General features: G+C 37.0%; 1 protein-coding gene and 1 long non-coding RNA gene across 2 annotated transcripts in view; one reads left to right on the top strand and one right to left on the bottom strand.

The window, feature by feature from the left end:
- The window catches only part of LOC129526269 (uncharacterized), a 10,199-nt gene extending 9,262 nt beyond the window's left edge, over positions 1 to 937 (top strand). Inside the window, exons 2-3 of the long non-coding RNA XR_010130668.1 lie at positions 467 to 604; positions 863 to 937. This is a non-coding gene — a long non-coding RNA (uncharacterized lncRNA). The remainder of the gene's footprint in view (positions 1 to 466; positions 605 to 862) is intronic.
- A 31,928-nt stretch (positions 938 to 32,865) lies between these two features.
- On the bottom strand, positions 32,866 to 131,514 carry LOC134756980 (uncharacterized). Its single transcript, XM_063697304.1, has 4 exons — positions 131,179 to 131,514; positions 130,192 to 130,259; positions 71,543 to 72,146; positions 32,866 to 32,999 (listed from the first exon to the last, which is right to left on the bottom strand). Exons 1-3 carry the CDS (start codon positions 131,512 to 131,514, stop codon positions 71,564 to 71,566), a joined length of 987 nt encoding a protein of 328 aa, XP_063553374.1. The 3' UTR covers positions 32,866 to 32,999; positions 71,543 to 71,563.
- Positions 131,515 to 144,179: the final 12,665 nt, after the last annotated feature.

Raw genomic sequence — 144,179 nt, 5'->3', positions numbered from 1 at the left:
TGCATTCTCTCTTAACAAACTTTGCAGTGCTATGCAAGCCAACTTAACAATTTTTTGTAAAGTCTCCAACACTTACCTGTGTCTTCTAGTGAGTTCTGAATCACTATATTAATAAACTAAAATTCAACAAGGGAAGGGCTTTAGAGAAAAGCAGAAAATGTACTGGATCCGAATAAATGACCAAAATGTGATGCATATATTTTATCTCACTAAGAAATGTCAAAAGTGACATTCATCTGATTTAAACTTGTAAGAGTTTGTGGATCAAAGGGGTAAATGATTTTCTAAAAAATTGTATTATCCCTTAATGTTTATCCTTGGTTATATGAGCTTGAAAACACCAGATTAAAAATGTCGCATAAGAAACCTGCAAAAGAAAGAACTCGGGAAACAATATCGCATTAATTAGTGATCCAAGGGAAAAGAAGCTAAGAGTTTAGAAACTGTCTCTTGATGCTTTTTCTAGATGTGGACAAAATACTCTTCCATCTGAATGACTTTAGAAAGAGCGTGATAAGAAAATCACACAAATTGACAGGAAAGTTATATCCGTGTCCTTAGTACTTCCTAATCTTCAGTGCTTCCTTGAAGTGGACAAAGATGGGTAAGTGCATGCAATAAGTTTGCACGTTATTTCATCAGGCTAACTTGGATTCACTCCTGTGATATACAATCAACTATATGTAAGGTCTTCTTTCTACCTAAGCTTCATTCTCTTCCTTTTGAGCCTACAAAGCTTCTCAGTTTCTTCAACTAAGTCTTTACGAAATTTTTCAATTCAATTGTCTACTTATTTGAACCCAGCTAGCAAACCCTAAGCTAGAGCAATTCAACTGACTGATGTCTTTGTGCTTATACCTAGGCAGTTGAATCTGACTGGAGAAAAATCACAAAACCCTCAGAAAATTGCTTCCACAAAGTAATGTTCTCTGACCACAATGGGGCCATTTACACGGCTTTTCAATTCTTCTCAGTTCTGATAAGATTTTTCTCCATTTTCCATAATACCTAATCAAACCATTTCTTATCTCTACCATCCTACTCTATTACCTTTCCACTCATTTTTAGCGGAAAATCTTGTCTCCTACTTCACAGAAATAATAAAGTACTCAGATAAGAACTCCTTTAAATTCCTGACATCCCATCTACAAAAGTGACAGTGTATTATAACTAATTTCTTTCTCTCATTATGATAATAAATATATCATCCTGATTGAAGCTAACTCCTCTACCTGTTCTCTGAATCCTATAAATGCTACTTCAGGAATTTCATTTCAATTCTTAGACCTTATTTTATTTTTTCTAGTCTTTCTCTCTTTTTCTACTTGCATTTTTGAAAAATCCTCATGCCTCTCCCATCTGTTCTTTAACTTCAAGCCTCTCCAGTTTTATCTCTATCTCTATTCCCTAATATTGCTGAGCTTCTTGGGAAAAAAAAAAACCATACATCCAAAATCCCTGCATCTGCTTCCTCTTTTTCCATTTACTGTTTAGATCATTGCATTACAAATTCTATTCCTTATTCATCCACTGAGCGAGCTCTTAGCAAAACTTTTACTTATTTTTTTTTATTTTTGTTATGTCAAAAGAATATTTCTATTCTTCAGGGAGTATTTGATGTTGTAAGCTATAACCTCCTTCTTGAAATAAAAATTCCCTTAACTTCCTCAGTGTTAGGCTTTTTTGACTCTTCTCTTTTGTCTCTCTTTGGATGTTTCTTCTCAGCCTCCTTACAAATTTACATTGGTGAACTGATCCATTCATAGGACATTATAATCTTTGTGCTGATGACTCCATTGACTGATTTTGCAGAGCTTGTCACTAACTCACGTCACTTGACTTAACACATTGTAGCATGGCATTCTGTATATTAAGCTTTGAAAAGATGACTGCAAAATATCTATATACACTTCCAATCAGAAATCTTCATTTTTTTATCTCCCACAAATCAAATTAATAGGCAAGCCTTGAAATCCTAAGGTTTCTCTGGTGGGTAAGAATAATAAGATATTTTGTAGTGTCTATCCTGCCTTTGTGGGCTTCCAGCAATAAGCAAAGATTAAATTTTAAAAGCAGAAGCTTAAAATACAAGGAAATGACTTTATGATCTTTTATTAGGGAAGAGAATAAAAAGATGAGTTTCAGACTAAGAATATGTATTTAAAACGCTGGTATCTGATAAAATATTAGTATCCAGAATTTATAAATAATTTTTTGAATAAATAAGCAAAGTATGTACAACAGGCAAAATCCATAAACAGATATTTCAAAGGAAAGAAAATGCAGAAGCAAAAAGCATGCAGTGTACCATATCATTATATAAAAATAAGTACAATTAAAATCCCAGTGCAGATTAATATCCAGTACATTTCAAAAGTTAAGATGTCTGACAAAACCAAATGTTGGAAAGGATGCTAAGCAATGCCATTATTTCCATTAACCAATTCTAATACTAGACATCTTCTCTGAGGAACATTCACTCATGAATACCAGGAGCTGTTCATAAGTAAGTTTGAAGTGATATTGTAGATCATAACAAGGGAATAAAAAAAACCCAAATGCTCATCAATATTAGAAAAGATAAATAAATTACAATGTATTCTACAAAAATATTATGCTACCATTAAATAAAATACAGCTATGTGTATCAATATAGATGAATGTTGAAAATCATATTACTCAAAAACAAATTTATATAAGCTCGAAGATAGGAAAAAACAAATAAAATACATCTTTTATGTATTTGTGTGTGTATACTAGAAAAAATAAAAATAATGTTTATATTGCTAAATTTAGCATACTAATTGCTTCTAGGTCTGAGTAACAAAGCAAAATTGCATTAGTTAGGACTATACAGCAGTCTTTAAATATACTTACAATGTTGTGTTTCTTAACCTGAGTGGTAGGTGTTTTCCTTTTGTTATAATTCTTTAAATTATATATGCCTGTCATTTACATATTTTGAATTTACAAAGTTCATTAGTGAAGAGAGCTATCTTATTAACCAGAAGACAGTATAAGGTCTATTTTGAAAGATGGATGTCTCTTGAGCTAGGCATAATTATCCCTCAACAATGACCATGTCTTAATTCCCAAAACCCATGAATATGTCACAAAGCAAAGTAAATTTTCAGATGTGATTAAGTTACAGATCCTGAGATCAGGAGATTCTTCTGGATCATTGAGGGTGGCCTCAATAAAATCACAAGAGCCCTTAAAAGTGGTAGAGGTAAGCAGAAGGGAGCGTCAGAGGAAGATATGACTATTAAAAAAAAGCACAGAGAGTTACAAGTCTTTTGGCTTTGAAAATGGAGGAAGGCCACAGGAGCCAGGGTGTGTAGGCAGCCTTTAGAAGCTGGAAAAGGCAAGGAAGCAGATTCCCGCTTAGGCATCCTAAAAAGGAACACAATCCAGGCAACACCTTGATTTGAGTCCAGTCAGATTCATTTTGAACTGCTAACACCCAGAGATCTAAGATGCTAAAGTGTTGTAGTTTTAAGCCACTAAGTTTGTGGTGATTTGTTAAAGCAGCAATAAGAAACATATTTCAGAACATTCAGCATACTATTTTATTGTAGGCCTCCTTCATGTCTAAATGACACTTGGGAACAGCTGAAAAGACAAAAAGAACAAATTAAACAAACGCTGCTCCTGCCACCACCATCATGACTGCTACCATTTGGTTTGCGCTTAGTATGTGTAAGGAATTTTGCATAAATTGACTACATATATCATGTATTAGAGCTTGGTGCAAAAGTAATTGCGGTTTTTGACATTACTTTTAAGGACAAAAACTGCAATTTATTTTGCACCAACCTAATATTTAAATGTAATCATAAACCCATACAGCCAGAATCATTATTCCCTTTTGATAAATAAGAGAAATAAGGCCCTATTGAGTTAAGAAAATTACCAGCTGTTAAAACTCACACTCCTGATAACTACCACACTATGATTACCGTATTTCATGTGATTAATATTATTAAAAAATAAACAAAGTTTTGTGAAATCATAAGAGATAAAATCATGTGTGTGATTGACAACTCATTTATATAAAATGAATACATTATTATGCATACATGATGTTATGATTAATATAGCTACAATATAATTGCATACATCAATATATAATTTTATTGAAGGATTCCTATATGCTGTGTCAACATTTGCAAAAGTACCAATCAGGTGAAAATTCCTCCAAATGTCAGCATGAATCCTAAGAAAAATTAACAATTAATACTACAGTACTAGCCCTCAAACTCAAACAATTGTAATAGAAAGAAATGTTTATTAATAGTTCTTAGTCAACCTATCTCATGCATGTATTGAATTTTAATGAATATTGGTTTACTCATTTGCTCTAAATTTAACTGGAACACTACCAAGAGGGGATTAATCTAGATAATAAATATGTTTCTCATTTTTCCATAAGACTCAATCATGATGACATTTTTACTTTGTTCCCCACAGAAGTCAAATCCTACTGAAGTGATGGAGTGAGAACAAGAGCGACTAAGATAGAGAAAGAGAGAGAGAGACAGAGAGAGAGAGAGAGAGATGTTATGAACAAGGGTGAGTTTGGATTATTGAGGGGGGAAAACATGGCAACATTGAAGAAAAAAAAGTTTCTGGCAGTTATTTCTCTATTGTAGCAGTTTTTTTTTTAGGTTTTATGAAAGTGTCAAATCAAGCACCAAGGAAAATGGTTTACAAATGCAGAACTCTAAAAAAAAAAGATAAAAAAGAGATCAAAGACAGCACAAAAAACGTTATGTTTAAAAAGATGGATCGAGATCAACTTTCCATTTCAGTGTTATTCGGAGTCAATTCAAAGGCCACTTTAACCTTACACAGAAACATGAATTGATTTTAATGGCATCTATGAAAAAAAAACTTTGCCTCAAACACTGTAACGAAAAGATTCCAATGAAGTCGTTATGCCTATAATGTTGTTATCATCACTCTGTGCCTCAAAGCTGGACTTGTATATTAAAAGATGGAAAATATTTGAAGAAAGAAAAGTCAAGCTAGGACTTAGAACTCTGGTGCAAAAATTCTGTATCATCAAGCCCTAACTTTAAGCCAGTCAGCTGTCAGCTTACAAAGCACACATTTGTGTCATGTTTCTATAAATCACACGTTTTAGAGACAAAACTTGTAAGTTCACCTGAAAGATACAGATGTAGAGTTTGATAATAAATATGGAAAATAAATGTTTACTTATATTTGTTTTAAAGACAGTGACAAATAGTTATAAACTTTTACAAAACAGAATTGATCCAGATTCAACCCATATCTGCAGCTTTATAAAAGTTTATATTCGCTGTTTTTATTCACTGATTCTAAATTTGTTTTTCCTTGTGTATACTTGACCAAATGCTTGTGAATTTCAAGCTGTTCAGATCAAATAAACATTGAAAAGTAAATAAAGGCATTTCTAGGACTAAAAAGGTGATATGATGGATTTGCACAGCAGCAGAGAATCCATGAAGAAAATGTATTCTCATCAGAAAAAACCCTCTCGCCATTCCACTCTCCGTGAGAAACTTACATTCTAAAATTGAAGGCTGCAACCTTCCTTTTGTTGATTTTATAGTATGTATAATAGAAGTTAGCCTAGCTATTCATGGTCCTGGATATTAATATACTGAAATACCTGTAAGTATAGTACATGACATTTGGATGTGGCCACTTTGACGCAGACACAATTGATGTTGGGATCCCTTTGTTCAGACCTTGAAAAATTAAGTTTTTACTTTTTTAAAATTGTCATGTCATATACCTAAGAAACATCCTCACTCCACTCCTGAGCTACAAATTCACCACATCCTTGACTCCAGCAGCACTGGGATCAAAGGTGTGGAGAGAATCTTTTGAGTATAGTGTGGAGAAATGCTGGCCAAGGGTTAGAGAGGGAAGCAAGGGGAAAGAAATAGGACATGATTTGGAGACATTATGAAGTTCAGAGATGTATAGTGCACATGTGATGTAATTCATAAGAACAGCTTCTTGAACTTTTAAAAATTATTTAGCAAACAATTTTGTTACAGCTGCATCAGAACAGCTGTTATCTGTTAGAGATGATCAGAAAACAGATGGTACTCTCAAAAGGTTATTTAAAAAGTTAAAGGAAGAGGCTTTTCCATATATGTAGGCAGGGTTAAGAGAAGTGACATGGGATGCTGAAACATTCAGGATGTAGCAGCCATGCAAATCTGTTACCACTCCAGCCCTAAACCCAGAGAATGCAGCTATTGCTGAGCTCTGAACCCACTCAGTAATTAAAAGCCAAGGAAACTGATTTGAAGCTTTAAATAGAGGATGACTTTTAGGAGGAAAGAAGTACTGGGAAACACTGGGGACTGGATCTGAGATAGAAAATAAAAATATCTAGCACAGCTCATCCCTCTTGTTTCTCACTGTTCTTCCTGTCCATCAGTTATCAAATTATAATTAGCTGACGTCAATGTAATTACAGCCCTACCCAAAGCCTACGTTGAAGCACTAGCCAACATCATTATTCTTATATGATAAAAAGGGAAAAACACACACAGACAGGCAGGATAAAGGGAAATGGAAATACTTAATAGAAAACGTAGATTATCCTTTAGCAGGAACATGTTGGTGCTCTCTTAGTCTTGTTTTTGTTTGTTTGCTTATTTGTTTGTTGTTAGATTTGCAGTATCAGATAATGCCAGGCTCATGATGGGCAGTTTGGATCTCATAGTCCCTTAATGCTCACGGTCAAGCATTCGGTTTTTGTTAGGGCCCAATAGGAAGCATGGAGATGTTTTTCAAACACAGAATAGTTATCTCCTGAAAAAGACATGCCTTATTCCAAAGCCCTAGGGGTCCACACTATGATTACCATATTGAGATTTGTCAGAGGTTCCCAGAATATCCATATCTCCCAGAAACTTCCAGTACCATAAAACCCAATAGCAAGCCAGTTTGCCTGCAGCTTGGACTTGCTATAAAAAGATCTTATACAGATACTTTCTCAACAACAATATAAAAAGTGTATTCTCTTGGCAACTGCAACAGCTTCCATATTCAAGGAACTATATTATTTTCATCAGAAAGAGTGTTCCGATTTTTTAAAGGAGATTTTCTTGAGCAAGCCCCAAAGATGGCTTTTTTCTTCACTTCCACCCCTATTCCTCCCTACCCCAACCCTCATTTGCCCTTTTCTTATTATTTTCCCAGCTTCTTCCCACAAGGAAGCACTTAGCTCATTTTTGCGCAAAACGTAGGCAAGCTGAGGTCACCAATATCACTCCTGAAATAGAAGTCTGCTCACTCATTCAAGATAATTACTTCTTTTGCTCTCCTTTTTCAAAGAGGGATGATACATCAAATGAGGCTGAAAGCACTACTTCTCCAGGAAGTGACTTTATTTTAGTATTTTATTTTATATTGTGAAGTTCTATACCGCAGAATCTTCATAAAATACTTTGAGAAACTCTTTGTAGAGTGACAGTTTTAGCGGAGGTTGAATTCACATTAGATTTTCCTATATTAATTAGAGTACTGTGATTGGCAGGGCTAGGATAATACAATGTGTATTTTATGTACTGCAGCTTGGACAAAAATGGTTGGATATGCAATAAGGAGAAGTAGGGGTTATGTTGTGAAAATTTACTTTACCAATTTGAATATTTATCTTATTGTAGGACTCCTGGGAGATTCCAAGTTTAACTCCACATATGGTCTGTAAATTTAAAATTAAATTTATTTGTATAAATTTGACACAATAGGAGTTAAGCTCAAACGAAGGAAATAAGCATATGGCAGATTTACCACTAACTGAAAGCCTAACACTATAAGAGATAAGAAGAAGGGTTTGGTAGTTTTAGTTTTATATTCATGACTATATATCTATCTGGGCATATTGCTTATGTTTATTGTTAGTTGTTATTCTAAAACATAGGTGAAAATTTTTTTTTACTACAATGCATTCACAAAAGTAACTTCCATCTTAACATTTTAAATTGATTTTTAATACATATATTTTTTCATATATAATTATATGTATAAATGTATTTATTCACATACATACACATACATAGTACGGCCAACAGATATGTCCTTTTTTCCCTGATAATTTAACATCACACTTCTGTCTGGTAGGAATCTCTACTCTCAGGGAAGCTATACATCTTCTGTTTTTCTGGGGCAGTTGTCCATAACATTCTTTTCTGCCAGTGACTTCTCTACACTAAGTTGCATGACATCACTCAAACCAATGAAATGTCAAGGAAGAATGATGGGGCTTTAAAAAAATTCCATTAGAAACACAAATACCTGTGAGCAGAAAGCATTATTTTTTTCTCCTTCTTTCCTTAAACATGAACATGATGCTTGGTTGCTTACATTCATCTTATGCAGATGAATGAATGTTCAATGTTTATTAGAAAATAAAGGAGGGTTTGATCGACTCTGTTTTAGATGTTGCATTCTTCACTTCACCTGGTTATGTGTGCACCTGAAGAGGGTTTAAGCATTGGAAGCAGCTCTACTTCCACAGTGCGAGAGGAAAGAAGGCATCTCTCATTAAAAGCCAGTCCTCCCTATAAATAGTACCCCTTTATGCCTTCTCAATAATTGTATACTATTGCTTACATGTTTTGTGTCCTATATTATCAACAAGACCCTCTCAAACCAATACATGATTACTTACAATCAAGCCTAACCTATTAAAATATAAAACCTATTCATTAAACAAATATCACCCTCTTGCATCAATGCCATATTTTTCAGTGCAATAATTTATACTCTTTCTTTTTCTACCTTGCATTAGTTTTCTATTGCTGTTGTAACAAGTTACCACAATATAGTTAATGGTTTAAAACTACACAAGTTTATTACTTACAGTTCTGGTGGTCCGAATTTCAAAATGGGTTTCACTGAGCTATGACCGAGGTCTTGGCAGGATTGTACACTTTCTGAACATTCCAGGGGAGAGTCTGTTTCTCTGGCTTCTGCAACTTCTAGAGGGTTCCCACATTCTTTGTCTTCTGTTCCCTTCCGGATCTTCAAAATCAGGAACAAAGTATCTTTATTACATCTCCTTGCTTGCTTCATTACATCTCCTTCTCTGTCTGACTCTGACCCCTATAAACCTTACTTTTATAAAAAACCATATGATTACATTGGGCCCACACACCAGGATCATCCAGGATAATTCTACTGTATCATGATCCCCGTCTTAATCACATCTTCTAAGTATTTACATTGTGTAACATAACACATTCACCGATTCCTGAGATTAGGGCTTGGACATCTTTGGTGAAAGACATTATTCAGGCCACTACATACCTCCCACTAGCTCTTCAGCCTTCTTAGTTTCTGTCACCATCATTCCACTAAAATCACCCTGAATAAATTCACTGTGGATCTAAATCTCTTAAGTCCAAAAGATAAAGTTTTTAGCTCTCATATTCTTCCCAGCATTTCTGAGAGGTGACAGCGTGCTGGCAGTCCTCACTCGCTCTCGGCGCCTCCCCTGCCTGGGCTCCCACTTTGGCGGCACTTGAGGAGCCCTTCAGCTCGACGCTGCACTGTGGGAGCCCATTTCTGTGCTGGCCAAGGCCAGAGCGGGCTCCTTCAGCTTGCAGGGAGGTGTGGAGGGAGAGGCGCGGGCGGGAACCAGGGCTGCGCGCGGTGCTTGCGGGCCAGCGCGAGTTCCGGATGGGCGTGGGCTCGGCGGACCCCGCACTCGGAGCAGCTGGCCGGCCCCACTGGCCTCAGGCAGTGAGGGGCTTAGCACCTCAGAGAGCAGCTGCTGTGCTCAATTTCTCGCGGGGCCTTAGCTGCCTTCCTGCACGGCAGGGCTCGGGACCTGCAGCCCGCCATGCCTGAGCCTCCCCCAACCTCCGTGGGTTCCTATGTGGCCCAAGCCTCCCAGACGAGCGCCGCCCCCTGCTCCATGGGCCCAGTCCCATCGACACCCAAGCGCTGAGGAGTGCGGGCACACGGCCGGGGACGGGCAGGCAGCTCCATCTACAGGCCCGTGGGGGATCCACTGGGTGAAGCCAGCTGGGCTCCTGAGTCTGGTAGGGACTTGGAGAACCTTTATGTCTAGCTAAGGGATTGTAAATACACCAATTGACACTCTGTATCTAGCTCAAGGTTTGTAAACGCACCAATCAGCGCCCTATCAAAACAGACCACTCGGCTCTACCAATCAGCAGGATGTCGGTGGGGCCAGATAAGAGAATAAAAGCAGGCTGCCCCAGCCAGCAGTGGCAACCCGCTGGCGTCCCCTTCTGCACGTGGAAACTTTGTTCTTTCACTCTTTGCAATAAATCCTGCTGTTGCTCACTCTGTGGGTCCACACTGCCTTTATGAGCTGTAACACTCACCGCGAAGGTCTGCAACTTCACTCCTGAGCCAGCAAGTCCACGAACCCCACCAGAAGGAAGAAACTCCGAACACGTCTGAACATCAGAAGGAACAAACTCCAGACACGCTGCTTTTAAGAACTGTAACACTCACCGTGAGGGTCCGCGGCTTCATTCTTGAAGTCAGTGAGACCAAGAACCCACCAATTGGGGACACATTTCAATGGATTGACAGGTTATTTTGAAAAGAGTTTTACTCTTGAAACACTTCTTTTTTAAGTTTTCTTGACAATATAGTCTCGAGTTTACTGGTCCCACTTCCCTTATTTGTACTTACTCATATTTAAACAAAGAACACACTTTACATACATGATTATAACTCCTAAATATGGTGAGTGCATTTTCTGCTGTTTCTCGCTTTTTCTACCTGTTTACTCAGAAATACACAGACTTTAAGCTACATGATTTATTTGTTGTAAATTAAACATCGAGTAGAATGACTTAGGACTGTGAGCTCTCCAAACTGGGGGAAAAATACATCTTTTTTTCTGCTAGATGAAGGGAAAGAGCCAAGACACAGATATTCTACCATCTTTTGTGCTCACCTCTTCAATTACGATTATGCCCAGGCTTCTTCCTGATTTTATTCTCTAAGACAGCAAGGTTGCACTACATCTGGACAACTTCTGCCAGCTTTGCATACAATATAGTCACCACGCAAAGCCTAGTCTCCAGAATAGCTTTTCTTGCCTACTAGGATTCTGAGAGATCTGTTTCCATCCCATCATTTCCCTGGGCTTTACCTTCCAAATTAGGAATGTGTAGAATTCTAAGATAAGTGGTAATAGTAGAGTTGTACAAAAATTTACTCTCTTCTTTGTTCATTTCCCATGATTCCTCAGTGACACTTGGGAGGGAAGATGTGAGCCCTCTCTCAGTGCTTTCTTTTAACCTGCTATCATTTCCATTTCTACTCTACAAATTTAGGGATATGAGGTGACACTTTTCTTCTATTTCTATGGCAAATGGGAATGTTTTTGCTTGCTACGGAAATTGCTTTTGATATTTCAGTGCCGATCTAGAAAGAGAGAACTGGATATCTCTGTTTAAGCTGCTACTATTTTAGAAATAACATCCGCCATACATTAGGATTTTTTTATATATGACTTTTGCCACTTAAGCAAAATCTGCATGTAGAAGGAAATGAGGGGAGTCTCTACAACCAGAAAATATGTCTCTTTATCTTCAGTTTTTGACTTACATGTTCTCTTATACCCTGGTGTAAGCCATGATTAAACATTTCCACTCAAATGTTTCATAAAATGGAATCCACAGGAGAAGGAAATCTTAGGTCTCACAAATAAACAAATTTATAATATTTATGTGGGAAGCTAAATATAAGTATGCAATTTGAAAACAAAACAGAGTAAAATATATATTCAAAAAGAGATTCAAGATAAATATACATATAAACACATATATTTGAAAAGAAAGTCATAGTATTTTTATAGCTACCTTAGATTTTAGAATGAGTGAAGTGAAATTATTATTACAGAGGTGCTTATTTCCCTCATTTCTGCCTGATCTGGAAGTTACAGAAAAATATGATTTGATTACTTGTGTCTTCCATTCCTTTTCCTCAATGTATACCGTGGCTTTGAAGCTTATTACACAGAAGTATAATGGCTATCAAAGAAAAAGAAGAAATAGCACTTTTGCTATTTAAAATAAAGTCGCTTTGTGCTGGAAACTGGAATTTCCATTCTAAGAAAGTTTAATCTAACTATTAATAGCTCAGTATGTGAAATAATGAGTCCAAGAGTCAATAGACACTTTTCTCCTATAGCAAAGGTCACAAGCCTCCGGTTGTCCACACTGGAGCTGTTTTGGCTTTCAGGGTACATGCGCCTCATTTGAAAAGCCTTTCTGTGATTGCTGCTGTGTCTCCATCTGTTAGAGCACAGCATATTTCAAAGGTAAGGGTGGCACATTCAAACGCTGAATTTGGACAAGAATCTTAAGAAACATTATTTTATGGACAATTACAAAATGGCATTTGGTCATTTCAAGTAACATCTCAGTAGGGTTCCACTTCGGGGGCATTATCATTTTAAACATCGGTTGAATACAATTTATTTATTCCAAAAATACCAGATGATTAATTAAATTATACATTTAAATGGCTATTAAACCAGGCAAGAATATTATATTTTTAAGGATAGCCAAATAGCACAAATAGTTGAAAACATTAAATATCACTACTGTGCAGCATAAGGTGAACTAAATAGGGTCTCCTGCTTACAATTTTGCCCCTGCCAACCCCCTGCCTCCATCACTACTATTGCCTTGCACATTATCAAATTTAACAATTTGAGAGCTGTCTCTTTGGTTCTACGGGTATATCTCTAGTATAACTGTTAAAATATAAATGTAGCAGATAGGTGATGTATTCTCTTATTATTTATCATCCAGGGAGTTATTAGAAAAAGCAGCAACCTCAGAGCAACTTAGAGTTTTGGGAAGAGAGAGATATGATAAAAATGCTGAGTGTTTAGAGGACAAACACTGTTTCTATATGAATTGTACTGGAGAACTGATTGTAATTGTTATAACCCTTCAGGAGCAGGCTCACAAAATGGTGAAGCTTGTGAGTTGTGGAACCAAACTCAAATCTAGATACCAAGGTTTGAATCTGGGCTACAGCCATTACTAGTCATGTGAATTTGGTTTTGCTGTTTAAATGCTTTCTGCCATGGTTTATTCTGTTGTAAATAAGGATGATGATAATACATACCTTATAGGTGAGTATTATATTAATAAGAAAAAATCAGTTAGGACAGTCATGGCCTATTTTAAGTGACAAATAAATGTTGGCAAATGTCAAAAATGTGAATGTTTAGTATACACAGATAGCTGTGAAACTACATATTCCTTTGACTGAAATTGCCAACAGCATAAAGCATTCTCTTAATATTCATAGTTTTATTTATTGTAAACACATCCTAGTAATATTCTCTTTAGTTAGTTTTACCTGTTTATAGATGAATTAGAAACTCCTATGTACGTTTTTGAAAAATCAACGAATACTTACCAAGTTGTTTTAAGTGTGTGCCATTTTAAGGTCTAATTATATGAATTACACTGACTAGTATAAATGTGGGCATCTGTTTCTGTCTTCTTATAACATATTAAGCACTTTTAATTTAAATCTAGCAGTTTGCAATTAATTTAGCTCTTATATTTTCATGAAGCTTTTATCTATTTAGAGTTAAAACATGTACTCTACATATGTTTACTTATTTTCAAATTCCAAAAACCACATTTTAAAACACCATAAAATATACTTTTTATTTTTGGTTGCTTAATTATATTGTTCTATATAACTGGAAAAAATAGTAAGAATAAACTAATTTTTTATCACTTCCCAATGATTAAATCATATACTCTTTAATTTTTCCTCATTCTTCATTTAAATGTCATATAATAATTTTGTTTATTTTGAAAAAAATTCTAAAAGAGTGACAATAATTTTAAGGCATTTCTAAAATTGGTGGCAGTATTTAGAATACAATGTTACTAATTATTAATGTTTTCACTCAGTGTTGGTTTCTGAGGTTTATGGATACTTTTTGTGTTTATGATAAATGTTTTATTCAATAAAATATGATATGATAAATAATTGTAATGGATACTGTTTAACATTCATTTAATATTAGTTTACTAAAATTACTATGTGCTGTATTTTATGCTTTCATACCAATTTTTAAGTTTTGTACTCATATGTGCATTCCATATTTACCCTGGTTACTTATGTTACTGAACAGAATGTGTATAAAGTTTAATCTCAGGAATAAAAAGTACTTAATATTATTATTTAGCATCTCTATATCTAATATGCAAGCAAGCCTATGTTATCCACGGTCTTAGCCAAAGTTTTAAAATTTAGTTAGAGAGCATAGCCATGTAGCAGTAAAAACCGAATGACTTGGGGCCCAGCAACCCATTTAATCCTCACAAGTAAGCTATGCAGAAAACAAGCCATGCATTCATTTTACTATTTAGGATTTGGGAAAACTGAGGCACAGAGAAGTTCAGTGAATTTTAAATCTCAACCCAGTAGATAAAGTGCATTTATTCAATTGAACAATAAAAGATAGTTTTTTAAAAAAGTTTTAAGCAGAAAATATCCAACAAGAAAGCAAAAGTTAATGTTAGTACAAGAGTAATTATAATATGTCCATGAGGTGTATTAGTTTCTTAGGACTGCCATGACAAAGTGCCACAATCTTAGCAAAACAACAGAAATTTATTCCCTCACAATTCTGGAAGCTCAAAGTCTGAAATCAAGGTGTCAACAGGGTGGTGCTCCCTCCAAAGGGTATAGGAGAGAATTCCTTTCTTTCCTCTCCTAGGTTCCCGTGGATTCAGGCATTCCTTGACTCATGGCCATATCACTCCAATTGTCTCTTTTATACATGTCTTCTTATCTATGTATCTGTCTCTGGAGTTCCTGAGGCTCTCTCTTATTAGGATACATATGGTTGCATTTGGGGCCCACCCGGATAATTCAGTATAAGCTCCTCCTTTCAAGAGCTTTAGTTTAATCACATCTTTGGCCACACAAAGTAATATTCAATCTTTTGCCATATAAGGTACACAGATTCTGGGGATTAGGAAAGCAGCATGTCTTTTTGGGGGCCACCCTTTACAATATGGAATAATCACATCAATCAGAAAAGACAAGAATCCAAGAATAATCCAAGCATATCTTAATAATCAAAGAATATCTTGTCTATAAGAAATTCACTGAACTAAAAAGCATATAAAACTCTGAAACTAAATTGTTAAAGCCAGATATTACAGGCAATGTGAACCTGAAAATAATTCAATATAAAAATTTTAATGTAAAATAATATATAACATAAGCCAAAATTATCATGAGTCGTAACAATTTAAATACTTATAGAGAATAGATAAAAAAAAGTTATAAAAATTTAAAACCCCCAATTTTATATAGCCCTTAATTTTGTAAAGAAGAACTAAAAAATTAGAGAGGGAAAAAGACCAAATAAACTATTGTAGCTGGACATTTTAAATGTACCTCTCCCAAAGATATGCCAAACACATAATATAAAAGAAATATATATATATGTGTGTGTATATATATATATAATTAGAATAATGTGATTAATATGCTTAAAACCAGAAAATAAGTAAAAGAAAGAAATTTTCTTATTTTGACCTATCTGCACATTAAAAATTAATACCTAACATGATTCTCAGTGGAAAACTGTTAGAAATACTTTCTTTAGAATATGAAACATGATAAGCGTCTTTACTATTGTAATTACTGATAAGCACAGGATAGAAATTCATAGCCAACAAGATTATTAAAAGACAAGCTATATTAGCTATGAGGATTGGTAGGGAAAAAGCAAAGTGCTGTTATTTGAAGATATGATTATCTGCATAAAGAAATAATAAATCAAAAGACATTTATAGAATTATGGAAAAAATTAGTAGATTTATTGTATGCAAGATTAACCTACAAAGACATCTGTGTTTACTATCAATGGTCACTAAAAAGTATAATAGAAAATAAAATATTATGATTCATAACATCACAAAAATAGATAGTAAAGATGAGTGGTTTTTCTTACCAAATACTAAAGAAAACTGCAATGCCATGCTTCAAACACAGCAGAGTGATGTTGAGTAGTGCAGAATCTTAGGAGTTTAGTGGACTGAATGGTGACGCGCCCCCAAATACATGTCATGTCCAAATCCCTGGACCTGTAAATATTACCTCATAGGGTAAAATAGTTAATATTATCTTACATGGCAAAAGATGTGTTTTAGATGGTAGATTATCAGGGTAGGCTCTCCATGCCATCACAAGTGAGAGCAAGGAAGAGTGAAATTTTATGCACAGACTCACAGAGGAGAAAACAATATGAAGATGGAGGAGCAAGCCATGTGGCCAAGAGTGAAGGAAATCAACAGCAACAAGAAGCTGTAAACGGCGAGAAATATAGAATCCCCTAGAGCTTCCAGAGGGAGAGTGCCTCTGCCAGCACCTTGGTTTCAGATCTCTGGCCCTCCAGAACTGTGAGATAATAAATGTCTCTTAAGTGACCTTTTTGGTGCTAATTTGTTACAGCTGCTACAGGAAAAGAGTAAATATTTCAATACCAAACATTGTTCTAGAGGAATACAATATTAAAGATAAATTTTCTTATTTTGTACTGGGTTTTCTGGAATTTGGTCTTAAAACTGATTAAATGTCCCTATTTCCAGTGATAAAGAGGAAACTAGTAGCCCAAGGTGAGATATTACAATAGAAATATACAGGATATCACCATTAAATTATTCTAACCAAATATATATATTTATATATCTATATATTTACATATAAAATATATATATAAATATATATACAAATATATATATATATAGTGTGTGTGTGTGTATGTATACATAAAATTTTGGATTACAATTTTTTTTCCTACCTTAGAATATTTTTATTTAAAGTAATGAGCACAATGTGATTAGCTGGTTGCTCTAGGGGAGAAATTGGGGGTAAAAAAGACAGCACGTTAGAATCTCAGCACAAGCTCTGAATAAATGACCTAAAATCTTTTGTATCTTCCCTGAAAGAAACCCTATTTCCTGCAGCTGCAGGATGGAGATTCTAAAATATAAACACAGAGTCTCATCCTGAGAGTGGATGGATCACAAAACAAATTGAATTCTCAACCATCTCAACAGGATGTCTTCTGTTAAACTGAGGCCACTGATAGGAAAGGAATGGGATCCTGAAAATTGCACTGAGGAAATATAGTCAGATTCTGGTAAAGCTGGAGACATCAACTCCCTAGATTCTGCTGAATTTTCCTTTTCAGTAGTAGAAGCCTTTCCATCACTCCTGCCTGAAAAGATTAACCCTGCTATGCCTGGAGAAATTGTAATAGCTTCCCTTGAGGTTGTTGCCTTTCAAGGCACTGCTGATTATTCTCAGCATCTCTCTTTGGGTGAAGCAAAAAGTGAGACATCTCTTTGGGTGAAGCAAAACATGAGCATACTGTACACTAAAAGAACTGCATGATTTTTTTCCAGTGTATAGAGACAGAAATCTGGGGAATATATGTGAGAATACATATTAAGAGTGAGGGATAATGGTGGAACATAAAGTTGGATCAAGATGAATTTATTGCTATGGGTCAACTAAGCAAGAGCGTTCTATTTTGTAGATTGAAGGGTTAAAAAAGCTCTAACAGTTTAACTGGTTGGCTGAAATATGGAACACATGGTGTTAAGTCTGCAGGCACCCAAAATACAAGAGTGGTGAAGGCTTAGGGTCTTTTACCTAGATTTCAGAGGATGGATGGGAAAGCCTGGGTACCCAGGCAGAAGCCTGCCTCAGGGGCAGAGCTCTTGCAGAGTCTACTAAGGCAATGCCAAGCAGAAATGTGGAGTTGGAGCCCCTGCATAGGGTCCCTACTAGGGGACTGCCCAGTGGAGCTGTGGAAACAGGGCCAAAGCCCTCCCGACCCTAGAATTATAGAGCCACAAGCAGCTTGAAACCTGGACAAGTTGCAGGCATTGGACTTCAACCCATGAGAGAAGTAAAGACATGGGAATGGGACTGCCTGAGGCCCTGAGAGTCCATCCCTTGCACCAGTGTCCCCAGGATGCAAGACATGGAGTCAGTGGGGAGCTTTAAGATTCAATGTCTGCCCTGCTGGGTTTCAGATTTGTGTGGGGCCTGCTAGCCCTTTCGTTTGGCAGATTTCTTCCTTTTGGAATGGGAATGTTTACCCAATGCCTGTACCACCATTGTATCTTGGAAATAAATAACTTGTTTTTGATTTTATAGGCTCATAGCTGGAGGGAACTTGCCTTGAGTCTCAGATGAAACATTGGATTTCAAAGTAGTAAGTTGATGCCCGAACAAGTTAAGACTCTTAGGAACTATTGAGATAGAATCATTGTATTTTGTATGTGAGAAGGGCATGAGATTTGGGTGGTGGCATTGGCTAGGGGCAGAATGCTGTAGTTTGGTTTGTTTGACCCCTCTAAACCTCATGTTGAAATTTGATCCCTAATGCTGGAGGAGGGACCTAGAGGGAGGTGGTTGTGCATGGGAGCAGATTCCTCATGAATGGCTTGATACCATCCTTGTGGTAATGAGTTCCCATTATATTAGTTTCTGCAAGGCCTGATTGTTAAAAAGAATCAGGCACCTCCCTCCCCTCTATTTCTTCTTCTCACCATGTGATCTCTACAAGTTGCTCTCCTTCACCTTCTGCTGTAAGTGGAAGCAACTTGAAGCCCTCGCCAGAAATAGATGTTGGTGTCATGCTTCTTGTACATCCTGCAGAAACATGAGCCATATAATCCTATTTTTGTTATAAATTACCCAGCCTCAGGTATTCCTTTATAGAAAAATAAATGGACTAAGACTTTGGTCATTGACATTAATTTCAGGTGATCCAAATGACACTGCGGTCTATTATTCTGAAAAGAGGCGTATGCAGGTCAGATGATTAATGGAGTTTTAGCTCAGATCCATCCCATAGTGGTCTGGTGGATCCCCAAACCCATTATATGGTTATTTTTCTAGTTCTATAATGTATAATTGGAATATGTATACTCAGAAACGAGTATACTCCATACGGCAGACTCCATACATTGGTTCTGTGGATTGAGGGTATTATGGTAGGAAAAGTCATGAAGCAAGAGACATACTCATAACTACTGTTGGAAATTTAAAAATTTGATAGCATGTTTATATATTTAGCAATTAAATATTTTAAATTATCCAACAATATATTTAGAGCTATTTATTACAAGAAAATAAGGGTGTGGTCAAAGCTTGTGTTACATGACACTAAGTAATACACTATTCAAAAAACTGGAAAGGTTAAAAATAAAACTAAACCAATATGGGATTGGTTAAACATGGGAGTAGTTAAATAATATATAAGAGAGCTATTGAAAGAAAAGCTTATAAATTATTTGTAGAGATACTAACAAGAAAAAAAGCCAATAGGTTTTATTTTTATTCTATAAAACAGATTATAAACTACAATATGTAGAGTATACACATATGTGCAACGTACATTGAAAATTATTGAATGTATAGAGTAAAATTCTGATAGTTGTTTTCTCTTACATACATTTAATAAGAACCTGTTTTCTTTTGTAATAGGGGCACAGTTGGAAGAACTGGTTATTTTCCCAGGGCTTTGACTGGAATAGCCTTGTGAGAGGTTCATCAAGTCCAATTTAGGAGAGCTTTTGTGGACAATGATTCTTACTGCACTTTATGTGAGTAATCAGGCCAAGTATATGGGACTGAAGCTTATTTTGCAGGTAATTTGGTGATGGTGTGATTTGTCTTTGGTGCAAGTGGGAGACCATAGGGAGAAATGTTGTGTTTCAGAAGAAAACTTTTTATTAGATTAACCTTTGATTCCTCAGTGGCCACATGGTCACTCATGGTATGGAGCTGCCAACAACACCCCTCCTCAGTGTGAAGCAGCCAGAATGAGCCACAACTGGATTCCTAATGACTGAGGAACTGATAAATAGAAAGGAGGGACTGAAACTGGCCCAATAATCCCATAGGCTGTTCTTTTTGATAAACACAGAAAATGACCCTTCTGCTGTTAAAGCTTGAAACTTGCATTTGTTTTACCTGTGTTCCTTCCTCAGGAAAGGACCTTCAGGCCTCTCAAAAAAAGTGTCAAACAACTGAAACTCACCAGGTTGCGGCACCAGAAGCCTCTTTGCCCCTCCCTAATTGTTGTTTTCTTAAACATGGTTACATTACTTCCCTGCTGTATAAACTCCTAGTTTTAGTCAGTTAGGAAGATGGATTTGAGACTGAGCGGCCGTCTCCTCAGCTGCAGCACCTGATTAAAGAAAGCCTTCTTCCTTGGCAATACGTGTCATCTCAGCGATTGGCTTTCTGTGTGGTGAGCAGCAGGACCTACACCAAGCCCCTGGTGTTTTGTTAACATGTTCTTGCCAGAAAAATAAGGCCAAGAGCAGGTACAGCTTACACTTATAAATGATTAATATATCCATGAAAAATGTCTAAAAAAAGAAGAAAAATTGTATTACCTTGATCTTAAAGATTTCATAATAAGTTATTCATGGATACATGGATTTGTCACAGGAAATGTGGGAAAAGAGATTTTGTAAAAGAAAGGGAAGCAAATTAAAGGGTAAAAATACAACAAGAAGGCAAAGAAGGATGCCAAGTGAAAAACAATGGAAACAACAAATTAGTACAGAATTTAAAAGATACTCTATTGAAATAGAAGAGAGTAAAAAAAAGCTCTAGCTATTTACATAAAGTATAGAACATGGACAAATAAAGATGCTAGTTTTTAATACATTACAAAAAAATAGCTTTGATTAATATGTTAGTTTGGGGAATAGTTGTCAGCAGTTGCTCAGTAATCTCAGTAATTTCTAAGTTCTAGTGGGTGAATGTTTTGCAATCCAGTAAACCCCCTGATATCAATGAGGTTTTCCAATCACAAGTAGATGAGATAGCAGGTTATAGTAAATGAGGATAATTGGCAATCTATTTTGAGTTATAATTAATCCTTATGCTGACTGAAGAGGTTGTGAGTAAACCAGGAACTGGAGATGTTTAGCATAGTAATAACAATTTCAACCAAGTCTCTGGCATAAATTCAAATTAAGGGAAACAAATAATATTCATGCCTGAGGTAGCTAAGCTTATGCCAAAGTGCCAACATCTCTTCAGCAAAAGCAAAGTGAGAATGAAAATAAATAATTAACAATAAAATTTTAATTACAGAAATTCACTAATTTGGGTCAAGTAAGAAAGGGCTTATGAGTTCACCCAATATAGAACTATGAACCAATGTAATTTATTTTGCCATTAATACAAGAGACCTTTAATCAGCAAAATACATGTTTCCTTAAAAACATCTCCTTGAAATATAGAACAATTAAAAATATAAGCTTAATAGAAAAATAAAAAATTTCAGAGTTGTGCTATTTCTACAATGTTCTATCTGATTTTTAAGTGAAGAATCAAAATGAGTAATAACATGTATTTCCAAAAGAAAAATCCAAAAATATATCTACTAAAAGTTGTTAATTTTGAGAGATGACAATGTGCTAGCAGCCCTCGCTCACTCTTGGCGGCTCAGCCTCAGCTGCGCTGTGGGGGCCCCTCTCTGGGGTTGGCCGAGGCCAGAGCCAGTTCCCTCTGCTCACGGGGAGGTGTGGAGGGAGAGGTGCAGGCAGGAGTTGGGGCTGTGCATGGCACTTGCGGGCCGGTGCAGGTGCCCGGTGGGTGCGGGCTTGGCGGGCCCCACACTCAGCGCGGCCAGCCGGTGCCTGCTGGGCTTGGCTGGGGGATGAGCTCCCTCTGGGCTGCTGGAGTGTCTGGGCTAGGTGCCACAAAGTCCCATGGCAAGTGCCATCGAGAGGTGAAGCCAGCTGGGCTTCTGGGTCAGGTGGGGGCTTGGATGCCACTTTTCTGTCTAGTTAATGCATTGTAAATGCACCAATCAGCACTCTGTGTCTAGCTAAAGGATTGTAAACACACCAATCAGCGCTCTGTGTCTAGCTAATCTGGTAGGGACTTGGAGAACTTTTGTGTCTGGCTAAAGGATTGTAAACGCACCAATCAGCACTCTGTGTCTAGCTAAAGGATTGTAAATGCACCAATCAGCACTCTGTCAAAATGGACCAATCAGCTCTCTGTAAAATGGAACAATCAGCAGGATGTGGGAGGGGCCAGATAAGAGAATAAAAGCAGGCCACCCAGGACAGCAGCAGCAACCGCTCGGGTCAACTTGCACAGTGTGAAAGCTTTGTTCTTTCACTCTTTGCAATAAATCTTGCTGCTGCTCACTTTTTGGGTCCACACCACCTTTATGAACTGTTAACACTCACTGTGAAGGTCTGCAGCTTCACTCCTGAAGCCAGCGAGACCACAAACCCACCGGGAGGGACGAACAACTCCGGACAGGAGAAACAAACAACTCTGGACGCACCACCTTTATGAACTGTAACACTCACCACGAAGGTCTGCAGCTTCACTCCTGAAGTCAGCAAGACCACGAACCCACCAGAACGAAAAAAACTCTGGACACATCTGAAGGAACAAACTCCAGACACACCATCTTTAAGAACTGTAACACTGTGAGGGTCTGCAGCTTCATTCTTGAAGTCAGCAAGACCAAGAACCCACCAATTCCGGACACAATTTGACCCAGGGGAAAAACCAGTATTATATTTTTTTTAAATATGTTTATGTCTTAATATTATATGAAGAATTTCTGTGGACTAGAAAAGAAAGCCTGGGCCAACATTCTAATGATGATTAAGCTTGACAGCATAGTAAAGAAAATCCATGATTTGTGTTAAGACAGAGCTGATTACAATTTTATCATTTACTCTGTAATAAAGTTTGCAGTTACTTTGTTTTTTCGAAACATGTTTTCCTGTTTCTAAAATGTTGATAAGATGCCTAATGATAGGGGTGTTTCGAAGACTGCATTAAATTGTATAGCAAATATAACAATCTAGTTGTTGAGCAGTCCACTGTGGACTCAGCTGTCAATTCCAGGGAAGGACTCTTGGTATCAGTGTTCCCAAGAAAAACACTACATGATTAATCACTGGTTGGACCAAGGCTTTACTTACATACAGAGGCAGAACAACATCTGCTCCAATAGTCTGCACTGGTCCATTAGGGCTAGTGGGTTCCCTGGGAGCCCAAGCAGGGTGATTTGCTTACATGTACACCTCTAGTGCTGCAGTGGAAGAAATCTCTCCCACTCTGTGGAATATAAAATACTGAAAGCTAGGGGTAAGTCAGAAGCCCCGAGGTACGTGCTTAAGCAGAACAAGGGAGTGCACATTGAGCTTGAAACAGGGAAAGATATTCCTGCTCAAGGTGACAAGTTCATCACAGACTGTGTATCACTTGATAATGAAGTGTACCAGGACCAAGACCCATTCTTCTATGGCCGATTGGGGATGAAAGGATACATAAGACTGCCTTACCCAGCACAGGAGTTCTGCCTATATGGAGTAATTATTCAAAATGCAAATTATAATCATCATCATTTTCTGAAAGCAAAACACCAACTTCACTCCAATATAATCTTAAAGCTTCTTCAGTCCCTCTTCTATATATCCCAACAAGGAGCAATTTTTTTTTTTCCTAATGAGCTCAACTTCCATGCCTGCAGCCAAGCCCCACCAAAATCTCTTGATATCTGTTTTATGAAGTTTATCTTTAGTCTTAGACAAACTTCTTATTGCAACTTTTCGCAACTTTTCAAAACCTATTTTTTTGTCTGTCTCTTCACTCTGGTTTTAACACTTATCTTTTCTGAAACACTGTTGCTTAATAAATCTATAAAACAGAAAGTCTGTCAAAGAAAAATTGGGAGGATAGAAATAAAAATTCTCATCCAGAAGTCATCTTAGTCACTCTTCTGTTATTATCTTATTTGAAGTAGTTGGCTCTTCCTAGCCATGTTATGGTTTATTTCATGGAAATCTTACTTGCTCAATACTTTTTATGTGTGTTTGAAAAGTCTGATTTGAAAAATTCAATGTTTATACTGAATTAGCTTTGCAAGTTATAGATTAGCAGAAGAAAGGATTAGGCGTTCACGATGGCATCATAAAATTTGAGTGAAATGAATGCAAATGTCTTGGAGAAACTGGGCTTTCATGTACATGATTTTCTTTATAATGTGTCTATAGAAGAATGTGGCTAGGCACGGTAGCTCATGCCTGTAATCCCAGCACTTTGGGAGGCTGAGGAGGGTGGATTGTCTGAGCTCAGAAGTTTGAGACCAGCCTGGGAAACATAGTAAAACCCTGACTATATCAAAAAATACTAAAAATTAGCCAGGCATGGTGGTGCATGCCTGTGGTCCCAGCTTCTCAGGAGGGTGAAGCGGGAGGATTTCTTCAGCTTGGGAGGCAGAGGTTGCAGTGAGCCAAGATCATGCCTGCACTCCAAACTGGGCGACAGAGTAAGATCCCGTCTAACAACAACAACAACAGCAAAAGAATGTGTAATCTCTTATGCTGTTCTGTTCTGGTGCATTCCATTCTGTTTTATGTTGTCCAATAATGTGGGAAAGGCTGTGTCTTACGGAAGCACATGATTCAGCAAACTTGTACTAGAGGTCTTGGTGAATTTGTGGAAGTGGACATGTTAAAATGAGAATAACTGAAGTATCAACATTTTGAGATATCAGTTAGTTTGTGGTGCCTTTTCAATGATGCCAGCCAGCAATGTCAGAATCCAACTTGTAGCACAGGCAATATGAATTAAATTCCAAAGACAGATACATTATGAAAGGGAAAAGTCTTTCAGAATTATTAAGCACACTAATTCTACAAAAGTATCCCTGGAAAGGGTGGGGAATATTTATTATTGTAAAATTTCTGCTTTTAAAATTATTTTCTAATGCCTGAATAGGCAGTTATCTTGCTTTTTCCTTTTCAAAAGCATTCCTAAGTGTACAATGTCATTAGTTGTTAATAATATACTTTCTTGTGATAGCACTTTATTCTTGTCTCACAGTGTTAATTAGCTTTACAAGTCAGTTTTCTTAAGGCAGGAGCAGTGAATAATACCAATTGATTCAATAAATACTTTTGATGAAGGAATGAATACATGGATAGTGAATATGCAAATAATGCTGAGGTAAATACACAAAAAATAGAAAAGTTAACAAAAAGCCAAAAGTCCAATTAATACTCTTTTCCCAACATTTGCCTTATTGAGGTATTATGTTAAAGAACATGAGGTGCAGAGAACAGTGGAAAACACATGAATAATGAAGGCTTTCAGACCTCACTCCAAACACTGGCTCTGCCACTTGCTGATTTTGTGATATTAGGATAGTTATTAATTCTTTGGTGTTGTCAATTCTCTCATTGGTATGATGTGTAGACTAGCATAGATCTCATTTTTCTCCAATGGGAATTTGATAACATTAAGGTACTTTAAATTTCTCTCTCAAAAACTATTGATTATGTATGAACATATAGATGTTAAATAAAGGTAAGTCTTTTTACTACTAATTTATCAATTGCTATATAACTCCTCCATTATGGGGATGGCATGATAGATGGACATGATGGTTATACAGAGCTTTAGGACCTACTAAAAATGTAAGTTTCTCTATTAATTTGTTCAATTACATAGTGGACTATTAACTAAATCTATTTAACTGTATTCATCTTAATTCATATTTTCCTTATCAAGATTATGTTTAATTATATTTTAAGTGATACAATATTTTTGAATTGTTTATTGCCAGAAACATTTCTACTTTCTACATTTTTAAACCAACTATTATTATTTTTTCAACTTTTTTTATAGAGATGGAGTCTCACTACATTGGCCAGGGCGATCTTAAATTCCTGGCCTCAAGCAATCCTCCCAACGTGTTGGAATTACAAGTGTGAGCCACCACACCCTGCCGTATCATTTTTAAGAGAAATTACATTTTCATGAAGTTATGAAATTGCATATGACAGTTTAGAGAATGAGGTAATTTTGACAAGTAAAGTCATTAAAATTGTTAATTTGTAGTTTCACAACCTGTGGACATTGTAGATTCTTTACTGCTGCTTACATTGTAGATCTATGCTTAATGACTGAAGCATCATCACCTAGAAACACGCTAAGAAAATTGTGACCACCAGAAAGTGTTCTTGACATCCTATCATGATTCATTCCAAGTTGTTCTTCCAATAATCAGATTAAGAGATTAAACAGATTAAACTATGAATCATTGAGAATTTTACTAACCAGATAAACTTATTCTTCAATTGCTGCTGGCAATATGTTAGAGATAGAAAGTTGATTTAATTTTAAGCATGAAGATAAGTGAAAATGGGAAACAATAGAAAGTATCCTTATTTTACCCAATTTTCTAATTATGCATTATTAAAATGATAGTGCTGATAGGTCTAATTTTTTCTGTCCTCAGTGCTACAATTCTATTAGGTGCCTCCAAAATATTTAGCCTAGATTACATCATTACCTTCTAACATCTCTTACCTTTATTAATGACTTTTTCCACCTGACCCCAACGCACTTCAGCTTAGAGGAATGCCCCATTTCCCATAATAACTATTAAAGTACCTTCACATTAATTTTAAGGCACTGAGTGTCTGACCTCTGCTTACCTCTTCATGCTTCTCACCTAACATTATATCTGAATCCCAGTTCCCATAAGCCATATACTAAACTTACTTTATTTATTTGTATGCACTGTGCTCTCTCTCTGCCTCAAGTCTTCCCATGCTTCTGCTGTGACATTCTTCCCTTCTCAAATTAACCTGGCTAACTCCTACTCATCATTCAGATGTCATCTTAGACATCATTTTCTGCACTAGGTGCTAACCCTTGCTTGACTCCATAATTCTGAAACAGATGTTGTTCTTAAAAGCTCCCATAAAACACTGTTTACACTAGTGTGTAATTGTCTGTTTAATTATCTGCACCTCTTACCACACAGTAAAAAATTTTATTCACCCTTGACTCTCAAGTCAACAGCATAATACCTGGCACATTAGTAAAAAAAAAATAGCCATTGAATGAATGAACTCATGAAGGGGATTTTGGTTTACTGATTTTGGAGGGACAAGAAAACTCTTAAATGGAATGTATTTTTTATTTTTATTTTTAGTTCTACAAAACAATGTAAAAGCAGCTAAATATTGATAGCAATGGGAGGCAGATAAATTCCTAGGCAGACAAGCGTGGGTCTCCAGAGAAACTTGACCTTCAAGCCAAAGACAGTCTGAAGTCTGAACACCAAACTACCAGTTCCGGATAGAGTCTGTAAACTGGAGTGAGAACTTCCATTCCTGTTTGGTGTGCTGATTGGTCCTGGACGAAGGTCCTGGGCCAAGACTTCACTTCAGCCCTTGATTGGTTCTTTACACTGTTGTACCTCTTTCTGAATGGTGTTTTTTCCCCAAGCCTACCCATCAGCACACATTTCCCCATTCTAAGTTCATAAAAACCTTGGGCTCAGCCTTGTAGCCAGCAACCCTGTTTTGAGTACCCCCTTGATGCTATGAGCTTTCTTTATGTTGCTCAGTAAAATTCAGCTCTGACTTATTCATTCTCCAGTGTCTGCATACCTCATTTCTCTTGGTCATGAGACAAGAACTCGGAACGCAACAAACTGCAAGAGTGGTAACGCTCTCTCCCACTTGCTAAACTATAGGAGTGAGGAAGCCACAAAAATAACACTTTATTGATTATACTTAAAAAAAACTCAGCTGTCCTTGTTGATATTAAATAATTCCTGGGCTCCAAAATCATTTACAAGTAATAAAGCAAGCCAGAAACAGTAAAATAGCATGATGTTCAAATTCAACAAATCTGGACCATATTTGTAACCTTTATGTGAAGAACAAAAGTGGATAAATGAAGTTGCCCACGATCACACAAAGAATAAAATTGTTTCACGTTACAAAAATTAGAAAATTTCAGAAATTAGAGGTAAAAACTTATGTGGAATACACGATTGTGATGGAGAGAGGTTCAGAAAAGAAGGGATTGTTTTTGAATGCCTTTTAATGGATTACAATTAGGGCCAGATCCCTGACAACACCTGTCCTCTCACCACCAACTTTCCTAGGCAACTGTGTTTAAGAAGATGAACCTTGGAGGCTTCATAGGGGAGTAGAGATAAAGAATGGGGCAACATATAATAAGAATGAATAAAACTCAACAGAATACATTGTGTGGAAACAGTCAGGTTCCCTCACTAAATACCCACAAGGTGGGTGAGATTATTTCCTGCTGTTCTTACTCCCAATTTTTTCCACTCTTTCTGTCTTCTCACAATAGAAGAGGGGATTTCCTGTTGTGGAAATAGAATGGGCTTAGAGAATAACTGCCAGAAACTAACAATTTGTGAAGAAGAGCAACCAACTACAAAACAGAAACTACAAATTATCTTGCCACTTGACAAACCTGGTCCATCCACCCTTAAGAAATGTTTCTCTTTTTTTAAAAACTTTTTTAGTAATTAAAAAAATTTATTATTATTATCTTTTAAACTTTTATTTTAGGTTCAGGGGAACATGTGCAGGTTTGTTACATAGATAAATTTGTGTCACAGTTTGTTGTACAGATTATTTCATCACCCACGTGCTAATCCCAGTACCCAGTAATTATTTTTTCTAATCCTCTCCCTTATTGTACCCTTCTCCCTCAAGTAGGCCCCAGTATCTACTGTTTTCCTCTTTGTGTCCATGACTTCATCATTTAGCTCCTACTTATAGATGAGAATATGTGGCATTTGATTTGCTGTTCCTGCATTAGTTTGCTAAGTTTGATGGCCTCCATCTATGTTCTTGCAAAGAATAAGATCTCATTCTTTTTTATGGCTGCATAGTATTCCATGGTGTGTATGTACCACATTTTCTTTACCCAATCTGCCTTTGATGGGCATTTAGGTTGATTTCATGTCTTTTCTATTGTGAATAGTGTTGCAATGAACATTTGCCTGCTGTGTCTTTATGGTAAAACAATGTATTTCCTTTAGGTATATACCCATTAAAGGGATTACTGGGTCAAATGGTAGTTCTGTTTCCAGCTCTTTGAGGAATCACTGCACTACTTTCCACAATGGTTGAACTAATTTACACTTCCACCAAGAGAGTATAAACATTCTCTTTTCTCCACTGCCTTGCTTTGATAGGATTAGTTATTATTTGACTTTTTAATAATAGCCATTCTGACTGGTGTGAGATGGTATCTCATTGTGGTTTTGATTTGCATCTCTCTAATGATTAGTGATATTAAACTTTTTGCCATATGCTTGCTGGGCACATGTATGTCTTCTTTTGAAAAGTGTTCATATCCTTTGCCCAGTTGTAATTAGGTTGGTTTTTTTGTCTTATAAATGTGTTAATTTCTATAGATGCTGGATATTACACCTTTGTCAGATGCATAGTTTGCAAATATTTTCTCCCATTCTGTGTGGTTGTCTGTTTACTCTGTTGAACTTTCTTTTGCTGTGCAGAAGCTCTTTAGTTTAATTAGATCCCATTAGTCAATTATGCTTTTCTTATGATTGATTTTGGCATCTTCATCATGAAATATTTTCCAGTTCCTATGTCCAGAAAGGTATTGCTTAGGTTGTCTTTCAGGATATTTATAGTTTTGGGTTTTACATTTGAGGTTTTAATTTATCTTGAGTTGATTTTTGTATATGGTGTAAGGAAGAGGTCCATTTTCAATCTTCTGCATATGGCTAGCCAGTTACTTCAGTATTTATTGAGTAGGAACTTCTTTCTGTATTGCTCGTTTTTGTCAACTTTGTCAAAAATCAGATTATTGTAGGTGTGCAGCCCTATTTCTGGGCTCTCTATTCTGTTCCATTGGTTTATCTGTCTGGTTCTGTAGCAGTACCATGCTATTTTCATTGCTGTAGCCCTGTAGTATAGTTTGAAGTTGGGTAACATGCTGCCTCCAGCTTTGTTCTTTTTGCTTCAGATTTCCTTCAATATTCAGGCTCTATTTTTGGTTCCATATACATTTTAAAATAGATTTTTTAAATTCTGTGAAGAATGTCAGTGGTAGTTTGATAGGAATGATATTGAATCTGTGAACTGTTTTGGGCCATATCATCATTTTAATGATACTGATTCTTCTAAACTATGAACATGGAATGTTTTTCCATTGGTTTATGTCATCTCTGATTTCTTAGAGCAATGTTTTGTAATTATTGTAGCGATATTTTACCTCCCTGGTTAGCTGTATTCCTAGGTATTTTATTCTTTTTTGTGGCAATTGTGAATGGAATTGTGCTCCTGATTTGGCCCTTGGTTTGACAGTTGTTGATGTATAGGAATGCTAGTGATATTTTGTAAATTGATTTTGTATCCTGAGGTTGTTTATTAGCAGCTGAAGTTGTTTATTAGCAGAAGGATCTTTTGGGCTGAAACTATGGGGTCTTTTTGATATAGAATCATGTCATCTACCAACAGGGATAGTTTGACATCCTCTTTTCCTGTTTGGATTTCCAGGATTTTCAATACCATGTTGAATAGGACTGGTGAGAGAGGGCATGCTCATCTTATGCCAGTTTTCAAGGGGAATGCTTCTAGCTTTTGCTTATTCAGTGTGATATTGGCTGTGGGTTTGTCATAATGAGAAGACTCTTATTATTTTTAGGCATATTCCTTCAATACCTAGGTTTTTTTTTTTAGAGTTTTTAACATGAAGTGATGTTGAATGGTATCAAAAGCCTTTTCAACATCTATTGAAATAATCGTGGTTTTTGTCATTAGGTCTGTTTATGTGATAAATCACATTTATTGATTTGCATATGTTGAACCAACCTTGCATCCCAGTGATCGTGGTAGATAGCTTTTTGATGTGCTGCTGTATTCAGTTTGCCAGTATTTTGTTGAGGATATTTTGCATCAGTGTTCATCAAAGTTATTGGCCCAAAGTTTTCTTTTTCTATTGTGTCTCTGCCAGGTTTTGATATACAAATGATTTTGGCCTCACAGAATGAGTTGGGGATGAATCCCTCCACCTGAATGTTTTGAAATAGTTTCAGTAGGAATGGCACGAGCTCTTCTTTGTACATCCAGTAGAATTCAGCTGTAAATCCATCTGGTCCCAGGTTTTTTTTGGCTGATAGGCTATTTTTTACTGATTCAATTTTGAAGCTCATTATTGGTATGTTCAGGGATCAATTTTTTCCTGGCTCAGTCTTGGGAGGGTATATGTGTCTAAGAATTTATTCATCTCTTCTAGGTTTTCTAGTTTGTGTGCACAGAGGTATTTGTAGTAGTCTTTGAGGCTTATTTGTATTTCTGTAGGGTCAGTGGTAACATCTCCTTTGTCATTTCTAATTTTTTATTTCAATCTTCTCTCTTTTCTTCTTTATTAGTGTAGCTAGTGGCCTATCTTATTTATTTTTTCAAAAATCGAACTCCTGGATTCCTTGATCTTTTGGATGGTTTTTTGAGTCTCATTTTTTTTTTTTTAGTTTGGCTCTGATTTTGGTTATTTCTTGTTTTCTGCTACCTTTGGGGTTGGTTTGCTCACCCTTAAGAAATTGTCAACTTTCTAGATACTTAATTTTAAAAAGTCATCAGACATTTTGAAGTGAAAGACTCTAAATAAAGGGAGAAGATAGTGCAAACTGTGAGAAACATTAAGCAGAGAGCATTTCAAAGAAAGTTTAATTATCAGAGGGATAATATAATATATTGCATTGTGAAAAAGAACGAGCTTGTACAAAAAGAAATGATAGAAAATAAGAAATGTCAATCAGCACTTAAAATCATGAAAGCTGAAATTTGATAAAATTAGTGACAGGTTGCAAGTTGAAGTTTATCTCCCAAAGAGTATAATAAAGTGAAGAGTTGAGAAGATAGAAATTTTAGAAAATTAAGGAAGCATTCAAAAAATTTAGAGGAAATTTCCAATAAAATATTTAAAATATTACAAAAATATTTACTGGAATTCGAGGACATAAAACTCAGGATAGAAAAAGGCTTCCAAGTTCAAATATTACAAAATAAAAACAAGTGCAGGATTTAATATAATTTTTAAAGTTTAGATATCCAAGAATAAGCAGCCAATTCCAGAATTTTCCAGGGTAAAAACAAGATCATGATAAAAGAATCAAGTATAGTGTTACATTCCTCAACAACATTGAGAATCAAGTTTGATCCCTCCCTCCCTCCCTCCCTCCCTTCCTTCCTTCCTTCCTTCCTTCCTTCCTTCCTCCCTTCCTTCCTCCTTCTTCCTTCTCTCTCACTCTGAAACTGCAGTATGGGAATCAGTGGAATCAGGTTTGACTGGAGCACTGCCTTCAAAAGTCTGAGGTGAAATTATTTTAATCTCAAAACCTTAAAACTAAAGAAACCATAAACCCAGGAAAAGAAAGAAATAAAGCTAATTTCAGAAAAATGAGTTATCAAAAATTTATTCCCTAGTACCCTTCTTGAAAAACTCTTAAAAGATGGCTTGACAAAAAGTGAGATTTAACGAATAGAAATAAATCTAGGGGTTCTCGAAAATGATATGTGGGACTATACAACTGTAATAATAACAATGAATCAATAGATAATATCAAAATAATATTAATGACTAACTATAGGAACATTGAAATTATAAATAAATAGAAAAGTAAAAGCCAGCCCCTCTCTTGAACAATTTTTTAAAAGGGTTGAAAGCAGTGGACTGAAAAGCAGAATACAATTTTCTCATGTGAAAGAGGGGAATGGAGAACTGAAATAATGATCTTTTATAAGCTTTTAAACAAAAGTTTGCATTTAAAATATCTATGTGTTAATATAAAAAATAAAAATTAACTACAAACAAAATCATTCTTTTCATTTTTCCTTTAGTATTCAAAAGAGTCAGAAATAATATAAAGACAGGATGCTTTCTAAAGAAAACCTCAAAATCCATGCAAGTAATTACAGTCCCAGTACTCCATACCTTTAAAACACAGCAAGTAGCTAGGCACAGTGGCTCATGCTGGTAGTCCCAGCATTTTGGAAGGTCGAGGCGGGAGCATCGCTTGAGTCCAGGAGTTCAAGACCAGTCGGGCCAAATATAGCAAGAGCCCATTTCTAAAAAAAGAAAAAAAAATGCAGCATGTTAACAAATAGTAAAAGTTAAAATTTCCAGAATGTTGTTTTCTGCGATGTAGTTGTTGATTAATAAAGCTTACACGACTTTTGTTCAATATATTAATAAAATTCCTTTGACTCAGGTATTTTACTTTTGATGTAAGAATTCCATTAACTCCTGAGAAAACTGTAAATTCAATTAATATTTAAAACTATATATTGAATGGATTTTGAATATAGCAAAAGTAATCTTGAATTTTATCTGTTAATTGTGCATAAAAACCTAACATTTTCAACATTAACTTCAATGACTTTGATGCAGCAGTGGATTGTCTGGAGCGGCTGCTACAAAGATTCCAGCTGCAGTGGGGGAGCCGCGGCCATGGCTGTACGTTCTGTGGAGTCCGTGGGAGCTGGGAACAGGCGGGAGCCCCGCCCCTTTCAGAGTTCACAGGGTAGGAGCCTGGTCCATGCTCCCAGTCACAGTTGCAGCCATCCGGCCATGGCTGTGGATCCAGGCATCCCTGTGCTCTTGGGGGCCTGGGAAGCCCCTCTGCCCTGCAGGCTTGAAAGTGCCTGCTGCCACTGCCTGGCCTCTCCCAGCTCCCAGAACCCACTTCGATTCTGGAGCAAAGTTGTGGCCAACATTGGGTGCTGTCATGACCTGGCCAGGTGTGCACACACTTGGGGTGGTGCTGACACACCACCCTCCTGTTGCCTTGGCTGCCTCTGGATTTTGGGAAGCAATGAGCATGGGAGAGAGGCTGAAGTGGCCTGAGGGCAGCTCAGCATAGGCCTGCAGGTTCCCCTCCACGGGGAATGGCCTGGGCACTGGGGATGGCAGGCTGATGGTGGCGGAAGGCAGACAGGCTCCTGGACAGAAAAGCACAGGTCACTGGTGAAGCCCCAACTTCAGGCTTGAGAAGACCTGGAGCTGGGAGGTAGGCTGCCAGTTCCATGGACCAAAGTGAGAACATATGGTGCTTTTTCAGGGCCCACCCATAGACTCCCATAGACAAATCAGCATGTACTTCCTCCCATTTAAAGCCCATAATAACCCTGGACTCAGCCAGACTCAGGTAGATGATAGAACATCCTGCCTGCAGAGAAGAGCTACCTACTGTGGGCCTCCTCTCTGCTGAGAGCTGTACACTCATCAGGAGGACCTGCCTGCAGAAAGGAGCCATCCAGTCTCAGACTCCTCTCTAGGGAGGGCTACACACTTGATGCAATCTCCTCTCAGCTGAGAGCTGCACTCATCAGGACAATCTTCCTGAAGAAAGACAGAACTACTTTGGGTCTCCTGAGAGCTGTACTGTTGCTTAATAAAGCACCTCTTTGCCTTGCTCACCCTCCAGTTGTTCATGTACCTCATTCTTCCTGGATGTGGGACAAGAAATTGGGACCTGCCAGACTGAAAGAGCTGTAAGACAAACAGGGCTGAAACACCTCTCTGCCTCATCACATTACAGGCAATGAGAAAAATAAGAGAGAAGGAGAGAAGAGCTGCAGTGCTTCAGGGAGCCCAGACTTAGGAGCTCCCTAAGCCAGGGCAGTGATGCTGTCTTTGGGGCTCTGCAGTTCCTTGTATCTCCAAGTTTCTGGGCACCACTGCATTCCCTGGTGCTGGCACCAGTGCTGGTGCCTGTAGCTGCCTGCCCCACCACAGCCAGTGTGCCTGGCTGTGCACAGTGGCCAGACCCCACACTTGCTTGCTCACATACCCCCTCATTCTGTGCCTGGCTTACCTTTGGCAGGCATAGGATCTAGGTCGGTAGTGAAAGCCAAGCACAGCCCGCCAGCCCATGTGGGCAGAACAAGCCCAGCGGGCCCAAGCAAAACTTGGGCAAAGGGGCCACTGGCGACAGACATTTCCAGCTGGTAAAGCAACATCCTAAGGATCCCGTGACAACTTGAGACAGGCTTATATTTAAAAATCTCATTTCTACATAATTCAACATAGTTAAAATTCTAAACTTGTCATTAGATATATATTTATTTATATATATATACACACATATATATGTATGTATGTATATAAATTATATATATACACACACATCTAAAGGAGAGTATAATGGAGAGAATTTAGTAATTTAAAAATGTAAACAGCAGTGTAAATCAGAAACACCAGTGATGTATGTTTTCTAAACCAAGGTAAATTTTAAGCCACATGCTTTTCTGCTCCTAGAGGGACATTTATAATATTCTTAATAACAAGACAGAATGATCCCACTTTTCACAGCAAAGAAGCATTCTATAAAAGACTGTGCCACATATATTTCAGGGTTCATTGCCTGAAATTGGAATGTAACAAAGTGCAATATCTTGAGGCAAATTTATTCAAACCAAAGGAAACTTATACTTCCTCCATTGCATTAATGTGTTTTATCAAAGAACAAGTTGAATCAACTGTCTCCTACTTCAACCCTCCAACTGGTGATTTTAGGTTCCACACAGGGTGAAATATTTTGATTACAGTGAGGGCTACTTATATCACAACACTACCACAAATAATAATGGCTTATTTCCTTATGTGTGTGACAGAGACAAAGAATAATTTTGGGTGGTGAATTGCTTTAATAAATGGCTCATAGAAACAGATGTCATAGAAGTCACCTTACCTTGGGCAACTTTTTTCCCTCCACCATTACTTCTACAAACTAAGCTGGAGAAATATCCATTTAATTATCCATTGTAACCCATCAAGCCACTTTGTACTAAGAAATTGTTTGTGAACTTTAGAGAAACTTAAGTTGTTATTGTTATTGCCTTTTGATTGTTATAGCAGAAGAAAAATACAAATTAATGATTTGATATAATAACACATATGACAAACTATTTCACCCTTCTAGCATTATGGTTTAAAAAAATAATGGCTATGAAGATTTTGGTATACCATTCTATGTAGTTTGTATTTTATCCTGTTATTTTTGTCAGGAGGTAATAGAATAGAAAGGACTAGGATTTGAGTTCATATATCACTAATCTTCTCTGAAATATCTATTCCCTCTTTTTTCCTTCAGTAACAGCAAACCCCTGCCCACACCCTAGCCTTTTAAAGTGGGTTATTGGCTGAAAAGTCAGAAGACTATTTCTTTGCCTCTCTTTACCCAGATATATTTATGAAATTAGATTTGTGACAATGGGATATGAGCAAAAATTGACATGTGTAAGTTTCAAACGATGGCCTTAAAAAGCAGTTGCTCACCTCCACTCCCTTTCCCCCTTCCTAAAGACCGTAATGTTATGCTGGTCATAGTGAATCAACTATAATCATGTATATGAATCCCATTCCTGAGAAGAATGCAGAGCAAGAAGACAAGGAATTTATGTCCCTTGGTTAATTCTGGAAGGAGAAGCCTGACTTTTTCTGGACTATTCACCAACTCCCGAATTGTTGTGTAAGAAAGATATTAATATCTACTTTCTTAAACCTCTATATTTGGAGGGGTAGGCTATTGGTTACAGAAACTTAGTGCATACCCTGTGCATAAAAAAAAAACAAAACTAGCAATAAGATGCATGGGGAATAAAATCCTAACCTATGTGACACTGGCTTCATAACCAGGGACTGGGAAGCAATAAAAGAAATAGCACAGAATGGAAATCTTCTGATCCTGTTCATGTTGTGGGGAGCATTAAGTAAAATAACCTCATATGACAATTGGAATGCAGGTCACATTTATACAGAATCTGTAGCTCTAGAAATGGCTAGAAATATATTAGACCATCATTTTTATTTTTCCACAGCCTCACCAGCATCTATTGTTTCCTGACTTTTTAATAATTCCCATTCTGACTGGCATGAGATGGTATCTCATTGTGGTTTTGATTTGCATTTCTCTAATGACCAGTAATGATGAGCTTTTTTTCATATGTTTGTTGGCCACATAAATGTCTTCTTTTGAGAAGTGTCTGTTCATATCCTTTGCCTACTTTTTGATGGCATTGTTTGTTTTTTTCTTGTAAATTTGTTTCAGTTCCTTGTAGATTCTGGATATTAGACCTTTGTCATATGAGTAGATTGCAAAACTTTTCTCCCATTCTGTAGGTTACCTGTTCACTCTAATGATAGTTTCTTTTGCTGTGCAGAAGCTCTTACACTGTTGGTGAGAGTGTAAATTAGTTCAACCATTGTGGAAGACAGTGTGGCGATTCCTCAAGGATCTAGAACCAGAAATACCATTTGACCCAGCAATCCCATTACTGGGTACATATCCAAAGGATTATAAATCATTCTACTATAGAGACACATGCACATGTATGTTTACTGCGGCACTATTTACAATAGCAAAGACCTGGAACCAACGCAAATGCCCATCAATGATAGACTGGATAAAGAAAATGTGGCACATATACACCATGGAATATTATGCAGCCATAAAACAGAATGAGATTATGTCCTTTCCAGGGACATGGATGAAGCTAGAAGCCATCATTCTAAGCAAACTAACACAGGAACAGAAAACCAAACACTCATGTTCTCACTCATAAGTGGGCATTAACAATGGGAACACATGGACACAGGGAGAGGAACAACACACACTGGGGCCTGCCAGGGGGTGGAGGGCAAGGGGAGGGAGAGCATTAGGACAAACACCTAATGCAAGCAGAGCTTAAAACCTAGATGACAGGTTGATAGGTGCAGCAAACCACCATGGCACATGTATACCTATGTAACAAACCTGCACATTCTGCACATGTATCCTGACACTTAAAGGGAAAAAATATATATTAGAATATCTCTGTTTGTTGCTTTTAATTCTGTAGCTCTTAACAAGGTAACATGATAAATATGAGCTCAGAAAGGAATTAATTTCAAGCAGAAAGAGCAAGGAATATTGTCCTACTGTAGAGACTTCTTTCTGATCATATCAATATAAACTGACCAAGGATTAAATTATGTGGGGTTTTTCAGTGTTGTAATGACCACCACTGCTTAACCTCCAACAGCATGACAATTGAGGCCTCAAGCTTGTTTCAGAGCTTCCATTTAAATGTCCCTTGTTACGCAGTGCTAATGGGAATTAGCCTAGTGGCAAGTATCAGATTCATGTTGTTCCATTTTTAAGAACATATTGGTAGAGATCACATTAAGGTAATCACAAATAGCCTGAAGGAGAAGGATATTCTGGAACAGAGATGCAAACCATGTAAAAACCATGTCTAGAAGTATTTGTCTATAGGTACTGGTGCAAGAAACTAACTGGAAGCATACAAAAAAAAATCCTACAAAGTTGAAGCATGTGGTCAAAGAAACCACATCCTGGCTAGAAAACGTCTATGTCCTTTCAAGCCCCAAAGAAAAATTAGTACTATAAATTCTGTGCCAGCACAAAGCTGGGCAGGCCTTAGTAGGGCATACCTTCCAATACCAACATTAGTAATGGCCATAGAAAATAATAAATGAGGAGATCCTTCCAAAGGGCAGAGCCCAGGACCATGAATCCAAAGCAAAGAAAGTTATGTCCAGCATGCAAAAATGAAAGTGGCAGATGGACTTAGGAGTTGCCAAAGAATGATCTTCACAATTTTTGCCAAGTACAATTTGATAACTACTATAGAAGAATGATTATTATGTATTCTTCATTCCTCTTTTTCTGAATGAATAATGTCATTATTCTGCTCCTACTCTACTGTTATATATTGAGCATATAGGCAAGCAAATAAATCCATGTGTTTACATACAGGTTGCTGTAACACAAGGAGCCACATTTGATGTACTGGAAAGACGCTCATTCAGAGATCCGGGACTGACTTTGAGCTGGGTACAGAATAGGATTTTGAGCTATTTTCCTAGAGCGTGTCAGTATTTTGGGGGATATGTTTTGTGTATGAGAAAAAGGATACTCATCTTTTCATGATTTTTCTTATGAAATTGGAATGGCCATCAGCTAGAGACTGTATTCCTTAACTTTGCTAGCATTCGAGTTTTGCCATGTGATTAAGTTCTGATCAAAAGTAAAGAGCAGATATGTGTGCAAATTATAGGTCAGGTCTTAATAGGGAGCTGCCTAATCTCCATTCTCTTTTTCTCTCTTCCTGTTGTCAGGAATAAAGGCATGGCGATATGAATGAAGAGGCACCCTAATGAACAGTGAACAGCAAAGTACTTAGGACCAAAGTTGCTAGATTGCCCTGGAGCAGAAAAACCTATCTTCCCTATCGTTGGAAAAAGAAATGAATTTTTCTCTTATATCTTTTTACTAATATATGAGAGAATAAATATGAGCAGATTTACAATTTAGAATTATACCCTTATTATTCTAGAATGTTATCTGTGGCCTGCATGACAGACTAGAAAGAGATCGAGGGTCCAATTAGATGTGTAGAAATAGTCCTTGTAAGAAGAGATGGCATAAAAATGTAACACAATGGCAATAGTAGTAAAGATGGTGAATCTACTTTGACAGATGTTCGAGAAGTAAAAGTGACCACACACCTTAAACTAATTAAATATGAAAATAGAGAAATGGAGTAAGTCTTAGATAAGTCCTAAATTTTTCAGTTAATGCCTGTGATATGCTAGGAACTTGGTTATTTGCTGTGAGTAAAGAAACGAAAAAGCCCCTTTAAAGAAATTTATAACTTTGCTTAGAAGACAAGAACATTTTATTTTTGTATATGTTTCTATGTGTGTATACATGTGTATGGGTATATGTGTGTGTATATACAGGTAATATTTGTATAATTATAAGTGAAGAACAGTCTGTAATGGCTATCAGCTTTCAGGAGAGAGAGCCATCTTATTACAGGAGGAGACTTCATAAAGAATATTCTCCTTAGCCAATCATAAAATGATGAATCAAATTTAGATAGAAAACAGACGGAAAAGATAAGCTAGCCATATGATTAGTGGTTAATTTTAGCCATTTAGAAAGCCCAGTTCTGTTCAGTTCAGACTTAAAGAAGAAAAGAACCCCCACAAAAGCCCCAGTTTGAAAACTTATATTTGTCAGAGATTGACCATTTTTTAATCCATGAGTTATTTCTTTTAAATAGTTTCATACAGATAAAAAATTATTTTTCTTGTTAACATATATAAGCATGCACACATATGTATTAACTAGAATAATTTGTATATATTTCTGTTCTATTATATATTTCATATAACATATCCTATTACATAATACATAGTACATATTTCATTTCTGAATATTTAAATTCTTAAATTTTATAACCACATAGGTTAAAAAAGTAAATTTCTTCAGGTGACTGGTTTAGGTTTATTTTAACATTTGGCACGATGCTTACCACGGTGTGGACCATTACCAAAGATATTTAAATATCAAACTGTTGACGTGTTTCTTTATTCTGCTTCCATCGGGATAGTGAAAGATTCTTTACATTGTATTTTAAAGACTGAATAATGTAATGATGTATGCAATTTATTGAATGCTTATTACATGTCACATCTTGTTCTAATAACATTATGTTCATTCATTTAAGAAAGAAAGACAGAGAAGAGTGGGAAGAAGGAAGGAGTGAAGGAGGGAGGGAGGGAGGGAAGGAATAAGGAGGGAGAGTGGGAGAAAACAAAGCAAGGGAAGGGAAGGGAGGAAGGAGGGAAGATAGGTAGGTAAAAGTGTGTTTCATAAGATTATCTCATAAGATTCTAAGATTTTGGGATGACTATGCCATTCTTCAATGTTTGCAGTAATCACACAATTGACATTGCTAACATGTGTATTCTGAAATCCCCAAAAGAGAAACACATTCATTGTTCTATTATTTTTATCATCTTTCCTATGAATTCACTCTGTCTTTAGAGTATGTGTAGATAACCCAGTCTCTTAGTAATTCCCCTCCCAACTCAGCACCTCCATCTGTATTCTCTCTGTATTCACCCTCTACTTCTACCACTCTATTTTCTTCACTATTTTTCTCTCTCCTACCAGTTATGTTCTGCCTATAAAAATATAAAATCCTTCTATATCTTCACTTCTGTAGCACAACTTTGTCCCCAACCCCTTTCCCATAACGTATTATTAGCCTGATAAACCAGGATAAGGATTCTAAGGCAAATCAGACAATGTCAGCATATTCTACAGAGGCTTTGAGAAAAGGAAAAGAGACCAATGAACATTTAGGAGTTAAATTTTGTATTATTCCTAACACAATTATAAGCGTGCTATGCAAAAACCTCTGGAAATAAAACTCTTTTTATAACTTGAGGATTTAGTGTCCAGGGCATTCATAACATTAAAATCGTCTGACTGTAGAAAGTTGTTAATAAATCCCTGAAGGTATATCCCATATTCTGGGAAACCGAGCACATACAATAGCAAGCAGTGTAATTCTATCTGGTTCCAGTAATTGCACCAATTTGTTTGAAAGATAGAAATGTGCCCTTTACTCTAAGAAAAACAAAATTGAACATCTATACTCAGTGCCTGTAGCCAATTGACTTTGTTCTGGGGAAGATCTTTTCAAAATCTAATATTGGCCAAAGATATCAGCACTGTCCACTTTGCTTCTATCAATGCTCAGTCATTTGCTAAGGTTTTTTTTTTTGTTCAGTAGAATTCCTTCATCATTTGCTAATTTAACAAACATTTATTGCACCTCGATTCTCAAGTGTATTAATCCATTCTCATGCTGCCATGAAGAAACACCCGAAACTGTGTGATTTATAAAGAAAAGTGGTTTAATTGACTCACAGTTTTGCATGGATGGTAGCCCTCAGGAAACTTACAATCATGGCAGAAGACACCTCTTCACAGGATAGCAGGAGAAAGAATAAATGCCAAGCAGAAGGGGAAGGCCCTTGTAAAACCATCAGCTCTAATGAGAACTCAGCCACTATCACGAGAACACCATGGGGGTAACCACCCCCATAATTCAATTATCGCCACCTGGTCCCACCCTTGGCACATGGGGATTATTACAGTTCAAGGTGAGATTTGGGTGGGGATACAGAGACAAACCCTATCAAGAATGTTCTAGACATTATACCTGCTTCTAGGAATACTAATGTATATTAGATAACACGGCTTTGTTTCCTGTAAATTTATCATCTTTACATGTGTAAATATATATGGATCACAGCATGAAACAAGAGGCTCAACAGAAGTATATTCAGGGTAGGAAGAGAAACAAAAAGGAAACACTGGGCTGGGCGAGGTGGCTCACGCCTGTAGTCCCAGCACTTTGGGAGGCCGAAGTGGGCGGATCACAAGGTCAGGAGATCGACACCATCCTGGCTAACACAGTGAAACCACATCTCTGCTAAAAATACAAAATCAAAATTAGCCAGGCGTGGTGGCAGGCGCCTGTAGTCCCAGCTACTTGGGAGGCTGAGACAGGAGAATGGCCTGAACCCCGGAGGCGGAGCTTGCAGTGAGACGAGCCTGGGCGACAGAGCGAGACTCCATCTCAAAACAAAAACAAACAAACAAACAACAAAAAAAAACTAAACAAAGAAAGAAACAAAAACACAAAGGAACACTGAGTTCAATCCATGAAATGGAAGAAGACTACAGAATGCTAAATTTTGAAGTTTAGTAGCTATTTGACAAGTGAAAATCATAGGAGGTCATTCTCAGTAGAGAGAATATCATCAGACAGTGTGCATGTAAACCAGCATAATATATAGGGGAACTGCAAGTCTAACTAGAGCACATAGTCTCAGCTGTTAGAAGATATCAGACAGTTTTGTAAGAAATCTTTACTTTGATTTAATTTTGGTTAAGGCATTTTACATTACTCCCAACACTTTGAATTTTGAATTCATCTTACTTTCTAGGTAAGATATTACCTAGAAAATTGTTAATATTAACAATTTTCTCATTATGGATCCAAAAGAAGATGAACCCATGGAAATTCCTTAGAGAATTCTATGTTTTTGTCATTCTTTTTCTTTTATGTTTTAAGCAAATAAATATTTATTGCTTACTACAATCCAGCCATTATATGTATTTCTTCATATATCATATTGGAGCCAAAAACATATGAAAATATCATAGTGCAATCATTGATAATTTGTTTATTTTCTACTGAGCTAAGAAACGCAAAAGAATACAATTTAAAATCTCAAATTTCAATGTTAACAGATTACAATAAATATAGGACAATGTTTCATTAAGATGTGATCTCACCTTACATATGAATTTATCCATATTTTCAAAGTATTTCAATGGAATTAGACATGGATTGCATATCCTTGAAAACTAGGCATATCTAAAACATTTTGAGGGTATTAATTAAAATGTTTCAAACTTATAATAAATGTGTACACAATCCCTCATGTTTACATAGATAGGTTATAGAGAAACGATAGATAAATAGATGGATGGCTGGATAGATAGATGTAAATATAAATTATTATAGATATCCAGATAGTTGAGACTATTAGTTATCTGTCCACACTGCTTATTTTTATTTTTGTTTATCTATTTTCTTTGAGACAGGGTCTCACTCTGTTGCCCAGTCTAGAGTGAAGCAGAGTGATCATGGCTCACTGCAGCTTGAACCTCCTGGGCTCAGCCTTCTGAGTAACTAGGTCTACAGACATATGCCACCAAGAACCAGGTGATTTTTTTTTTCTTTTTGTAAAGATGGTGTCTTGCTATATCCCAGAGGCTGGTCTCAGACTCCTGATCTTAAAGAGTCTGCCAGCCTTGGCCTCACAAAGTGCTGAGATTACTATACTTTTAGTAATAAAACCTCCTGAAATTTAGATGGATGCCATCCAGCTAGAAATATACTGTACTTTCCAGTCTTCTTCCAGCTACGTACAACCACATGCCCCAGTTCAGGCCAGTGTGAAGTTAGCAGCCATGTCCTTTAAAAAGCCCACGTACCCTCATACCCTCCACTTCCAGTTTCCTCCTTTTTCATATCCAAGATGTGGAAAAGAATGTGATTAGCCAGTGTTAGCCAAGCAGAGAAAAACAGCAGGGTTTGTGGGGAGGGTGAAACAACACAATATAGGGGACTTGCGACCTGGAGGATGACCAGGAGAAGCTGTACTCATCATCTCTATAGAGTAGCTCAGCATTTTATTTTTTACAGCTTTATTGAAATATAATTTACAGAAATGAAATTCACCGTTTCATTGTACAGTTTGATAAGCTTTGATAAATGCACGCAGTTGTGCAACCACCATCAACATCAAGTTTTGGAACACTCCCATCACCCCAAAAAGTTTCCTTATGTCCCTTTGTAGTAAATCCCTTCCCTCAGCCCAGCTTCAGACAACTGCTGCTACATCCCTAGTTTTGTCTTTCATAAAATCTCATATGAATAGTATCATACTGTATGTAACATGATGTTTTTAAGATCTATCCATATTGTTTCACCTATAACTATTTTGTTCCTTTTTGCTGTTGTGTAGATTCCATTGTATGAATATATCCACTCCCCTTTTTTTAATCCATTCACCAGATGATTGGTATTTGGGTTGTGTCCATTTGGAGGCTATTAATAATGATTTTACGGAGATTTGTGAGCAAGTCTTTGTAGAAACACATGCTTCGTTTCTTTTTGATAGGTAACTAAGAGAAATTTCTGGGTCACATTGTAAATATATGTTTACATTTTCACTATCTGACAAACAGTTTTCCGAAGTAGTTGCAGCATTTCACATTCCCTATAGCAATATATGAAAACTTCAGTTTTTCTAGTTTGCCAGCATTTGGTATTATCAATCTTTTGTGTGTGTGTGTGTGTGTGTGTGTGTGTGTGTGTCTGTTCTTATGTGTTTGTAGTGCTATTTCATCATGGTTTTAATTTATACCTCCCTAATGACTACTGATTTTGAGCCATTTTTATATACTCATGGCTCTTCAAATCTTTTGTTGCTGGGTATGGTGGCTTGTGCCTATAATCCCAGCTACTAGGGAGGCCAAGGTGAGAGGATCGATTGAGTTCAGGAGTTAGAGTCTGCAGTGAGGGTAACAGAGTGACACTTCCATCTCTAAAACACAAAAATAAAAGTGAATTTTTAAAATTCTTTGATCAACTTTAAAATTGGGTTGTCTTTTTTTTTTTTTTTTTTTCTTTTTTGAGACGGAGTCTTGCTCTGTCACCCAGGATGGAGTGCAGTGGCGCGATCTCGGCTCACTGCAAGCTCCGCCTCCCGAGTTCACGCCATTCTCCTGCCACAGCCTCCCAAGTAGCTGGGACTACAGGTGCCTGCCACCATGCCTGGCTAATTTTGTTTTTTGTATTTTTAGTAGAGACATGGTTTCACCGTGTTAGCCAGGATGGTCTCGATTTCCTAAACTTGTGATCCGCCCACGTCGGTCTCCCAAAGTTCTGGGATTAAAGGCGTAAGCCACCTCGTCTGGCCAAAATTGAGTTGTCTTCTTATTAAACTGTAAGTACTTTTCACATAAAAAAAATCTTTTGCCATATTCATAGATATATAGTCATAGATATATGTCTGTTATATGACATAGTAATATACATACATATAGGTAGATATAGAAACATCTATGTACTACTACAATGGAATTGTCAGATACTTTCTCCCAATATAAAGTTTGTCTCTTCATATACTTGCATCTTTAAATCAGCAAGGGTTTTAAGTTTTGAGAAAGTTCTCTTTATCTGACCACCTCTACCTTTTATTTTAGAAAGAAATAAAATCCCTCTTTTGTTAAAACCTCATTTATTTTAGTCTCATTGGATGTCTTTTCTTCACTCTACATTGGTGATATCTTAAAATCATGACATCAGTAAGTTTTCTCCTCAGAAAAAGACAATATTTCTAATATTTTATGAACATCTCCAACAGGATGTTCATTAGGTATATCCCCACCAATCTGCTAAAAACTTCCAGCTTCTCCCCTTTGCTTTCATATGCTTTTGTAAATGATTTCTTTAATGAATTTTGTTTGAAAACAACCAAATTATTTTCTTCCTCATTGCAATATATTGGGAACATTAGTTTTACGTAGATCTGAAATATATCCTGTTTTTAATTCCCACTGACACCAGCATCACATCATCTCACGTTGCCTTACCTCAAATGTGCATCCTTGGCTAAGTCTGTTATCTTGTCCTGATATATGACTACTTCTCAGGGCATCCCAGATAGTATTGTTTGGTTGGTCTTGTGAAACCACAATTAAATCACATGACTCATGTTAATAAGGATTTAAACACTACTCATAGCCTGTAAAATTAAATTTGAATTACTCCTATAAGCATTGTGTTTAAGCATCTGTTCTATGTCTCATATTGAAACACTTCTTTTTGAGTCGTGTGGTACCACATATTCTTGTTTTCTTTGTTCTCTTACATGAATGGCAACTCCTTTTCAATCTTTTTTCATTTTACACACTCTGTCTAAATCATCTACTTTATTCTCATGACATTTAATTTATCAATATGCTAAAAGTTTCAAATAAATATCTCTAGCCTGATCCTCTAGAAGGGCACACATTTGATTGCCTACTTGTCATTCCTATGTCAATTTCTTATCAATATCTAAGAACTAAGTTGACCAAAAAGAGCATTTTTCTTTTTCTTTGATATGTTTGTTTCCCTCTCCAAGTGATTCTTACTGCAGTAAATAATACCACCAACTTACCATTTTCTGAAACCAGAAACCCATATTTATTGTTGGTTTTATTCTTCTATCTCAGCCCCCAAAGCCCATTTATCAGTACATTTATTTTCATATATGCTGCCACCAATCTGCTTTAGATAATCATCTCTTCTTGCTTAAACTATGACAGCACCTTTTTAACTATCATATATTTTTTCATTCTTCTCATCCTTCAAACCATTCCTTACTGGGCAACTACAGGGATGATACTGTATTTGGATCATGTCAATTCCTATTTGTAATTTGTCAATGGCTTCATTATACATGGAATAAAATTAAAAATCTCCAACACAGTTTTAAAAGCCCTGTGTGATCTTGGTCCTGCTACCCTCCTCTTCCTCATTTTTCTTTTTTATTTTTTTTGAGTTGGAGTCTCGCCCTGTTGTCCAGGTTGGAATGGAGTGGCATGATCTCAGCTCACTGCAACCTCTGCCTCCCAGGTTGAAGAGATTCTCCTGCCTCTGCCTCCTGAGTAGCTGGGACTACAGGCGTGTGCCACCAAGCCTGGCTAATTTTTTGTACTTTTAGTAGAGACAGGATTTCACTGTGTTAGCCAGGATGGTCTCCATCTCCTGACCTCGTGATCTGCCCGCCTCGGCCTCCCAAAGTGCTGGGATTACAGGCGTAAGCCACCACACTCGGCCTTCTTCCTCATCTTATGCTGCTCTTGCAGGATGCTCTAATTCCCTCTGCTATACCATGCTTTGACCAGATCCAGGACCTTCACACTTGCATTTACTTCTACACAGAGTCCCATTTCACCCGTAATCCCATAATAAGTCCTTCAACACTCACCATAAATAATTCATTATCAGAGAAATATTCCATGAAAGCATAAGATAGTCAAACCTTTCTTAATTTTTAATTCTTATTTTAAGTCCCTAGTTGATTCCCTTTTCAGCCCTTATTATAATGTACAATTATTTAATATATTTATTAATATGTATTTACTTGCTTGCTTTATTATCCTTGCTAAACATAAACTCTCTGAGCACATGGATTTGGCCAGTAACCTTCTTGGTTCCACAGCATGGGCATGGAAGTCAATACAGTACATGAAAAATAGTAGGTATTTGGATATGTCTAATAAATGGATAAAACTCTCATTCATCTATCTGGTCTACTTGATATTCGTCAGCATATTTAAAGGTATTTTATTTCTAATGTTTGGTTTTACTCTTCTTATTTTCCTTGAAATCCTATTATACTTTCTTTTAATTTTAATTTAATTTTATTCTTAGAGAAAATTCTCATTCTGTCACCTAGGCTAAAGTACTGTGGTGTGATCATATAGCTCAGTGCAGTCTCAAACTCCTGGGCTCAAGCAATCCTCCCACTTCAGCCTCCCAAATAGGTAGGACTACAGGCATCACCACCAACCACACCCAGTTGGTAGAGATGGAGTTTCACTATATTGTCCAGGGTGGTCTTGAACTCCTGGCCTCAAGTGCTCCTCCCACAAAGTACTGGGATTACAGGCATGAACCACACCATTCCTGGCTCCTATTATATTTTCAGAGCTCCACAGGAACCTTGTTCATAATGTCTTTCTTGAGATACTGCTGTCCCTTTCCCCAAAAGCCAATTAACCAATTAGTTAAAAAGCAATCAATTCAATAAACTGGTCATAATTTATTTCTCTGTGAAATTTCACAGCATTCTGATAAGGCATCTTTTCCTAAGGAACTCTTATAATACATTGCTCTGGGGATTAGGTTTGTGTCTTATAAATTTTATATTTTTAAATTCTATATAAGAGTGGTATGCTGTTCAACATTTGTTAAGAGTAACTCCTAACTTGGAATATTTGTATTAAAAAAATCCTTCTAAATGTTAACTACTAACACATTATTAGGTTATGTTGGCTGTGAGTCAGGCATACAATACATTGCAAAGACTCTTGAGATTTACTATTACTGTTTTGTTTGTTAGTATCAATAAAAAACATGAACAATTATGTTCTTTATGTGTTGTATGGGTATATATATAAATATATGTATATATATATAAATATATATAAATATATATATATCTCTCAGAATGCTGATTACGCTTAGACTTCTACCAAGGCTAATAACTACAATCCTTCATAGTGTGAAGTAAAATGAATTCATGGTTGAATAATTTGATCCAAAAATCTAGATTTTATATGTATATATAATCTAGCATCATTAGAGAGAAAGTCTCGGTTGAAAGAAATCCTACTTCTGCAGAATTCTTGAGGTTAAACCTACGGTTATTGGAGGGGTTTGAATGTCTGTGGATGTGCGTTATGTCTATGTGGGTTGCATCTTTTTTAGGGAACTGGGGTATTGGAGACTCATCCAGGATATGTACTCATCAATACAACATAACCTTGAAAGTGGTAGGGATACTGATTTGAGGTTTACATGAAACATAAACATTATTATAAAGAAAAGTTACCCTTTTCTTTATTATGTAAACATAATTTTCTTTTATTGTTTTCTTTTTTAAAAAATAAATAGGGCACTCCTAAGAACTTTAAATACAAATAGAGGGTGGATTCAACTCATAAAATAGTATGCTGCTTAATAACACGGATCTAGTAAAAAAAAAACTTTATTTTGTACATGAAAACCCATTTAGGAGACAGAGCTAATAAATCTTTACATTATAAATTATTATTTTACCGGGATCCACATTTATGATTAGTTGAGGGCAACATAAATTCTAGCTTTTCCTACACAAAAATACTGTAGCCAGCTGTCATGGTAAACTAAAATTTCTGAGGAATGCCATAAGTCAGAAAAGAGTGATCACTTTTTTATGAGGTAATGTTAGGCAAAGTCTGCATAAAAATTATGCTATATTGAAAGAGCCAGTCCTGAGATCTCAGAATGCTGATTATGTTGAGTCTTCTACCAAGGCTAATAACTACAACCCTTCATCATATGCAGTAAAATGAATTCATGGTTGAATAATTTGATCCAAAAATCTGAATAAAGTCTTAACTGTCTCTCAATTGCAAGTTTGCTATTTAATTTAATTGTTTCACTTTGGCTTATTCTGTTTATTCATTAGGACTTTCTTTCCTGATTTTATATGGCAATTACTAATTATATCTAACCTGTTGACTTCTAGTATTAAATTCTTTATTCTAGTTTTCTTCTAAGATGGGGCGTCATTAATTCTCTTATATTCTGTATGCTGTTTTTTTGTGAGTTTTCTTTATAAGCATCACCAGAAAATATGAATAATTTTGATTCCCATGATTTCCATTGGTGTGTTTAAAGCAAAATCTACTCAACAGAGAGACTAGGCTGAGGAAAATATAATATATATAATTGTTTTGTAACAATTTGGCAAGTTTATTATCTACCTTTGTTACTTCTAAAAATACGTTGTAAGTATAAGAGTTCTGTATCTGTCCATGTAGTTCACAACTATGGTTGGAGTTTAAGTGAGAAGCCAAATGTGAAAGAAGTCTAAATATTCAGAAAGGAAGAAAAAACTCTAATATTTGAATATGTCCAGAAGACAAGTGCCTTCTCTTATTCTCCGTGGACATTTTTAATCTTCCTTTTATGGATTCATATAGTTTTGATGTTATAATTTTTATTATATTCTCATATTTGTTTAAGCCTTTAATATTCAAATTTAATATAGTAAATTTGTTTTCAGGAATTTATCAATATTTCCATTTTATAATCATAGCCTGCCTTGTATCACTTTACAACCTCCCCTAGACTCTTCACTTCAATTAGGTCAAGACTGCTGAAACATCAGACATATTGCTTTTCCAAAGCAATCTGTCTTCTATCTGTAGTTTTCAGAATTAAATTGTTAATCTAGTGCAAGAGAGAGATAGTTTCCAGAAAGAAGAGAGTGCAGTGGCAGAATATCTGAGAGGGAGAGGCAGAGGGCTTGGGCTTTCTGTGTCTGCATCTGATGACTACACAGGGAGGACAGACAGCAAGGGGAAGAACACCACAGACCCCTATTGCTCATCTAGTGAGCATGCTGCTAGAAAATCGGGGGAGGGGAATGAAGAGAGATGGCCTAAGCATATGGGAACTCATGGTTTTGTTTCCAAATATAGTGATTTGGAATTTAAACCAGGTAATTTAAACATTATACAGAGCATTAAGTACTTAGATTTTAAAAGAGGGAAGAATTGAAATAATTAGAAGTAAAACCTTTGAATTTAGACCTAATTTTAAATTCCATTTCAACTTCTTGATTTGCAAAAGACTATTCCTTTGCTAACTTGTAAAATGTAAATAATAATAGTTCTTCACGTGGTTGTTCGCAGCAAATGAGGCGACAGTAATTTCTGCCTAGAACAAACATAGGAAACTCTTATGAAGGAAGCATCACTATCATTTTGATGTAGTGAAAAGGTACTTTGATATTAGATATATTAACTGAGCAAAATCTATGGTGTAGATGTCCCTCCCCCACTGCCAGGCTTTTCTAATAAAAAGAAGCTTATCTATTGCAGAGTATTTTGTTAAAAGTCTAGGAGGATATCATCTTTACACTGCAATATTTTTTCTAAATATTGCACATGGGAAATAACAAAATGCTGAAGAACAGGCACTGGGTCTTTGTCTACTTTGCCTCTTCTATTAGTTAGTGTCAAAAAAAAGGAAGAGACGACACATGAGAAAGAAGAGTGTTTATTTAAAAAGGAACTTCATAGGTTAGTGCCATAATCTGGGTTGCAAGGGTCAGAGCTGCTAGCGCCCATAGGCATGACGGTATAAAGGGAGTGACCATCAACTAAGCATTACATTTTGTAATGTCTCCTGGCTTGTGGAAAAAGAGGCAGAACAAAAAGTAGACTCTACCATACCATCCAAAAATTGAGTTCCTTGGTATTTGCTAAAATGAGTTAAATTCTTATATCCACACAAAACCTGCACACAGATATTTATGGTAGCTTTATTCATAATTGCTAAAACTTAGAAGCAACCAAAATATCCTTAATTAGGTGAGTGGATAAATAAATTGTGGTCCATCAAGACAATAGAATATTCAGTGCTAAAAGGAAATCAGGTATTGAGCCACAAAAATACATGGAGAATATTTATTTGCATATTACTAAAAGCCATTCTGCAAATGCCGTATATTATATGATTCCAATTATATGCTACTCTGGTAAAGGAAAGTCTATGGAGGTAGTAAACTGATTAGTTATTGGTAGCACTTAGGGGAGGGAGAGATGAATAAGTGGAGTGAGGGAATTTTTAGAACAGTGAGACTACTCTGTGTGATATTGTAATGGTGGACACATGTCATTATACATTTGTGGAAATCACATAGAATTTACACCAAGATTGAACACTAATGTAAACTATGAGCATTGGATGATAATGATGTCTCAATGTACATGCATTGATTGTAACAAGGTACCTTTGTGGTTCAAGATCTTGATGGTGGGAGAGGTTGTGTTTTTGGAAGACAGAAGGTATATGGGAACTCTGAGTACTTTCTGCTCAACAGCTATGAACCTAAAATTGATCTAAATAATAAAGTCAATTTAAAAAATGTAACTAAGCTCACTGTCCTCCATCCCTCTAATCTCTTGCCTGCTTACCTGTGAGCTAAAAAATAAGAAGTACTTAGGGTAAAAGTGCCCTGTTAACATAATCCATGGAGTCCAACCAATCAGATCAGAGGGCAGGAGGAGATGGAGAAAGAACAAACCTGGAGGGATAAATGGAAGACATCTAGCTTAGACTTGTTATGAATGTTTCAACTACTACCAGATTTCCTACCACTGTTTTAGAAACAACGTTTGGAATTATCAGGAAGTTTGAGCGTTCTCTTAGAGCTTGTTGGAAAAACTTGATATATGCTAAGTGTCCTTGATGCCTCTTGTTAAAAAAAATAAAAACAGAAAATATCACTGGATTATACGTATCATATTTAAATATATCCTATCAGAATAAGAAAAATATTGATACATATTATAGCATAATAGATAGAGTTCTAACAAATATTAAATGACTTAGTAATATTTGGATAAAATAGAATTTTCAAGAGAATAACATAAAATAAATCCTAGGAATGGTGACCTAAGATGAACTTAGTATCCTTAAAAGAGTATAGTATAGTGACGAGGAACATGGATGTGACTGAAGAATAGTATGAAAAACAGATTTGAAAATTTCTAGCTAGATAATTCAGATAATGTGTTTTTCCTCTTAAAAAGAAATAAGTAATAAATTATCTACCTTAGAGATATTATAGTGAAGCTTAAGTAATATATAAAAAATAACTCACCGCAATAGTTATAAAAACCATCATTAAATATTGATTATACTACTCCTACTACTAAAATTATTAATATAATTATATTTATTTTTATCAGTCTGATGTACTGTTATTTTTCTAAATGATCATGTATTTCTGCATTAGAACATGGTTAATGTCGTTGTAAAAAATAAGGGTCTGTGTTGATCTTTCTGAGTATGTTTTCAGTGTTTAACTTATGGGAAGAGCACATTTAGTGTCTTAAAGATAGTATTGGCTAGTCAGTACCTGGGGAAAGCTGATATTTATTATCTGTTTTATCACATGCAAGGGAAACATTGCTACTAAAATCTGTATATTGCCACCAGTACATTGGCACTGTAGTGAGAGTAGCTGAGAAAGAGAGCTTAATCCAAGGTCGTCTACTTAAATCATATTTATGCTGAAGAACTCATTGCTAAAGAGAGAACCAAAAACAAAGATAATTTGACATTTGACAATCAGTACCAAAGCATGAAGTATAGAAAACCTGTAGCTTTAGGGATTGAAAAGTATCTAGAATTTTAGCCATAGTGATCAAAATACTTTAGTACACATTATTTAATTATGATACCAACATTTTTATTATGTTAGTTTTCTGAAGACATTACTATTTCAAGATAATAACAGTCTCAAAATTATATAAATCCCCAGAATCAAGTTTTATCATAATTAGCAAAAGATATCAATCATAAATGAATTATAATGCAGGTATCAGCTAACTAATTTAGTATTCTTCTTACATAACAATAACACTCTAGAGACTGTGAAGAATTGTCATTCACTCAAATTTTTTCTGGGATACTTAAGCCTTTTGTGGATGTGTAAGCTACTGGGATATGGACATTTATCTTTGATTGAAGCAGCTTTTCCGGAAAACAGGTGCATCAGTAGCAGTGTTTGAAAGAAGAGAATGTACTCAGGTCAGAAGCAAGAAACCAAACAAAGAATGTTCATTGTGTCAAACATTTTCTCTAGAGACAAATGAAAAGGGTACTGACCAAACCTGTTACACTGATCTCGATTGTTGACTGATATATCCTTCTATTTAAGCTAGAATATAAGAAATATTCTGCATTTAAATATAATGTGTTCTAGATTCCAAAGGAAAGGAAAATCCATGAATAATGTATATATACATATAAAAAAGCATTCTCAGATGAGACAAGAAAAAAAATGATGTTCAATCATCTGTAGGCTGAAACTGCAACTTCGTTCCATGAAGTTTTGACAGGGTGGAGTGACAAGAATATTGAAAAAATGTAAAATATTAAATTGTAAAACTGAAAATAGGAAAAAAATCCTTTAAGTTCATTATTCTTTTATGGAAGTAGAAAAACAAAATGAGGATTACTAGCTCGGATTGTTTCAAACAATGTCAGTTTCACAACATTTTATTATTTTGTGGATTTTATTAAATATTTGATTTTTATAGGGATTTTAGAATTTAACACAGACTTTGAGCAATGAAGGGCCATGCTAGATCCATGATCTATATAATATCACATTACATAAAGTATTTTAAATTGGGGAGGAGGGAGAGCAGTGCAACCAAATACTTAAAAGCCATGTGAAGTTTCAACCCAGTGATAGAGCATGGACATCACATTATCTTCAGTGTTAATGTTTTGGCTTTGAGAAAATAAATATGCCACCAGAAACTAATTTTAGTGAATCCAGTAGCATGAGTTATGATTCAAGGAAGAGCTGGATTAATTTTCTAGTATATAGAAATAGCCTAGAAAGAAATAAAAGGCAGTACAGGAAAATGTGGCAGCAGAATTGGATCTCAGTATTTGCCAATTTTGTCATTGGCATTAAAGGAACATTTCAGAGAAGAGAGCTCCTAGTTGTTATTAATGTTTGTGTTCTCTTTCACTCTTTACAAATATACGGGGAGACTTCCTTTGTCTTGAGGAACAACAGTCCACTTACTTCAGTAAGAATGAGGGCATCACTGTTTGGTCTATGTGAGAATGCCACAAGCCACAGTCAAAAGCCGCCTGCATTTGATACTGAAGGCCTCTACTTTGTCTAAATCAGAAAGTCTTTCTGTTGATAATGGGTGACTGAGAATCATAAACCAATGATTAAATATATTAGAACCTGTAAATCCATTAAGCCACGTTCTTTTGTTTCTCTGAAGGTGATTTTGTTTTAAATCACAGTCCACTACACATCTTTTCAAGCTATGTGTTTCTCACTTATTAGCAATTTTATATCTTAAAAATACAGTGAACAATATTCTCTAAGTGGAAGTTATTCTTTCATAGAAGTCCTGAAACAAAAAGGCATTTGTTCAGATTCTTGTTGGACTATGAGGGAGTGATGAAGTTGGGCCGGTATAAATATAACTAATGCAATCCCTGTTTCCCATACTGAGATCACCCTGATGACTTTCCATTTTCTCTTCATGTTGTATTTTTTCACACATTTCCTACCTGACTTGTAGGGTGGCTAATCAACAAAACCACCCATAAATAAATTCTTAAAAGGTGAAATAAGACATTTTTGGCTTGTAAAAAGTATCTAAAGGTTAGTACTGAGCTTTGCATGAGTTGTTCTTCCCATAGCCAGAAAATGCCACAAAGTGATAAATGGAATAACATATCAGAAATAAGCTATTTTTAAAATGTTAAAAAATGGGAAAGATATTTATCAAGTCCTAGAAAGTAAAAGGTTAAACAGTCATGAGATTGGGATGAGATGGAGAGGTTAAAGACAGTAATCAAGCAGAAGGAAAAATCGAGCTTTCCCTGTACTCTTTTTGTTTTCTACAGGTTGTTTCAAGGAAAGGACATAGAAAGAGAATATTGCTGATACTGAATACTGATGTCTAATTTATCAAATCCACAGAGTAAGTTAGTCAATAATTTTTTATGTTTTTTCCTTTATGCAAGATTGCAGTGTACATTTTGCTTAGTCTGTTAAATGAATAGGAAGAACAGAAGGCAAAAATAGTATATCGAATTTTCATTTGGAGTCACTAGATGCCCAAGGATTTCAATTAGTTAGATTTTCATTTTGGAGGGCAGCATTTCTGTCTTGAAGTTTTATTCACTGGAAAGATTTATCCTGTGATTCTTTTCATTATTCTTCAAAAGGCAACGTTTTAAAAATTACTTTCTTTTCTACTATAATTTTACTTTAATAAAAGGAATCAAAGTATTAAAGTGTTGTTGCCTTTCCATTTTGTTTGCATTCATGAGAAGAAAAGAAATAAAAGGACACATTTTATAGTCCCGGCGATTGGATAAATAATTTGAAATATAATTCGGAAATATAGGAAAAAAACTATTAGGCAGAAAAAATTCTGAGACTAGAAACAACATTATTTCTTGAAGTGAAAAGTAAGGCCTGCAACAATTGATGTGATGCTTCCTAAAAAGAATCTATTAGCCATGTTAAGGGAAAACTACAGAAAAATTCTCCAAGGCAATGCAAGGAAGCTTGAATATTGCCTCAAGGATGACCTCCTTGGTGAAGCTTACCTGAATATACTATGAAGAAAACTAGAAGCCCATATTCTATTTTTTTAATAATAGGTCAATGTTAGAAATAAGACGTAAAATACAGACTAGTTAAACTAATTCAGTTCTTACTAGCTAGTCTATATAAATGGAAACAAACCAGAATTCACTGTGCATTAAGGTTGCTAGTTCCATGAGCTTATTAAGATTGTTACAATGTGACAGATGTTGAAATAAAAACAATAAAATAAGGCTTTTAGGAGTTGGATGGTAGTAGTATTCTTTCAGAGGAAAATGTTCAGAAGAGATGATATCATGCATAAGCTTGATTGATTTTTGCTGAAATGTATTATTTTTCTATATTTATATTTATATTGACTAAGATATTGATAATTTGTGGTATCAGTACCTCCAGATAGAACAAAGTTAAGATAATGGCTGTACTAGCTGTAAGTATTATAGGATAGAACTCTAAAAGTCAAATAAAAGATACATTATTATTTAAGTGCAGGACTTTTAAAGAGACTAGAATAACTGCAAAAAGAAATTTTGATTTAATGTATTTGGGGATTAGTGAATTTATAATTGTGGTTAAGTGAGAAGGTGCTTGAAAATAAAGGGAATCCTAGGGAATTAAGAAAAAATTCAGGGGATTATGCCAGTATTTAGTCTTTTGGACAGTAGGCAAGGATATATGAGTAAAATGGATTCTTTTGTATAGTAATTGGTTTTGTAATTTCCTTCATCTCTCCCTGAATGTGGAGTTCTACTGAATAAGGCAGTTAGCAGGAAGCTATCCACCATTTTCTCTACTTAAAAGAGAAAGTAAAAAGAACAAAATTATTGATAGGTTTATTGACACTACCTGACTTAGTCAAGGAGAGTTAATGTATATTCAGAAAACTCTGCCCTGGAAATAGGTTTTTGTTAGATTTCAGAAACAATTTATCTGAAATGGCCCTTTGACTGATTTACAGAAGGAGATCTGGGTCTGGTTTATCTCTACTGTGAATATTTGGTTGGTCTGATTAGCTTGTGGAGCATAAGAATGAATGAAGGTCTGGCATTTATGTAGATAAATCATCTGAACTTTTTTAGGGAAAAAGGGGGAAAAGGAAAATAAAGGGAAAAAAGTTATGTAGTGAGAAACAAAATTAAATATTGCGGATTATGCTGATATGCAATCTACAGTTGCACAAGTTGGCTAGCACACAGGATCCTTTAGAAGAGCAGAGGATCTGCAAAATATTTTGAAGGAGCTAATTTATTAAGTTTTTCAAAAAAATTCATAGTCACACTACAGTTATAAAATATTTGAAACAATTGGGTTCTGGTCCAACTATTACTCTACACTAACTAGTCATGCCATGTAACTTCCCTGACTATCTCCTCCTTAGTATATTCACAGATACTTATGAGTAAAACAGATTTTTATGTATAGCAATTGGTTTTGCAATTTCTTTCATCTCTCCCTTAGTATACTTTTTTGCTTGCTTGAAGTGACTACTGCAAGAACCAGATAAAATAATGTATGTTAACTTTGAAATATGTAAAAATTCATGTATTAATTATTCATGTTCTTTAAGTGTTATCGATATTATTTCTTATAGTCCTCTCACTTTACAAACAAGGTTATATCAATGAGTAGTTATAGAAAAAAATACATTTTCTTCTCATAAGGAGCATGTGATGTTCTGATATTTTTAAGTTTAAATATCTGTGAACTAAGTATCTGAATATGTTGGCCAGTTAAAGATGAGTAAAAAAGTGAAAGCAATACATACATAGTTTTCCTCAAAGACACATTTTGTGATTTATCTTTATTGATAAATTTAGTTTTAATTTAATTGATGTTTTTAATAACTTTTTTATTTTGGAATAATTTTAGTATTATAGGAAAGTAGCAAAGATAATTCACATAGTGTCCATAACCTTCTTGCCCTTTCCTCTTAATATTAACGTCTTACATTACCATGGTACATTTGTCAAAACCAATACACCAACATAGATATATTACTATTCACTAAACTTCAGAATTTATTTGGATTTTATTATTATATTCTTCACTAACACACCTTTTCTGTTCCAGGATTCATTCCAGGATACCACATTGAATTTACGATTAATTAATTTCAATCATGTAGTGTGTTTTAATCACACAATTATATCAGAATGTACTTGTTAATACTCCTACGGATTACTATTATTTATAATTTTTGTTATGAAAAATATAAATATCAGAGAAGCTGAACACAGTTGCATTCTTGAAGCAATCTGCTCTTTCTCCCATTGTTTTTTCAGTCTGACCTTGGGTGGAAATCTAAGACCAGTTCCATAATGTTTTGTTTCCCTTTCATTCTCAAAATCAGTCTCCTTTTAACAACTGAAATATTTAATCCAGTATACTTGTAAAAGCCTTGAATGTTGTTCAGATTACACTGTCTGCCTTTCTTCCCTTTACGGTTGGCTTCAGGCTTGGAAGTGTGCCATGGAAAGTGGATCATGTCATCAGGGTGATGTTTTTAATCCTGGGGGTTGGTTAGAATGAAGGGAGTTTAAAATGAGGCTGTGTTAAGAAAAATTTTCCCAAACTTGAAACGAATGCTAAAAGATGGGCAATATGTCATTTTAAGATCATATGGGGGCATTGTTTAATACGCTTATTTGATAAGTATCCAAGGGAATGCACTTTGACTCAATATTGACTTTTGTAAACCAAGTTCCACACTTAGTGAAGTTCCATGTTAATTTACATATTTTTGTATAAGAAATGATAACCCAAGAGGTAACTGTTGTTCCCGAGACAGTCCGCCAGCTTTGTAAATAACAGAGTAATCTTATTTGAATATTTCTTTATTAAATTGTCTACAAACCTCATGTGTTTAAATATTCTTTGAACTATGTATGCCATCCTATTGGTTTCTTCATTAATTACTTTCTCTTTGACAAATGTTTGTTTTGCATTTGTTTGACTCATATTTTTCTAACATTTTGAAAATCAGACTTTAAGAGGTAAAAGGACCCTGTTTTTTAGGAGAGCTGCTATTTTTTTTTTTTCTTTAAGATTCTCTTTTGGCAGCTTCTTACTTCAGCCCCTTGGCAAATGATGCCTGTCCTCTAAAAGGTTGCTTTACACTTTTCTCCACTTATGGCTTCTAGAGAACCCATCCAGGTCTTCTGTTAGAGTTCCACTACCTCTGCAGATTCAAGTAACCATATACGCATCCTTTCCCCACCCCTACTACAGCACAGCTAGAACTGAATGTAGTTCGTAAGCAAACTGTTCCAACCATAGCCTTTCTTTTTTACCCTTCCCCAAATGAGGATGAGATATCAGGCCCCATAAGTCCCAAACCACACAGAATGCTTTTTTAACTCGTAGTCTACCTGAAATCTCCCCACTTAGCTTGAAATGAGAAGGGAACAGCCCCCTTCTTTTTTATTTTCTTCTTCTCCCATGGGGGCTTGTTATATTAGCATCTCTCTCTGAAGAGATTTCCTGTTTTTTTTAGCGTACACTCTTTTATAAAGGAGTTCTTGCCGCCTTTTCTTTTTCCATATTTCTTTGCCTATTCTTCACACTTGTACACATACAGTCTGTCCCTTTGCATATATAGTTTCAAATCAGCTAGTCCAGTACTGTAAAAATGTTGTTGATATTCTGTATGGAAAGTTATAAATTTATTTTTGAATAATAAGAATCTTCATACTTTTAAGCAGTCCTGTTTATGAATATGGCATGTTTTTCCATTCATTTAGATCTTTCATGTACTTCAGTATAACTTCATAATTTTTAATAAAAGTCTTACATATCATTTAGTAGCTTCATTCCTGTGTGCTTTATAGTTTTAGGTTTATATGGAATCTTTCAAAATGAACTCTCTCACTTAAACATAATTGTAAATTATTCTGACATTGAAATATTAATTTATGCTGAAGAACTTTGCTGTTAACTGCTTTATTTCTAATAATTTCTAGATTCTCTAAGATTTTTCTGTCATTCATAGATAATAATAAATTTGTTTTTTTAATTCTTGTACCATGCATTTACTTTTTCAGATTTATTAAAATTGGCCAGAATCTGCTACCCATCCCCTCCCTTCAAAGTTAAAGGGAAATTATGCTACTGAGTATCATTGTATTTCTGATTCTATTAAAAATATGTCTGAAATATTACCTGTAAATTAAATGACACTTTGAGTTTGTTTATTGTTATGTTTGCTTCATTTCCTTAATCAATTAAAGATTAATTTTTAACCTGTTTTGCTAAGGCAAAATTTTTTACCTTACTTTTTGCTAAGGTAAATTTTTCTTTTGATCACAAATGAGTTTTTATTAGGAGTATTTTTTTCTAAGTTTTAAAATATGATCATATGCTTTTTCTTTAAATATATCAATTTACATTGTGATGAATATTAAATTAATCACTGTTTTTACATTAATGCACTTTACATTCTTGCAATGGAGTTTTATTGTCTTATGCATAGATATATTGATAAATAGGATTGAACAAAATGTAAAAATAATTGTGAGAGGAAAATGAGTTTAGGATAGCTGGCTTTTTAGAATATTGTATTCTATACAAATTCTCTCACAACTCAGTCTCCCTCCGTTGTTGCATTAAATATATATCTTTTACTTTAAAAATATATATTTACTTCAAATGCATAAAACCATTCTATATAATAGATAACCTATTTTTATTCAAGCACTTGAGATTGACATAGGTCGAACACTCAATACTTGGATTTTAAACTTGGATATTGATTATGGATTAGCCGTTTAGATCATTTTCTTTAATTGCTTCAATTGGAATAACATTATGTCTTTTTCTCTATGGATATCAGGGAATTAAAAGATTCAGACAAGTTATAAATATACAATGCAGTTGCATTATGAAGGCAGAACTTTATGATTATGGTAATTAATGAAATATACTGTCAGTAAGTTTGACCAGCTTCGCTGAACGCAGCAGCGTTTGCCAGGGATAGCATGACCATATTAGCAGCCTTGCTACCCACTCATTATCTAAAATATAAGGCTTGAATATGATTCATACAATTAATTGTCAATTTCTTCCAAGTTATTTTTATTTATATATAATGTTAACAGAAGTATAACTGTTCTACCTATAAATTTTCTCTGAAACTCTTAGCATGTCGCAAAGAATCTTGCACATTTTGGACGTTCGATAAATACTTGTTGAATGTTTGGCAAGCTTCTTTCCTTTGTTCTTATTAATAGTTAGCATCCATATTAATTGACCATCTACTTAGACAAATAGCCTTTAGGGAAAATTTTAGGTAAATAAAATTTACACTAAAAATGAGAAAATTCAGAATTAACAAAATATTACATTAAAAATACAAAAGTTTTTTTCAGAGAGGATATACATTATTCTAACATGTGAGTTTATTGTTATAAAAACAGAAATGTTGGATAATAAGCATTAAGTAATGGTCACTGAAATCATTAGGTAATAAATTTTCTATTTTGCTCTCTCTTCATTTGTTAGGTATTTGTTTTCGAAGTAGAGAACAATATATGCTGTACCTCCTGATTATTATTGACAATGAAGCAGGTCATGCCCAGGCAAATGTCTATTAATATCCTTCTGTATATCCAATATCACTGTAAAATGAAACAAAACAATCAAAAATATAAGGTGGATTAGCCCCAGTTCCTGACAAACTAATCCAATTTCTAACTTTTAACATTGGATTTCACAGCTTTCACAGAGAATACTTGAACTGGTTCATCAAAAATCATCTGTGCTACTGTAGCCAGGAGATATTTACAGTGTTACAAAGAAACTAGCAAACAGAACCTTCTGATAAAAATCTAAGTGGGGCATAACCCTTCACATGGTTAGAATCTATGGCAGTTCAAAAGGAAAAAAGAAAAACTGAGAGCTATCAACACTATCAACACACACACATACACACACACACACCACTCTCACACACTTTGCTTCTTCGTCTATCCCAAATAAAAATACAAAAACAAACACAAATCAGAATGACAGGTGGCTAGTAATTTACAGAAGTTTTGAGTAGTAAATATTTTCAGTACTCTGGAACCCTGAATGCAAATAAATGATAACATGCTAAATGAAATAGTGTCTAATAAAACATATCTATCTCGTGTTATTATGCACATGTTGAAATTAATTTGTGTCCATGAATACAAAACGTTGAAAATGTATAGATTAAATTAACAATTGTTTATCAGGTGGGTAATATTAACCAACTTTCTGAACAAAAATCAAGTCAGATCACTATTTGATACCATATGTAAAAATAAATCCCATAAAGAGTAAAATCCAAATTAAAAAAAAATGTTTAGAATGATATTTTGTAAAATGGGAGAATGAAAAAAAATCAATAACTCTTGGAGTGTAAAAAATTTTAAATGTCCAATGGGAGAACAAGCCAGAAAAATATAGAGTAACTAGGAGAAAGTGTCTGAAACATATTCAGGAAAAAAAGAAGTGGAATGATATTTTAAAATACCAATAGTTACTACAAATTTATAACTAAAAGACCATAACCAAATAGAAAAGACGATAAAGGCTATCACAAGAATATAAAAAGTAAAAGCGATTGTCGTTTTAAATGTTCAATAAGTACTATATATGAAAATATGTTCAACCATGTTATTTATCAGGGAAAAGCTAATCAATGGTAAATAATTTCCATAGATCACATGGGAAAATAGATAAAAGATTAGTAACACCAATGCTGGTGACAGTGGTCAAGATGACTCTCATACATTTCTGATTAATGTGCTAATTACAAAGATCTTCTAGAAAATAATCTGGCAGAATCTAAAATTGAAATATTCCATTAGACTCAGCAATCTCACTTTGTAATAAAAATATGGAAAAACATCTCTAACATATAAAGCCATGTATTTAAGCATATTTTCTGCAGAATTCATTGAAGTGACAAAAATAAAAACATCCTAAGTACTCAATAGAAGAATAGCTAAATAAATGATAGCATTATCCACAAATATCTGGTACTATACAGATATTAAAGAAAAAATAGATTTATACATACATATGGATTTAAAAGAAGCAAAATGCAGGGTAATATGTATCATAAATAGCATGTTTGTGAAATTAAACTTCTATACATGTATAGTTTAATGGACACAGAAAATTATTATATTTGGCAATATGCATCATACACAGTTAATATTTTCTCAATGTGAAGTGGAAGAGGAGGGATTGAGCGCTGAGTTTTATTGTTTACTTATTTTTGTTATTCACTGAAATAAGAATATTATGCTTTGGTAGTTTGAAAGGATAGTCCAACAGAACATAATAATTTTTACTGAAATATTCATACAATTTTTATGCCTAAATATTGTAGGATAAAAGGCCTACTTTCTTGTGCAAAAGAGAGAAAATTTTTCATTTTCTACTTCGCAATTAATTCAATATCAATCCAAGAGCTGATATTGAACTTCACCAATGTTTATGAAATCTCTTAAAATGCTAGGGAACCTTCAGAGGCAAGTAATGCTTCCTTTAAGGGCATTTTAGCTATTTGGATGCGAGTTAACAGATTGTAGCTGTTGGAACATTGTGATCTAGTCTGAGTGATAAAGTGAAGTACTATAGTTCATGGCAATAAATGCCAACTGCAGTGACTTTATCAGTCAACTAATATTAAGGACACATTTGAGGGCATACTATCATTTCTTAGTACTTGACATCCAGGCACAAAATATTTTCTAATGTTTATTAGCACCATATCACTTGATAAAAGAAGGTGGCTTTGGTAGTTTCAAAAGTGCTTTAACCAGGCCTATATAGCACACAGCTACCTTTGACAATACAGACCTTCAGATTTTGTAGATCTATAAAACGTTTAAATTGAGTTGTGTGCATTTACAGAATATTCCAATGTCCTTGCAACCTTATAAAATAGTGAGACATCTGCATTAAAATAATTTTCATTTAATTGTCCCCAGAATAGAAATTAAAATCATTAGAATATTTAAAATAATCAAATAAAATAGTAATCGTATAAAATTGACCATTCTGATTAGATGTTACTATTTATATTGCCATTGGTTAATAAAATTCAAAATCATTCAACAGCAAGAGAAAATACATACAAGTCTCATTAAATTTAAACAAATCCCATAGGACAAAAGAGAAAATACTTTGAAAAATATGTGCTTGTCAAAGCTGTATGGTCAGACGCTTAATTGAAAATAAACATTGACAATGATGTCATAAAATAGTTTTGGATCCTTATTCAGTTTAGATATTGACTTTAGAAAAGTGCTTCCTTCAGAATCTTCCTGTATATATTTTGTCTTTTTTGCACCACTTTTATCAATTACTAAACATCTTCTATTGAGTGTAAATTGTTGAATATATGCTTTGGTGAGTTAAAACAGCTTTTCATGCAATATTTCCCTCTGGGCTTCTGATTTCTCTTATTCCTATTTTTTTCTTTCCTTTCTTTTTTTTTCTTACAGCCTTATTGAAGTATAACTGAAATACAAAGAGCTACACATATTTAATGTTTGCAATTTGATAAGTTTGAACCTATGCAAACATCTATGATGCCATTACCACAATCAAAGTAATAGAAATAGCCAACACCTCCGAAAGTTTTCTTGTGGTCCCCCCTCATCTTTGTAAGAACACAATGTGAGATCTATGTTCTTGACAAATTTTGAAGTGCACAACACTGTATAATTAACTATATATTGTAGGTACTGCAGACCTCTAGAACTTACGACTCTAGCATACTTGAGACTTTGTGTCCATTAAACAACAATTCCCCATTTCCTTTACCTCCCAACATCTGGCAACCACTGTCTACTGTTGGTTTCTCTGCTTCTATGAGTTTGACTATGCTAGATGCCTCATTAAAATGGAATCCTCCACTATTCATCTTTCTGTGTCTGGCTTACTTTACTTAGCATATTGTCCTCCAGGTTCATTAATGCTGTGGCAAGTGCCATAATTTCTTTTTTTTTAAAGAGTGAATAATATTCTGTTGGATGTATATGCCACATTTTCTTTCATCATTCATCTGCTTTTGTATACTTTCAATTCTTTCCACCAATATTTGCAGCAAAGTTAACTCAAATCTCTCTCAGTGGCTGACAGTGCTTATTTTCATCTGTTTTTGTGCCACAGATAAAAATTTTACCCTATAAAGTTTATTCATTCAAATCATTTTTGTTGATTTCTGCAAATTTGTCCCATATTTATATTCTCTCAGTTGTATACTTGTATTCCAGTTTTACTTGTTTCCCAGTTTCCTTGCTTGTTGGTATGTACTCCACATTTCATGGAGAAGATATAGTTTAACTTACATACTCTTTCTTTATTTGTATTTGCTTGCTTGCATGTTGTAAAATATACTCAGGTAATCATAAATAATTATGTAGATAGGGAGTATAAACCATGTACAGAGCACAAAAATGTTCTTAAATAAGTTCCTTTTATCAGTTTATTCATCATATTGTAGAATGACAGTTCAAATGCAGGGGCAGTTCTTTAGCTATCAAAAATGTTAGTGTCCCCATTTCTGGTTTGAATGAAAAAAAGTAAAAAAATCCTAAAAAATGTGCTCTGATTAATTTCCTTAAAGGCTGTTGCCTCCTTTTGTGTTTCGACCATAATTTATTTTGCTTTGTTTTTAAGATATCCAAATTGATACACCAATTAATATTTATATATTTCACCCAATCTGTATAACTAAAAGCCCAAGGCTATTCTGAAAGAGTCCACTAGGAATCCGTTTTACTTGTCTAGTTATAAGATACATGCATTTCAGTTTAATCAATTTACAAATGCATTTCTGAGGCTACAAGAATAAAATACAGCCTCTAGTCATTGCTTCTCAATAAAATAAACCCTCAGGGCAAGTTGCCAGTTGACATTGTGGTTAAGAAAAAGTTTCAGAAGCATCAGCCTCCAAGTAATAAGCACATAAAAAACTATAATATACACCCATATCACAGAATTATCTTGATTTATGTAAGTAGCACAGACAGAATTACCTAGGGGAATGTGCAGCACAATTGAAGTGGAAAATGCTAAATCTCAAATTGGGTCTCACAGTAGTTTGCAGCAGAGATGTCTTGCACAAGAGGGTCATAAACTGACTTTAATGGAAGTCAGTAATTTGTCTACCGCATGTTGAACCATCTAACTGTTGTTTATGTTGATGTAATTGCTATGATGAAAGTGGGGAATAGGGTCCAAAACATATTTTCAAAGTATTAGTTCTCTGAATTTAGAGTGATATTTGATAAAATAAGTAATAAATTGATTTGACTGGCTAGTAAATCACTTTTTAAAAAATATTTTGCACTATAGAATATGCTTTATACTAAGAGACAACAGAGAGAGAGAACAACGGTAAATGATGATTACGGCTATTTAGAAGGCTGATTACCACTGATAGGTCTTTTCTTTATTCTTCCCTGATTCCTTACCCATAATTTAGGTTCACTTAAAAATATTTTATGTGATGCTATTGAATCAAAATTATGACTATGAAAAATGAGATTGCATGCATGGAAAGCTGAATAGGAAATATGACAATATTACAGCAGCAATCTCCTTTTCAACATCACCATCAAAAATGCTTATGAAATGTGAACTTCAATATAACAATTAAATAAAGCCAATAGTAATAAGAAAAACCAGAAATGAATGATATTCACACAACAAAATTAACCAAATTGTACAACTGGAATCATATACCAATTTTTAAGAATTTTTAAGAATTTAAGAATAAATCTTTAAGAAAATCCCTCAGATATAAGTTCAGAAGACAAAATTCTGTTCTATTATTTCAAGATGTCTAATTACATGAGACACAATGTTGAGTTTGTAGCCTCAATAGTGATATAATAGTCATGAAGCTCTTTGCTTTTAGTAATAAATCATGGAATTAAATAAGACAAAGTAGATAATGAGTACAAGAAGATCAACATAAACAATCATTTAAAAAGACTAATAAATTACTCTGACTTTCAAAGTAATTTACAATGCATAAGGATAAATCTTCAAATAATATAATCCATGACATTTATATGTATATTAAAATTATTTATATACAGAAATACATGAAATGATTTATTTAAATATTTGTATTTAAGTAGAAGATAATTTCCTTCCACAATAAAACTCAAGAAATAAGACTGCAATGATATTCCAAATTAAAGTGAAAACAATATATATATATACACACATACATATACATATATATACACATATATACATACATATACATATATACACATACATACATATATACACACACACCTATATATATAAACTTTTAGGTTCAGGGGTACATGTGCAGGTTTGTTATATAAAAAATGGTGTGTCAAACCTGAGAAAAACAAGCAATGGGGAAAGCATTCCCTATTTAATAAATGGTGCTGGGAAAACTGGCTAGCCATATGTAGAAAGCTGAAACTGGATCCCTTCCTTACACCTTATACAAAAATCAATTCAAGATGGATTAAAGGCTTAAACGTTAGACCTAAAACCATAAAAACCCTAGAAGAAAACCTAGGCATTACCATTCAGGACATAGGCATGGGCAAGGACTTCATGTCTAAAACACCGAAAGCAATGGCAACAAAAGCCAAAATTGACAAATGGGATCTAATTAAACTAAAGAGCTTCTGCACAGCAAAAGAAACTACCATTAGAGTGAACAGGCAACCTACAAAATGGGAGAAAATTTTCGCAACCTACTCATCTGACAAAGGGCTAATATCCAGAATCTACAATGAACTCAAACAAATTTACAAGAAAAAAACAAACAACCCCATCAAAAAGTGGGCAAAGGACATGAACAGACACTTCTCAAAAGAAGACATTTATGCAGCCAAAAAACACATGAAAAAATGCTCGCCATCACTGGCCATCAGAGAAATGCAAATCAAAACCACAATGAGATACCATCTCACACCAGTTAGAATGGCAATCATTCAAAAGTCAGGAAACAGCAGGTGCTGGAGAGGATGTGGAGAAATAGGAACACTTTTACACCGTTGGTGGGACTGTAAACTAGTTCAACCATTGTGGAAGTCAGTGTGGCGATTCCTCAGGGATCTAGAACTAGAAATACCATTTGACTCAGCCATCCCATTACTGGGTATATACCCAAAGGACTATAAATCATGCTGCTATAAAGACACATGCACACGTATGTTTATTGCGGCATTATTCACAATAGCAAAGACTTGGAACCAACCCAAATGTCCAACAATGATAGACTGGATTAAGAAAATGTGGCACATATACACCATGGAATACTATGCAGCCATAAAAAATGATGAGTTCATGTCCTTTGTAGCGACATGGATGAAATTGGAAGTCATCATTCTCAGTAAACTATCGCAAGAACAAAAAACCAAACACTGCATATTCTCACTCATAGGTGGGAATTGAACAGTGAGAACACATGGACACAGGAAGGGGAACATCACACTCTGGGGACTGTTGTGGGGTGGGGGGAGGGGGGAGGGATAGCATTGGGAGATATACCTAATGCTAGATGACGAGTTAGTGGGTGCAGGGCACCAGCATGGCACATGTATACATATGTAACTAACCTGCACATTGTGCACATGTACCCTAAAACTTAAAGTATAATAATAATAAATTTAAAAAATAATAATAATAAAAATAAATAAATAAATAAATAAATAAATAATGGTGTGTCATAGGAGTTTGGTGTACAAATTATTTCATCACCCAGGTAATAAGCACATACCTCAGAGATCATTTTTCGATCATTACCCTTTTCCCACCCACCAATCTCAAGTAGGGTCCAGTCTACTCTTCCCTTCTTTGTGTCTGGGCATACTCAAAGTTTAGCTCCCACTTATAAGTGAGAACATGTGGGATTTGGTTTTCTGTCCTGTGGTAGTTCACTTAGGATGATGGCCTCTAGCTTCATCCATGTTTCTGCAAAGCACATGATCTTTTTTATGGATGATTAGTATTCCATGATGTATATGTAAGAGTTTCAAAATTGAATTAGTAATAAAAAGCTTACCAACCAGAAAAAGCCCAGGACCAGATGGATTCAAGTTGAATTCTACCAGACGTATAAGGAAGAGCTGGTACCGTTCCTACTGAAACTATTACAAAAACCAAGGAGGAAGAACTCCACCGTAACACACTCTATGAGGCCAGCATCATTCTAATACCAAAACCTGGCAGAAACACAACAACAGGAAAACTCCAGGCCAATATCATTGATGAACATAGATGCAAAAATCCTCAGCAAAATACTTGCAAACAAAATCTGGCAGCACATTGAAAACAATATTTAAAGGACATATTCTTGAGCTGCATTGCAATAAAGTTACATTTCAATTGTTAACAATTAACCGTAAATCCAAAAGTTATTGAACAATATATATATAGCTGAATAGATCAACAGCTTAAAGAACATTTAAAATATTTTAATAAAGAATTATATTAGTTTGTTCTCACACTGCTATGAAAAAAATACTGAAGATGGGGCAATTTATAAAGCAAAGAACTTTAATTGACTCACAGTTCCACATAGCTGGGGAGGCCTCAGGAAACTTACAATCATGGCAGAAGGGGAAAAAACTCCTCCTTCTTCACATGATGGCAGGAGAGAGAAGTGCAGAGTGAAGAGGGGGAAAGTCCCTTATAAAACCATTGGATCTTGTGAGAGCTCACTCACTGTCATGAGAACAGCATGGGGGAAATGCCCCTATGATCTAAACAACTCCCACGATGTCCTTCCCCCAACACATGGGGATTACAATTCATATTACAATTCAAAATGAGATTTGGGTGGGGACACAGAGATATCAATAATCCTTCAAAACTGTTGGGCTTAATTTTTAGTAAGCCTGAACTTTTAAAGTGTTCATAATACCTACCCATTTAAACATTTCAAAAACATTGGTGGAAAAAAGCGTACCAGTTTTATGAAATGATCACAATTTCAACTTTAGTGAGGGGCAAAAAAAAGCAGTTGCTCACCCATCTTGTTTATCTGTAGAATCTAAAGTCTTGAACAGTGAGGACTGTGACTTGAACTACTACTATTACTCTTCCTCCTCTTAGGGGGATGCCCCTGGCTGCTGTATGGAGGATAGTATGAGTGTAAGTGAAGGGCAGGGCAATGATGAAGCTGTTGAGGTCATGTTGCCTGGGAAGAAGATAGTAATGGTAGAGATCATAAATATGATTTGGTACTAGATATATTTTAAAGAAAATGCTAAGTTTTATTTCCTGAGTAAATGTATATAAGGTTTTCGAGAAATAAAGAGCTAATGGCTTTCCATGGCTTGTAGAATAAAATCTAATTTTCTTAGCTCTGGGGTACACATGATTAGAACTCACTTATCTGGTCAAAATTAGCTTCTTTTTTTGAACTGGTAAATTAAACCACAAGTTTGTGTTATTCACTTCTCAGACTGCAGTCTTAAATCTTTCCCCACCTGGAAGCCTTTGGCATAACACTTATCAAATGCTTTTTTTCAGTTCTAGCTAGTTCTATGCTAGCTGTTTTTGTTGTTAAATCATCTCATAGATCTCAGCTTAAACGCGCTCTTTAATGAAGACTTGTCACTTCCTCTCCTCCTTCACTCTCTATCAAAATTGTTCTCCATTGCAACACATTTTTTTAAATTTTCTTTGTAGAACTTTTTAAAAATTTTAAAATCATTTTAAAATCATTTTTGTATTGGTTTGATTTTTTTACCTTATTTGGTCTGCTTTATCAAAGTTCCAGAAGTTTCATGAAAGCAGGGACTAATTCTGAATTAATTTCAAATGTCAGTTGAGCACCTGTTAAGGGCTTGTCTGTAATTTACCCTCAAAAGAGACATAAATTCATGAATAAGCCGAAAGAAATTGAAAAAAGTGAATATCTATTCCTGATCAATTAAAATAGTTAATTAGTAACAATTAATAATAGCAATTAATGAAACTCCTTTAAGTGATAGAGAAGCTTTATCTTAATATCATAATTATCCGTGAAAATGTAGAAATGTACCAAACAATATCGGGATGTGACAACAATGCCCTCAGTTGGCTAATTTTCACTGTTCCCTCCGAGACACCCTTTGCTCTGTGCCCTTCAAAGCCAACCCAAATGAACAATATCAAGGATTTATTTATCTTCAGGCTTCCTCATGGTTTTATACAAAGGTCAATACCAGCAGAATTTCTAGAGAAGGGAAAAGAGTTAAGTTGGCGTATATATTACCTCGGTTCCCTCCATTTAGAGTTATTGTAGTCTGATTGCATTTCTCAACATAACTCTCTCTGTCTCCAGGTCCAAGTGACTGTGCTCTTGAGAGGTGACAGTGTGCTGGCAGTCCTCAGAGCCCTCGCTTGCTCTCGGCACCTCCCCTGCCTGGGCTCCCACTTTGGTGGCATTTGAGGAGCCCTTCAGTCCCCCACTGCACTGTGGGAGCGCCTTTCTGGGCTGGCCAAGGCCGGAGCCCACTCCCTCAGCTTGCAGGGAGGTGTGGAGGGAGAGACACGAGCGGGAACCGGAGCTGTGTGCAGCACTTGTGGGCCAGCTGGAGTTCCGGGTGGGCGTGGGCTTGGTGGGCCCCGCACTCGGAGCAGCCAGCCAGCCCTGCTGGCCCCGGGCAATGGGGGACTTAGCACCCGGGCCAGTGGCTGCGGAGGGTGTACTGAGTCCCCCAGCAGTGCTGGCCCACCGGCACTGCACTCGATTTCTCGCCGGGCCTTGGCTGCCTTCCCATGGGGCCGGGCTCAGGACCTGCAGCCCGCCGTGCCTGAGCCTCCCATCCACTCCATGGGCTCCTGTGCGGCCTAGCCTCCCGGACGAGCGCCACCCCCTGCTCCACGGCGCCCAGTCCCATCAACCACCCAAGAGCTGAGGAATGCGAGCTCACGGCACAGGACTGGCAGGCAGCTCCACCTGCAGCCCCGGTGCGGGATCCACTAGGTGAAGCCAGCTGGGCTCCTGAGTCTGGTGGGGATGTGGAGAGTCTTTATATCTAGCTCAGGAATTGTAAACACACCAATCAGCACCCTGTGTTTAGCTCAAGGTTTGTGAATGCACCAATCGACACTCTGTATCTAGCTGCTCTGGTGGGGCCTTGGAGAACCTGTGTGTGGAAACTCTGTATCTAATTAATCTGATGGGGATGTGGAAAACCTTTGTATCTAGCCCAGGGATTGTACACGAGCACCAATAAGCGCCCTGACAAAACAGGCCACTGGCTCTACCAATCAGCAGGATGTGGGTGGGGCCAGATAAGAGAATAAAAGCAGGCTGCCCTAGCCAGCATTGGCAACCCCCCTCAGGTCCCCTTCCACACTGTGGAAGCTTTGTTCTTTTGCTGTTTGTAATAAATCTTGCTACTGCTCACTCTTTGGGTCCACGCTGCTTTTATGACCTGTAACACTCACCGAGAAGATCTGCAGCTTCACTCCTGAGCCCAGCAAGACCACGAGCCCACCGGGAGGAACGAACAACTCCAGACGCGCTACCTTAAGAGCTGTAACACTCACCGCGAAGGTCTGCAGCTTCACTCCTGAGCCAGCGAGACCAGGAACCCACCAGAAGGAAGAAACTCCCAACACATCTGAACATCAGAAGGGGACAGACTCCAGACGCGCCATGTGAAGAGCTGTAACACTCACCGCAAGGGTCCGCGGCTTCATTCTTGAAGTCAGTGAGACCAAGAACCCACCAATTCCGGACACACACTCACTTTTGTCCTTAGTAGTAGTATTAATTATAGTATGTAAGCACCCCATTCTTACCGGACTTGCTATTTCACTGTATCTTCTTTTGCTACACCTCACCCATCTATTTGTAAGTAGTCTCTGAATTAATCCTTGATAAATACTCAATTTGAGTTGCCATTTTTTTTTTCTCCTGTCAGGACCCCAGTTGAAAAGCCACTATTAAGGCTGCGCATGATGGCTCATGTCTGTCATCCTAGCACTTTGGTTTGGGAGGGCTGAGGCAAGAGGATTGCTTGAGCCCCGGGGTTTGAGATCAGCCTGGGCAAACAGTAAAACGCTACCTCTATTGAAAGAGAGAGAGAGAGAGAGAAAGAAGGAAGGAAGGAAGTGAGGGAAGGGAAGGAAGAGGGAACTATTAAAACTGGTAAATATTGAATTTTATGAAACTTCTAGAGATGAACAGTGCTATGTAGATATCAGAAAGGTATAACTGTTGGAAATAGAAATAAGAACATTATAGGTAGACAGAAATATTTATTAAACATGAGTGAATTTTCAAAAACCTTATAACTAAAAAAAATCAATCCAGTATGAAAATACACACACACAATAATTGAAAGCTTTTCCTGTGTATTTTTCAACTTCTATTGAGTGCTTCATAGAAGATATGTACTTTTCTAAGCCCTTTGCATGATACAAACTCATCTAATCCATACCACAATTTAATGAGGTGGTTGTTATTATATTACCTTAATTTTACAGATGAGTTAAATTATACTCAGAGATTATGTGATTTTTGCCTGAGTGAAAAGCAGGAGAACCAAGATTTGAACTTAGTCTGAGGTTTGGGTGGTTTAAACTCTTAGCCTCTACCCTATAGAGCTTCCTGCTACAACCCCTGGTATACAAAATAAAACAACTAGAAAATAGGAGGGAAAAAATGCTCACAAAATAGTATCTATAATAAAATAAACAAATCTAAACCTACAAAGAAATATAACATCACTTTGAAAAAAATTCCAAAATTTTATCTAGGGAAACTTTCAAAAATATAAATAAATTAAAAGGTTTAGCATGTTACTAACTGAAAAACTCATTTTATAAAGAGTTTAATTATTTCCAATTTATTTGGTAAATTAAGACCAAGTCAATTCAGGTTCACCAAGGGAAATTTTCATCCCGAATTTGACAAATGATTTTCAAGTTCAGAATAGTGGACAAAAGTATATATCAAACAATATGGGGAAAAAAAGTGTAAAAAAAGGCTTGCCAGATAATAAAGTATATACAAAGATATAATAATTAAACTATGATACACATGAAAGAAAAACAATAAAAAGAAATAGATCATGGTATGTTTTAGTATTTAATTAATAAAGAAAACTTCAATCTTTGGTTTATTTTCAACAAAAGTTGCTGCATTGATAGCTCATCTATATCAAAGCTAATAAAGTTGGATACTTAGTTTTTTAAAGTCTGAAAGTTAAATATGAAATGTACAAATCAATAAAACTAGATTATTAATATGATTTATTAGTGCAGTGGACTTGGCTGAAGCAATAAATTACACATACAGACACTATATATGTTATTTATAAATATAAACATTACATATAATATTTTGCAACCAGCACACTTGGTAAACAATAGAAATGGATATGACAGATGAAGGGTTAATTTTCATAGGCTATGAATGAATGGTTTTAAAAATTTGAAGACAAACTTCCTAAAATAAAAATGACAGGTAACATTCATAACCAATTCAGAAAATTAGATTTAAATATCAAATGTCTAGACCATAAACACTGTACTTAACTAGTAGGCAAATACATGCAAATTAAAATGAGATACTTCTTTTATACACAAGTGGCGAAAATCAAAGATAATGACATTACACCTTTAGCAAGAGAATAACAAGTTTTTTCTTCTAATAACACATACATAACAAAGTTGTCTTCACTGCACTATATCTATAGTAAAGTGAGGCATTGAAAGAAAAAAACATTTCTAATAGTACTTTACTGTAAAGGAAAATATCAAATATAAAAACAAAACTTCTTTTAATACCAAAACCCATGTTCTTAAGCATTATCTTTTGTAATGTTTATAATTTTTCCAGAAAATTTTATTAGAATGCTTCAAAATATTAGCAGTGCTTATATTGAGAGTATAGGGGGGATGATAATTGGTGAAATATAAATATATATCTCATATTTATAAAAATTTAAAGCTACAAAATGTATTTTTTTCTAAATATTATAAATATAATTAAGTAAAATAAAGAGTAGAATTTATCATAGATATATTTTCAATCATTAGATGGTAGAAATATAGGTTTTTATTTTTGGTGGAAATATGAGTTTTAATTTTTGATCCTTTAAATGTTGCTTTAAAATTTTTTCATAAACATAATATTTTAAAACATGTTTAAAGAAAACTTGTACATTAAACAATTTGTTTCTTAATTTAAAATTATAGGTTAATGTGTAGGAGTCACTATAAATACCCAAGTACAGGCATATGCCTAAGACAGTTTCTATTTGAGTTTAAATTTCCGAGAGCTGTTTGAATCATTTTGGCTGCAACCCCAAGCACAGGAGTAGGACAAGGAGAAGCAGCAAGAGCTCCACACGCTATTTATTGACCTTTGCAAGAGCAGTGACACCATCAGGTGAACTGAGATCTGGCAGCTTCTAAGCATGTTTCCATCACAGAATTACACCAAGATTGTAAGGTTTCATTAAGACGGGTTTGACAGCTGTCTTAACTACAGGAATCCTTCTATCACCCTCGTCTTTCATGTTTGAGCCTCATTCCTCTCCTCACCCTTCCATGGATCTTTAGCTTGGAATTTAAGACTTTGAACTAATAATGTTCATTTTATTTCCCCCATCGTATATCTTCTAACTATAGAACAAGAAACTGCTATTAGAGCAGTCATTTCCTGAGTCTCCAAATATTGTATCAAAAACCTTGACACCAAGTACTTTTCCTCCTTTCCTCAGTAATATTCCATCATTTTCCAAAGTCCAGAAGTAAACTACCTGTTTGACTTTCATTGTGGTTTTGATAACCTTAATACCTGACTCCTAAAATAGTAGTATAGCACAATAATTAAAGTATTTAACGCAAGACTCACTAAGGCTGAAAACATTTGTGATTATTGTTATTTTAAATATGTTGGAGAATCTCACATTAAATACAAACAAAAAACAGCAACAAATAAGCTAATAAAAAGAGACTACTTATCATTACACTTTCTCTTATACCTCCCTGATTTTTATTTATGCCTTTTCAGTCACATTTCTCAAGAATAGTCTTTACTTCCGTGTTTATTTCTTACACACATACTCGGTGGGCTACTTCAACAAAGACTAATTTATTCCCTCATTTTAATTAAACCAGTCCTTGGAAAAGTTAACCGAAAGGAGCTTTTTAAATTTTTTTCTTTCATGTGACATCACCACAGAATTGAATAGAGTAGGACGTTCCTTCCTTCCTTAAACCCACTCTTTGCCTGCACTCTGACACTTCTCCTTTCATTCCAGTTACTCATTAGCCCATTCACGGAGTTGTCCTCTCTATAATCTCTTAGTGTTAGACCTTTAACTCTTCACTTCTCTCTCACAAAGCAGTGTCTTTTAAGCCCACAAATATAATTTCTACATATAATTAAAGATCTGCAATTTTAATTTCAGCTGAACTTTCTTCCCCAAGCTTCAGATTCATATTTCCACTGTCCTCTTGATCTCACAACTTGAGTCCCTCAAAATGTCTCCAAAGTAAACAGTCAAGAATAGAGATCATGATCTGTCCACTTTCTTTTCCAGAACCAATTCTCTTCCAGCATTTCTTGTCACAATAAAAGGCACATGCTCTTAGATGAACCAGGAACCAAGGAGTTATCATTAACTTTTCCTTCACTCCCCCACATCTAATCTATAACATTTTCCTGTTAATTATATTTTCTAATTACATGTTGAATCCGTCTAATTGTTTCCATCCCTGATATTAAACTCAAATCAGTTATACCTTATATGTGCAATATTTCAGTAGCCCCCCAATCATTTTAACCTTGCGTCTGCTCATGTCCTATTTTCACTTAGATATAATGCTGTTCTTACAAAGGCACCTGCAGTCATTTAAAGTTGCTACTTATAGTAGTGCAGATTGTTTTTTGAATGACTTTTGAAGTTGTGTTTTTTAAATGTTACAGACAATAGAGTAAGTTAACTACTTAACACAATAAATGTTTTACACATATTCCCATTGTGTATACCTATTTATTTTATACAAACTTTCCTAAGAAGACTTTCATTAAAATGTTACACTTCAGTAAATGCAACATGAATAACTTGTGAATATATATTTTCATTATCTATTTTGGTTTCATAAAATTAATGAGACTTATACTTAAATAATATTTAATTTTGGCAGATGTTAATAAAATAAAAATTTAAACTTCCTGTGACTTACTTTTCCTTTATTATGTATAAATAATATGTTAAAAATAAATGTTATCCAAATTCGTTTTCTTTGATTTAAAACCTATGAAATTTGAAAGATAGGGTAATAACATTCATTAAATAGATTGATTCAATTTCCTTTAGCCAAATGTACCAGAATGTGGTACATTATTCAATTGCTCTATTAATAAAATAGATAAATACATGACAAAATGAATCTACAATATGCTATGTCTTATAGTAGATATATTTTATTCAGTTATGACATAGCATATAGTAGATACAATTGGTTGAGACATAGTCCTTATTCTAACAGAGCTTAGCTTCATGAAAAAGACAGGAAAAAAATATAATAGCTGGTAATAAGTATGAAGACAAAGTACTCTAAATGTTTATGGAAGAGATTCCAGTCATTTGAGTTTAAACAAGGATTAGTGGAAGAAAAGACATTTAGAGAAAAAAAGAGCTAATAAAATGAGAAAGATCATACCAGGGTAGATATGATCAACTCAATTAAATCTGATTTTTGGGAGCACTAGGGAAAATGTTTGAAAATTAATGTTATAAATAAGAAATGGATAATAGTTTGCTTTGATGCTAGTAAAAAGTTTAAGGAGAAAGCGAGTGTGAGATGAAGCTGGAAATTTTAAGGTTGAACGAAATATTGGCTTTGATTTATGAATTAGGCGAGTTGAATTTGATTTGTAAATGGCTCTTAAATAGAGATTTGGAAAAAGAATTGTAGCAAAATGCAACTTTCTTTTTAAAAGATGATGATAGTTCTATGTCATTCTTAAAACGAGAAGAAAAGTAAAATTATAGTATTAAGTTTAAACAGAAACATACTTGAACAGTACCAGAATTATAAGAGGCAATTGCTTATCAATCATGAACACTAGATCTTCAAGATCTATCTTGAAGAAATCTGAGCTAATCATAATCTTCAAATTTTAAGCCAATGTGTAAATTCTTTATTATTTATTTTTAGTAAACAAATATTTATTTTATATATAAAATGTTTACAAAATGGTGTTTTTCTAGTCCCTGGTGACACTAGAGTGAACAAAGCAAACAATATTTTCTGCCATCACGAAGTATACAGTCTATTCAGTGAGATAAAAAATAAACACAAGTAAAACAAAGAATGTTGGGTTATGGCAGTAATGGATAATGCTGTTTGTCAACTTGACTGTGCCACAGTGTGTCCTGGTTAAACATTATTTCTGGAAAAATCTGTTAGGGTATTCCTGGATGAGATGAATAGTTACATCTGTGGACTCCATAATGGAGACTGCCCTTCCTAATATGACTGAACATTATATGCAATCCATTGAGATCCAGAATAGAATAAAAAGACAGAGGGAGGATGACGAGGATTTGTACCATTGGCTCCACTTGCTCTCAGGTCTTTGAACTTGGAATGAAATTACACCCCCAGCTTTTCTTAGTCTCCAACCTACAGATGGCAGATACAAAAATTATCAGCCTCCTTACTCATGAAGGTCAATTCCTCATTATAAATCTCTCCATCTGTCTCCGTTCTTGGCCAATAGAAGAAGACAAACAACACACACACACACACACAACATACACACACGTTGTGTGTATGTAAATATATATATGACTGAAGTAGCAGAGATGAAGAGAAGTAGCAGATCAGGTTATTTTATGGGCATATTAGGCAGTAGTCAGATGATCAGCCTCTAGAGTTCACTATGGCCTAAAGTTCTAAAGACTATCTACTGAAACATACAATTTTAGAGATGGGAAAGAAACAGAAAAAGGGAATAAAAAAGATGAAAAAGAAAAAAGAAAATAAAATGTAAAAAATCAAGATGAATGTAACCAAACCCTGAAAATGCTTGTAATAATTTGAAATAAAAATGAACGGTATTTAAAGGCTAAGAGAGTCACTAACTGTATTAGTTCAATTTCATCCTGCTATGAACAAATACCAGAGACTGGGTAATTTATAAAGGAAAGAGGTTTAATTCATTCACAGTTCAGCATGATTAGGGAGGCCTCAGGAAACTTATAATCATGGCAGAAGTAGAAGCAAACATGTCCTTATTCACATGGCAGTAGGCAGAGAGAAGTGCAGAACGAAGCTGCAACAAGCTCCTTGAAAAACCATCAGGTCTCATGAGAACTCACTATCATAAGAACAGCATGGGGCAACTACTCCCATGATCTAGTCACTACCCACAAGGTCCCTCCTCCAACACATGGAGATTACAATTCAGATTACAATTCAGGATGAGATTTATTTGGGGACACAGAGCCAGACCATATCACCAACACTTCAAATGCTGCTGATAATCAAGTAGAATGAACACTGAGAAATGGCCATTGGATGTAGCAATTTCACAGTGATTGTTGCCCTGGTCAAGAGTTTCAGTGGAGCAGTGGGAACAAACACCTTACTGTAATGGATTCAGGAGAGAATAAAAGGAGAGTAAGATTATCTGCAATGAAAATGTGAGAAATGAGACATTAACGGTGGAGAAAGCATAGTCAAGAGGACTTACTGGTTTATTGTTTTAGTTTTTGAAACTGCATGATATATCAGAATATTTGCATGTTTACATGACCGGTTCAGGAAAAATAAATAATTCAATGCAGAGTACACAGGGTAAACTTGCCAGAGCATTATGCTAAGGTAGATCAGAAAGGAGAAATAAAGTGAAAAGTGGAGAGATTGGTCTAAGCAAGAAGCCTGAGTACTTTATCTGTAGAAGTAGGAGAGAATGTAAGGCATATAGACAAAAACGCAAGAAGGTAAGTAGAAAATTGTGAATTTTTTTGTGGTTACATCAATTATCTCAGTTAAAGAAGATACCATGTTATCAGCAAAGCATATTAATGAAAAGGATGTAATATGGTATGAAATAGTCATGTAGGAGAGTAAAAGGAACATATATATGCATAAAAACGTACATATGTAGATATGCATTTAAATATATATATTTATATCTATATACACGTGCTTAAACATATGTAGGGATCAAGGAAAATAAATATACATTTAATTATATATGCATGTATATATATATGTATGTATGTGTATAAACAAATATTAAAACTGGTGCATATGTATGATATATTGTATTAGTCTATTTTCATAGTGCTATGAGAAAATACCCAAGACCAAGTAATTTATAAAGAAAAAGAATTTTAATGGACCCACAGTTCCACGTGGCTGGGGAGGTGTCACAATCATGGTGGAATGTGGAGGAGGAGCAAGGGCGTGTCTTACATGGTGGAAGACAAGAAAGCATGTGAAAGGGAACTACCCTTTATAAAAGCAGCAGATCTCATGAGACTTATTCACTATCACAAGAACAGCATGCGAAAAACCTGCCACCATGATTCAATTACCTCCCAAAAGGTCCCTCCCACAACATATGGTCATTATGGGAGCTACAATTAAAGATGAAATTTGGGTGGGGACACAGCCAAACCATATTATTCCTCCCCTGGCCCGTCCAAAATCTCATGTCCTCACATTTCAAAAACAATTATGACTTCCCAACAGTCCCCCAAAGTCTTAACTCATTTAAGAATTAACTCAAAAGTCCACAGTCCAAGTCTAATCTGAGACAAAGCAAGTCCCTTTCACCTTTGAGCCTGCAAAATCAAAATAAAGTTAGTTATTTCCTAGACACAATGGAGTACAGGCATTGGTTAAACATGCACATTCCAAATGGAAGAAATTGGCCAAAACCAAGTGGCTACAGGCCCCACGCAATTCTGAATTTCAGTTGGGCAGTCTAATCTTAAAGCTCCAAAATGATCTCCTTTGACTCCATGTCACACATCCAGGTCACACTGATGCAAAAGGTGGGCTCCCATGTTCTTGGACAGCTCTGCCTCTGTAGCTTTGCATGGTACAGCTCCCCTCCTGGCTGTTTCACAGGCTGGCCTTGAGTGTCTGTGGCTTTTCCAGGTGAATAGTGCAAGCTGTCAGTGGATCTACCATTCTGGATATGGAGGATAGTGGCCCTTTTCTCACAGTTTCACTAGGTAGTGCCCCAGTGGGGACTCTGTGTGGGGGTTCCAACCTCACATTTCTCTTCCATACTGCCCCAGCAGAGGTTCTCCATGAGGGCTCTGCCCCTGCAGTAAAAGTCTGCCTGGACATCCAGGCATTTCCATACGTACTCTGAAACCTAGGCAGAGGTTCCCAAACCTAAATTCTTGACTTCTGTGTACCCACAGGCTCAACACCACGTGCAAGCCACAAAGGCTGCTGTGAAGGTTTCTGACATGCCTGAAGACATTTTCCCCTTCTTGGTGATTAACATTTGGCTCTTCATTACTTATGCAAATTTCTGCAGCCAGCTTGAATTTCTCTGCAGAAATAGCTTTCTTTCATATTGCATTGTCAGGCTGTAAATTTTCCAAACTTTTATTCTCTGCTTCCTCTTGAATGCTTTGCTGCTTAGAAATGTCTCCTACCAGCTACCTTAAATCATCTCTCTCAAGTTCAAAGCTCCCTCCATCTCTAGGGCAGTAGCAAAATGCCACCAGTATCTTTGCATAGCAAGAGTGGCCTTTACTCCAGTTCCCAAGAAGTTCCTCATCTCCATCTGAGACTACCTCACCCTGGAGTTTATTGTTCATATCACTACCAGCATTTTGATCAAAGCCATTTAACAAGTCTCTAAGGAGTTTCAAACTTTTCTATATTTTCCTATCTTCTTCTGAGCCCTCCAAATTGTTCCCACCTCTGCCTGTTACCCAGTTCCAAAGTCACTTTCACATTTTTTGGGTATCCTTATGGCAGCACCCCACTCTACTAGTACCAATTTACTGTATTAGTCCATTTTCATACTGCTATGAAGAAACACATGAGAACGGGTAATTTATAAAGCAAAAGAGGTTTAATGGACTCACAGTTCCACATGGCTTGGGTGGCCTCACAATCATTGCAGAAAGTGAAGGAGAAGCAAGGGCATATCTTACATGGCAGCAGAGAAGAAAGCGTGTGCAGGGGAACTACGCTTTATAAAACCAGCAGAGCTCATGAGACTTATTCACTATTACAAGAACAGCATGGAAAAACTCATCACCATGATTCAATTACCTCCCACCAGTTCCCTTCCATGACACATGGGCGTGATGGGAACTACAGTTTAAGATGAAATTTTCGTGGGGGCACAGACAAGCCATATCTTATGTATTTTGATATATACAAATATATGTAAATTTGATTATTTTGTTTCACTGGTACTACTTTTAAATGCTATTTTATTGTGGTCAGAAAAGATACTTGGTATGATTTCAATCTTCTTAAATTTGTTAAGACTTGTTTTATGATGAAATACATAATTGATCTCAGAAAATGTTTCATGTGTCTTTAAGCGAATATATGTTTTTCTGCTGCTGGGTGAAAAGTTTTGTATATATCTGTTAGGTCTATTTGATCTATCGTATTATTCACATGCATTTTTTTTTCTTATTTCTGTCAAGATGTTCTAGTCATTATTTAAAATGGGGTATTGAAGTCTACTAGTATTGTATTAACTGTCAGGTTCAATTTCTTTCAGTTCTGTCAATATTTGCTTTATATACTTACATGCTCTAAATATCAATGCATATATATTTATAATTTTTATTCCTGTTGAATTGACACATTTATCTTTTAAAAATGTCATTTTTAATGTTAAATGACAAATGACATCTTTGTCTCTAGAGACAGTTTTTGACCTAAAGTCTATTTTGTCTAGTATACATATAGACACTTATCTTTTTTTAATTTTGGTTACCATTTACACGGAATATCTTATTCCATCCCTTCACTTACAGCTTATGTGTGTCCTTGAATATAAAGTGAGTTTCCTGTAGACAGCATAGAGTAATATTAAAAAAATCCATTTGGGTCCTACATGTCTTTTTATTGAGGAATTTAATACATTTATGTTTAAAGTCATTATCGATAAGAAAAGGCTTACTATTGGCATTTTGTCTTTTTTTGTCCCTCTTTTACTCTCTTGCTATCTTTCTTCATCTTTCTTTTTTATTACTGTTATTGATAAGTTTTGATTCCATTCTCTTTTTCTTTGGGGTAAAAGACATTCTATAGGTATTCTATAGGGCTTTTTGTGGTTAACATAAGGAATAAATTAAATATCTTATAGTTATAACATAATATTTTAACCTGATAAAGACTTAACTTCACTTGCATACAAAAACTGCACTTTTACCAATGAAATGAAACTAAAAATCAATAACAATAAGAAAATGGGAAAATTCAGAACTATGTATAGACTAAAGAACACACTCTTGAATGAGTGTTGGACCAAAGAAAAAATCAAAAGGAAATTAAAAATTATCTTGAGACAAATGAAAACCAAAACACAAGACACTAAAATGTGCAAGGTACAGCAAATGCTGTACTAAAAGGGAAGTTCATAGCAATAAAACTCTACATTAAAAAAGAAAAAGTATCTCAAATAAACAACCTAGCTTTATGCCCTAAGGAACTAAAAAAAGAACAAACTAAGCCCAAACTTAGTAGAAGGAAAGAAGTAATGACTATCAGAGCAGAAACAAGCAGAGAATAGAAAAAAATGAATAAAGTAATAGTTTTTTTTATTTGAAGAGAAAAACAAAATTAACAAATTATTAGCTGGACTAAAAAGAAAGAAGGCTCCAATGAAATCAGAAATGAAAAATGAGACATTACAATGAATGACTCAGAAATAAAAATAATCATAAGGAAAAATTATATACCAACAAATTGAAAAGAATTAAGTACATTTCTGGAAACATACAACATATCAAGACTGAATAAAAATGAAATAGAAAGTGTAAACACACTAATAACAGTGAAATTAAAGTAGTAATAAAAAACCACTCAATAAAGACAAGCCTAGGACTAAATGAATTTATAAAATGTCTTCATGGATATTCTACAAATCATTCAAACAGTAATTAATACTAGTCTATCTTAAACTCTTCTGAAAAACAGAATAAGAGGGAGCACTTCAAATTCATTTTATAAAGCCAGCATTATACTGATACCAAAGCAAACAAAAACACCACAAGGAAAAACAGAAAGAAAAGAGAAACTACAGGGTAATATCTGTAGTGAATATAGATGCAAAAATCATCAGTAAAATACTAGCAAACCAATTTCAACAGTACATTTAAAAGATTATACACCATGACCAAGTGAGATACATTCCTGTACGCACTGTTGGCTCAACATGTGCAAATTCATCAATATAATACACTGCATTAACAGAATATAAGCTAAACATTACATGATTATTTTAGTAGATGCAAAAACAAAAGTATTTGACAAAGTTCATCATTTATAGATGATCAAAAGTTACAAACATAATTAGTATGGAAGGAATTTACCTCAACATATAAAAGCCAATTGTGAAAAAAAAGTAACATAATCAATGTTGCTTTTAGATTTTCATCAGAGATCCAGTAAAGGTAAGAATGTCCATTTTCACATCATTTCTATTTAGCATAATAGTGGAAGTTCTTACCAGAGTGATTAGATGAGAAAAATAAATAAAAAGCATCTAAGTTGGAAAGAATGAAGCAAAATTATCTATGTACAGATGGCATGATCCTATATGAATAAAACCCCAAAGACTCAATTTTTAAAAAATGGTTAGAACTACTAAATGATTTTATGATAACACAAAACTCACCTACAAAATCAGTAGTGTTTCTTTACACCAATAGTGAACTTTCCAAAAAGGAAATAAAATAATACCATTTACATAGCATCAAAAGGAGTAAAATACATAGAAATAAATGTAACCAAAATAATAAAAAAAAGTACACAGAAAACTATTAAAACATCGATGAAAGAAATTTAAAACAACACAACTAAGTGGAAAGTTATCACATATTCACGGACTAGAAGAACAAATATTGTTAAAATGTCCATACTGCTCAAAACAATCTATAGATTCAATGTAATTCCTATCAGAATTCCAATGGGATATTTTTATGGAAACAGAAAATAAAACCCTAAAATTCATATGAAATCACGAAGACCTAAAATAGCCAAAGGAATCTTGAGAAAGAAGAATGAAATTAGAGGTATTACACTTCCTGAATTCAAATTATGTTACAAATCTATAGTAATCAAAATAGCACGGCACTGAAATAAAAACAGACAAATGGACAAATGGAAGAGAATAGAGAGCCCAGAAATAAATCTATGTATATATGGCCAACTAATCTTCAACCAAGGTTCCTGGAATCTATAATGGTAAAGGATAATCTCTTCAATAAATAGTGATGGGAAAACTAGATATCCCATGGGACTAGTTACCTTAATCACACATAAACTTTAACTCAAAATGGATTAAAAAAAAAACTAAGTAAGATCTGAAACCATAAAACTCCTAAACAAATACATAGGTGAAAAGCTCTTGGCCATGAATTTTTAGATATGACACCTAAAGCATGGGTGACAAAAGCAAAAATAAAAGTGGCCGTATGAAAGTAAAAAGCTTCTGCAGAGTTAAAAATAAAAATAGAGAGGCAGCATATGGATTGGCAGAAGATATTTTTAAACCCCTGATAAGGGGTTAATGTCCAAAATTTATGAGGAACTCATACAACTCAATAGCGAAAAAAAAAAATCTAATAAAAAATGGGTAAAGGACTTGAGTGGACATTTTCCTAAGAAGACATACAAATAGCCAACAGATACATGAAAAACTGTGCAGCATCCCTATTCATCAGGGAGATGCAAATCAAAACTACAATGAAAGATTCCCTCACATCTGTTAGGTTGGCTATTATCAAAAGGACAAAAGCAAACAAGTGCTGGCAAGGATGTGGGTAAAAGGCAACCTTTGTAGACTGTTGGTGGTTCTGTAAATTGCTACGGCCATTGTAAAAAGAGTATAGAGGTGCCTGAAAAAATTAAACATAAAAACTACACATGATGCAGAAATCCCACTTCTAGTTACATAGCTAAAAAAGTAAAATAAAATCAGTATCTCAAAGAGATTTATGAACATTCATGTTCATTGCAGCATTATTCACAATAGCTATGATATGGAAACAACCGAAATGCCCCAGTGTCTGTCAACAGATAAGTGTATAAAGAAATTTTAGGGGAAAAATATACATACACCATCATTCAGCCTTGAAAAAAATGAAATCTTGGGAGGCCAAGGCGGGCGGATCACGAGTTCAGGAGATCTAGGCTATCTTGGCTAACACGGTGAAACCCCGTCTCTACTAAAATACAAAAAATTAGCAGGGCGCAGTGGCGGGCGCCTGTAGTCCCAGCTACTCGGGAGGCTGAGGCAGGAGAATGGCGTGAACCCCGGAGGCGGAAGATAGCGCCACTGCAGTCCAGCCTGGGTGAAAGAGTGAGACTCCGTCTCAAAAAAAAAAAAAAAGAAAAAGAAAAAGAAAAAAGAAAAAAAGAAAAGAAAGAAAGAAAAGAATGAAATCTCGCTATTTGCCACAACATGGGCTAACCTGGAGAACACTATGCTAAATGAAATAAGTCAGACACAGAAAAGAAAAGTACTGCATAAACTCACTTAAATTTGGAATATAAAAAAATATCTAACTGATAGAAGCACACAGTAGAATGGTGGTTATCAAGCACGCATGCAGGGGTGGGAGGAGAATGGGGAGATATTAGTTAAAAGGTACAACGTTTCAGTTATGTAGGATGAGTAAATTCTAGAGATCTAATTTAAGCAAGGTTACTATAGTTAATATTATTGTATTGTAATACTTGACATTTGCTAAGAGAGGAGATCCTAAATGTTGTCACTATAAAAAAAAGCAACTGTGTAAGGAGACGAATGTTAACTAGCTTTTAATCTAGTTAACTAGCTAGTAATCATTTCTCAGTGTATATGTACATAAAGACTATCAAGGCATTATGTTGTAAACCTCAAATACATACAGTATTTATAAATAAACACTATTCTAGAGAAGTCAGCAAAGGCCCTCAAGTGGATAGTTTCCAAAGGTAGGACAAGTTGTCTATAGTGACTAATACTGGCTATCCATATAACAGCTATTCCCCTTTTTTCTGAAGTATTGAAAACCCAACTTCATTTAAATTCTGATATTTAAGAGTGGACCCAAAACAGCACTGAACTCACATACTAGGTCTTGAGTATAAATCATACTTGTTAAAAGCAATAGTAATAAAACTATTTTCCAATGACTGGATAGGGGTATCTGAGTGACCTAATTTTGGCCAAACAAAAAAATTTCAAAGTCTCTTCATGAATTTTGGGGAAATTCCCCTATGATAAAATTGTCTTGCAGGGAGAGTTGCTTTCTCTTTGTCCCCATTTGGGATGCTATGACATGAACATGTGCTATTTAGATATTTGCATACAACTTTTAACAATGAAGAAAGAGCAAAATGAATTGCAGAGATGCCAACACAAAATTCTAATGCCATAAAGCAACTAAATAAATTCTGGTGCTACACTCTTCCAGTTTTGAGAGGCAAAAATTAAATATCATTGTGACTTAATATAATTCAAGTTTTATTTTACATGAAGACAAGTAAGTCCTAACTGATATACTGCCTATGGCAAAGTAAATGGCCAACAAATTGAAGTAAACTCATTCTAAGATTCTTGGAAATTCACGTTACCCACTTGAGCCTAGAGGTCTTTATTGTTCTAGAATGATATATTTATTTTTTGGGTGGCGTGCAATGGTTTCGTGCAAGAAGATTTATAGATAATAGACCTTAATAGAAAACAGAGATAAAATTTTAGTTCAAGGCAAGGGGTAAGAAAATATTTAAGAAAAGTGTAAACTTTGTATTTACATTTAAATACAGAAAGCAAGAGTAGGCCGAGCGCAGTGGCTCACACCTGTAATTCCAACACTTTGGGAGGCCAAGGAGGGTGGATCACCAGAGGTCAGGAGTTTGAGTCCAGCCTAGCCAACATGGTGAAACCCCGTCTCTACTAAAAATACAAAAATTAGCCGGACCCAGTGATGCACACCTGTAATCCCAGCTACTTGGGAGTCTGAGGCAGGAGAATCACTTGAACCCAGGAGGCAGAGGTTGCAGTGAGCCGAGATCGCACCACTGCACTCCAGCCTGGGTGACAGGGTGAGACTCCGTCAAAAAAAAAAAAAAAAAAAAAAAAAGAAGAAAGAAACCAAGAGTAAAATTTCTAAGCTAAATTCTCTTAAATAAAAAACCTTAAATACAAGAGAAAACAAGAAGTAGACACCAGGGGCTGAGCTTGTATGGATTCTCAGGAATCCAGATTATTTGTAACATATGCTATAAGTGAAGAAAGAAATTAAGAATACAATTGTAAAATTGCTTGGTGATTTGGGAGGCCAAGGTGGGAGAATCATTTGAGGCCAGGAGTTTAAGACCAACCTGAACAACATAGTGAGACCTTGTCTCTACAAAAAGTTTTAAAAACAACAAAAAAATTGCTTGAAAAAAACGCAAATGAAAACACAGGTACTAAAACCTATGGGACAAATACAGGAAAAGCAGTATTAAGGGGAATGTTTATAGCAATAAATGCCTGTATTAAAAAAAAAACTAGAGATATTTCAAATAAACAACCCAATGAGGTACCTCAAGGAACCAAAAATGCAAGAATAAGCCAAAGCCAAAAATTAGTAGAAGAAAAAAAAATAACAAAGATCTGAGCAGAAATAAATCGAATTGAGACCAAACAGGTACAAAAGATCAAACAACATGTAGTTTTTTGAAAAGATGTTTGATGTTTGAAACTTGACAAGACATTAGCTAGATGAACTAAGAAAAAAAAAGGGAGAAGACACAAATAAATAAAATCAGAAACAAAAAAGATATATCACAACAGATACCTTAAAAATACAAAAAATAGGCCAGGCGCAGTGGCTCAAGTCTATAATCCCAGCACTTTGGGAGGCCAAGGCAGGCAGATCACAAGGTCAGGAGATGGAGACCATCCTGGCTAACACGGTGAAACCCCATCTCTACTAAAAACACACAAAAAAAATTAGCTGTGGGTGGTGGCAGGCACCTAGAATCCCAGCTACTCAGGAGGCTGAGGCAGGAGAATGGCTTGAACCCAGGAGGCAGAGCTTTCAGTGAGCCGAGATTGCGCCACTGCACTCTACCCTGGGCGACAGAGCGAGACTCCATCAAAAAAAAAAAAAAAAGTACAAAGAATAATTAGAGACTACTATGAAGAACTATATGACAATAAATTTTAAACCTAGAGTTTAAATGAGTACATTCCCACACATACAACCTGCTGTAATTGAACCCAGGAGAAAGAGAAAACCTGAAAAGACCAATAAAATATTACAAGATTGAATCAGTAATAAAAATCTCTCAACAAAGCCAAGTTCAGGACTGGAGGGATTCCCCTCCAATTTCTATTGAACCTTTGAAAAGGAATTAATAACAATACTTTTAAAACTATTCCTAATAAATTGAAGTGGAAAGAATTTTTCTTAACTTGTTTTACAAGGCCAGCATAATCCTAATACCAAAACGAGAAAAGGACACAACAAAATAGAGAACTACAAGCCAATATCCCTAATGAATATAGATACAAATATCCTTAGCAAAATACTGGCAAACCAAATCCAACAACAAAACAAAAAGTTAATACACCATGACCAAGTTGTATTTATCCTAGAAATGAAAGGATGTTTCAACATGTATGGATCAACAAGCATGTTATATCATATTGACAGAATGAAACACAAAGATCATATGATCATTTCAATAGATGCAGAAAAAGCATTTGATAAAACTCAACATTGCTGCATGATGAACTAACTCTCAATAAATTAGGGATAGAAAGAAAGTATCTCAACGCAATAAAGGCCATACATGACAAACTCACAGCTAACATCATACTGAATAGAGAAACCTGAAAGCTTCTTCAAACTAGAAGACAAGGATGCCCATTCTCACTGCTCTCATTCAACTTAGTGCTGGAAGTCCTAGCCAGACCAATTAGGCAAAATAAAGAAATAAAATATACCCAAATTGGAAAGTAGGAAGTCAAATCATCCCTGTTTACAGATGTCATGATCTTTTATAAAGTAAAATGGAAATATTCTTCCAAAAAACTCTCAAAACTGATAAATTCAGTAATGTTTCAGAATACAAAACTAACATATAAATATCCGTGCTGTTTCTGTACATAAACAATGAACTAGCTGAAAAATAAACCAATAAGGCAGGGATTCCCAGGCAAGATGGCCAAATAGGAACAGCTCCGATCTGCAGCTCCCAGCAAGATCAATGCAGAAGGCAGGTGATTTCTGCATTCCCAAGTGAGGTACTCAGTTCATCTGGTTGGGACTTGTTAGACAGTGAGTGCAGCCCACAGAGGACGAGCAGAAACAGGGTGGGGTGTAGCCTAACCCAGGAAGCATAAGGGGTCGGGGAAGTCCCTCCGCTAGCCAAGCGAAGCTGTGAGGGACAGTGCCGTGAAAGACAGTGCCATAAAGGACAGGGCCCAGATACTACACTTTTCCCACGGTTTTTGCAACCCACAGACCAGGAGATTCCCTTGGGTGCCTACACCACAGGGGTCCTGGATTTCAAGCACAAAACTGGGTGGACCTTTGGGCAGGCACCTAGCTAGCTGCAGGATTTTTTTTGTATGTGTGCCCCAGTGGCATCTGGAAGGCCAGCAAGACAGAACCATTCACTCTCCCAGAAAGGGGGCTGAAGCCAAGGAGCCAAGTGGTCTTGCTCAGCAGATACCACCTACCCTGAGCCCAGCAAGCTAAGATCCACTGGCTTGAAGTTCTAGCTGCCAGCATAGCAGTCTGAAAACCAGGGATGCTCAAGCTTGGTGGGGGGAAGGGGGTTTGCCATTACTGAAGCTTCAGTAGGCAGTTTTCCCTTCACAGTGTAAAGAAAGCTTCCAGGAAGTTCAGACTGGGTGGAGATAACAACAGTGCCACAAAGTCTCTGTAGCCAGACTGTCTATCTAGATTCTTCCTCTCTGGCCAGGGCATCTCTGAAAAAATGGCAGCAGCCCCAGCCAGGAGCTTATAGATAAAACTCCCATCTCTCTAGGATGGAGCACCTGGGGGAAGGGGTGGCTGTGGGTATAGCTTCCTCAGACTTAAACATTCCTGCCTGCTGGCTCTGAAGAGAGCAGTGGATCTCCTAGCACATCACTCGAGCTCTACTAAGTAACAGACAGCCTCCTCAAGTGGGTCCCTGATCCCCGTGCCTCCTGACTGGGAGACACCTCCAAGCAGGGGTTGACAGACACTCATACAGGAGAGCTCCAGTTGGCATCTGACAGGTGCCCGTCTGGGACAAAGCTTCCAGAGGAAGGAGCAGGCAGCAATCGTTGCTGTTCTGCAGCTTCTGCTGGTGATACCCAGGCAAATAGGGTCTGGAGTGGACACCCAGCAAATACCAGCAGACCTGCAGAAGAGGGGCCTGTTAGAAGGAAAACTAACAAACAGAAAGCAATAGCACCAACATCAACAAAAAGGATGACCACACAAAAACTCCATCCAAAGTTCACTTACAGCAAAGATCAAAGGTAGATAAATCGAAGAAGATGAAGAAAAACCAGCAGAAAAAGGCTGAAAATTCCCAAAACCAGAATGCCTGTTCTCTTCAAAGGGATCACAACTCCTCGCCAGCAAGGAAACAAAACTGGACAGAGAATGAGTTTAATGAAATGACAGAAGTAGGCTCCAGAAGGTGGGTAATAATAAACTCCTCTGAGGGAAAGGAGCATGTTCTAACCCAATGCAAGAAAGCTATGAACCTTGATAAAAGGTTAGAGGAATTACTAACTAGAATAACCAGTTTAGAAATAAGAACATAAATGACCTGATGGAGCTGAAAAACACAGCATGAAAACTTCTTGAAGCATACACAAGTATCAATAGCAAAATTGATCAAATGGAAAAAAGATATCAGAGATTGAAGATCAATTTAATGAAATAAAGCATGAAGACAAGATTAGAGAACAAAGAATGAAAGGGAATGAACCAAACCTCCAAGAAATATGGAGCTATGTGAAAAGACCAAACCTACATTTGATTGGTGTACCTAAAAGTGATGGGGAGAATGGAACCAAGTTGGAAAACACACTTCAGGATATTATTCAGAATGTCCCCAACCTAGCAAGACAGGCCAACATTCAAATTCAGGAAATACAGAGAATACAACAAAGATACTCCTCTAGAAGAGCAACCCCAATCGTCAGATTCACCAAGGTTGAAATAAAGGAAAAAATGTTAAGGGCAGCCAGAGAGAAAGGTCAGGTTACCCACAAAGTGAAGCCCATCAGACTAACAGCAGATCTCTCTGCAGAAACCCTAAAAGCCAGAATAGAGTGGAGGCCAATATTCAACATTCTTAAAGAAAATAATTTTCAATCCAGAATTTCATATCTAGCTAAACTATGTTTTATAAGTGAAGGAGAAATAAAAACCTTTAGAGATAAGCAAATGCTGAGGGATTTTACCACTAGGATTGCCTTACAAGAGCTCCTGAAGGAAGCACTAAATATGGAAAGGAAAAACAGTTATCTGTCAGTCCAAAAACAAGCCAAAATGTAAAGACCATTGACCCTATGAAAAAACTGCATCAACTACTGGGAAAAATAAGCAGCTAGCATCATAATGAAAGGATCAAATTCACACAAAACAAAATTAATCTTAAATGTAAACTAGCTAAGTACCCCAATTAAAAGGCACAGACTGGCTAACTGGATAAAGATTCAAAACCCAATGGTGTGCTCTATTCAGGAGACCCATATTATGTGCAAAGACACACATAGGCTCAAAATAAAGGGATGGAGGAAGATTTACCAAGCAAATGGAAAGCAAAAAAAAAAGAAGGGGTTGCAATCCTAGTCTCTGATAAAACAGACATTAAACCAACAAAGATTAAAAGAAAAAAAAAGAAAGGCATTACATAATGGAAAAGGGATCAGTGCAATAAGAAGAGTTAACTTTCCTAAATATATATATACCCAGTACAGGAGCACCCAGATTCATAAAGCAAGTACTTAGAGACCTATAAAGAGACTTAGACTCCCACACAATAATAGTGAGAGACTTTAACATCCCACTGTCAATATTAGACGGATCAACAAGACAGAAAATTAAAAAGGATATTCAGGACTTGAACTCAGCTCTGGACCAGGTGGATGTAATTGACATTTACAGAACTCTCCACCACAAATCAACAGAATATACATTCTTCTCAGCACCACACTGCACTTATTCTAAAATTGACCACTTAACTGGTAGTAAAACATTCCTCAGCAAATGCAAAAAAAAAAAAACAGATTTCATAACAGTCTCTCAGATAACATTGGAATCAAATTAGAACTCAGGATTAAGAAGCTCTCTCAAAACCGCACAACTACATGGAAACAGAACAACCTGATCCTGAATGACTACTGGGTAAATAACAAAATTAAGGCAGAAATACATAAATTCTTTGAAACCAATGAGAACAAAGAGACAACATACCAGAATCTCTGGGACACAGATAAAGCAGTGTTTAGAGGGAAATTTATAGCACTAAATGCCCACAGGAGAAAGTGGGAAATATCAAAAATCGACACCCTAACATCAGAATTAAAAGAACTAGAGAAGCAAGAGCAAACAAATTCAAAAGCTAGCAGAAGATGAGAAATAACTAAGATCAGTGCAGAACTGAAGGAGATAGAGACATGAAAAACACTTCAAAAACAATGAACCCAGGAGCTAGTTTTTTGAAAAGATTAGCAAAACAGATAGACAGCTAGCCAGACTAATAAAGAAGAAAAAAGAATCAAATAGGCACAATAAAAAATGATAAAGGGGGGATCACACTGACCCCACAGAAATACAAACTACCATCAGAGAATGCTATAAACACCTCTATGCAAAGAAACTAGAAAATCTAGGATAAATGGATAATTTCCTGAACACACACACCCTCCCAAGTCTAAGCCAGGAAGAAGTTGAATCCCTGAATAGACCAATAACAGGTTCTGAAATTGCAGCAGTAATTAAAATGCTACCAACCAAAAAAAGCCAAGGACCAGATGGATTCACAGCAGAATTCTACCAGAGGTACAAATAGGAGCTGGGACCTATCCTTCTGAAACTATTCCAAAAAATAGAAAAAGAGGGACTCCTCCCTAGCTCATTATATGAGGCCAGCATTATCCTGATACCAAAACCTGGCAGAGACACAACAAAAAAAGAAAATTTCAGGCCAATATCCCTGATGAACATTGATGCGAAAATTCTCAATAAAATACTGACAAAACGAATCCAGAGCACATTAAAAAGCTTATCCACCAAGATCAAGTAGGCTTCATCCTTGAGATGCAAGGCTGGTTCAACATACGCAAGTCAATAAATGTAACCCATCACATAAACAGAACCAAAGACAAAAAACACGTGATTATCTCAATAGATGCAGGAAAGACCTTTGATAAAATTCAACAACGCTTCATGCTAAAAGCTCTCAATAAATTAGGTATTGATTGGACGTCTCTCAAAATAATAAGAGCTATCTATGACAAACCCACAGCCGATATCATACTGAATGGGCAAAAGCTGGAAGCATTCCCTTTGAAAACATGCACAAAATAAGGATGTCCTCTCTCACCACTCCAATTCAACACAGAATTGGAAGTCCTGGCCAGGGCAATCAGGAAAGAGAAAGAAATAAAGGGTATTCAAATAGGAAAAGAGGAAGTCAAATTATCTCTATTTGCAGATGACATGATTGTATATTTAGAAAATCCCATAGTCTCAGCCCAAAAACTCCTTAAGCTGATAAGCAACTTCAGCAAAGTCTCAGGATACAAAATCAATGTGCAAAAATTACAAGCATTCCTATACACCAATAATAGACAAACAAAAAGCCAAATCCTGAGCAAACTTCCATTCACAATTGCTACAAAGAAAATAAAATACCTAGGAATACAAGTTACCTGGAATGTGAAGGGCCTCTTCAAGGAGAACTACAAGCCACTGCTCAAGGAAATAAGAAAAGACACAAACAAACAGAAAAACATTCCATTCTCACGGATAGAAAGAATCAATATCGTGAAAATGGCCATACTGCCTAAAGTAATTTGTGCATTCAATGCTATTCCCATCAAGCTATCATTGACTTTCTTCACAGAATTAAAAAAAGCTACTATACATTTCATAAGGAACCAAAAAGGAGCCCATATAGCCAAGACAATCCTAAGCAAAAAGAACAAAGCTGGAGGCATCGTGCTACCTGACTTCAAACTATACTACAAGCCTACAGTAACCAAAACAGCATAGTACTGGTACCAAAACAGATATATGGACCAATGGGACAGAACAGAGACCTCTGAAATAACACCACACATCGACAACCATCTGATCTTTGACAAACTTGACAAAAACAGGCAATGGGGAAATGATTCCCTGTTTAATAAATGGTGTTGGGAAAACTGTCTAGCCATATGCAGAAAACTGATACTGGACCTTTTCCTTATATTTTACACAAAAATTAACTCAAGATGGATTTAAGATTTAAAACTAAAATTATAAAAACCCTAGAAGAAAACCTAGGCAATACCATTCAGGGCATATGCATCGGCAAAGACTTCATGACTAAAACACCAAAAGCATTTGCAACAGAAGCCAAAATTGACAAATGGGATCTAATTAAACTAAAGAGCTTTTGCACAGCAAAAGAAACTATCATCAGAGTGAACAGGCAACCTAGAGATTGTGAGAAAAGTTTTGCAATCTATCCATCTGACAAAGGGCCAATATCCAGAATCTACAAGGAACTTGAACAAATTTACAAGAAAATAAACAACCCCATCAAAAAGTGGGTGAATGATATCAACAGACGCTTCTCAAAAAAAGACATTTATGTGGACAAAAAACATAAAAAAAGCTCATCATCACTGATCATTATATAAATGCAAATCAAAACAACGATGAGGTACCATCTCATTCCAGTTAGAATGGCAATCATTAAAAAGTCAGGAAACAACAGATGCTGGAGAAGATGTGCAGAAATAGGAATGCTTTTACACTGTTGGTGGGAATGTAAATTACTTCAACTATTGTGGAAGACAGTATGGCAATTCCTCAAGTATCTAGAAATAGAAATACCATTTGATAAAGCAATCCCATTACTTGGTATATACCCAAATGATTATAAGTCATTCTACTATAAAGACACATGCACATGTATGCTTATTGCAGCACTATTCACAACAGCAAAGACTTGGAACCAACCCAAATACCCATCAATGTTAGACTGGATAAAGAAAATGTGGCACATATACACCATGGAATACTATGCAGCCATGAAAATCAATGAGCTTATGTCCTTTGCAGGGACATGGATGAAGCTGAAAACCATCATTCTCAGCAAAGTAACACAGGAACAGAAAACCAAACACTGCATGTTATCACTCATAAGTGGGAGTTTAACAGTGAGAACATATGGGCACAGGGAGGGGAACATCACACATTGGGGCCTGTCAGGGTTGGGGGGAAAGGGGAGGGATAACATTAGGAGAAATACCTAATGTAGATGATGGGTTGATGGGTGCAGCAAACCACCATGGCACATGTATACCTATGTAACAAACCTGCACAATCTGCAAATGAGTCCCAATACTTAAAGTATAATAATAAAAAAAGAAACCAATAAGGCAATCCTAGTTATAATCACTACAAAAAATAGAATACTTAGGAATCAATTTAACCAGGAGGTGAATGATCTCTGCAATGAAAACTACAGAACTTTGATTAAAAAACTGAAGCGAGGACAAACAAATAGAAAAACATCAAATGCTCATGGACCAAAAGAATCAACATTGCTAAAATAACCAAACTACCTCCAGACAATCTGCAGATTCAATACAATTGTTATGAAAATACCAATGGAACTCTTTACAGAATAGGAAAAATATCCCAAAATTTATATAGAGCTGTGAAAGCTCCCAAATAGTCAAAGCAATGCTGAACAAAAAGAACAAAGCTGGAATCATCACACTACCATACTTCAAAATACACTACAAAGCTATAGTAACTGAAGCAGCATGATACTGGCGTAAAAAAAGAAACACAGACCAATGGAACAGAAATAAATCCCAGCACTTATAGCCAGCTGATTTTTGACAAAGGTACCAAGAACACACTGTGGCAAGCATATCCTTTTCAATAACTCGTTCTGAGAAACTGGATATTCATAGGCAGAAGAATGTAACTAGATCTCCACCTCTCATTTTATACAAAATAAACTCAACATGAATCAAAGGCCTAAATGTAATACCTGAAACTACAAAACTACTAAAGGAAAACACAGGGGAAATACTTCAGGATATTGGTCTGAGGAAAGATTTTATGAATAAGACCTCAAAAGCACAGGAAACAAAAGCAATTTAAAAAATGAGATACCATACTAAAATTTTTTTTGCAAAGGAAACAATCAACAGAAAGAAAAGACAACATACAAGAAGAAAGAAAATATTTTTAAAGTACTTATCTGAAAGGGGATTAATATCCAGAATATATAAGGAACTCAAACATCTCAATAGCAAAACAAATGACAAACGAACCAACAAAAAACCGTAGCCAAATAATAAAATTTAAAAATTTGCAAATGATCTGGCAGTCATTTCTCAAAAGAAGATGTGCAAATGGCTGAAAAATATATGAATAATGCTCAACATCACTAATCATCAGGGAAATGTAAATTAAAATCACAAGGAGGTATCACAGTTAAATTGTTTATTATCAAAGATACAGAAAAATTTGAAAGACAAAAATAACAAATACAGGCAAGGATGTAGAGAAAATAGACCTCTTCTACAGTTGATAAGTGTAAACTAGTATAGCTACTATGAAAAACAGTATGGAGATTTTTCAAAAATCTGAAAATAGTACTACCATATGCTTCCACAATCCCACTACTAGGCATTTATTCAAAGAAAACAAAATCAGTATATCAAAGAGACATCTGCAGCCCCATGTTTATTGCAGCACTATTCACATAGCCAAGACATAGATCAGCCTAGGTGTCCAACAACAGATTAATGATAAAGACAGTGTGGTATATATACACAATGGGCACAATGAATACTAGTTTATCATAAAAAAGAATGAAATTCTGGTATTTGTGGCAAGCATGGATGAAACTGGAGAATGTTCAGTGAAATAAGTTGGGAACAGAAAAGTTAAACACCACATTTTCACTTATATGCTGAAGGTAAAAAAAAAAAGTTGCTCTCACAGAACTAAGAAGTAGAATAGAGGTTACTAGAGGCTGGGAAGGGTAGGAGAAAGGACAAAATAGGGAGAGATTTGTTAACAACTACAAAATTGCAGCTAGTTAGGAGAAATAAGTTCTAGCATTCTATAGCATTGTAGAATGACTATAGTTAACAATAATACATAGTTTCACATAGCTAGAGGGAGGATATTGACTGTTCCCAACACAAAGAAATGATCAATGTTTGAGATGATGGGTATGCTAATTACCCTAATCTGCTCACTGTACATTAGATGTATTGCAACATCACCATATATTCTATAAATATGCACAATATTGTGTTGAATAGACTTTTTTAAAAGAAATTTTAAAAATGTGTCATGCCCTAACCACTCCTTTGTAATAAGAATTTATACTAGTAGGACTTATTAGTAGGTTAGTAAAATATTGTCTTTAGAGACAATAACAATAAAAAAGAGAAGTATTGAAAAAAGAATTCTCTAAGAAAATATAAAATGACGGTTGCTTTAAAGGGGGGAAAAGGCAGCTTTGGCAAAGAAATAAATAGAGTATGTATTGCTACCCTGGGGCTAAGAAGTAGCTCTTGGGCTTACAAATATATAAATCTACAAGATTAGGTAATGCAAAGACAAATAGCTCCCTGAAGGTTATAAAGGTTATGGAGAGTTGTAGACAGCCAAGGTAAGAACTATTCATGAATGATTACCAATGCTCTTGAAGAAGATACACTAATTGACAGAGGAGAAGGGAAATTGTGCGCGTTTTTTTTTTTTTTTTTGGCAGCATGGCATCTGATGAGCTAGTGAGCACTGAAATTAAAAAAAAAAGGTCAATATAACTGGAGCACAATCCACCAATCATACAAATGTCAGATTCAAAAGACCACTATTGTAACTTTAAATTAAGTGTCAAGGAAAATCCTGTGAAATTAAAGTATCTGAGTGTGAGCATACATGTAATATATCGCTTTTGCATTATTACAAAATCAATACATTTTGAGAATATGTTATGTACACCATAGGGCATATAAACAATCTTAAAACCCTAAAAGATTTTATTTTATAAAAACTAATCATACGAAAGTCTTAGAAACCCAACAGAAGACCACATATTAGAACAAATTAACAGAACATTTGTCTGATTGCTGATATATTTTAATTCGATCTTTGCATTTAGAAACTGTTAATAAAGTAAAAATCAAATGAAAGGGGTAAGTTTTATGTAAAGATTTTTTTAAGACAGTCTCACTCTGGTTGCCCAGGCTGGATTGCAGTGGCATGATCCTCACTCACTGCAACCTTGACCTCCCAGGCTCAGGGACGAAGTACCTGGGGTAACAGGTGCACACTACCATGACTGGCTAATTTTTTGTCTTTTTAGTAGAGAAGGGGTTTCACTATGTTGCCCAGGCTGGTCTCAAACTCCTGGGCTCAAGCAATTTTCCTGTCTCAGCCTAACAGAATGCTGGGATTATAGGCGTGAGCTACCATGTCTGGTCTACGTAAAGTTATGAAGGGTTATGGTTTGAACTGTATTTGGAAATACACACATGAATTTTACTCATACAGTAAACATATCATGATTAACTAAAAACAAAGTAATGGACAAAAACAAAATATTGCCTCCACTTGAAAACAGTCTTGAAAAATAGAAAAACCAATGGCCAGAATCCTCTTATTAGAATATGGAAAAATAGGTTTCATTTTGTTTCAAAAAAAAAAAAAAACAGTCTTACACTTTTCCCCTTTAGAAGAGTCTTTTTTGCTGAGTAATATTTTCATATTGTTAACTTGTTAAAAAAATAAAATCATACATTATTTTTCTGTTTTCTTTTTGTATTCATTCATTGGTTCTAGCATGTTTTGGATTTTATTGAGATGTGGAATATAATAAAGCAGGTGTTCCCAACCCCCAGGCTACAGACCAGTATCAGTCCACGCCCTGCTAGGAACTGGGCCTCACAGCAAGAGGGGAGTGGTGGGCAAGACAGCATCACCACCTGAGCTCGACCTCCTGTCAGATCAGAAGCAGCATTAGATTCTCATAGAAGCACTATTGTGAACTGTGCATGCAAGGGATCTACGTTTCACACTCTTTATGAGAATCTAAAGCCTGATGATCTGAGGTGGAACAGTTTCATCCCACCACCATCCCTCCTGCTCCACCCAACCCCCTGCCACCCCCCCAACCCCCCAACTGTGAAAAAATTTTCTTCCATGAAATCAGCCAAAATGTTTGGGGACTTCTGTAGTAGAGCATCATTTGAGTAATCACCTTTCTTAGAAACACTTGCTAATGCTTTTTGATTTGTATTAATAGTATCAGAATTAGAAACTTTATCTTCATCATGAAGCAAATGTCACTCAACACCAAGGATTTTGCCAGAGACCTCTCTCTGATGTGCCTGTGTGCCTGTGTGGGCCTCACAGCATTGTTCTTTTATTCTTACAACACTTTATGTGCTTATTCCTCACTGCACAGAAATTTTCTTGACTTCTGATTTGTATGCTGTAGCCCATTCATGCAGTCTTTACACTTTCTGCCTTTTCAGGCTCTGTCAGGGAACAAGAATTTCCAAACATTTTTGGGAATTGGTTGAATGTTACTTGTGCTGAAAACTGATTTATTTTTAGCTATCCAACAGTTGACTGTTCCTACTACATTTGTGACTCATCTATTTCTATGTAACTCTCATCAAATGATGTCACACCCCTTGAAAACTATGATCTGGAAAGTGGACTTGGCTGTCTCCAAGAAGGCTTGTCAATCCCACAGTCATGTTTGTTTACCTGAGAGTCAGCCTTAATCATTCCCAGATTACTCCAACTTTAAACAATTTTGCTTCACAGGTAAAGACAGAGTACAATAATATGTTTCCAGAATTTAAAAAAACACTAGAACCATGTTTCAATGCTGAGTCTTTGTGTTGTAGTATTGTGTAATTTATCTTTTCATGTTTGCATGTAATTTATTTATAAATTTATATTTTTAATTTACTTAATGTTAAAATTTAAGTTAAATTCAATTTAAATTTAAATTTTTAATTTGTTAAAATTTAAAATTTATAAATTATGTAATTTACCTATTTATCAAGTTATGACATAATATGTCACTGCTAATGGCTTCTCTAAGATTGAGATATCTTTTTCTCTTAGTTTCCTTGCTACAAAATAGACAATGCAGGTATTTAATAACCTGCTAAAAGGATAAATGACTGAAGCTCACAGTAATTATATTAATTTTAGATGAAGTCAGGTAAGGTCCTTATTTTAAAAGTATTTAGATGTAATAACAGTTTACATCTTGAAGTAATTGCTGGTTGTTGATGAGACATATACGTCAGAATTGTTTTTTTCTTTCATTGAATAGTTGTGCTTTTTCATTGAATACTTAATACGTTTGCCTCATTTCATAACTGACAAACACATTGCCATGAATTAAGAATATTCACAAATAGTTTACAAGACTTTAGGCAGAGAGAGAAATATGACTCAAATTCTGTTTACAAAAGTATACTCAATATACTTAACTATATTTCAAGGCTATAAATAGATCAAAAGAAAAAGATCCCCAAGACTCTGAAAAACAAAACAAAAAGAATCAGTAATATTTCAAACCACAAACACAATAAAACGTTTTTTCCTTTCTCCATTAGTTCAATCCATGCAATCAACTCCTGCTCTGCTTCATAGTGGGTTAGCAATATTTACAAACACATCAGTTTTTCAGTTAGTGCCCTGAATGTTTTCTCTCCAATCCAATGGCACAATCTCTAAAGTTATCAAAATCTGCATTCAAGAGTCCTTTTCATGAACTCATCCAAAGAAGCAAGCCTTGGAGTGTGCTGATTATAAGTCACTTTTTTTGAGGAGGATCAAAGCAAAATATTATTTTTGAATGACAAAAGTCTTAAGACAGCTATAGTTAAAGACAGAGCTGACAAGAAAATTTGACTATTCTGTGGCATACAACAATTTAACGTAATAATTACCAACAACATATATTAGGACACATCAGATATTCAGGAATGCCATACAATCATGGAACACATATTGATAGCTGCAGGAGGCAGGCAAATTCCTGGGCAGAGAGGGGCAGGTCTGCAGTGAAACCCAACCTTTAAGTCAGAGACAGCCTGAAGCCTGAAAACCAGGCTGCCAGTTCTGAATAGAGTCCACAACCCAGAGTAGGAACTTCCTTGATGCCTTCAGGCCAATCAGATGATGCTTTTTCCATGTCCACCCATGGACCAATCAGCATGCACTTCTTCCACTCTGAGACCATAAAAACCCTAGGCTCAGCTGAACTCAGATACATGTCAGGACTACATGCCTGTGAGTAGAAAGTACCCACCTCAGGTCTCCTCTCTGGTGAGAGCTGTTCTGTCACTCAGTAAAACTTGTCTCCACCTTGCTCACTCTCTAGTTGTCTGTGTAACCTCATTCTTCCTGGACACAGGACAAGAACTCAGGACCCGCTGAACTGTGGGCATGAAAAGGTCTGTAACACTTTCCTAGCTGCCTTACTGAGCTGTGGGTGGGAGTGAAAAAGGGCTGTATGTAACACTTTCCTGGCCAGATCACCAAGCTGTGGGCAGGTGCAAAAAGGGTGGTAACACTTACTGGCTGGTTCACCAAGCTGTTGGTGGGACAAAAAGGGGCTGTAAAAAGTTCCTGGCTGGCTTACTGAGCTGTGGGTCTTGACACACTCCCATTCACTAGACTGAGGGAGTAAAGAATGGTGACACTTACAGGTGCCCAGGCCTCAGGATTCCCTGAAGCAGAGCTCTAACACTATAGCCCTCTTGCCTTCCAACAGCGTCAGGCAGCCGCCCAACATGACAATGTGTCTGGAGTTTGTCCCTTCTGGTGGGTTCGTGGTCTCACTGACTTCAAGAATGAAGCCATGGACCTTCACGGTGAGTGTTACAGCTCATAAAGGTGGCACGGACCGAAATCCTGAGCAGCAGCAAGATTTATAGTGGAGGAACAAAAGAACAAAGCTTCCACAGCTTGGAAGGGGACCTGAGCAGGTTGCCACTGTTGGCTGGGGTGGCTAGCTTTTATCCTCTTATTTGTCCCCACCCATGTCCTGCTGATTGGTGCATTTTACAGATTGCTGATGGGTCCATTTTACAGAGTGTGATTCGTCCATTTTACAAACCTCTGGCTTGCTACAGAGCACTATTTGGTGCTTTTTTACAGAGCACTGATTGGTGCATTTTACAAACCTCTTGTAAGACAGAAAAGTTCTCCAAGTCCCCACTTGAACCAAGAAGTCCAGCTGGCTTCATCTCTCAATTCCCCCTCTAAACAGGACATCCCAACATTCCCTGCTGTTGGGAATTGAGCAATGACAACTCTAGCTACTCCCTGCTGGACAGGGGTAAAGAAGGGGCCCTGCAGTGGTAGTGTCCTCCAGAGGGGAACTCCCTAGGCTAGCCAAAGGGCCAGTGGGTCGGTTCAGGGGTCCTCGGAAGAAGTTGTTAGTTGACCTCATTTAGGGTTCCATTTGTAAGACCATCTGTAGCTTGATGGCCTTGATCCTGGAGGAAACAAATTTGACAAGGAGGTTAAAAATACAGGGCCTGAAGGTGAGTAATAGCAAGATGGCTGTCATGGGAACTAGAAAGGGGAGAAGCCATGTCACCCAACTCCAAAGGTTGGTAGAAGAGTTTGAAAGGTGTTGTCTGATTTCAGAAACCTTTTCCTGTACACGCCGGGTGGTGTCTCGTACTAACCCTGACTGGTGAGTATAAAAGCAACAATCTTCCCCTAAGAAGGTGCAAAGTTCTCCTTTCTCAGCAGTGAGGAGGTCTAGGCCTTGGTGGTTTTGGAGAGTCACTCCTGCCAAAGAGTCTATTTGTGATTGTAGAGTAAGGATAGATTTTATTATTTCTCAAACTGTTTGAGAAATTCTTTGAGAGTGTGTGGTAGTAAGAGTGAAGTGGACAAACCTGCTATTCCAGTTCCTGTAGTAGTGGCCATTCCTAACCCTATAAGTAGGGGTATTATTGGTACGGCCCTGAGCTGATAGATGTGAGCTTTGAGGGGCACCGATAAGGTCTGATTTCCACAAGATTAGGAGTCAGAATGATACATGTTACACTGTTAACTTTTAGCAAACTTTACTTTTGTTGAAACCTTGTAAGTTTGGGATTTCAATTATTCTTTGCTATTAATAAGACCTCGTTCAGTCCATATTAACTTAGAATTGGTATAGATGGCTCTTTCCTTATTCTGTAAGTACTTTAAGGTTTGGCTGAGTGCACACAGCTTTCACGTTTGAGCAGACCAATTATTAGGCAATTTTCCTAACTCTGCTTCTACAAGAGTTTCCTTATCACTTACTGAATACCCATTGTGTCTTTTTCCCTGAATAGCCCAGGAGGAACTATCTATCGTCCTGTCCTGAAGGGAGTTCCTCCCAGGTCTGGCAGGACCTTTGTATGGTAACTAATTAAGATTTAGATCCCCTATTAGGAAACTTGCTGGGTTACGGATTTTTGATAGGAAGGCTACAGGTTGTCAGTGACCTCAGTGTTTTCAGGCTGGCTCATTGAGCTGTGTGTGAGCCCTTGTTTACACTGACAACAAGGTGGTATTGGAGTGTTATAGGGTCATGGAGAAGACCTTCAATTATCAATTATGGGTCTTAAATTTACCCTGGATTTTAAAGGAATAGAGTACACTGTTTTTTCTTTACTTCACTACTTCCATCTCTCTCTTTCCTTCTCTCTTTGACTTTCTTTCTCTTTCTCTCTGACTTCCTGTCTTTCTCGTTCCTCTCTGCTGGTCTTTCCCTACCTCTGCCAGCCACTTATGCTGCTGTTCTCCCCTTTCCTTCCCCTTTTTGATGGCTTCAGCAGTGTAAGACTGCCGCCTCCTTGGGTTCTTGCACTGTGTGCAATAACTCCATGATTTCCTTGTGGTATTTAATGGGGGTTCCCCCAGAGGTTAGGAGCTCCCTTTCTTTCCATATTGCAGCATGGGCATGTAGGATTAGATAAGCATACTTGCTATCTGTATACACATTTATTCTTTTTCCCTTTCCCAGTTCTAAGGCTTGAGTAAGTGCCACTAGTTCTGCTAACTGGGGGCTGGTCCCTGGGGGAAGAAGCTTAGTTTCAAGTACTGTTACATCACTAACTATGGCATAACCTGCCCTTCGTATCCCATTCTCCACAAATGAACTTCCATCAGTATATAGGTTAAGGTCAGGACTAGCTAAAGTGACTTTTAAAAGATCATCTCAGGTAGCATAAGTCTGGACTATAATTTGTTGGCAGTCATGCTCCATTTGTTCTCTATCCTCTGGGAGAAAAGTGGCAGGGTTGAGGGCCACACACATGCGTATTTGAAGCACTGGTCCTTCAAGGAGTAGTGCTTGGTATCTGAGCAGGCAGTTGGCTGATAGCCATAAACTTCCTTTGCCACCTAGTATGCCATTTACATAATGAGTAGTCCAGACAGTGAGATCCTTTCCTAGTATTATTTTGATAGCCTCTGATACTAAGATGGCCACCACTGCAACTAACTACCTATAAACAGTGATGCTAGACTTTTGCTACTATATCAATTTCCTTACTTAGGTATGCCACTGGTTGTGGGGTTGGCCCACAAGTCTGAGTAAGGACTCCAAGAGCTATTCCTCCTCCCTCTGTGACGTATAAAGAGAAGTTTTGTCCTATGGGAAGGCTTAAGGCTGGAGCTTGTACTAGGGCCTGTTTTAAGGTTTTGAAGGCTGTTTCTCCCTCTGGTTCCCATTCTACTAGATGAGTATTTGTCCTCTGGGTCTCCTTGATTAGAATATAGAGGGTCCTGGCTATCTCGCTGTATCTGGGGATCCATAGTCGGCAAAAGCCGGTGATTCCAAGGAACCCCACAACTGTTTTAATGTCTTAGGGTGAGGATAAGTCAGTATAGGCTGTATTCATTCCTTGCTGAGGGCCCTGGCTAAGATTAGGCCTAGACATTTGACTTATAGGCAGAGCTGGGCCTTTGATTTAGACACCTTGTACCCTTGATTAGCTAGAAAGTTTAAGTGATCTAGAGTAGCCTGCTGGCATGAGGCTTCTGAACTGGTAGCCAAAAGTAAATCATCCACATACTGAAGGACCAGAGTTCCTGGACTTGAGAAGTGGCCTAGATCTTGAGTGAGTGCCTGGCCAAACAGATGAGGGCTATCCCTAAACCCTTGGGGCAAGAATGTCCATGTAAGTTGGAATGTGTGGTCTGTGGGATCCTCAAAGGCAAAGGGAAACTGGGAGTCAAGAGTGCAGGGAAAATCAGAAGAAGGCATCCTTGAGGTCCAGAATAGTGAACCATTCTGCTTCCTCTGGTATTTTAGAGAGCAGGGTATAGGGGTTGGGTACAACTGGATGTAGAGAAATTACTGCTTCATTGATGAGTCTAAGACCTTGCACCAGTCTCCACTGACTGTTTGGTTTTTGCACTCCTAGAATTGGGGTGTTGCAGGGACTGCTGCATTTTCTTATTAAGCCTTGTGCATTCAAATGTCTAACAATATTCTGTAATCCTTTATGAGCTTCAGGCCTTAAGGGATATTGCATTTGATAAGGAAAAGTGGTGGGGGTCTTTTAGCCTGATTTGAACTGGGTGAGCATTTTTTGCCCGTCTGAATTGTCCTTCCAATGCCCAGATTTCAGGGTTGATTCCCTCCTCAAGTAGGGGACAACAAATGGGTAACTTGTCCCCCATATTCATGTAGATAATAGCTCCAGCTTTGGCTAATATGTCCCTCCCTAATAAGGGTGTGGGACTTTCAGGCATAACAAGAAAGGCATGTGAAAAGAGCAGAGTTTCACAATTACAACTGAGGAGGTGGGAGAAATACCCGGTTATAGGCTGTCCCAGGATTCCTCGGATGGTAACAGACCTTGAGGACAGCTGTCCAGGACAGGAAATTAACAGAGGAGGCCACACCAGTATCCAGGTGGAAGTCAATTTCCTGTCCCTCAATGGTCAAATGTACCTGGGGCTCAGGGAGGGTGATGACATGAGCTGGCACTTGCCCCAGGCACCCTCAATCTTGTTGTTGGATTATCTGGTTGGGGGCTTCTGGCCCAGAGAACCTTTGTCCTCTGAGGCGGTGTGCCATCCAGTGATTGCCTTGGCATGGTGGACATGAGTGAAGGGGTGGCTTGTTTCTCATTGGACAATCTTTTTTAAAGTGTCCATGCAAACCACACTGATAACAAGCCCCACCAGGTGGTTGGCCTGCTCCATTTTCTGTCCTCTTTGAACCACCAAGGTTTGTTTGTCTGAGGGCCATGACTAAGGCTGAGACCTTTCTCTGATCTCACTTTTCCTTTCAGCCTGTTCCTCTTGGTCCCTATTATAGAACACTGAGGTTGCCAGGTTTAATAGTGCCTCCAGATTTTGTTCAGGGCCCAGGGCTCGCTTTTGGAGCTTTCTCCTGATATCTGTGACTGATTGGGTAATAAACATATCTTTTAGGATCCATTGACCCTCGAGGGAGTCGGGTGACAGGGGAGTATATTTTCTTAAGGCCTCCCATAGCCATTCAATGAAGGCAGAAGGATTTTCTTCCTTTCCCTGAGTTATGGTGAACGTCATTGAAAAATTCATGGGCTTTTTCCTAATTCTCCTTAGTCCTTCTAAAACACAGGTCAACAGATGTTTATGACTCCAGTCCCCATGATCTGAGTCGAGGTTCTAGTGGGGATCCATACTGGGTACGGCTTGCTGACTGGTAGGGAGTTTGTCCCTTTCTTTGACTGTCATTCTATCATTTACTTGACTAAGATACCAGGTATCTCCAAACTCTTGGGCTGCAGCTAAAGCTGCATTCTTTTCATTAAAGGCCAAGGTTTGATCTAACAATAGCATGACATCTCTCCAAGTGAGGTCAAAGGTTTGCCCTAGACCCTGTAGGACATCTATGTACCTATCAGGATCATCTGAAAACTTCCCCAGATCTTACCTTGATCTGCTTTAAATCAGAGAGGGAGAAGGGGATATGTACCCAGGTTGGGCCAAATTCCCCTCCCTCTACAGCTTGAAGGGGACATAACCGATAGCCCAGGGGTTTTCATGGTCCTTTGGAGATTTCTTTGCTTGTTTCCTTCTGGGCGGGGGAGATTAGAGGAGGTTTATAATTAATAGGAAGGGGAGCTATAGGGAGGCTAGGATATGGAGGTAAGCTGAGAGGTCCTCTTGTGGAATGTAAATTGCAAGGCCAGGCCATAATGCAGAAAAAAATGAGCCACCTCTTTTTCAGAGTTTGCAGGTCAAATTGGTCCCAATGACTTAGGATGCATTTCAAGGGCGATCCTGTTGATGCCTGTGTGTTTCCCATCTGAAAGAAAAAAATGCCCGTAGTTTTGGTTTGTTTGTTTGTCCCCCCCCATCCCCCACCCAAGAACCCGCAATGGCCCCCAGACCCTGCTGATTGGAATAGTTGTGCTCACAAATGCACAGCAGCAGATCCCCCTCTTGCCCAAGAACTTGCAATGGTTCCCTGGACCCTGCTGATTGGCATAGTTGCACTCACCAATGCACCAGCAGAAACACTAGTTTTCCTCCTAGGCCACAAAGAGGACTGAGGAAGGTCAGATTTAGTGGCCCTTACTGATGCGTTCTTGAAAACCTGCACCCTTGCCTTTCCTCTTAGACCACAAGGAGGACTGAGAAGGGTCAGATATAGTGGCCCTTACCAACGCATTCTTGAAAACCTGTTAGAGTCCTAAGCATTTTCTCCTGTTAGTATTGGGACCTTACCCCGTCTTATAAAAATGATATGCCTCAAAACGGAGTGGATGGCCATACGCTCAGGGAGGGAAGGGATCTCCAGGGTTGGAAGAGTGATGCCTTTTGTCCTCACTTCTCATCACATGGATAGGAAGGATATCATTTCTGAGGCTCCCCATATCCTAGCTTCGGGAATAGCCTTTGTTAGGCCTGCTAGTCTGAGGAGAAATCCTAAAATTCCAGATAGTCTCCCCCCACCAATGGGGCTTTGGGAAAAAATTATGTCTTTCTGACTAGTGAGCCTGGGTGCCTAAAGAAAGGAACAGAGTCCCAAAATTCATACTAGAAATCATTCTTATAGGAGAAACACCAGAGACAGGGAGTGGTTTTTTTTCAGAAGCGGGACTAGCCTCGGAGAAGAGAGGCAGGAGGAAGTTTGTCTGACAGGTGTTAGGACCCAGGAGGCAAGGGTCAGGATAGATAGGATAGATGGGCGAGTCGCGTTTGGGTGATAGGACCTTGAGAGTTCTGCTCATGGCTGCAGGGTCAACCAACTTTTTGTTGGGACCCTGGAACTGAATGGCTTTCCTCTCTGTTGACCCTCAGCTCAGCCCAGAAGTACAGGAAAAGTGGAAGATGGATCCAGGCAAACCACCACTCCCAATTCCAAAGAGTCAGGGGTTGTTAGAGAGTCCTTTCCCAAAAAGCCTGACACCTGTGTCTTTAGTCTGGTGACTGCGTTAGTCACTTTTAATTGGCCGACAGGTGCCTGGTGTTTAGCCCCCGAATTCTAAGGAAAAATAGGACAGAATGCCAAGCGAAAGGGGCCCAATGGTATTCACCACTTGGCAATAGTCCCTTCATGGTCACCAAGATGTGTCCAGAGATTCTTCCTTCCGGTGGGTTTGTGGTCTCACTGACTTCAAGAATGAAGCCGCGGACCTTTGCGATGAGTGTTACAGCTCTTAAAAGTGGCATGGACCCAAACAGTGAGCAGCATCAAGATTTATTCTGAAGAGCAAAAAAACAAAGCTTCCACATCATGGAAGGGGACCTGAGCGGGTTGCCACTGCTGGCTGGGGTGGCCAGTTTTTATTCCCTTATTTGTCCCTGCACATGTCCTGCTGATTGGTCCATTTTACAGAGTGCTGATTGGTGCATTTTACAAACCTCTAGCTACCTGCAGAGCACTGATTGGTGCATTTTTACAGAGCACTGATTGATGAATTTTACAAACCTCTAGCTAGCTACAGAGCTCTAATTGGTGCGTTTTTACAGAGCACTGATTGGTGCTTTTTACAAACCTCTTGTAAGACAGAAAAGTTCTCCAAGTCCCCACTCAACCCAGGTAGTCCAGCTGGCTTTGCCTTTCAACAGGAAGTGGTGGTGGGGCTGGGTCAGCCCAGAAACCATGGGCTGGAGTGAGGATTAAATAAGCTGAAACACACCCCCCTCACTCGCTGGCTGTGGGCAGCAGAAATGAGAGCTGTATCCCCCCTCCACACACACACACACACACACACCTTGGGGCTCTGTGGTTTCTGGCATCTCTGAGTTTTTGGGCACCACTGTGTTCCCTTTCTCTAGGTGCCATCGCCTGCAGTGGAAGCCACTTGTGGTACACCTGGTCCAGCTGTAGCCATGCATGGAGACACCTGGAGCTGCCTGGCCCACCGCAGCAGCAATGCATCTGGCTGTGCAGTGGCTGGACCCTGTGCTTGCTCACTCACAAACCCCTCACCACTCCATGCCTGCCTTGCCCTTGGGCATGGGATCTGGCCCGGTAATGCTAGCTGAGCACAGCCTACTGGGACAAGTGGGCAGAACGAGCCCAGTGGGCATGAATGAAACTCAAGCAGAGGCAGTGACAGCCACAGGGTTCTGGGTGGCAAAATGACACCCAAAAGATCCCATGATATTTCTGAGGGCTCATCTGGGATCTGTGGAAGGGTGAGTAAAAATGGACTTGGTGATTTCTGTCCTTTTGTTTAGAGTCCTTAAACTCTACAATAGCCAAAATGAAAGAAAAACATTGGGCATCTGTTGGCCACGTAAAAGCAACTAGTGTGTCTGCCGGACTTAAGACATGGAGGTCAGGCTTGCTGAGGAGGACACTGTCAATTCCCCCTCATCCTTGAGTGGTGGGAATGTTGGCTTTGTTCCAATCCGGTTTCCCTTCATGGAGGTCTTGTCATCACAGGGGATCGAAATAAGGTCCTGGAGCAACTGAAGACATCTGGTGAGGCCACAACTCCATGTTGCCTGTAGGCCCCTAGACTGGCTCCAGTCCCTGACAGCCCATTATGGTGTCAGCACTAGGCCCTCCAGTCTTTCCTATAATATTTTCTTGTTTCCTTTCTGGCTGTCATGGCTCCTATCTCTTCTTCACATACAATGTCAAGGGTGTTGCTGCAAACCACTGAGATAATATAGTCATCAGGAGTGTAATTTAGAACAATGTGGTTTCTTTCTGTTCTTAGAAGTGAGGAGGATGTAATGATTGAAGCCTTCTTTCCCCCATTGAGGAAGCCTATTAGCATAGGGCAAGAGGCCACCTCCTCCAGGCACCTTCTCCTCCATTGCACTTAAGTTGTTTCTTTTTCCACCATGTCAGGAGTCAACACAGTCCTGTAAATACAGGGAGACTTTCTTTTTTCTTTTCTTTTTTCATTTTGTTTGTTTGTTTGTTTGTTTTTTGAGACAGAGTCTCACTCTGTCACCCAGGCTGGAGTGCAGAGGTGCGATCTCAGCTCACTGCAATCTCTGCCTCCCAGGTTCACGCCATTCTCCTGCCTCAGCCTCCCGAGTAGCTGGGACTACCGGCGCCTGCCACCACACCTGGCTTTTTTTTTTTTTTTTTTGTATTTTTAGTAGAGACAAGGTTTCACCATGTTAGCCAGGGTGGTCGTGATCTCCTGACCTCGTGATCCACCCACCTTGACCTCCCAAAGTGCTGGGATTACAGGCATGAGCAACCATGCCCAGTCAATACAGGGATACTTTCTATGTGGGAGATTTACTTTTCCTTTTGGGAGGCATCTTCTTAGGACAGGTCCCCAATTCCTAGGACTCCCCTTCTCTCCTTACTTTGAGAAGAACCTGATTCCACAGCTTTACCTTAGCATTCTGCTTATGATAGAGAAGCAACGAAGAAACTGCCCCACTGGTTGCAGGCTTCAATTATGCAAGGGCCACCTGGGACTAATTTAAAGGGTCCATATACCCTCCTGAGGCAGCTTTTTGTCTCAAATTCAATTCCAAGCTTCTGGCTGAAGCCCTGAAAAGACAAACTACACCTGAGGGACCCAAAGGCAGTTACAGCAGAAAGCCAGGACACAGTGAAGGTAAGCAAGACTATCCCTGCTGATTAGACCTTCCTGATCCTAGGCAGAGAGCTTGCTCACATCCATGGCATAGGTGAGATCTAGGGAATCCACAGGTTACTGACAGCAGGAAGATAGGGCAATGTAGGTAAGTGTGAATATCCCTACTCACTAGGTCTTCCCACTACATGGGTGGAGGTCACATTCACACCCATGGGTGGCACTGCTAGGGGCTGTCAGGATTTGGGAAAAAAAGAAACGAAGAAAAAAGGGGCTGCCTATTCACTCTCAGTCACATATCCCTGGTTTTTGCTGGAAGAGAGACAAACTAAGGGATGCTTTTCCCCTCTTCCAGATGGGTAATCAATCATCTTCAGCTTGCACTCCTCTTGAGTGCATCCTGAATCACGGGGACTTCTACAACCCTCAGACTCTGGAGAAAAATCACCTCATATTTCCTTGTACAAAGTTGTAGTCAGGTTATGTTTTGCAGGAAGGAGAAGCTTGGCCTCAGGAAGAAAACATTAATTTTAATACCATCCTGCAGCTGGACCATTTCTGTAAACATGAGGGCAAATGGTCTGAAATCCCCTGCATGCAGGTTTTCTGTGCCTTGCAGGGTAATCTGGACCTTTGCCAACATTGAATCGATTCAGCCATCCTAGCAGCTATCTCAGGAGAGGCTGCAAAAGGCAATTCCAAGGAAGTAGGAAAGCAAACTCCACAGGTACCTCCAGCCAGGGAGTCAGCTCCCTCTGGTCCTGCTCCTCCTGGTCCACCCCATCCTCCCTATCCAGGTTTTCTCTCAAGCTTGCCCCATCCTAGAAATCCTCATTTTACACAGGTCTCAGTCTCGCTCCTGCCCCTACAACAGATGCCTGGTAAATATGGCCCCATCAGGGTCCAAGACCTCTTTTCTTTACAGGACTTAGAGGAAATTAAGGGTCATCTTGGCAAGCTTTCAGACGATCCTGCCAGGCATATAGAGGTTTTCCAGAATTTAACCCAAGTATCTGAACTCTCGTGGAAGAATTTTATGTTACTTTTGAATCAAACCCTACCGCTGAAAAGCAGGCTGCCCTGAAAGTGGCTGAGCATTTTGGGATGAGCTTTGTATTTCATATAAGGCCAGGGAAGGGGATGAGCCTTTTCTATTTGGGAGAATAGCAGTATCATTGGAAAACACTAAATGAGACCCCAATGATGAAATGGGAGAATGAAAGAGAAAAAACACTTTCAAGCATGCATATTGGAGGGCTTATGAAGGGCTAGAACTAAGCTTCTCAGTTACTCCAAACTATCCATGATAGACCGGGGACTGGATGAGAATCCCATTGCCTTCCTGGAAAGGTTAAGAGAGGCCTTGGTAAAGCATACCTTTCTATCTCCTGATTCAGTCAAGAGACAACTAATTCTAAAAGATAAGTTCATTACTCAGGTGGACCCTGATGTCAGGAGGAAGCTGCAGAAACAGCCTATGGGACCAGATATTACTTTAGACAACCTCCTGAAAGTGGTCACCTAGGTCTTTTACAATAGGGATTGGGAGGAAGTCCAAGAGAGAAAGAAGACACAAGAAAAAGGGGGAGGCTCAGAGGACCACCTTACAGTCTCACAGACCCCAGAATCCGCAAGATGCATCTGTTAACTGCTACAAATGTGGCAAGCAAGTCACTTTAGAAAGGACTGCCTGGGCAACATGAAGAAGCCATTTTGACCCTCTCCAATTTGGGATAGCATCCACTGTAGGGTGGACTGTCGATAGAGACACAAGTCAATGTGTCCATAGCCAGTATTCCAAGTAGTCTAGAAGGACTGGTGGGTCCCAGGGCTACTCTTCCTGGCTCCAGTGGCTCAGACAACCATTATCATCCAGGAGCCCTAGATGATTCTGGAAGTCAAAGGGAGGAAGGTGGACTTCCTCCTTAACACTAGAGTGGAACTTTCAGTCCTCCTCTTCAATATGGGCCCCGAACCCCCTTAGTATGACTGAGAGGGGCATCTCAGGAAAGCCTTTAACCTGGTATTTTTCCCCAACCCCTTAGTTGTAGTTGGGGAGACCTCTGGTTTACTCATGCATTTTTATTCATGCCTGACAGCCCAACTCTTCTGTTGGGCAGGGATATTTTTGCTCATATGGGAACTACCAATCTTATTGCTCCAGGACAGACTTTTTGTCTCCTCTTTGTGGAGACCAACATTAACCCAGAAGTTTGGGCAACTCAAGGGGAAATTGGCCAAGCCAGAACCTCCACACTGATCTGGATCCACCTTAAGGATCTTACCTCCTTCTCTAACCAGAAACAATATCCCCTAAAAACAGAAGTTAGGAAAGGTCTAGAAGCCATCATTGATAACTTGAGGATGCAGGGCCTCCTCAAACTCTGCAACAGCCCTTGTAATACCCTAACATTAGGGGTACAGAAACCCAACAAGGAACTGAATGGAGACTGGTCCAGGACCTCCACCTCATTAATAAGGCTGTGGTTTCAATTCATCTGGTGGTTCCTAATACCTATATCCTGAGGGAACTAAATGGTTCACAGTCCTGGACCCAAAGGATGCCTTTTTTCTGCATACTATTATAGCCCAGCTCTCAGTATTTGTTTGCATTAGAGGATCCTTCCAACAGAACAACCCAGCTAACCTTGATGGTGTTACGTCAGGGATTCTGAGATAGCCCCCACCTGTTTGGGAAGGTGTTGTCCAAAGGCCTCTCTGAGTTCCTTTATCCTCAGGTTAAAGTTTTACAATATGTAGATGATATTCCACTTTGTTTTCCAAGTGAGAAAATCTCTCAGGAGGGCCGTAAGGCTCTTCTTAATTACCTGGCTAACAGAAGATATAAGGTCTCAAAATCTAAGTCTTAGCTCTGTCAGACTTCAGTGAAGTACTGAGGTCTAGTCTTGTCAGACAGGACTAGGATGCTAGGTGAAGAAAGGATTAAGCCCATCTCATTCCTACCCCTCCCCCAAACCCTCAATCAGCTGAGGAGATTGCTAGGCATTACAGGATTCTGCAGACTACATACACCTGGGTATGGTGAAACAGGTTAGCCCTTCTATCACCTAATAAAGGAAACTCAGGCAGCTAAGACCCACTCCCTAATTTGCAAAGCAGAGCCTAAAAGAACCTTTGACTTGTGAACCCTGAATATGTGAGACAGGTCTCAGTTAATTTAGAAAGTTTATTTTGCCAAGGTTGAGAACATGCACCCATGACACAGCCTCAGGAGATCCTGATGACATGTTCCCAACGTGGTCAGAGCAGTTTGGTTTTATACATTTTAGGGAGATATGAGACACCAATCAACATATGTAAGATGAACATTGGTTCAGTCTGGAGAGGTGGGACAACTTGAAGCAAAGGCAGAAAAGCTAAAAGTAAGGAGGGGGCTTTCAGGTCATAGGTAGATAAGAGAAAAACGGATGATTCCTTTGAGTTTCTGATTAGCCTCTCCAAATGAGGCAATCAGATATGCATTTATCTTAGAGAGCAGTGGGTTGATTTTGAATAGAATGGGAGGTAGTTTGCCCTGAGTAGTTTCCAGCTTGACTTTCACCTTTAGCTTAGTGATTTTGGGGCCCCAAGATTGATTTTCCTTTTACAGACCAGTGAAAACAAGCCTTGCTAAAGGCACCAGCCTTTAGTCTTCCTATAAGGGAGTTGTTCAATCTTTATGTATTAGAAAGGAAGAGAATGGCCCTGGGAGTTCTAACCTAGGCCCAAGGTCCAGCCCAGCAGCCTATAGGCTACCTAAGCAAGGAGCTTAATTTGGTAGCTAAAAGATGGTCAGCCTGCCTCCAGGCAGTTGCACTGGTAGCCTTGCTGGTACCAGAGGCTACTAAGTTAACCAAGGGAAATAACATAACCATTCATACCCCACATAATGTGGCAGAGCTGCTGTCTTCTAAGGGGAGTCTCTGGATTATGGACAACTGCTTCCTCAAATAATAAGCTCTGCTATTAGAGGGATATACAGTCCAGTTAAGAAACTGTCCCTCCCTAAACCCAGCCACCTTCTTCCCAGAGAAAGCTGGGGAGCTTGAACATAACTGCTAACACTAGTGCAAACCTACGCAGCCAGAGAGGACCTGAAAGAAACCCTCTTAGAGAAACCACACTGGACTCTCTTTATGGATAGAAGTTCCTTTGTAGAGCAAAGGATCCAAAAGGCAGGGTATGCAGCAATCATCCTGAATAACATTATTAAGAGCACTCTTCTCTCTTGGGCACAAGTTCTCAGATAGCTGAGTTAATTGCCCTCAAGAGGCGACTTGAATTAAGCAAGGGGAAAGCAGTTAACATTTCTACTGATACTAAGTATGCTTTCCTAGTCCCCAGTGCCCATGCCACTATCTGAAAAGAGAGGGACTTCCTCACAGCCAATGGGTCTCCCATTAAATACCATCAGGATATTAACAAGACTATTATCCTTGATTTTCCTTCCATGGGAAGTGGCAATAATACATTGTAAAGGTCAGCAAAAGGGGACGTATAAAATAGCTGAGGGAAATAAGTTGGCAGAACAAGCAGCTAAATTGTCAGTGAGAGGGCCAGAGATTTCTGATCCACTTGAGCCCCCTCTGATCTGAGAGGCTCCATAAAAGAAATAAAACCTCAGTATTCCTCTGTGGAGATGGGATGAGCCACTTCTCGGAAATATACCCTTCAGTCCTCAGGATGGCTGCAATCAGAGGATGGCAAACTTCATCTACCAGCTTCCAGACAGTGAAAAGTTCATAAAACCCTTCACCAAGCCTTACCCGTAGGTCAAGATAAAACCTATCTATTGGCCCAAAGGTTGTTCACAGGTAAAAATTTGCTAAAAATGGTCAAACAGGTTGCTAATGCTCTCAAGACTTGCCTTAAAAATAATCCCCTCAATTGATGGTTTCTTCCCCTTGGAGCCCAAAGACTGTGAGGCTACACATACAAAGACTGGCAGATGGATTTCACCCGTATACCAATGATAAGGGGACTTCAGTTCCTCCTAGTATGGGTAGATACCTTCACTAACTGGGTAGAAGCATTTCCATGTTGCACAGAGAATGCCTCTGAGGTGAGAAAAGTGTTAATTAATGAGATAATCCCTCACTTTGGACTTCCTCAGTACCTCCAGACCAATTATGGCTCCTGTTTCAAGGCAGTTGTCAACCAGGCAGGAGCAGGGGGTGGGGTGCGAGGAGCTCAAAGACATATAAGACCGTCTTCTCTGCTTGGAGACCACAGTTTTCAGAAAAGGTAGAAAAGACAAATGATATTATCAGAAAACTGTCTCAGGAGACTCATCTTCCTCGGATTATTCTTCACGTAGCCTTACTATGTGTTAGACACACCCCTTTGAAGCTGGGTTTAAATCTCTTAAGTCTCTTTGAAATGGTGTATAGATGACCTTTTCTCACCAATGATTGCTTGCTAGACCAATAAACCTCTGATTTGATTAAACATGTAACTTCTTTGGCCCATTTGCCAACAGGAACTAAAACAACTGTTAGAGGCCCAATCCCATGAACCAAGGCCTCCTCTATTCAATCCAGGGGACTTAGTATTGATAAAGGCACTTCTTTCCCTTTCTTCCACTCTAGGCTTGAAGTTGAAGGGATGTTACACTGTACTTCTGCCTACTCCTATGGCAGTAAAAGTCACTGGAATAGATTCTTGCATTAATTATACTTCAGTAAAGGCCTAGGGAACTGACCGAATTACCTCTTTTGACCCAGAAGAGCACCCAAAGTTCCAGTGTGATGAAATCAAAGATCCCAAACTAAAAACCACAAAACATTAGTGCCAATAATTAACCTTCCATGGATATCCTCTTGGTAGTCTCACCTATGCTTTCTATTCTTGCCTTTTTTCGAGTCCTCACCATAAGGTGTCTTTATCAAGGACCCCTTGAGGTTGAACTTCCAAGGTATTATCTACTCCCCTAAACAGTTATTTCTATTCTAAAGTTTAACTGCTCTCTATACAAGATTTAATTTTTTTCACCAGGGTAAAACAGTTCTAGCCACAACATTGTTTTCAGAATGATTAGTCTATTTTACTTCTTATTTCTGTTATCTTTGGCACTAGATTTTTTCTTTTAGCTTCTCTTTGTATAATACTCATATTTGGTCCATATGTACTTAACCTCTTTGTAAAATTTGTTTCTACTCACATAGAGGTCATGAAACTCCAAATGGTATGCAAGTGGAGCCTTGGACAATAGCTCCTTTTTTACTTGGGAACCTTAGATAAGCCTCTGAGAGAGATCTGACTGCTGTTTTCCCCAAAACAAGGCCCCCTATCAGCATGAAGCAGTTGGGAGCAGTCACTGTTCCTATCCTAATGGCAGTAAGATGTACCTCTTCAGAGGGGGGATTGATAGCAGCAGGAAGCAGGCAAATTCCTGGGAAGATAAGGTTGGGTCCGCTGTGAAACCCAACCTTCAGGATGGAGCCAGCCTGAAGCCTGAAAATCGAGCTACCAGTTCTGGGTGGAGTCCATGACCCAGAGTGAGAACTTTCTTGATGCCTTTAGGCCAATCATATGGTGCCTTTTTCTGGCCCACCCATGGATCAATCAGCATGCACTTCCTCCATTCTGAGTCCATAAAAACCCCAGACTCAGCTAGACTCAGACACATGTCAGGACTACATGCCTGAGAATAGGAGTTACCCACTTTGGGTCTCCTCTTCACTGAGAGCTGTTCTTTCACTCAATAAAATTCTTCTCTGTCTTGCTCACCCTCCAGTTGTCCATGTAGCCTCATTCTTCCTGGACATGGAACAATAACTCAGGACCTGCTGAACAGTGGGCATTAAAAGGATGTAACATGTTCCTGGCTGGCTTGCCAAGCTACGAGTGGTGACATGCTCTGTAACCCTTCTGGGAGCCCAGACATTAGGATTCACTGAGCCAGAGCTCATCCTCAGTGGGCATGGGATACTGGTAGTGTGGGCCAAGCACAGCCTGCCTGGCCAAGTGGGTGGAATGAGCCCAGCGAGTGTAAACGAAACTCAAGTAGAGGCCCTACCAGCCACAGAGGATTCTGGCTGATGAAATGACACCCAAAGGATTCTGTGATGATATTAACAACATATGTATATAAATATAACACAAAGAAAGTAAAATACCGCCTCACATTTGACAACACTTCCTGTATAATTCTAACATAACAAATAAGTTAAATAAGCCTAATATATCTCTCAGACTTCAAGAAACCTAATATCAAAAAAATTAGTTTGATGTCAAAAATATTGAATTTAGAACTTGAAATTTTGCTTTTCAAAAGTTGGCCAAATATCAACATTTTTCAGCACAAAATAGTATCATAGCTCACTATAAAAATAGTCATTCATTAAGCAGAAGTGATAAAACAAACTCATTTATCTTTTGATAGAGAGAAAACTTAGTGTCCCAAACAACAAGATCTAAAAAAGACAGCATGAGGCCCAACTAAAACTGCCTGTGCCCTGCTTCCATTTTCTCCCTGCAGTTTACTCAGAAGGTAAACAAAATATTTTATCTCTTCATAAAACACAAATATTTTGTTCAAAAGAGAAAACCTTTCTTAGTTTGGTTAATAGGATATTTATACTACAGAAAGTCTTACCATTTTCTCTAATGTTACAATTTTACCTTTCTATGGTGTATTACTAATGTTAAAGCTAATTTTAATAAAATCTTATAAACAAATCTGTCTACTTTTAATCAGTTTGATCATAAAGTAAGATTTCCATAATTTATTTAATAATCTTTTCTCATTTTCTATTTATGGGTAGATCTAGGCTCCAAGAAAACCCGGTTATTCCAACACTTGGGCCCAGACACTGGCCTTGAATCAGTGGGCTTTTTATATTAATGTTTAACTTACACAAATTCTGTAAAATAATCTTGTCCTTCAAAATTAGCCCTTACAATCTCACATGCCCACCTCTTCTGCAATAGTCCCCAGGCCTAGAGAGTTTGAATTGTTTTGATTTCTAGCCTTCTGTCTCACAAAACCAGTTAATTTTGAGTGTCACCTTCTCCCAAGTCTGAAGATGAGGCTTCAACTTGTGTCAATGTTCAAAATTTAGCAGGGGTTGGTGCCTCCTTCAGACCCAAGAGTCCAAGCCCTGTAACTTAACACCACAAGGATTGGTTAATAGGATATTTACACTATAGAAAGTCTTATCATTTTCTCTAACATGTTACAATTAAAAGTGTAATCGAGTGTTCAGGAGTTACTGCCTGCAGAACTTCAAACCACTGTATTAAAGTAGTTAGGTTACTCATTGCATATTTCTAATTGTTAGTGTTCTAGTGACAGAACTACGAACAAAAGCATAAAAAATGTGCTAAGTCCTGTGCCAAACTTATCAAAGACAATTAACTTTTTTCTCCACTATTAAAAAATGATAAATGCAAATACAGTTTAGGAAATTCAATATGAGAAATAATCTCCATTCACTTAAATAGTGTAACAATTTCTTTTAAGCTATTTTAAAAGCATTTCATTACACATTTCCAAGATTTGTTTCTAGATACAATACAGACAACTGATTAGGGAATTTTCACCATCAAAATCTTCAAACCAGTGCAGAACCTGCACATATTTTGTTTTTAAGTACACAATGAAGGCCCATCTATGATAAACAGCTTGAGATAAAAAATCACAAGGAAGTTTTACCTTTTTTTAATTGCTACTGAGTCCAAGTGAATGTCACTTTAATTTAACAGTAGTAAACACAACTAAATTACCTTGAGAGAAATTCTAATCAATATAATTTCCTTAAGGACAAGGCCAATCTTTCCTGAACATTAAAACATTGTACCCATATCACAGTTTTTCCTCATCAAAGGAAACAATCTGAAATCAACCCAAACTATTGATTAGATTGATTCACCCTAGAAACAAACACAACTCAAACATTTCCACTGTCATCCACCTCTCCAAACAATGAAATATATAATGTACTATTTTTGTTCGGAATTTATAAAAATAAGTACTTCTTTTATATTTTTTAGCTTCCTAGATCATCAGAGGCAAGAAAAACCAGCCAAATTCCAAATGTGTGGGGGTACTCCTTCAATTCCTACAGGCCTGACAAAGGTAGCCTAGGAATTTCAGATAAACAGAACAAATGATGACTTGCTAAAAATGCACAGGAAACAAAGTAACTATTCACAGAACCAAATAAAAACCTTCCACTAGAAACTAAATAACATCAATGATTTTATATAAATGCATATACAAGCAAAACCCAAAAAAAAGAGCAAACAGCAAACAACTGCAAACTAGAAGGAAAAACAAATAAAACAGGAAACCAATCCTCAACCTTTCCCACACTGAGTCTATTCTGGAGGCTACAGTGTTACCCAGAGCACCCCCCTGCCAAAACACATGATGAATATTTTATTCCTGATGCACAATTCAATATCCTAAGTCCATCAGTATCACCATATATCCTGTGAAATCAATAAATTCACTCTAGACACATGACCACTAACTACTCCAGTGCCAGCACCATCCATAAAAATCGAAAAATAGTGTGAAGCAATGCAAGCATGTATGTGAAATTTGCCTTCACACTAAATCTGGCTTCATGCTTAACTCTATTAAAAAAGAATTGCCAAATTGCCAATGCATTTCTTTACAATATTTTTTATTTTACCTTCATCAAGGCTAAGAGCTTTAACTACAAAAAATGTTAATTAGCCAATTTTCTCCAATTCTTTGTTAGGTTTTAAAGAATATTTTATTATCTAAACTTTTTCAACTTTCCATTTTCTCTGTATATCCATGAAGATGGACACACAGAGAAATATGAAAAACTTCATATGACTTACACAGACTGTCCACAGACATGCCTGGGCTTTCTGTTCAGTCCCAGAATTTTTTCTTCTTTTTTCTTTAAATAATCAGTCATTTTACCCAGGATGAAAAATTTACCACACAAGGTCTTTTCTCATACAAAGTTATTCTTTTTTTACAACCTTCCTTACCAAAATCATATTTTCATATCCATAACTTTCTTCATATTTCTCTCCCCTTCTAACTACCTTGTTTCATAAATCACCTTTTTCAAGTCCATAATTTAACTTTTAGATAACTTCTAAATTAGACAAAATTATTTCTTCTCATTAATAACATATCTTTTTTGGCCCAGTTTATATACAGAACTATATGTTAACTATAATTCTTATCCTTAGTAGACTTAAATTATAGTGAAATCCTAGGCAGCAAAAACCCTGAGCTTCCTACCAGATATTAGCATTTCATAAATGAAAACAATTCCACAATTTTAAGAAATACATTGCCCCATATCATAACCCTTACTTAACTGGAAATAACCCAGATATCCAGTGAGCATCAAAAATAATTTTAAGATTTTAAATTACACAAAAAGTTCATCTATAGTGTTTACCCATTTACATTATATTTATTTTAAGAAGTTGGTTTATGCATTATTTTCTTATTAAGTATTTTATAGCCTGTGAATTTCAGATGTTCACCTAAATAACCAAAATAAGAGCCTTAATGTTAACTACATGGGTATTTTTACCAATGACACAGAAGATTCGTCAGTTTTCATTAAACCAACAACGTTAAATTTGTCTTACCTATCAAAAAAATTCACAAAGATCATTTAGTTTTGGCTGGGTTTACAGTTTTATAATCTTCTGTGCCAAACCCTGATATTTTAAAATATCTAGCAAAGATAAATATAAAACCCAGATCAAAGTGTATGCTGACAATTCTGAAAACATTTCTATTTTTTATTTTACCAATAATTTTAAAGTCAGTTTGTTTAATAAAGATTTACTCAAGTCGCATAAACTTAAAAATTGCTTGGACTCATTTACTTAATTTATGAGCACAATTTTATTTACAAGCCAGTTTGGTAGACACAACATATAACAATAAATGTGAATACAAATAAACACATCTAGACATATATAAACACACAAACAAAAATTCAATAGCTTTTACCTTGGAACTTTATCCATGAGATAGCAGTACAAACTCACGTGTTTAACATGGTTACACTTTGTTTGCCAAATGATTCATTGGATTAGGTAATCCAATGAATGCTGTGAACCAAAACTTTGCGTAAAGCAGTTTTCATGGCAGTTTCATTTTTAAAGGCCAAACTTCCCCAGATTCCATAGAACAGTGAGGCCAAACAGTACCAAAGGAGAACATCACATACAACCCAGGCCCAACCCTGCTTTAAAAAGCAGCGCAAAAGCCTGAATACATGCAACTCCATCCCACTTTCCTATTAAACAGCAAACTCTAGATTCCAAGCAATATTGGGGCAAACAGTGTTGCAAAAGAATTTCAAGTTTACTGAATTCTAATTCCTCACGACTATAATATAGTAAACACACACACAGTCACCAAAACACAATCCTACTGCTGCAGCAACAAAGAAGCCCCAAGAGTGTCCAAACTGAAACAGTCAGGGTGCTTCCTCTCTCCATCAGTTGGGCTTGATCAAGTGCAAACAAAAATTCCTTAGGAATTTCCCATATTGAGAGGAGCTGACCCTGTTGTCTGGTACCCATTAAAGAAACTCACTTGCCCAGACACAGCACACAATTACAGAAAACCCCCAAGACTGTCCACACTAAAACAGGTTGTTCTCCTCTCTCAATTAGTTGGGCTTGTTTTGCAAATGGAAATTCCTTTAAAAATTTCCCAAATAGGGAGGAGTATATCCTGCTGTCTGGACCCACAAAAGACACTCACCTATTGGGATGCAGATGTCAAATTTCAAAGGCAGTTCATCCAAGGCAATCAGGAACGTGGTTAGGGTCAGCGGTTGTGGGGCCAGAGAGAGACAGAAACTCACCTCCAGCCGAAATTGGGTGGGCAACTGCTTAGGAGCACTTCTGGGACTTCTGGCCCACAGCAACCAAGCCACAAGCAATGTCTTCCCAATCAAGGAACCAAAATCTGTTACCAAAACACAGGGGGTTTGGTCTAGGTCCTGCTGCTCGTAGCACAGAAAGCCAATCACTGAGACAGTAAGTATTGCCAAGGAAGAAGGCTTTCTTTAATCAGGTGTTGCAGCCAAGGAGATGGGAGCTCAGTCTCAAATTCATCTCCCTGAATGACTAAAACTAGGGGTTTATGTAGCAGAGAAGAAATGCAACAATGTGTAAGAAAACAGGAACTAGGGAGAGGCAAGGAGGCATCTGGTGTAGTGATCTGGTGAGTTTCAGTTCTTTGATACTTTTTTTGAGAGGACTGAAGGTCTTTCCCTGAGGAAGGAACTCAGATAAAACAAATACAGGTTTTAAGCTTTAACAACAGAAGTTTCAATTTCTATGTTTATCAAAAAGAACAGTCTATGGGAGTATTGGGCCAGTTTCAAAGAGATTCTGATACTTCAGAACCTACTGACAAACGTTGTTACCCAATCCTGAAGAAAATCCTCCACTTCTTTTCTTTTGGCCTCTTTCATATTTATTTTGAGCTTCCAACAGAACAGAAAAGATACCTAGTCTGCTTGGCACTATAGTCTTCGGGACTGTTCAATTTCTTGTAGATATTTTTAACTTAATTCTTTCAAATGCATCATTAAACTTTATTATTTCAAATCAGAGGAAAAGATCTGAATAACTCAAATTTAATTTAATCAGGGAAATTTGTTGAAGTCTTTTCCAAATGCACTCTAAAAAAGGTTTTTCCAAAGCTTTCTTATCCAAAAAGAGTTATTAATTTTGGAATAAATATGGATGATTTCACCACTAAATATATTTTAGGGATTTACCACAGGTCAATTTAGACAATTATACCCTACAAGACTCTATGGTGAATAATGAACACATACTGCATGCTTTCTCTCTAGGCTGTTCACAGTGATTGTGTCCAGAATTTATTCCTTCTTGTGGGTTCCTGATCTCACTGACTTCAAGAATGAAGCCATTGACCTTTGTGGTGGGTGTTACAGCTCTTAAAGATGGTGTGTCCAGAGCTTGTCCCTTCAGATGTGTCCAGAGTTTCTTCCTTTTGGTGAGTTTGTGGTCTCACTGACTTCAAGAATGAAGCTGCTGACCTTTGCAGTGAGTGTTACAGCTCTTAAAGGTGGTGTGGACCCAAAGAGTGAACAGCAGCAAGATTTATGGTGAAGAGCAAAAGAACAAACCTTCCACAGCGTGGAAGGGTACCCAACCAGGTCACCACTGCTGGAGCGGTGGCCAGCTTTTATTCCCTTATTTGGCCCCACCCACATCCTGTTGATTGGTCCATTTTACAGAGTGCTGATTGGTCCATTTTACAGAGTGCTGATTTGCGCATTTACAATCCTTTAGCTAGACACAGAGTGATGCTTGTTACGTTTACAACCCTTTAGCTAGACACAAAAGTTCTCCAAGTCTCCACCAGACCTAGAAGTGCAGCTGGCTTCACCTCTCATGATGACCTATTAAGATGAGAATTACAAATACGGCAATATCCCCTACAGAGTATATATCCAGAAAATCACCATGCCTTTTCTCTTCTTTAGAGCAAAAATACTAGGTTTCTTAAATTTTAGAAAGACTATGATATCAAATATTATAAACAGACAACTTTTACAATTTTAAAATAGAATGTTGATTTATAAATTTGGATATGGAAAAGGCATTAAGCATGATCTTGTCCAGTAATTTATTTTCACCTATTAAATGGTTGATATTTGGTAGCTGATATATATATATAGCCAATGAATTCTTGCAATTTTCCTTGTAAACATATTTTGGGATTCTCTGGAAATGCGATGTTAGCACAACTGAACAAATGGGTTTGTTGTGATATTTCTGTATGGATACATGCAGAGGAAAAGTAATACTAAAATCTAGGACAGATTGAGGAATATTTATAATTACATTTCCATTTTTACTAATAATTACATTTATATGTATTTACTTGCTATCTTTAGTGGGATAAAATATGAAAAGATACAAGTGCCTCTTACTTGGCTATGAGATACATGGGCCTGGGCCTTTAAGCTGCTCTCTTAATATTATATGTATTAAAGAAAAACAAGCAATACCAATATTTAGTGATTTTTGCTTTATCCTAAATTTATAAGTATATATAGATATTTTATCACTATCATATTTATCCATAACCTAAATATTGTAGTGTATTTTATTTTTTCACATAAAAATGAAAATGGCATATTTCAAATTGACAGAAATTGCAGAACAATTCATTTTGAAAGAAAAATTTGAGTTTAATAAGAATATTAATAACACTTGTGAATTTTTTTTTTTTTTTTTTGAGACAGAGTCTTGCTCTGTCACCCAGGCTGGAGTGCAATGGCTCGATATCAGCTCACTGCAACCTCCACCTCCCAGTTCCAAGTCATTCTCCTGCCTCCACCTCCCGAGTAGCTGGAATTACAGGTGCCCACCACCACGCCTGGCTAGTTTTTGTAGTTTTAGTAGAGATGGGGTTGCACCATGTTGGCCAGCTGGCTTCAGACTCCTAACTTCAGGTGATCTGCCTGCCTCGGCTTCCCAAAGTGCTGGGAGTACAGGCGTGAACCACTGTTCCAAGCCTAAATTATTTTGGTATACTAGGAAGTGTGCTACTCGCAGTGAACGAATGAGCCTACTTCAACCTCAGAATTACATTGAAATTTATATACTATTATCAACTCAGTTTTACAGATAAGAAAACTGAGGCTAGTGTAGTAACTTTTCTAAGTTTAGATATTTTGTAAAGACTGGAGTAGGATTGTAATTCAAGCAGCCTGCCTCAGGTTTCATGATCTGGACTTTATGAAATGTAAATTAATATAAACATTGCTTTTTATAATTTTGTGAAAGTCATCACTTTTTCAATGGACATGTATTATTTTGAAATTACAGATCAACAGTAACACAAACTATTTTCAGGAAATAAAGGGAAACCTTTCTCAGTTCATAAAACTACAGATATTTAGATTCAAACTGAAAATGTGTATTGAACAGATGGCCCTGTAAAACTATTCTTATTTCTCTTTGCTAAAATACCCTGAGTTAGAAGAAATAATAGATTTTAAGGAATTGCACAGCTCTTGCCAGAAAATGAATTCACAATTTCAAAAGTGGTTAGTGAATATGAATCGTGCTTTATTTTTTGTGGCTATGTTTTGGAGTGTAAACTTCAAGAAGTGTATTAGTTATAAAGAATCGGAATCTTCAACATGGCTTTGTTTCCTGAGAAGCTAAAAATGAAATATGTCCATGAAGAATGCACTATAAAATGATAATTTTGGAGCAAGCTGGTATGTTCCCGTGATGATAAGCAGTATACAAATCTATCAGTAATGTTTGAGTCCACCTGGTTCTGTAAATTATCCTTCATGAAATTCCCTTTTCTCATCTAATTTTAGAAAATAATAATGTAAGGCTGGAAATAGAAATGAAATTTAGATGTACCTAAATTCACCTTTCTGGTTTTAAGACGAATTCTCGAATATCAGGATTTGTTGAGCTGATTATCTGTGATCAGTGATTAGCATTTTGCCATTCGTTTTCGCTCAAAGAACAAATTTTACTGTATGTTTGTAAAAATACAATAACATAAACATAGTACGTTTTATACACACATTTGACATTTAATGGTTAGATATTGTGTAGTTAGAAAATTCAAAATTGAAATACCATGTAATGGTAATCAGATGGATGATTTAAAATTTACCATACACACACACACACACACACAAACACACACAACTTCATATAATAAAACATCTGAAAATAAGATTACAAATACAGTTTGGTTACATATCTGTGCTTAAAGTATAATTCAAACTGATAGAGACACTCTGAATTCGTGTCTTAAAGAACTACACGTGCTAATTATTTACATGCTTTGATTAAAAAAGAAAATATTCCACTAGGGCTATTAGGATAGACTGAGACATACAATGTTGCACTATGTAGTAAAAAGCTTTGGTAGAAAGTAAGTAAACATGGAGGCTGCAGGGAAGATAAAGAGAGAAATAAAAAGAGCAAATAGAGACAGTGAAAGAGGTTCCCAAGTTTAATGGTGTGCATATGTGTTTGCAATAAGGAGGGAAAGAACCACATTTCCTGTTATTTCTCCATACAAGCCCATTGCTCATTCCCAAAGCTTTCTCCTGCCCAATTTATATTCTCTACAAAAAATAAATCTTGTTACCATGATATGAATGTTAACAAGTGCTCCAGGCATCTACAGAAAATACCACCAAATTAAAATCTCAGTAAGGAAACCCATTTTCTACCCTCACATAACTCTACCAACTCTCATCTATATTCCTATCCGATAGTTCACATTTTTGTTTTAATATATTTAAAACTTTGGTTTTTTTTCCAACATCCCTTAAGAGCTGTTAAAGAGAAGCAAGATTTAAATTACTTGCATTTTATAGGATCTCTGGTCCAATGTATCTGAAGGCAGAAAGGTAAGAAAAAAGAGGAGTTGTGGAAAAGACAAACATGCAGAAAGGCAATTATGCAATTTTTAATAATGCTGTGATAAATCCTTATTAAAGTAATATATTTATTTTCAAATAAAGACACACAAAACATGAGAAAAGCGAGTGCTTACTTTTCATACACATTTAACAGAGATTTTTATATCGTAGCTCACATTTCTCAACTCCAAAATATTTTTCTTTTTCTTGGATTTTTCCTGGGAAAATAATGAGGCAACCTAAGTGTTCCAGGTTATCAGAATACAAACAAGGTATAGTATTAGCATGCAATAACAGAGTTACAAAATAGTAGCCATAAAGCACCAAAATGATATTTTGTGAGTCCCTGCTTTTGCAAAGGAGTCATTCCTAATAGTAGGGAGTGATAAATCTTCTATTCTTATATTTTTAAACAGTAGACCAAATAGTAAACATGGAGTGAATTTTTAAAAAATAAAATTGTCATGTTCTGGATTGGGTATATTGTCTAAATCTGAAAAAAATATATAATTCAGCTTTGTGAATCTGGTAGGGAGAAGTCATAACAAAGGCAAAATATAGTGTCCTATTATGCTTTTGGTTGTATAATAATGGTTATTTTTGGCTCATAGCATTGAGGAAAACTGAGCAAATCTGACAACACGCTGCTTATTCTAGACGTTGAAGACTGAATTTAACAGATAGAGGAATTACTCTGGTTAAGGAAGATTAAATGCTTTTAACTCCAAACTTAAGGATCCAGTCTTCTGTTAGTTTTAAGTAAGTCATCTGCTAGAGCAGTGTGACATTTAGGGGTGTGTGGGACACTTTCTCCAAGTGCAAGAATTAATGAATGGCAGCATGTCACTTAGGAAATCTGCATGTTGGCTCAAAGGAAATTTCCGGGCTTCTTTAAAGAAGTCACTGAACCAGGACACCTGTAAGAAAGGTGATGCAGAGTTCAACTTCAGCCCTTTGTTATAGTCCTTACTCCGTGGGTTTATATTTCTTCTTGGGTTTATATTTCATATTCACAAATTTCTGGCTTACATGAGAACATTGGCTTCCCCTTCACAGGTTACAATCTTCAAATCCCAGATGCTTACAGCCAAAATAATCTTCAGAAAAATTTTTTTTAATTATCAAAGAGGTATTTAATTTTTTTAACTTTTCTAATTATCAAAGATATATTTAAGTGAAATAACCCAGACTTACCCAAATTGAAGGTAAATTATTATGTTATTTTTCTATTGCTGCATAATAAATTTCCACAAACATTGCTTGAAAACTATATATATATAATCTCACAATTTCTGCAGCCTCAAGTTCAGACACACCATATCCTGGTGCTCTGTTCAAGGTCTCCCAAGTCTGCAACCAAGGTGTTAGTGAAGTTGTATTCCCACTAGAAGCTACACTGGGGAGACAGTTTCCAAACTCATTCAAATTATTGGTAGAATTCATTTCCTTAAAGCTCTGTTTCTAAGACATTGGCTTTTTGCTATTCCTAGGGGCTGCCTGCAGTTCTCTGTCACATGGGATTCTCAAATATGGCCGTTTGCTTTATTAAGCTGCATGTTGATCTCTGGCTCCAGTTTGTTAGGAGTGAGTAGCACATATTTTAAAACAATCACATGAGTAACATCCCATCACCTTTGTCAAATACTATTAATTAGAAGCAAGTCACAGATTCCCTCCACACACAAGGGGACAGGATTACATGTAAAACTGAAATGGGAGAGTTTCCTGACCCCCCTCCCAGGACTTGTGATGGGGTGTGGCTAGTCTGTTGGGTCACCGCCACTGCTCAAACCCCATACGGAAGTGAGAGCATGCAGTTGGACAGGTGCAGGAGTTGGGCACTGGGCTCTACCCCCATAGCAGCATTCAGGGGTGGGAGCCTGTGACTCCTGGAGCCCAAGTGGGCATGTGTTACAGTGTGTTCTTTTATCCTTGCTGTCCTCAGACAGTTTAAGTGTTAACTGGCTCAGCAGACCCTCTGCAAGGACAGAGGGCCAGTGTGACAGCTTTCTGTACCCCAAGCTCTTGTCCAGTATCACAGAAGAATTGGGTCACACATGGATTTGAAGGATGCTGAATGTGGGGTTTTATTGGGTGGTAGAGGTGGCTCTCAGTGAGAAGGATGTGGAGCTGGACAGGGGATGGAGTGGAAAAATGATCTTCCCCTGGAGTTTGGGAGTTTGGCCACCCAGTGCCCGATTCTCCGACCTTCCCCTGGAGTTTGGCCACCCAGTGCCCAATTCTCTGACCAGCCTTAGCCAAAATCCTCCCGACTTTCAGAAGCTCCTTCTCTTCTCTCTTTTTCTGCTGCAGCATTCTGCTATTTGTCTGCTCATCTGCTTGTCTCCTCATCTGCTTCTGAAGCTTGGGGTTTGGGGTTTATATGGGTACAAGATAGGGTGCATGGCAGGCCAAAAGGCAACTTTTGGGCACAAAAACAAGAATGGCTGTCCTCATTTTGGGCCGCAGTTATCCAGGCTTGAGGGTGGGGCCTTTGCGGGGGAACCACCCTCTTCTTCTCAGTATTTCCTTGTCTCCTGTTTGTATCATAACCACCCGATGAGTTCTTCCTGCCTGCTGCACAAACAAAATCAATTCATGGAGACCATGTCATTGCAGTAAGGAAATAGTTTAGTAGACAGGAGGCTGGCCACGCCTTGTGGGAGAGGCTTATTACTCAAATCAATCTCACCAAAGGCTCAGAGGTTAGGGGTTTTTCCAAAGATAGTTTGGTGGGTAGGGGGCCAAGGAGTGGGGAGTGCTGATTTTTTAGGTGGGAGATGAAATAATAGGGAGTTCATGCTGTCCTCTTGCACTGAGTTGGTTCCTGGGTGAGGGCCACCGGACCCATTGGCAAGTCTGGGTAGGGTCATCTGGTCGTCAGAAATGCAAAAACCTGAAAAGAAGACATCTCAAAAGTCCAGCCTTAGGTTTTGCAATGGAATAATTTTACAAAAGAACAATTGAGAAAGTTGCAAATCTTGTGACCTCTGGAATAATGGCTGGTAATTATTTATGCCTACATCTTAGTAAAATTTAGTCCCCTCTCATCCTCCTAATTTGGTGGGCTTTCCTTAGTTTTGCAAGGGCAGTTGAGTTTTTTGGAAGGGATATTATCATTTAAACTATAAACTAAATTTCCTCCAAAGTTAGTTGTCCCACGCCCAGGAATGAGCAAAGACGGCCAGCCTGTGAGGCTAAAAGTAAGATGGAGGCAGCCATGTCAGATTTCTCTTACTGTCATAATTTTTCAAAAGTGGTTTCACATGAAGGTGATGAGGCTAAAGGAAAACTTCCTCTGCCTTCTGAAGGTTAACTGAAAATCAACCGACAAAGGGCAGATTAATAGGAGAAAAGGCATACAAAATGTATCAAGGTGCATATATGTGCCCAGGAGTCATACAAAACATGAACTCAAACAGAGGACAGATGGTTGATGCTGAAATACTCCCCTCACAGGGGGAGACATATATGGGCCTGGAACATGGGAGACAGATCATACAGGAGGGTGAGGGGCAGAGCTGCACAGGAACAAAGATTGTCTTATTATGTAAATAAAGTCCCCCAGGTAAGCTCTTGGAGCTGCCCTTGGAAGAATAGAGGAAAAGTCTCGGTGTAGTGAGGACTCTCAGTCTCTTCTCGGGTGTTCTGATGGTTGATCTTTCCTGGTTATTTGATGAGATTCTCTAGGAAGGGGGTTTAAGACAATTGCACTTCTTTTGAAAAGAAGCTTTCCTTGTCAGATAAAAAATTCCCAGAGAGAGTCCCAAGTCCCTCCCTGTGCTTGCTGAGGGGTTGGAGAGAGGGAGGGATAAAGTAAGGATAGAGAGACCTTGGATCTGAGGCAGCTTCTAAGCCACCTTGGCATGTCAAAATGCCAATTTTGGGGGTATTGACTAACAGTAGGAGAAAAATTAAAACAAATGAAATAAATTAGGTTCAGGTTGTATTTCTTAATCTACTTCGGTAAACAGTAAATGGGCACTGAAAATCACTGAAATTGAATTAGGAGAGTGTTGGCCTTCTTTTCACTATATTTTCTCATAGTCCTATAGTATTGAAAATGAGATGCCCCATTGTGTCCGGAACTGGTGGGTTCTTGATCTCACTGACTTCAAGAATGAAGCTGTAGACCCTTGCAGTGTTACAGTTCTTAAAGATGGTGTGTCTGGAGTTTGTTCCTTCAGATGTTCATATTTGTCTGGAATTTATTCCTTCTGGTGGGTTTGTGGTCTCGCTGGCTTCAGGAGTGAAGTCGCAGACCTTCGCGATGAGTGTTACAGCTCTTAAAGGCAGCATGCCTGGAGTTGTTTTTTCCTCTATCCAGAGTTGGTCATCCCTCCCAGTGGGTTCGTGGTCTCCCTGGTTTCAGGAGTGAAGCTGCAGACCCTCATGGTGAGTGTTACAGCTCATAAAAGCAGTGGGGACCCAAAGAGCGAGCAGCAGCAAGATTTATTGCGAAGAGTAAAAGAACAAAGCTTCCACAGCATGGAAGGGGACCCAAGCCGGTAGCAGTTTGCCGCTGCCTTCTGGGGCAGCCTGCTTTTATTCCCTTATCTGACCCCACCCACATCCTGCTGATTGGTCCCTTTTACAGAGAGCTGATTGGTCCATTTTACAGAGAGCTGATTGGTCCATTTACAATCCTTTAGCTAGATACAAAAGTTCTCCAAGTCCCCACTAGATTAGCTAGACACAGAGCACTGATCGGTGCTTTTACAAACCTTGAGCTAGATACAGGGGGCTGATTGGTGCATTTACAAACCTTGAGCTAGGCACAGAGTGCTGACTGGTCATTTACAAACCTTGAGCTAGACACAGGGGGCTGATTGGTGCATTTACAATCCTCCAGCTAGACATAAAAGTTCTCCAAATCCCCACCAGATTAGCAAGATACAGAGTGTTGATTGGTGCATCCACGAACCCTGAGCTAGACACAGAGTGCTGATGGGTGCATATACAATCCTCCAGCTACACATAAAAGTTCTCCAAGTCTCCACCCGACTCAGGAGCCCAGCTGGCTTTGCGTAGTGGATCCCGTGCCAGGGCCACGGGCAGAGCTGCCTGCCAGTCCCGTGCCGCATACCCACATTCCTCAGCCCTTGGGTGGTCAGCCCTTGGGCGGTCGATGGGACCGGGCACCACGAAGCAGGAGGTGGTGCCCGTCAGGGAGGCTTGGGCTGTGCAGGAGCCCACTGGGGGTGGGGGGCTAGGGCATGGCAGGCTGCAGCTCCTGAGCCCTGCCCCGTGGGGAGGTGGCTGAGGCCCGGCAAGAATTCAAGCATGGCGCGGGCAGGCCAGCAGTGCTGGGGGACCCAGCGCACCCTCCACAGCTGCTGGGCCCAGGTGCTAAGCCCCTCACTGCCTGGGGCCAGCGGCACCGGTGGGCCGCTCCAAGTGTGGGGCCCACCAAGCCCATGCCCACCCAGAACTCAAGCTGGCAGCCCAGGTTCCTGCTGGTGCCTCTCCCTCCACACCTCCCCGCAAGCAGAGGGAGCCTACTCTGGCCTTGGCCAGCCCAGAGAGGGGTTCCCACAGTGCAGCAGCAGGCTGAAGGGCTCCTCAAGCATGGCCAGAGTGGATGCCCTCGGGGCCGAGAGTGAGCAAGGGCTGCTAGCATGTTGTCACCTTTCACTGTTATAAGTTGTGAATTTGAAATCTACTGCCATCAGGCTGAGGGACCTCTTACAAGTCTTTTACTTGTTTTAAGCTTCTATTTCTGTCAATAAAATGGGGCAGTAATGTACATTCCATAAAGCTGCTTTTAAGATTAAATGTTTCACTATTGAAGTGGTTGCTTTATTATTTTTTCCTTGTATGTATATTTTTTCTTCATGTGTATATGAAAAAGACTGAACTGCACTACTACTAAATTTTTTTGCAGCTTCAATTTTTCATACTTCTATAGGAATAAAGATTGATACCAAGGATCTCTCCTGAGATTGATAAAGGTCTTCCAAAATTTCTTCGACAATGTCAAGTGTTCTGAGTGTATTTTCATGGAAACTGGGAAATGCCAAAATAGAGATTGGGGCATTCAGGAGTATATTGATAGCCTTTTTCATTTTGTAAATAGAATCAACATAATTCTGAACCATTCATTAATCTATTTTTGCGTTTTTCAGATTTTTTTGTCTGTGTGGAAAAATATTTGATTAGCTTTATCTTTGGAAGGATACATATCACTTCTAGCTTATAGTCTGTTGTATACAGGAATACACTAAATTCTTGTGTTATATAAGAGAAATTATTTAATTTTTATCTATAATGCTCAAAACCTTGCTTAGATTGTTTTAGTCAAAGTTAATATCTTTTTATTTAAGAACGTATCATATATTTCTTTATATATGACTTTTTTATGCCCACTTTTAAATTATTTGAACCTCTGTATATCATCACGTTAGCCCCAATCTTAAAAACCTTTAACCAGTTTAATTTTTTCTAACAATCTTTTATAGCCCATTCATATCCTATTTTTTAAGATTTTGTCTATAGTATTTGGAAGGTTTTTGAAAAAAAAAGTCTTAAGAGGTTATGGCTTAAAGTAATAAAAATTTTCTTTGAATATGATACCTCATTCCTATTAAATCCCCTAAAACCCATTTGCTGTTTTCTGTCAACTGTGTTTTGCCTGAAAGGAAGAAAGTAATTACTATAAACAGGATTAGATTAGTTTGGGAAATATTTTCATGGCACCCTTGTAAGCATTTTAGTTGACTTTGAAACTAAAGCAAAAATAAATTACCTTTATTTCTCTTCCTGATTTTGTACTGTTGTTGCTCCTAGAGAATTTTGACATAGTGAGTATTGTTGCTTACAGAGATATTGGCTTTCATTGAGTGGCAGATCATACCATTCTTTTTTAACCATGTTGCTTTCATAGATGATTTGCCCTACTGTAAAATCATTAAGGATATTCATTAAACATGCCACTCTTTTGTAGGGGATCAATATTTCTAAAATAAAAGGCACCGTTGTTTGCATTTAATTTCAGTCATGCTGTCTTTTAGGCTTTCAGTATTTTGTTTGTAATATGCTAGAGTAGCTCCTTGTATAATGAGATGGCACTGTGTTTAATGAGCTACCGTTTATTGTTATGCCTGGCAATAGACCATACAGGTGCAAGACTTGCTAAATACAAGTACATCTATGAGATGCTCCTTCAACCTATAGTGAGGCCCGTTTGAACAGAAGAAAGACAATATTTTGCTTTCTGTTTAGTCTCCAGGCAAATGATAGTGGCTCCAGTCTTTCTCTCTAGAGTCCTGGATCTGCTTTGCCCGTTGATTCTTTCCCATGAAAGTTCACTGATATTTTCCAATCCTCACAACTTAAAAATACAAGGCAAAAAACATTTATTTCTTATTATGTTAAGTCAAATAGAAAAGGTAGAACCAGACTTAAGTCAGCTTAACCATGAAATTAACTTATACCATAATAAAGCAGTACAGGAATTTTAGCTAAACAGCTTATGCTTAGTCAAACTGATTCTTAAATTTCACTTCAATCACTTTTTCTAAGCATTATAGCTTGTCCTTAATTTTGGTTATGTGAAATATGAATTTTTTTTAAAAAAATTATTAAACACAATGTTAATTCGACCTCAAAAGTATTCAAAATATTCAAATTATTTAAGTTATCCATTAGCAATTGACCATCCACCAATTGCCTAAGCTAAATGAGGATCAATTTTTGGTAAATTAAAATGAATGTGGCAGAGTGGGTAAAAGGAACTATGAAGACACTACTCAAAATAAATTTAAACAGAAAATAAATTTGCATATGAAAAATAGAAATCATTTGATTTGAAAAGAAATATAATTCATAGAAAAACAGCTATTTATGGTATTTAAAATTTTATAAAATGCTATTTTGTATTTTGAAGATTTGACAAAATGGTTTAAAAAATCTGATTACTATTGTTTTTGGCCAGGGAAAAAATAGAAACAAGGTGGGAAATTTATTTCTTTGCTCAAATAAATTTGATATCACGTACTCTCAGTGCCTTTAAATATATGTATAATTTAGCAAAAACATATTCTACTGATATTCAATTAGGAAGCATCACATATGGGTATTGAGCATGGATCTTAAGTAATACTTAGCATTTCCAATTCTATGTCTCTCTCAACTGAAGACTTGTAATAGTTTCTAAGATCAACTATAGATATAAAATTCTGCAAGCATAGTGCTATTGTTATCTGTAAATATATATTCAAACACAAAAATCAAGTTGGATTCTCAATTTGATGCTTTGAGAGCTGCTTTCTGCATAGTAGAGTGATCACATTGTTTAACAATCCCAATGAAACACTTGAAAATGAATACAACTTTATTTAATTTAGTTCAACAAGCAAAACAAGCATATGCAACATTTGCATCTTTTATAACTTTTCCTCCTAGACTTTTCTAAATTAAAAATAGTTGTAATTGGTTAACTGACTTTAATCCTACATATTTTAATGTTGTTGCTATCATATGAGTCAATATAAAATTTAGGATGTCTTTATACATGCTAAGCAGAACTCCCTGTTAGCTACATGTAGCATCTTTCTGTCAAAGAAAAAAAATAAGTGTCAGCAATGTTACATGTATAATATCTGTCCTCTAGACATGTAACAAATATTCTTACATTTTTAATTACAGAAAGGTAAAACTGGAATTATTAGAGCCTCTCATACAGTATGTGTTGGTCAATGTTATTTATAAGTATTATGTAGACAGTGACAAATATGTAAGTATGTGGGATTTGGCAAAGAGGATAGGAACCTCATTGTCAGGAAATGAAAATGAGTAATAAAGTTTTTGTCCTTGCTTTAAATATATATAATATTTTACAATAAAAATTATTTCTTTTTATATATTCATTGTCTAATTTATAGTTTACTATTCCATTTTAAAAGTTATATTTTAGATTTTGAAATAGGTTAATAGAATTATTTTTCATATTGAAAAAAGGTATGTCAGAATTTTGTGTATCTGACAGTACTTCCTTGAGAACAAAAGGTTTTAGAGATTAAGTAAGTAAAATGGTAAAATGAACATAGATAAAAGGAAAATTTACCACAACGATAGTACATTAAGAATTGCATTAGCCGGCTAGGCGCAGTGGCTCACGCCTGTAATCCCAGCACTCTGGGAGGCCAAGGCGGGTGGATCACGAGGCCAGGAGACCGTACCCATCCTGGCTAACACAGTGAAACCCCGTCTCTACTAAAAATACAAAAAGAAATTAGCTGGTCGTGGTGGCGGGCGCCTGTAGTCCCAGCTACTCAGGAGGCTGAGGCAGGAGAATGGCGTGAACCTGGGAGGCGGAGCTTGCAGTGAGCCGAGATCACGCCACTGCACTCCAGCCTGGGCGACAGAGCGAGACTCCGTCTCAAAAAAAAAAAAAAAGAAAGAAAAAAAAGAATTCCATTAGCCATATTAAAGTATTATTTTATTTATAATGTAGTAACTATATCTTTATTGAGAGTTTTTTTAAAAAGACATACCAAGACTCCAGATTAAAAAAAATTAACAGTGCTGCTCTTGCTTTTTATGACAGTAGTCAACAAAAAGAAGTCTTTTCTTTTAACAAATTATGCTATTATGGCTTAACAGATGCAAAACATCTTTCGCTAAACTCCCTAATATAACTATTACTTTAATGTTTTCTTGATAAAATTTATTACAAATATACTGTGTATTTATCGCTATTGTTTGGAAACATGTAGAAAATAAAGGAAAACTACATGTCACGATGATCCTTTCAGAGATAATATGTTTTGTTCTTTATTTTTGTCTTTTTAACATACATGTATGTACACAGAAAGAAAATGTTTTGCTTCTAATCTTGTGCATGTAAGTAGCTTCTAATTATAGAAATTATATACATATGAACTGTCATTGGTGTTAATTTAGACAATTCAAAACACTGTAAGGCATATATGATTGATCCATTTATCCACTTTTTCTTCCTCCAGAGGTAAAGATAGTTAATAGTTTTGTGCCTTTTTTTGATTTCATTTTATGTAGACGTACATGATATAAACACACAGCATATTTTAACATATATTTGATCACATAATTGTGTTTTTCATGGTTATAATTTTTATTCACTACTATAGTGGTTTATATAAATGTCTGTCTCACCCACAAACTCCAAATTTTGTAAGGGCATAACCCAAATCTCTTTTGTTATATTTGTAACACATGTCTGAGCACCACCTGGCATGTAGTGGGTAATCAGTTATCATTTGTGAATTCAGGTAAGCAAGTGAATCATTGAGTGAACACATATATGTATTTTATATATATAAATATATAGTCATATCCACTCCTATATATGACATATATATATATACACATATATATATATGTCAATGTGTCTTAAAGTTATTTGAAGACACTCTATAAATGTCCACAGCAGTCCAGGCATGATGGCTCATGCCTGTAATACCAGCATTTTGGGAGGCCGAGGCAGGTGGATCACTTGAGGTCAAGAGTTCAAGACCAGCCTGGCCAACATGGTAAAACCCCTTCTCTACTAAAAATACAAAATTATTCAGGTGTAGTGGTGCACACCTATAGTCCCAGCTACTTGGGTGACTGAGGCACAAGAATCACTTGAACCCGGGAGGCAGAGGTTGCAGTGAGCCCTGATCACACCACCACATTCCAGTCTGGGTGACAAGAGTGAAACTCCGTCTCAAAAAAAAATAATAGAAAATAAAAAATAAATAAAATGTCCACAGCATGTTTGTAGCAGCTACAGAATTTTACATAAAACTGAGACAACATAAGTTATTTAACTTTTACCTGCTGGTGGACATTTTGTTTTAAATTTTTACAAACATAATACATTAAATACCTCATCTTTATGTCCATGCGTATGTATTTATGCAAACATATGGACAAGATACTATTACTTGGTCAAAGTTATACATTTAATTTTAGATAGATACTGACAAATGTCCTTTTAAAATGGCTTTACCAATCAATATTCACTTTAATTTCATCAATATGGTATAAAAAATTTCTTTTACTTTTCATTCTCTAAAACACTTGATGTATCATCTGTTTAATTTTATAAAAATATTGGGTGAAAAAGGATATCTTATTGTTTGTTTAATTTACAATCTACTGATTTCTACTTAGAGAACCTTTTCATTATTCACTGGTCATTTGAATTGTCTTGTTTTAAATCATCTGTCCTTATTTTTATATACCCCCTTAATGGAAAAAAATATTTTTTAATGAGATTGTGAAAATTATACATAACGTAGCTCCTAATCACTTTAAAATATTCTAAAACTTATTTTATTGGTCATTAAATGTTGGACTCTTTAAAAAAAGTTTGAAGGACTTTGAAAATGGATATATTCAACTTGGTGTGGAAAACAAATAAAATTACTTTATACAGGTTAGAAAATGTTGGATAATTTCTCAAAGAAAATAGGATTATATATATAGAAAACAAAACAAGAGGAAATCACAGCTCAAACATAATGTGTAGAAACATCCTGGGAGGCAGGAGGGGTGGCATTCTCAGTAGGGAGGTCAAGAAAGACCTCCATGATCAGATTAATTAAATGCCAGATTGAGCCATGAAGGGATAGGAATAAGGCTTCAGGAAGAGGCATGTGTCACTCTGCTGTTCCCTAGGAGACATCCCTGCTCCTGCCCTTCCCTGGCTCTTGTGCATGTCTAAAACTGAGTTCTTAAACTTTTCTGTGTCTTCTTTGAGGACTAGGTATCTACTAATACATGCCTCTCTTTCTGTTTAATCAGCTAATCATGAGTCCTGCCTTGTTTTATCCCTTATTGAATGGTGCCACATTAACTAAACTTTCAGTACTTATTCTAGCTACTAAAAACCTTCTTTATAAATGTTTCAGTGGAAGGCTAATAGCTTTTGAAAAGCAGATTGTATGGTCGAGAGATGAACTTTTAAAAATTATTTTCAGAGTACAGACATGTTCTATCAATCTCAGCCTGACTGTTGCATCAATATTTCTCCACAGGCCTAGAAGTTAATTTCAATTCTTCCTATATATGTCACTGAATTTACTCTCATTGTGTTTTTAAATTGCTTATTTTTTGTGTGTTTACTTTGTACTGAACACATTTCAACTTTTCTAAGCCTTAAATATTAACTAAAAAGTATATATGTTAGTGTATAATTTAGAAAAGGATGCACTCTGAGTTGCTAAATGCCCTGCTGGCCCATATACATAATTTGCCCTGTATTTCTTTATTCGGTTACAAGAATTACCAAGAAAATAAATGTTAGTAGTTGCAAGGGCTAAAGCTAATTATTGCTTTTTAATTTAAGGTCTTAGAACAGCAATCCCCAACCTTTTTGGCACCAAGGACCACTTTTGTGGAAGACAATTTTTCCATGGATGGATGGTGGGGTGTGGGGAGGGAATGGTTTTGGAATGAAACTGTTCCACCTCAGATCATCAGGCTTTAGATTCTCACAAGGAGTGCACAAACTAGATCCCTCACATGCTCAGTCCACAATAGGGTTTGTGCTCCTATGGCAATCCAATACTGCCACTGATCTGACAGCAGATAGAGCTCAAGCAGTAACTAACCTGACAGGAGATAGAGCTCAGGCTGTAATGCTCACTTGCTTGCTGCTCACTTCCTGTGTGTTGCAGCCCAGTTTCTAAGAGCCCACAGACTGGTAGTGGTCCACAGACCAGGGCTGGGGACTCCTGTCTTAGAAGAGTAGTCAAGAGACACCACTTCTGAAAATTAAACCAGTTATTTCTATTTTTTTATTCTTTTTACTGTCCTCCTTTTATCTAGTTTCCTAGATGTATGTCTTTGAAACTGATCAGATACTTCCATTGCATGCTGTAATTCTTCCTTCATAATGCTCAACACATTTCTAATTATTCATTGATTATCTGTGTCCCCACTAGACAGTAATTACAAGAAATCAGAGACAATATTGAGTTTTCTCACCTTTATATGCATTGCACCTAAAAATCTGCTTGACATATAAATGTTTGACCATAACACTGCCACCCTTGGGTACTGTGCTTAATCTTCTTGATCTGTACTTCCTAGCCAAGAAAAAATAATCATGTAAAACTGGAAAATCAGGAGGTATAGATAGTACACTTTACATATTTACCAGTATACAAGCATACACCTTTTTACCGTGGTTTGCCTTATTGTGCTTTGCAGATATTGTCCTTTTTACAAATTGCAGGTTTGTGTCAACCCTTTGTTGAGTGAGTCTATTGGCACCGTTTTGATTTTTTTTTTTTTAATGCATGTGCTCACTTCATGTCTCTTTGTCTCATTTTGGTAATTTCAATATTCCAAACTTCTTTATTATTCTTATATCTGTAATGATGATCTGTGATCAGTGATCTTTGATATTACTATTGTAATTGTTTTGGGGTACCACAAATTATGCCCATATAACACTGCAAACCTAACTATAAATGTTGTGTGTGTTCTGACTGCTCCACTGACTGAATTCCCTTTCTGCCCTCTCTTTTCTCTGAGACACCATAGTAGTGAAATTCAGCCAATTGCTAACCCTACAATGGCCTCTAAGCATTCAAGGGAAAGAAAGAGTTGCATCTCTCACTTTATCACAGGTGTCCAGCCCTTTGAATGTGAGGATGCTTTTGCCTACCTATATCTGGCTATTAGCCACACATAGCTAATGAGATATCATGAAAGTTATGCTCATTAGCTATCGTTAGTGTTAGTGTATTTTATGTGTGGTGCAAGATAATTCTGTTTCCAATGTGGCCCAGGGAAGCCAAAAGTTTGGACACTTGTGCTTTAAATCAAAAGCTGGAAATAAATAAGAATAGTGAGGAAGGCATATTGAATGCTCAGACAGGCCAAAATCTAGGCTTCCTGCACCAAACAGCTAAGTTTTCAATGCAAAGGAAATGATCTTGAAAAAAATAAAAATAAAAATGTGACTCTAGCAAATATATGAATAATAAGAAAACAAAACAGCCGTATTTTTGACATGGAGAAAGTTTTCTAGTGGTCTGGATAAAAGATCAAACCAGTCACCATATTTCCTTGAGCCAAAACCTAATCTGGAGCAAGGTCTTAACTCACTTCAATTATATGAAGGCTAAGACCGGTGAGGAAGATGCAGAAGTAAAATCTGAAGCTGGCAGAGGCTGACTCGTAAGCTTTAAGGAAAATAGACATCTATATAACATAAAAGTGCAAGGTGAAGCAGAAAGTGCCAATGTAGTAGCTGCAGAAATTTATCCAGAAGATCTAGATAACTGATGAAGATGGCTACACTAAACAACAGATTTTCATTGTAGTCTAAATAGCTTTATATTGGAAGAAGGTGTTATCTTGGTCTTTGAAAGCTTGAGAGGAGAAGTCAATGCCTGGATTTAAAGCACTGACTGACTTCAAAAGACAGGTTGATTGCGTTGCTGGAGTCTGACTATAATGCAGCTGCTAATGCAGCTGGTGACTTTAAATTGAAGCCCATGCTCACTTACCATTCCAAAAATCCTAGAGCCCTAACAAATTATGCTAAATTCACTCTGCCTATGCTCTGTAAATGCAACAAATGTTGTATGGCAGCACATCTTTTTACAGAATGGTTTACTGAATCTTTTAATCCTACTGTTGAGACCTACTCCTCAGAAATAACATTTCCTTTCAAAATATTACTGCTCATTGTGCCTGCGGATTAAGGAGTATTTTCAACTTTCAAGTCTTAATATTTAAGAAATTCATTTTATAGCTGGGCACGGTGGCTCATGCCTGTAATCCCAGCACTTTTTGGGAGGCCGAGGCAGGTGGATTGCCTGAGGTCAGGAGTTTGAGACCAGCCTGGGCAACATGGTGAAACCCCGTCTCTACTAAAAATACGAAATTTAGCTGGGTGTGGTTGCACATGCCTGTAGTCCCAGCTACTCAGGAGGCTGAGACAGGAGAATTGCTTAAACCCAGGAGGCAGAGGTTGCAGTGACTGAGACTGTGCCACTGCATCTCAGCCTGGGTGACAGAGCGAGACTCCATCT

This window comes from Gorilla gorilla, chromosome 14 (assembly GCF_029281585.2).
Source record: "Gorilla gorilla gorilla isolate KB3781 chromosome 14, NHGRI_mGorGor1-v2.1_pri, whole genome shotgun sequence".
Taxonomy (NCBI): domain Eukaryota; kingdom Metazoa; phylum Chordata; class Mammalia; order Primates; family Hominidae; genus Gorilla; species Gorilla gorilla.
Note: the sequence above shows the minus strand (reverse complement) of the source record. Positions and strands in the feature narration are given on the sequence as shown.

What these genes read in the sequence shown, in the direction of transcription:
- LOC134756980 (XM_063697304.1), bottom strand. Translation starts at nt 131,514, where the DNA reads ATGAGGAGACAAGCAGATGAGCAGACAAATAGCAGAATGCTGCAGCAG. An exon ending in ATACTGGACAAGAGCTTGGG is followed by an intron (nt 130,260 to 131,178) that starts GTACAGAAAGCT and finishes ATTTTTCTGAAG; the next exon opens with ATTATTTTGGCTGTAAGCAT. An exon ending in GGGGAAGCCAATGTTCTCAT is followed by an intron (nt 72,147 to 130,191) that starts GTAAGCCAGAAA and finishes GCCGTGGAGCAG; the next exon opens with GGGGTGGCGCTCGTCCGGGA.